General features: G+C 38.2%; 10 protein-coding genes across 19 annotated transcripts; 5 read left to right on the top strand and 5 right to left on the bottom strand.

The window, feature by feature from the left end:
- Positions 1-7,723: 7,723 nt before the first annotated feature.
- Positions 7,724-8,660, bottom strand: LOC116251012 (protein E6-like). Its single transcript, XM_031625060.2, has one exon. It carries the CDS (start codon positions 8,594-8,596, stop codon positions 7,880-7,882), a length of 717 nt encoding a protein of 238 aa, XP_031480920.1. The 5' UTR covers positions 8,597-8,660; the 3' UTR covers positions 7,724-7,879.
- A 6,922-nt stretch (positions 8,661-15,582) lies between these two features.
- LOC116250997 (protein E6-like) lies at positions 15,583-16,646 on the bottom strand. Its single transcript, XM_031625045.2, has one exon. The coding sequence runs from the start codon at positions 16,563-16,565 to the stop codon at positions 15,837-15,839; it is 729 nt and encodes a 242-aa protein (XP_031480905.1). The 5' UTR covers positions 16,566-16,646; the 3' UTR covers positions 15,583-15,836.
- A 4,644-nt stretch (positions 16,647-21,290) lies between these two features.
- On the top strand, positions 21,291-22,113 carry LOC116251354 (NDR1/HIN1-like protein 13). The gene has a single exon (XM_031625568.2). It carries the CDS (start codon positions 21,383-21,385, stop codon positions 22,001-22,003), a length of 621 nt encoding a protein of 206 aa, XP_031481428.1. The 5' UTR covers positions 21,291-21,382; the 3' UTR covers positions 22,004-22,113.
- Positions 22,114-23,895: 1,782 nt separating this feature from the next.
- Positions 23,896-28,630, bottom strand: LOC116250474 (serine/threonine-protein kinase AFC2). 4 transcript variants are annotated; one of them, XM_031624106.2, is made up of 13 exons: positions 28,317-28,630; positions 27,305-27,328; positions 26,960-27,152; positions 26,271-26,297; positions 25,997-26,150; positions 25,834-25,882; positions 25,622-25,736; positions 25,267-25,358; positions 24,995-25,151; positions 24,837-24,901; positions 24,644-24,741; positions 24,437-24,542; positions 23,896-24,303 (listed from the first exon to the last, which is right to left on the bottom strand). In XM_031624106.2, the coding sequence occupies exons 1-13, from the start codon at positions 28,413-28,415 to the stop codon at positions 24,157-24,159; spliced, it is 1,326 nt and encodes a 441-aa protein (XP_031479966.1). In that variant the 5' UTR covers positions 28,416-28,630; the 3' UTR covers positions 23,896-24,156. The 4 variants fall into 4 exon arrangements, with proteins under 4 accessions (XP_031479966.1, XP_031479967.1, XP_031479968.1 ...); XM_031624107.2 differs by lacking the exon at positions 27,305-27,328; XM_031624108.2 differs by lacking the exons at positions 26,960-27,152; positions 27,305-27,328.
- Positions 28,631-40,695: 12,065 nt separating this feature from the next.
- Positions 40,696-48,535, top strand: LOC116250066 (protein-tyrosine-phosphatase MKP1-like). 2 transcript variants are annotated; one of them, XM_031623422.2, is made up of 2 exons: positions 40,696-44,155; positions 47,361-47,547. In XM_031623422.2, the coding sequence occupies exons 1-2, from the start codon at positions 41,585-41,587 to the stop codon at positions 47,367-47,369; spliced, it is 2,580 nt and encodes an 859-aa protein (XP_031479282.1). In that variant the 5' UTR covers positions 40,696-41,584; the 3' UTR covers positions 47,370-47,547. The 2 variants fall into 2 exon arrangements, with proteins under 2 accessions (XP_031479282.1, XP_031479281.1); XM_031623421.2 differs by lacking the exon at positions 47,361-47,547 and adding an exon at positions 48,079-48,535 and having other exon boundaries at positions 40,699-44,155.
- Positions 48,536-49,179: 644 nt separating this feature from the next.
- Positions 49,180-82,270, bottom strand: LOC116250905 (coilin). Of its 3 annotated transcripts, none has more exons than XM_031624891.2 (15): positions 81,902-82,267; positions 80,961-81,025; positions 80,412-80,681; positions 77,898-78,057; positions 77,727-77,776; positions 73,463-73,514; positions 68,580-68,657; positions 68,271-68,415; positions 66,897-66,937; positions 65,956-66,141; positions 51,623-51,694; positions 51,390-51,542; positions 51,148-51,319; positions 49,696-49,908; positions 49,180-49,606 (listed from the first exon to the last, which is right to left on the bottom strand). In XM_031624891.2, the coding sequence occupies exons 1-14, from the start codon at positions 82,106-82,108 to the stop codon at positions 49,721-49,723; spliced, it is 1,839 nt and encodes a 612-aa protein (XP_031480751.1). In that variant the 5' UTR covers positions 82,109-82,267; the 3' UTR covers positions 49,180-49,606; positions 49,696-49,720. The 3 variants fall into 3 exon arrangements, 2 of the variants coding, with proteins under 2 accessions (XP_031480751.1, XP_031480752.1); XM_031624892.2 differs by having other exon boundaries at positions 77,898-78,048; XR_004171543.2 differs by lacking the exon at positions 49,180-49,606 and having other exon boundaries at positions 49,770-49,908; positions 51,148-51,315; positions 81,902-82,270.
- A 4,228-nt stretch (positions 82,271-86,498) lies between these two features.
- On the top strand, positions 86,499-94,494 carry LOC116251207 (coatomer subunit epsilon-1-like). Its single transcript, XM_031625330.2, has 7 exons — positions 86,499-86,837; positions 86,947-87,036; positions 88,671-88,822; positions 92,628-92,763; positions 93,362-93,517; positions 93,639-93,718; positions 94,163-94,494. Exons 1-7 carry the CDS (start codon positions 86,676-86,678, stop codon positions 94,254-94,256), a joined length of 870 nt encoding a protein of 289 aa, XP_031481190.1. The 5' UTR covers positions 86,499-86,675; the 3' UTR covers positions 94,257-94,494.
- Positions 94,495-97,431: 2,937 nt separating this feature from the next.
- On the top strand, positions 97,432-103,621 carry LOC116250132 (probable methyltransferase PMT9). 3 transcript variants are annotated; one of them, XM_050076850.1, is made up of 8 exons: positions 97,432-97,773; positions 97,999-98,163; positions 98,401-98,583; positions 98,720-99,314; positions 101,120-101,232; positions 101,347-101,567; positions 102,725-102,735; positions 102,818-102,957. In XM_050076850.1, exons 1-7 carry the CDS (start codon positions 97,534-97,536, stop codon positions 102,726-102,728), a joined length of 1,521 nt encoding a protein of 506 aa, XP_049932807.1. In that variant the 5' UTR covers positions 97,432-97,533; the 3' UTR covers positions 102,729-102,735; positions 102,818-102,957. The 3 variants fall into 3 exon arrangements, with proteins under 3 accessions (XP_049932807.1, XP_031479426.1, XP_031479427.1); XM_031623566.2 differs by lacking the exon at positions 102,725-102,735 and having other exon boundaries at positions 102,818-103,621; XM_031623567.2 differs by lacking the exon at positions 102,725-102,735 and having other exon boundaries at positions 97,609-97,773; positions 98,013-98,163; positions 102,818-103,621.
- A 2,838-nt stretch (positions 103,622-106,459) lies between these two features.
- On the top strand, positions 106,460-108,385 carry LOC116250647 (putative GDP-L-fucose synthase 2). The gene is made up of 2 exons (XM_031624441.2): positions 106,460-106,908; positions 107,168-108,385. The coding sequence occupies exons 1-2, from the start codon at positions 106,887-106,889 to the stop codon at positions 108,109-108,111; spliced, it is 966 nt and encodes a 321-aa protein (XP_031480301.1). The 5' UTR covers positions 106,460-106,886; the 3' UTR covers positions 108,112-108,385.
- Positions 108,386-117,696: 9,311 nt separating this feature from the next.
- LOC116250646 (bHLH transcription factor RHL1-like) lies at positions 117,697-121,306 on the bottom strand. 2 transcript variants are annotated; one of them, XM_031624440.2, is made up of 8 exons: positions 121,179-121,306; positions 120,192-120,906; positions 120,009-120,092; positions 119,814-119,930; positions 119,609-119,674; positions 119,447-119,512; positions 119,256-119,324; positions 117,697-118,434 (listed from the first exon to the last, which is right to left on the bottom strand). In XM_031624440.2, exons 2-8 carry the CDS (start codon positions 120,813-120,815, stop codon positions 118,018-118,020), a joined length of 1,443 nt encoding a protein of 480 aa, XP_031480300.1. In that variant the 5' UTR covers positions 120,816-120,906; positions 121,179-121,306; the 3' UTR covers positions 117,697-118,017. The 2 variants fall into 2 exon arrangements, with proteins under 2 accessions (XP_031480300.1, XP_031480299.1); XM_031624439.2 differs by having other exon boundaries at positions 121,018-121,291.
- Positions 121,307-125,810: the final 4,504 nt, after the last annotated feature.

The raw sequence follows: 125,810 nt of genomic DNA, 5'->3' as shown, positions 1-125,810 counted from the left end.
CCGCATGAATCAAACACTAGACAAAATGAATAGAATAAACAAATATGTCTTGTGTGAACCAAACACTTTGCAGAATTTATAGAACCGACAAACATGCCCAACACAAATCAAATGTTAGATGAAACAAGCACAATTTTCTATTCTTAATATCATCCAACAACAGAAAACAAATAGTTTTGTATACAAGGACAAGACAGTGGTATGAAGAGCAAGATGTTCTTGTTCCTCATGTCCATAACATAAGAATCAAATAACCTCCCATGGAGCAAAACAAACTTCCCTTCATTTGTCTCTTCTTCCTAAAATGAAGAACTTAAACTATCACCACATCTTAAACTGAAGCCTTAAAAAATTATCATAGTGAAGGGAGGTAACTTATTATTTATTGAAAATGCAAACGTCAAAAAAGGGGTGGGGTGGTTTGGAAAAGTAACAAATTTGCAGAATCACAAGATAATAATTATATGAGACATGGTCACATGGTAAAAGAAAAAAGAAATGCTATTGAAGGCGACAAAGTAAAGTGAAGCATTCAATATATCATCAAGCAAGAAATAAGCCTCGAGTGGTTGAAACATAAACCTGAATTTCAAATTGATGATACAAACCAAAGAACATTTCTGGCTCACATCTGATATGGACGCAAGGCAACTAAATTAGATTAACCACACAATGTATACCAAAGAACATCATAAAATCTCACTTAGATATGGGTAACCAAAACTGGGCATACCATAAGTGTAAAAAGACATTTCCAGTTAAAATACCCAAAAACAACTCAAAAATGCAACTCCCCTTCAAAAATACATATGGGCGTCCCCCAAAGATTCAAGGTCATCAGTACTCTTTTTTTTTTTGGAAGTCAAGGTTACAAAAATAAATTAATCCTAGAGATAGCACTTAGAATATTTTTGAGAGATCATATAATTAATTAACATTTCAAAAATCAGTACTTGGCTCATAAAATAGATAAACCAATCCAAAGAATATGCTTACCAATCTCATGGTTGGCGTTCGTGCTTGTATACCTTGCTATCCCCATCTAGATCTTATGTTCTTTAAATTGAGCAAAAGATTGAATTAGGAGATCACCATGGAAATCGTACATCAATATGAGAATTAGCAAACTTTTTTTCAATAGTTTCTCGTCCACCAAATTTTAGCATTGACATTGGAAATACTTATTTAACTTCACTATAAAAGATATGTTGGTGTGTTAAAGGATCGCTATACTTCATTGCAAGGCCATAATTGATAATATATACATGAAAGATAATAATATGTCATTTCATCCACTTGAATAAGGAATCATAGAAGTTCTATTAACAATCTACCTAATTTTCACACCTTCCCAACCCTATAAGAAAATTGTCAAGTTTTCATCGTAAAGAAGACTCTTGGCATGGATTGATTCAATTTGATCAATACAATTCACAAATAAAAAATTAAAAGCAACAATTGACACAAAAAGAAACCTTCAACTTGAAAGTATCAAATTGAAACCACACCACCTGATTAGCAAGCATCAACATAGACTTTAAAGAAAGTTAATGCTACAAAAGTTTAAGAAAAGACTCATCAGATCCATCATAAGGATGTTGGAGTGGGGAGCCTAATCTATACTTGATAGCCTTCCCTAATTTCTGCGGATTCAACTGCTCTATGTGGCTCTATGTGGCTTTGGCATGGGTTTTGCCCTATTCTCATGTTTATGAGGCTGTTGTTTTGGCTTGTACTTTATAATTTTGTGTGATAGTGAAAACTACTTTGTGTGGCGGTCGTGGACATAGGAGAACGTTGTCTCAGAACCACATATTCTGATTTTGATTCTCTTGGTGTGTTAAGAGAGTGTGAGAGAGCGAGTTCCTAACAAAGGACACCCCTTGAGTCCATATGATTGAATGTTTGGGATTCCAGCTGAAGAAAAATAAAAGTGTTTCATGCACAAACAACTCTACATTAATGTGTGCATGCAATAGAGAGAGAGAGAGAGAGAGAGAAAATAAATGTTTTTATTATTTCCTCTCCAAAGTATCTGGTACAATTCTCACATCAAAGAAACATGACAATTCCTATAAATGATGCTTCCATCATTATGGCTAACTCCACACAGCACTCCACACAGCCTATTATCAATGCAAGATGTAGCTAATACATGATTGTATTTTTCTCAAGAAAAGGACTCTTTATCATCAGTTAGTCATTTATAACCATAATGTAGATCTCCAATAGATAAGAAAGTGAAACCTCTAGTCACTTGTTCTTTTTTCGTTCTTCAACATTTCCCAAAGACCACTAAATTACTGTTCCGTGCATGTGAACTTAATTATGCTCTTATATGTGATAACACTCAAAACTAGTTCATAAAGAGTGCATGACAACCACCAAATATAGAAACACACATGCACGCATCAACACTTTACACTTCAGCAAACTAGAGTGGCATAAGCTACACAACATCTAGACGTTATAAGGACTAAATACTAATATGTTGGCTTACCAAGATCCTTAGATGTTCATTTTCAAGGCAAACCACTCTACATGGTTTATATAGCATCTTATTCTTCGATGAACATGAGGAATGTTTTATCCTAATGCTAAGAAAAGAATCAAAGCCTGCACCCAACCCCTCATCCCTCTAGGATAAAGGGCCTTCTTTGGTGTCTTGGGGTGCCGCCCCCACCACCTTTCAACCTGTGAGTCGGTGCCCTCCCATTTAAAGCAGAGAGAGTTGATGCCTTGAAGATTTGAAATGATAACTGGCCCCCTACTAGCCCTCATCCCATCCGTTGTGCCAAACCCCTCGAGGACTTATAGTGTTTCATTCATATAACCATTTTGTTTATCTAACATAATTCACCTAGTTTTGACAATAAAGATAAATAATAAAATGAGATATAGTAATGTTATTCAAAGGTTTAACAATAAAGAATAAACAATGATATTTTTCATCTACTATATCTGAAAACCATGAAGAAATCATGAAAGTTTTAATTTTAAGACTTGCCATTCCCATTAATCTCAACTACTAGATGTGTGTCATAAGCTGAAAACAATTGCTACCGTTGTTTCACCCAAGTTCAAATGATAGAAAAGTGTTGATCAAAACTTAGACCAAAAAAAATAAAAGGAGTTCAAACATGAACTTGTAGTTACTAGTAAATGCATGTAATCATCTGCCACGACAGCTCCCATTTCCACTATTCGATCAACCTTTTGAATCAGAAATTTCCAAAATTTTGATAATTTCTTAAGAAAACTAAAGTTTCACCATCCAAAAAATTACATGTATATGTATATGCACCTATATGTATGTATGTATGTATGTATGCATGCATGCATGCATGTATGTATGTATGTATACAATAGCAAAATGACTAACAAACATTTTTACCATCATCATCCAAAGTTTGTAACAACATGGTAGTAAAAGTTTTCACATAATAAAAGATCAGCATATAATATGTTTGATGAGGTTTACAAAAACAGCACCTCTTCAAGCCCCTAAAAAGACAAAGAAAATAAGTGCTAGATCAATACAAATGAAGGATATAGTTTTCAAATAATCACATGCTTACTAACATATTCTATTCACATATTTTATCAGTTTAAGTGGTTTGCTCTTGATGGAATTTTTCCTTTTCTTGATGCAACTTTACATTTTTTTTCACTAATTCGCTTCGGCTAGGAGATGCATCACGGTTGAACTGCTATCCTATATGTATGCATTATATTGTTTTGGTCCTATCACTTGTGACAATATATCTATTTTAAGATATGCTATCTCTAACACCTTAGCTGGTAGTCAAGCCCTTGCTTCATTCATTTGAGCTTGCAAATCAATATGAGAGATCAATAACATGCACACTAAACAATGCATTTGAACACAACTCAAAACTAAATATGGGTTTTAACTTTTTCTTCTTTTTCTATAGATAAAGGTCATTTTCATGTGTGCATTCATGCACACATGCACAAGCTGATAGGGATGTCAATATATCATACTTGAATGAGATATCCAACCAAACCATTCCAAAGAAATCAGATATAAAAAAAAATAATATCTGATTGAAAGATTAGATCGGTTTCGGATTTAAGAAATGACATCAGACCGGATTCAGGTTCAGATTCGGATCTGTATAAATATCTGATCAGATTTGGATTCCAGTTCAGATCGGATTTAGTTTTAAATAAACATTTTATATATAATGCTCTTAAATTTTGAATATCTATCAAATTTAATTAATAATTCAGATTTGGATTTGGATATGAATGTAAAAATCAGAACTTGATCGAATTTAGATTCAGATATGCCTTTTTTTTGTTTGTATTTGAATTTGAATTTGAATCTGAGTATATGAATATGCGAAAAAAACAGTTAAGAGGATATCCGATTCCAATCTCATCCATTGACGTCCCAACGAATGTAGTATAGTGGGAGTATAGGGCTTCAAAACAAAAACAGTAAAAAAGTAAGGTTATTATGCTCTTCAAGATTGAGGGAAGTAACCCAGCCCATACTCAATAAGGCAATAATTTATTTTTTTCTGTGTTATTTTTTTAGGAATGAAAACTTAGTTTGATAAAAGAATTCATAGATAAATTACGGCCACAAGAGTGCTACGTGGACCCATTTCTAATTAAGGGCTGTCGCTTTTCGCAAGGCTAAAGTTGGGTGAGCTCCTCCAGAAGGCCAAACAGTCAATTGGAGAGCTGACAAACAAGGGCCTGCGACCCTATCACCGACGGAACTTTTACTGACACTAACAGCTGAAAAAAATAGAATGAAAGGACTGTGCTTCCATGTCACATTCTGTGTAATTAGGCATACGACCAAGGAAATGCATCTCCATAATACAATACGGTTGCTGCTAGCTAGCTTCATGCCTCTGTTGCCTTTCATCACATGATGCCTCACATACAGGACAATTACGTTTGCCGTGATATGGATGCATGTGTACACAAAATGGAGACTTAGGTCTTGTTTTTGCATAATCTCAGCAATCTGGGTTTTTAGTTTATTTCTCGCCTATCCAATTCTGATTGACAGATTCAATGAGAAGAGAAATAGTTGCCCCGAGGGGCATGCATAACTCAAATGAGTGAGTTTGGGGCACATTATGTGACATGTCTTGCTATGTTCCTGTACCATAACGAGGTGGGTCTTACGTAAAAGTTAAAACAGATGTTGATCTTTTCATCCGGTACCAATGCAGATCTGAACCCTGAGGGTGAGGACAGGTAGTGGGATTAATCTTCATGCTCACTAGAAATGACAAGAGAAATAGTTATGAAAAAATTAATGGACTAGAAAGTCAAGATTGTTAACTAAGCCTGGACGTCTAGATATAGTCTTCATATGTGTGTCAGTGTTTGTTTTTTCCTTCTCGCCGGTAGCCATTTGACGTGTCTTTATCAGCTGTTACAAGAGATCTCATATAAAATATTTATCTCCTTCAACTTGGAAGCCTTAATCCGGCCTTCAATTATGCGGATCTCTTGTTGTGTTCTGATGACAGCATGTTCAATGTACCATTTTATATTTTCAAGATCAAGAAATCATACTATGAATGAAGTTGAATAATATTAATTAATTGAAGTATATCCGATCTCCTAAGAGATTTGTTAGTATGTTGAATGCATCAAGAGAGTCGGGACGTGGATCAACAATGTTGGTTCACATGCAAGGCCTTCTCATGGGGCCTATTTCTTTCACGTGATGGCAGTGGATTTGTCATGTGGATGAAACAAACAACCACAAAATAAAGATGACAACCCACTTGCTACGAATTAGGCTTGACATTTTCCCGACCGGCGTTTGGCCTTTTTCATATAAAACAAACACGAGATGGAAGAGCCAAGCAGCGAATCATGAGAAGGACAACAAGAAAATTTATCCTTTAAGAGTTACATTCTCTTTGAAGGGAAAATGTTTTGTCTTGATCACCATTCACTGGCAGGTAAAAGAGGTCTTAAAAGGGCTGTTTGGCAGCAATAACAAACTGTTACCGTCTCATGGAATCTATCCTAAAAAATGGGGTAAATTTATGAATGGTGTTTTATAATATTTCATGAATGTGCATCATTTTTTAGGTAGATTCATGTCACAGTAATAGTATGTCACTGTTGCTGACCAGCCCAAAGAGTCGTTGACATGGTGAAATATGAACTTCCTCCTGCATTACTAACTACTTGTATGCAAGTCTTGATCTTGACATTCATTTTCTCGCCTGGCTTCATAAGACATAAAGGACTTCAATTTGGTACTCTTATTTGATCAGCTAACGGCCATAATATAGAATGTTGATTCTGTGACATGCAAAATGCATGTGAGATGGACAATTATTGAAGCGAAATGTGAACTCAACAATTATTGAAGCGAAATTTCTGGATAGGAGAGGTCTGGACTGTCAAGGCATTGATGGCCGGTCATCATGGCCAAATTTTCCATGTATCAAATAATAGAGCATGAGCAACAAACTTCTTCTATACATCTTCTTGGCTAAACAATTAGACGTACAAAGAGCAAAACTGACCGTGCATGTCTCAATAAATGGCATAATCTGATGACAACGGTGAGCAGTGGCGGAGATACGGGCGGGCTCACCGCTCACACCAGCCCATTAAAAGTTTTATTGAGAAAATGAAAAATGATAAAATCCATGAAAAACCTAATCATACCCAGGGTTGGAGGGAAGGAAGGGCCGTAAGGGGCCTTGGGAGTTGGGCCCCTTTAGATTTTAAAAACTTTAAAAAATTATATTTAAATTTAAAAAATTTTAGTTAAATATATACAAACAATTTGAAAATTTTTATTTCGGCTCCTGTTAAAATTTTAAAACTATAGTTTGGCTCGTGCACAATAAAATTCCTGGGGCTGCCCTGATCATACGGGTGCTGGTGACTCAGTGCCCTCAGCTAAAATATCCCGACTCCAAGCCATCCAACATGTCACAGGAAGCTTTGATGCGAACTTAAATCAGGGGGTTCGGCTATGGTGATCTTCGTTAGCATAATATGGTAACAACGTCAGCTTCCCATTGGAGAATAAATTACACACGAAGTGCAACTCACTTTTTTCTTCACTCATTCATTCGCGTCTACTGCTCAAATTTAAAGCAAGATCATCCCGGTAAGTTCACTCATCCACTTAGTTTATCCAACTTAAGAATGCTCAGGAACTGTGATCATCTCGTTCTTCCTTTTCTATACGCAAGGGACTAATCCTTTCCTTTACCATATCGGTGTTTCCAAAGGGCGCACATAAATTTTTTAAATGTATTTTCACAGTGATCACCATATATATATAGACATGACAAATTCTTTTGTATTTTTCGCTGAAGACATTTTCAGAGCATTGTTAAATGGAATTGAAAAGAAACTGCCATGCAAGTATTTACCAGTATTTCTTCGACACCATCAAAGAAGCAAAATTCAGTAACTTGAAAGCTTGTTTACTGCGGAGTTTGTTTTTAGTACCAAACTAAGGATTGCTCGCTCCCTAGGAATTAAATACCAAGTATTATTAGAGCAATCCAAGTGATAATTTTTCAGTTTTTAACAAAGAAAAGAGTCCAGGGATTACTCTTTCATCGAAGAGAATGTTACTGACGAGAATCCATGGAGCAAATCTGCGAACATCTTAGTTTCATCTCGTGGACCAACACCAACAAAACAACAATTTCGATCCATTCACCAACAGTTCCTTTTCTTCACCAACACATATAGAAAATTATTTACTTTGCATTAAGACCCAGAAAACAAAAATTGAACCTGCAGGAACACCCATATTTAGTTACACATTTGCATCACCAACAATACTGGCAAATACTTGAAGACCATCAAGACTAAAAGAACTAAAGAAACTACAACACTCTGTCTAAGGAATAAACATGTCTTGTTCCTCCTGGTTGTAGTAGTTGTTCAGATAGTAGCCATTCTGATTGCGGCTATAGCCTCCATATCTGTTCTCCTCATTACTACCGTATCCTCCATATCTGTTCTGGTTACCATTGTATCCTCCGTATCTGTTCTCATATCCTTCATATCTGTTCTCATTGCCATAACCTCCATATCTGTTCTCAGTTGGGTACTGAAAACCAGAACCAGAAGTTCCCCTGTTATCAGGGAAGCCATTTTGATATCCTTCCTTCTGAAGGTCATAGAAGTACTTGCCGTTCTCCAGGAGCCGGGTGTCGCTCATGCCAAAGCCGGAGAAGCCAGAGTTGAGGTCCTTGCTGGCGAAGCTGTTGTACTCGTTGGCGGCTGTCCTGAAAGAGCTGAGATCAAGGGGAGCCGACTCGGTTTCAGGGTTCATGGTGGTGGTGGTGGTGGGAGGGAATTGGGTGGGATCGTGGCCGTAGAGGCCATGGCCGCTCTGGTTTTCCTGTGATGGGGAGGAGCTCTCCTTGAAGGCAGAGAGGGGGGTGAAGTCGACCTTCTCTTCTTGCTTTTGTTGCTCTTCACCTTGAGTTGGTTGGTCGTAGGGCGTGGACTTGCTGAAGAAGCGGCTCTCCCTTGCCTGGGTTTGGTTCAGGGAGGTGGCAATCAGGAGGAAGGTGAAGATCAGGAAGAAGTGGAGGTGAGAGGAAGCCATTGCTAGCTCACACTTTACTCAAGGACAAGGAGGATTACTCCTTCTTTATGTTGTTTGGCAAGGAAAGAGTGTGTTTATATAGAGCGAGGGGGCGTTCGGTTTCCCGGCACAAACCTTAAGTTGGAAGTACTCAAAACACTAAAACGCACTTAAAATTTAAATTGGTTTCTCATAAAAACATAAAAAACTGGTGAAATAATTGAAATGAAATTCTTACTATTTGAGGTGAAGGAGAAGATCCACCACCTACCCGAAAGCCTGAGTTCTTATCCAATTCCTTGTCTTTATAAGATATAAGTCCGGCTTGCAATGCTCAAGGCCGGAAGATGTCACCCTGTTGTACTTCAACTCGTTCATCAATATCTTTGGTTTTGCAACATAGAATGTTGATCTTGATCCTAATTATTGTTCTAGATTGTAATTCAAAGGGGATTTTAGGTTGCCTCAAAGTAACAAAATTTATTACGTTGAATTGGGTTGTTGAGGCCCACCTTGGTATTAAGACAGTTACTAAAGGCCCATAAAGCTGGTGAGTATAATTGAAGGGGGCGTTTGCAGAAGGAAAATCAAAGGATAATTTTAAGCACCGACTACCCCATGTATTATATATGGAATAGGAGAGATGCGGTGCTGTCTTCTGTTGTTCCTGTGCGGTGCGATATCAAAATTTATCTCACTTTTCTGGATAAGTTGTCTAACATAAAACATTCTTGAAAGGCAAATGCACATTTTCAGAGTTTGAAGTGTTTCTGGTAACAAGGGAAATGCACCGGGTCGGCCGACTGGTACAACTAGAAAGCGTATCTAAGATGATTTTTGTTAGTTAGAAGAAATTCGGAACCTTCATACTTAGATGCGATTTTTTCTTTTCATTAACGACTTTGTTGCTCGCCCGTTAGTATTAAATAACTGAAGCTAATACTCTCATCCCTAAGGCTAAGAGAGTAAAACATGATTTATGAAAATTTATTCCTATTTGTAAAGAAGTAAAAAATTTTGTATGGGCAAGAACCGAATCTGGACCCCCATTTCCAGCCAAAAGAAACAATCAAAGAGACAGAGGGAGAAATTACTCTGCAATGGATGTGTCTTAAATAAAGCCAACTCGAGCTCGACTCGAATCATAAGTTCAGTTAAACTTGAGCTTAACTAAAAATTTGAGCTTGTAAATGGGTCGAGTTTGAGTTACATGAACTTGATTAGATTAAATTGGAGAATATAGGCCATCATTTTTTCTTTGTAATTTTCAAACTTAAACCAAAAAAAAAAAAATCAAATCAAATGGGAACGAGTTTCAATGATTCGAACTCAAGCCGAGCAAAATATGAATAACTTATTACGTCCATATATAACTTAAACAAAAAATCTAATTGTCAACAATGGTGCACATCCCAACAAATATCACGGGAATTAGGAGAAAAGCTCTATGTCTTGGGAGCAGATCAGAGTATCACGATACTTTCATGATATTTGTGACAGTCCGCCGTATTTTAATCAGACTCTCAGCCTTGGTCAGATCCTGTTCCTGACCTTACCAGTTCACGAAATATGTAATAAATGAACGCATCAATTAAAGGAAGAGTACAACTACAAAAGCACGAGTCCGGGCAATTATGAGAGAGGAAGGGAAATGTAATGATTTGGGAGAGAGAAAGAGGGGAATGTCGATAATGAAATGCCCTTCCTAGTCTTTTTACTTTTGCTCATTTTTAATTTTTCCTTTACAATTTTTTTTAGTATGAATTAAGGGTGTTTTAATCATTAACCATATTGACGCACCAAAATTCATGCACCAGTATGGCATATACAACGGCAATCGGCCGGCCATGGCCATGGCCCCACGGTCCATGGAAGAGTCTAACAATCCAAGCCTAGAAATGAGCATGAAGGCCCCCACATTCCCATTGTCTCCGGGGTCTATGGCTGCATTGAGCCGTAATCATTAAATTAAACAAAAACAGACAAACAAAGCTAGTTTAACATTTATACTAGAGCCATAGACCCTCAACCTACCTTTCCATAAACACAATTTCTTTTTCAGTTGGCAAGTGGGATTAAGTATATCATGGTCATATTTCACCAAGAAACCTGCAGCCACAATTTTGAATTCTTGAGCTGTTTTGATTTCATGGATTAAAACCCAGTCACCAAAAGCTGGAGTGCTTTGGGATCAGGGGCGCAATTTTATATGTAAAATTTAAAAATTATAGTTTAAACTATATAAAATTTTGAAACTTTTTTGAAACATAATTTGGCTCCTACAATGGGATCAGGGGCGCAATCTTATATGTAAAATTTAAAAATTATAGTTTAAACTATATAAAATTTTGAAACTTTTTTGAAACATAGTTTGGCTCCTACAATGAAATATTTCTGGCTCTGTTCGGGATTGGATAGGTATAGTGCAACAGACCTTGGCTTTTTCATTGGCAGATGTCAAGGGAGTAAGGGTACTAGCCTCCGGGTTTTACACTGGTTTGCGGACCTATATAAAGTCTTTTGGCGACCTAATGTATGCAGTTTTACATATAATAAACTTAAACAAATGTGGCATCCCAACCATGTTGGCCATTTAATTAGACTTCTCCATTTACATTATTTCCAACCACCGCTTGTTGGTCTTACCATACAAGACAAAAATGTTTGTTTCTCTTCTCTCCCAACCCCCAAATTCATTGGCAGTATATTGACAGGCCTCCAATTAGTGACGCCCCTTTTGCCCACCGACAAATATACCTAACTCTTGCTGCAACAAGAAACACATAGATAGGCCCAAGGGGGATGGTCTTGTAGGCCAGGCCGCTCCAGCTTCCAGGCTTACGACAGAAAGAGCACTTAGTGACGCCAATTATGACATTTTGTGATGCTTGTTCAACGTCAGTAAAGCATATGGCACCAACTACCAGTGAACGATTTGTGACAAAAGAGGACGCATCAATGGATTTGGAGTAAATAAACTAATCTGGATCCAGTTGTTTGTAAACGATCCATGCATCCAACACATTTTGAAGTGGATTTAGATCTCTGGGGGCGTTTGTTCCACCGCATATATGATATCTGCAAGGCTGCAGACCCGATATCAACAAGACCTCAAATCCGTGGCTTTAAAGTTAAAAGACTCTTTTCCCCATTCGATTTTATATACGTAGCATGAATTTAAAATCCATGCCACAAAGATCCTACGTTTGTTTAAACTTAAGATCTTATAATACACACACCTTTTAATGTAGTCTCAGATACGAGATCAGAAGTCATCAAACGCTACCTTATTATAGATTTGGAGTGGATTTCTTGTTACCCAATTAGCCTGATCCGTCATCCTCCCCAAAGGAACCAATTTGTAGGAGTATTTAGTTCGAAGGAAGATCCAACAAGAGGCGGTGGCGTAAAAGGTGCATGTCATATATGAAACATATATGCAAATTGGCTTTTAGTTGGTGAGTGGGTCCAAATGTAAGCAATCTTTTGAACGGAAATCATAATACATTTGTCACATAGTTTTAGCATATTTTGGAGCTCGTGTAATAAGCTCTCGTGTGATTGGGAGGTCTATTCTACTCATGTGGTTTGAAGCATATTCTGTGGTCATAAAATAAGTGTTCTCTATCATTTAATTTCCCTAATTCGTGATTGATTCTTGTTTCTTTCTTCCCCTTTTAAACCAAATCATGTTAATATACAACTTCAATTGCATTGAACTCTTGACCTTGTTCTTAAAATTGGAAGTTGGAAACCCTAGCCAGGCAGATAGAGCCTTGATTAGTTAGGTGGCAAATTTGTTGAAGGAATTTATCCTGGGGATGAGGAAAGGGTGGGGGCTTCGGCTCTCAACTGACGGTATGATGAAATATTATTCCTACTCACTCACGTGTCAATTAGTTGAAGGAATTAGATTAAGTAAGAAAACTAAACACTAAATTTTTGCTGTAAATGCTCCAATATTCTTCTTCATTTGGCTCCTTCCAGGTTAATCATGGTTATAGATCTAGAGTTTTCTCAAAATTGGAAAAATTATATTAGTAAGTAATTGCATAACGATCCTTTTCTTTTCAAGTCTATCGATCCTCATATTCTTGGATGCCATCTAGTTGGTGCTTTAAATTGACTCATAACCGAAGAAAAGAAGACCTTCTCCCTCTCTCGTTAAGCAAAGTGGAGTATATATTAAGTAAAATCTTGTCGTTTCTTTTTTTTCTTTTTCCACTGTGCTAAACAGTGTTGTGGGAGCTCTAAGAATTTTTAAGAGAGAATTTATTGATAAGAAGATTGTGTTTTTAGAACACAATCTACAAATGATATCTTGTTATTTCTGGGAATATGAGGTAATTATGCAGGGCCTGAGTTCCCGGCGGGGGCCGTCTCCTCCCCCACAAAAGATGTTAAGTGTGAATCTTAGGTCAGTCGGATCAACCATGGATTTTATCAGCAATCTTGATTCAAGGATTTCAAATGTGTTGGCCTCACCGAGTTCATTATATGAAAGCTTAAATTAGTGGGTCTAGTTACATAAAATGAAACTCATGCCACTGCTACATGACCAATTGAAATTTTGTTAACTGTATGTTTATTATTTCATTAAAAAAAAAATCTCACTTTGCTCTTGCATAGTAGGTCTGTGCTGCCTGTTCGAGCCGAAATTGTCGCGAGACGAGCACTAATTTAATAACTTTAATGTTTTGGATATATATATATATATATATATATATATATATATATATATATATATATATATATATATATATATATATATATATTCGGCCACTGCTTTCAAACAATAGAAAGCATAAAATTTGGAAACAAAATCTACTGAGACATCGACCAATTATTATTGCACGGTTGCACACAATTTTTTGTTGCATTGAGGTGCAGAATGACCAGAATGCCCTTAGCCTATAAAAAAAAATAAACCCATAATTTGAAAGAGATGAAAAAGCAGAAAAGTAAAAATTTTCAAAAATGTCCATTTCTTTTTCAAAAAATGGCCCCAAAATCCCTTTGGTCAGTGCATGTGAGTCGGGCCTATGGGCAAATAATAGAGGCGTGAAATTAAAGTAATACGACCCCACAGGTGCTTTTCCTAACAGTTTTTCACTAACATATATGTTCATTTTTTTACTCTTGCCAAGTGGTGCAGGGTCAAGTACGCAATACGTGGACAGATCCTGTGTTACATCCCGGAATGCTATAAATATCCCCTAGTTCTCAAAACACTCCTCTAACCTGCACCTTGTAAAGGTAGCCACTTGTGATATATATATATATAGTTAACTATGTCTATTGTTAAATAGAGTCATCGATATATATAGTTAACTATCACTATTGTTAAATAGAGTCATCCAGTCATCCAACCAAGATCGTTTATATGAATGATTGAAAAGAAAAATAATAAGAAAAATATGTAAACTAATATTAAATTATAAAAATATTCATCACCTTTTACTTTTATTTTTTTTCTTAATTATTCATCTTATTGTATCGAATGGTGCATATTAGATGGCTAAGTGACTCTAAACAATTAGAGTCAACATTAATTTTCTTTTTTTCTCTTTGTTTCTGATATGTATACGTGTATATATATATATATAGGAGATAGAAAGAAAAAGAGTGAATGATGACTCCAGCTATATTGAGTCCCTCAGCTATCTAGCTCGGGTTTTTCATCTAAAGCAGATGAATGATTGATAAAAGAACAACAATTAAAAAGTGTGAAGTTATCTTAGACAATGAAAATATCTACCACTTTTTATGCTTATTTTTTTCTTTTTAACTTCTATCATGTTTGGGTGAACGGCATAATTAAGTTACTCCGAAAAATTAAAGTCGCCATATATATATATATATATATATTATATCGTCGATCATGCAGTTGTTTACGGTGCAAAATGGTTTAAAGTCTAAAACAGGGAGACACCTGTTAACAGAAAAAATACCCATGTGATTTTCGAAAATACTCGCCCAACGCCTTCTGCGTCTACATTCTCTTCTGTATATTGTTGTTTATTTTCTAAAGTGTTGCCAGCTCTCAACAATGGCCATCATAACAGGACCTCAGCGTGCACCTTTTGGGGGTTCACAGAAGACAGTAGCTTGTCGAAACGCATTATAGCATGGGACTCCTTGCCAGATGATCTGGAAGACAATAGCCATTTCGAATGGCATTCATATGTATTCTTACTCATATTCATAGGCATTTTAACTTTTCTATATGGAGGGCAATTTGTGGGTTCATGAACATAAAAGAGAAGGGAAGAGCATGAAACGTCCGGGCACGAAAACCCACTGAATCGTCCGTCGATAGAAGCAAAGGTGGTTGGAAGTCGAAAGGGCCGGAGTCCTCTCCGCTTCCTTTCAGGCAAGTTCAGGGCTGTTTTAAGAGCGTTTAATAACCTCACATCCTCTTCTCTTATGATATGGAGAACAAATATACACAAAACGAAACAAAAAATGGGTTGGAGTACTTTTTTTAAATATATATTAATATATATATATATATATATACATATAAGATTTTTTACTTTTTCTTAACATTTTCTTATCCTTATAAAAAGCTCTCTTAACAAATCAAGTAGAATATTTTGGTCGTGTACAATTTTTGTTTCACTGAGGTGTGCACATAACAAGTTTCTCTCTCTTACTTTTAATATATAAACTGATGCGTCTATACAATGCATGACGGAAAGAAAGATTTGCTTTCGTTTTGATGAAATAACAGAAACATATGTTTGGTTTCTTCCAATTAACTGCCTAAGTTAGACAAAGAAGAAATGATTAAAATAAGGAGAGGCAAATTTAAGTATATTTCTGTTTCTGTAAAAGTTTCAGCATCTTATAAACGAATCAAGCTATTGCAGGACACGATATATTAATTTGCAAGCGTTCGACCTTTTAGATAGAATACCATGAATCGAAAACGAGAGATCTATGCTTTCCTTACTTAACTTGATAATAGGGAATTAAGGTTCTGCGCTTACATTGCAATATCACACTTTAATGCAGAAAACAGTCCCCGGAATATCCACTTGATTGTGTACAAAAACCAAGCACCAACACCTTGCTACAAAAGTGGAATTAGATCGATAGCAACACATTGTGAAGTTATTCACTTTGCAATTTCATATAAGACTAAAAGAAAAGAGAAAAAACCGTATTACAGATCACTGCATCAACACTTTAACAACATTCTGCAGGTATTTAAAAGCCGTAAGAGCTCAAGAATATAGAGAGCAGAAAAGGGCTGTATCTAAGGAATGAATTCGTCGTTCTTGTACTCGTTGTAGAAGTTGTTAGGCTCAACGTAGCCCTTCTCATTCTCTTTGCCGCCATAACCTCCATTGAAGTTCTCATTGCCACCGTATCCTCCATATCTGTTCTGGTTACCATTGTATCCTCCATATGTGTTCTCGTATCCTTCATACTTCTCACTGCCATATCCTCCATATCTGTTCGCTGTTGGGTACTCGAAACCAGAGCCAGAAGTTCCCTTCTGATAAGGGAAGTCCTTCTGATATCCTTCCTTCTGAATGTCATAGAAGTACTTGCCTTTCTCGAGGAGCCTGGTGTCGCTCATGCCGTAGCCGGAGAATCCAGTGTTGACGTCCTTGCTGTCGAAGCTGTTGTACTCGTTGGTGGTCGTCTTGAAGGAGGTGTAGTCGATGGGAGTAAACTGGGTTTCAGGATTGGTGGTGGTGGGAGTGGTGGTGGTGGTGGTGGGAGGGAATTGGGTGGGCTCGTGGCTGTAGAGGCCATGGCCGTTCTGGTTTTCTTCTGATAGGGAGGTCTCCTTGAAGGAAGAGAGTGGAGTGAACTCGCTCTGAACCTCCTGCTGCTGTTGCGGCAGGTCTTCTCCTTGCCTTGGTTGCTCGAAGGGTGTGGTCTTGCTGAAGAAGCGGCTCTCCCTTGCCTGGGCTTGGAGGGAGACGGCAATCAGGAGGAAGGTGAAGAGGAAGAATTGGGTCTGAGAGGCAGCCATGATTCCGCTCTCTCTTCAGCTATCTCGCTCAATGCTATGAGAAGAAGGGGAAATGATGGTTGCTTGTGTTGTTTGGCAGAGATGATGAGGATATTTATATACAGTAGGGAAGGGAGTGGGCCTCTCTCTCCCTTAGTACGAAGATAATTTATTGTGTTGAAATCTGGAAACGGAGTCCTCCTTGATATTAGGCAATTAATTGAAGACCTACTAAGTTTATGATAGAATGGAAGTTCAAGGACCATCATCCGCCTCAGAATGTACAACTGTGATCTTTAAAACAAAAGTAAATATCATTCTCCTTTTTTGCAGTTAGAATGTTTGTTTGATCGAAAAATCAAAATTTAACTTAGTTGGTCTCGATAAAATCACCATGGTAGCAGAGTATAGAAAAAAGAGGTGCACTGGTTTGGCAAATATGGTTCTTGTCAGCAAATTGCAAAATATGAAAGTACTTTCTTGATATTGCAACAAATATTTCCCTACCTAACTTAAAAGCGGGTTGACAAACTCGTCCCTGCCTATCTGCTATTGACCAAACGAAATTTTTCTTTGATTTTTAGTCTCTGAGTTTCTCAAACTAAATTTTCAATTACAATGTTTCATGGTAAGGAAGATAATGATTTTAATAGAATGGTACGTGAAACTCTCTCTACTAGAATTTGCTAGATAAAGAATCAAAGATTGCTACTAGTTTGTCAAGATTGAGGCGAAACTGACGAGTGCCCATAAGTCAAGAATCAATTAGTTTTGAAAAGAAAATTATATAAAAATGGCAATTCATGGCGAACTTGTCAACTTTGTCTTGAAAAAAGAAGATGAAGGGGCAAAAGAAGAAATGAGGCTTCCGGTAATTATGAGGAAAAAAGAAAATCCATTATCACCCGACTGTAGCCAGTAGGTGAGAGAGAGAGAGAGTGTGTGTGTCCTCCCATTGCTGCGCGAATTGCGGTGGGTTTTGTGGGATCCTATTTGGAAATAATGGCATTAGAAGGAAACGGTGCTTCAGTTTTACACGGTCGCCATTCTTGAAGATGGCTCTCTCTGCTGTAAATCTGAAACAGTTGTTCAAATAAACACAGAGGAAAAAGGAGAAAAGCTGCCAACCGAATTCAAACAGTGCAGAGAAAACCCAAAAAATGGATCGAAATCGAACGACTTTTGTTCTTATTTACAAGTAACCTCGGCGTGATGAGCGGAAGGAGTGAAGTCACACCGATCTCCGGCCTGTCGTCGCCTGTTTATTATATGTGAAGAGAGAGAAAGATGGATGGTGCTGACCATTTTGGTCTCATATGGTCAGTCTCCTTTTTAATGGCCTGCACCGTGGCTGCAGAGGCGCCGGCGATAATGGCGTCAGTTACTCCGACCGACCTGAATGACCCACTTTTTTATTTTTATTGCCGTTCCTTTCTTCCGGTAGGACTAGGTTAGTGGGATCCGATCTAGTAGACATAATGAAGCTGGCTAGGCACGTTCGCTTACAGCGTCCAACCAACTGCTTTCTAATCACGGGCAAAGTTAGAAATGTTTCACAAGTCCAATTAAAGAAATTTTGATTGAGGCTGAAATATCATTTTTCAAAATTAAAACAATTAAAAATTTTTAAAATTTACATGTACATTTTTATTTTATTTTTTTGTGAGGGCAAGTGCCCCTAAGTGCCCCTCCTTGGCTTCGGCCCTGCTTCTAACATTTTCATGCACCCCCAGCAGGGGCAGTGATCGGACTCCACTCTCGATCCGTCAAGTGCATGGGGTCAGACCTAGGACCTAAGGATGTATGAGTTGAGCCCGCTCTACTCGAACTCGCTTGTGTAAGTTTGATTTAAACTCAACTTTTTTAATAAATAAGTCGGAGTTTGAGTTAAAATTCTAATTATAAACTAGTTGAATCCTGGCTCCGCCACTGCACCGAACCGAACTGAAGGCAGAAATTTTCATGCTACAACGATGCCCAGTCTTGAGTTGGCAAAGGAGGACCGGCTTGAGTATACCCGTATATTTGGTCCGAAAGTTGCATATTTACTCACTTCCCTTGGACCACGAGCGTCATAATAGCCACCATGCGCGACATTATAACATAGAGTGGTGAAAGAAACAACCTTTAAATATTGTAGTTCAACAGAACCAAAAATAAAAGTAGGATATGAGAGATAAAAACAATATGCAATTATAACTAGGGAGATTAACTAATTGGGAGTGTTGCATAACATTATATCACAACACATGAGTGTGCATCTGTCGTTAATAAGTTTCACTTGCAAGCCTATATGATTGTACATATCAATTGCGTGTAACCCTGGATTGATCTGTTACATGAATATTTAATTTCTAAAAAACCACATCTTGATTGAACCAGGTATAACTCAAAGCAGCAATGACGAGGAAGGGGCGAAGCCAGAAATTTTTTTCTCTCGTGGGTTATTAAGCATCTAGTTAACAACTGTTTAAAAATTAACGATGAGGCAGTGACCTAGATTCTGTGGGACTGTCATGTATAATTGGACCTACATTCACCTAAGTTCAACCATTAATTTAAACTTTCAGAGAAAAGGATCTGTATGGTATACACCCCATGGAGCCCCCGCATATCTACGCCGCTGCAACAAGGGTTCTGCTTTCGATTTAGTTGCCAGATTTGCCGATTCAAATGTGGACTCGAAAGGTTTTCTTTACATGGCTAGATTAGAGGCACATTCTTAAGTGCAGATGGCCTCACTAAGTCATGTGCACGGCATGGACTTGCAGTTTTGTACATATACTTGTTTTGGTTCCTATGAATTGTTGCCTTGTTTCTTCTTCTTGCGTTGTGGAGCATGGGAGGTTCTTAAACAAGTTTTTGAATAAGAAAACAAGATCAGGTTCTGTACATAATGTGAAACAACTTTCTATATATGGTGCTATTGCTTGACTCAGTGGAGGTTCAGGGTGGGGGGAGGGGTGCAAAGTATCAAGAGATCACAAGAGAAACACATGAAATTTTACGTGGTTCCGCCTTTGTTTTACATCCATGAACTCTGCTATTTCTCACTTCTTGTGAGAGTTGTAGATTCCACAACATAAAAATGTTGTTGCTACAATGAGATTGATATGTTTTTGTTTTTTGTTACCAGATTCTTAGGATGATACAAAGCAATACAATCATCAATCAGTGGCGGAGCCAGAAAGTTTTAGTCGATGGGTACTAATTTATCTTATTATTGCAATGGATTGAGTGCATGTAGAGCTACAGGGCATTAGTTTGGGTCTGGTGTGGGCACCCCATATGGTTAAGGCCTCAGTCCAACACATGATAAATAAAAATTTTACGAAAACTTACGCATGTTTGGGTGGGCATTTGCCCACACCAGCCCCGTGGTAGCTCTGCTACTGTCACCAATGGTTTCATTCGATGGGTTGCCATTTTTTCAATGTTTATCATTATTGTTTGCCTTGGCAGGACAACCCGCGAATCTCCCATTGGAAGCCAAGTCTTGAGATAACACATAATCTGCTTAACGCAATATGATCATGCATAAATCTGCTGGCTTTAGACACTACATAAGTAATGTTATTCACTATATCCTTTGCCAAATTTAAGACTCTGCGTTAGGAACTTCGTTCGAGCAACAATAGCGATCAATTAGGTCTTTTAGCCAAGGCTCAAGTGATCAAATCAAGTTGGGGTCGTGGTCCTAGTCCAAGTCAGGTAATTTGTCTTCCTTTCTTCTTTTTAACATGCTTATAGCGGTTTTACTTTCTATTCTACAATAGTTTAATTTTTTGTGCGTAGGCTAGCCTAATTCCCTAAGCATGCTCTGGGATTAGTATCTTGCTTGTTTTCCTACATATATTTAATTTTCATGTCCTTAGATTAGGGCATTGAGGTCAATATGCTCAGGAGCAGAGCCAGAAATTTTTCATAAGGGGCTCAAATTAAAGTTTCTAAATTTTGACTGGTGCCAAAATATCATTTTTCAAACTTTTTATATAAAACAAGTGATATTTTCTAAAATTTACATGTACATTTAAAAAAAAAAAAACAGGCACCTGCGGGTCCCCCTTGGCTCTGTCCCTGGGTATGCCTCTCTTTCCTTTTTCTCTTTCTATTTTTTTTGTTTCTACTGCCTCCATTCATAGAGCATGTAGTTTCCTCTTCCTTATAATGTTTAATTATATAAGGCACCATGATCCACAGGCACAGTACACCACGTTTGCTTAGAAGCTACGTCAAATGTGATTAGTATCATGCCTTGCGACAGCAGTCCATGCATGTGAAAACCCTAATTTGGATGCTTAAGCTGTAATGGATTTGAATTTGAAGAATTTGGATTCTGGATATGCATGCACAATAACATATATATATATATATATATATATATATAAAAGAGAAAGAGAAAGAGGCAATGGCCAAAGCATCTTTTTTTTTGCTTAACCCACACTGTTAAACATTTGGGAAAAAACCATTCAAATTTCATAAGGTTAAATTATAAGAAAATTTTATTTTTAAAATCAACTAAACGTCTAATATTCATCCGTCATTCCATAGTCTTTTCTTTTTTCACACTCCCTCTCGTAGCAAAAACTTTTATTCCTTTGCTTGGGAGATTTCCCATTGATGTATGCATCCTTACTAAGAAAGCCGCAGGACAAATTCTTTGCTCTCTACCAAATCCATCCAAACTTATCGTAAACGGCGAAACTCTCTCTTTGATTCCCTTCTCTCCGCAGAGTCCTCTTTGGTCATACGATGCCTCCCTCAAAACTTCAAGGCGAAAAGAAGAGGAGGAAGAAGGAAGGGAAGAAAACCAGTGGCCAAAGACAAGGAAAGACAACATGGAGCCGTCTTCAACCAAAACAGATCCTAATTATAACTTGCCTCACCCAGGCCGAACCAGCTTCTTCACTTGGGTCATGGCCATAGCCTGCGCCTTCATCTGGCTCGTCGTCATCGTCGCCGGCGTCATCGTCCTCGTGATCTACCTCGTGTTTCACCCCACCGAACCGAAGGTGGACATCGCCTCCGGCACTCTCAACGCCCTCTACGTCGACGGCGGCACGTTCCTCAATGCAGACCTCACCCTCCTCATGAACCTCACCAATCACAACTCGAAAGTTCATATCAAGTTCCAGTCCATTTCCTTCACCCTCTTATTCGATAAAGTACTAATAGCGACGCGCGCCGTCGAGCCGTTCGCCATGGGGAGCCACGAATCGGCCCTCGCAAACGTCGAGTTCGTGACGAGTGCTGTGTACCTCAGCCCGAATGAGGTGCAGGAGCTGCAAAATGAGGTGAAGAACAACAGGGTCAGGTTGAAAGTGGTGGGTGCGTTCGAGACCGGTTTCAAGCTGGGGAGGTTAAGGAGAGTGTACCGTTGGACATTCTGGCAATGCAACCTGGCTTTCGCAGACCCACCTAGTGGTGCCCTTGTAACTCCTCTCAACTGTCGCTCATGAATTAGAGTGAGAAACTTGTACATGGCTAGGTTGTAGTAAAAGTATCTTTTCACAGGTTCATGGTTTTTCTTTCATGAGATAAAAGAGTATTGAATACTAGCTCTACATAAGTTTGAAGCATTTTTTCACTCTCCTCTATTGTTTTTTGGTGCTCTGAGGGGCTGGTCGAATTAGCAAGCTGGCGAAAGTCAGGTTCTTAAATCAATTCTCAAGGGTGATATTCTTCTAAACTGCAAACAATGGATATGCAGTACTGTGGGTCGCGAAGCAGCCTTAGACCCCAGAGGGAAAGGGGGAGGCACTTCGGACTCTTTGGGATTTCTCCTATCTAATGTTTTTTTGGCTCATAAGAGAATTGAGGTCAGTTTCTGTGCCAGCCAGTACTTAATGTTGGTGCTGAGCACACGAGAGCAAATTAACTCTTGGCACCAAGCTTGAGTTCAGTCTGCCTCGGTCGGTTTCGAACTCATGACCTCTTCTAAACTCGATGATGTTCATATGCCAAACCTCGCAGAATAATGGAGTCTTATGGACATATTGTATTTCTGAAATCAAATTTCAAGATGCCTTTAAAATAGTAATCAGACAGGGGATGGTTCATGTAACTTTATACTTGGAAGTTCACTCTTGAATGGGTATTGTTTGGATGTGTGAATAGGATTTCAAGAGGATTGAAAGTTTGACGAAGTAAAGTTCTTGACATGTTAACTAGTTTTGCTGGGGCTGAATTAGAAGCCGCTTCGAACCATCAAGATTGCAACTGTAAAGTTTAAAATTTTGGAAAGGTTGCAACTTCATAAATGCAAAGACAGCCTTGGCCTGAGTTGACGCTCCATTTGGACTTGGTCGAGGGAAGCGGGCGCGGATATGCTGCAGCTAAAAAGACGAAACCCTACAAGTGTGTTTATACATGTTGGTGTGTCTCCGTTAATACCCTTCTTCATATGGTCTTCACATTGTGAGCCTCTTTTTTCTTTTAGCTTTAGCGTCTGCCAATCATCTTATTATGTATTTTAAATGTGTGAGATTTTTGAATTAGTGTTTCTGAATTGAAGGATGCAAACGAGTGCTCGATACTTGAAGCTAATTTTTTAGATAACCCGGTGAAGCATTGCCCCCACACAACCTCTCTGCATCAGATAGAGGGAGAGAGAAACTCTTGGCCCATTTTAAAATCTCATGCAATCGTTCATCCCTTTTTAAATATTACGCAACTCCAAAGAGATTCCATAAACTTTGGTCATGCGAAGTCCTCTTTTCCACGGTGTTGGCGTGAGCAAGGCCTCGCCCAGCCCCAGTTGTGCCTGTCCACTACAGCTTTTCTGACTTTCAATATAACCAAGCACGATCAGTGACGCTCTTACCGACTGCGCTCAACCACTCGAAATCACCGCCACTAGATGCCTGACCTAACCGTTTCAGTGGGGACGTAATTGCACAGCTTGGGAGAGAAATCTGAATTTCGTTACTAATCAGGTTGAAAGTGGGCACAGTTTACAGTTCATCCAAATCCAAGGACAAGAACCGATCGCACTAACCACCAGGCAGGTGTTACATGAATTCCATTTTAGGACAGCAACAATCCGACCGAGAACCACAACCCGATTACGTTAGATTCAGTAAAATGCCAGCGGTGAACCAAAAAACCGAACCTCGCCTATAGCCGGCGGCCAAACTCTTTTTATATCTACCGTACAATTGTATAAAACAGAAGGGTCATAATAATACCAAGGAATGTTTGGGACAGACCACTGATACCCGTTCAAATTGAACAAACCGTTCGAACCATCGGCCCCCAACATCTCCCGACCAAACCTAATGTGTAAAAGGAGACTCAACATTTGCCCTGACCGGCGTAAGAGCAAATCAATACGAAAAGAGAAGGCCAACCATCAAGTGCCACACATTTTTTTCATTCCACAATATCTTTACATCTTCAAAAAGTATGTAGAGATGAACCACCGACGTCACACAGCGAAAGACTGCGAGAGGCGGTGCTGCTGTACAGTTGTATTTGGCTGCCGGCACTGCTCGGCAAAGGAACCCCGAGCACAGGGTAGGGTTACCCGCAAATATATAAGAACATATAATGCCGCTGATATCTGCTTATCTTGCACCAATCACGATCACGCAGAAAACTTCGCCGAAACAGTTTATAGCCTTCTGTGTTCCCTGCTGAAGAAAGGATGCCTGAGGGCTTCCCTGGCCGTTAGACGCTCTGAAGGGTCGTACCTGAGAAGTCCTTGCAAGAGGTCGATCAGATCTCCAGCCGAATGGTCCACGTGCAGCATCACGAGATTCTGAGAGAAAACAAAGCCAACTTCAGCAGCAGAGAAAGACGCAGGGACAAGTTACCTTGCAGAGACCCCAACCAAAGAATTGAGGCACATCAATTGCCGAAGTTCGAAACCAAAATCAACTCTACAACTCTACCTGGAGACGAGGCAACTTTGAGACAGCCTTTATGCTTTCCCTCGAAGTTGCCCCTTCGGGCCAATCCAACCTCGTGCCCCGCCTCACATATTTTTCAGCGTGACGACTGCAAAACACGAACACAAAGAACATCTTTTCGTTAGACTAAGAGGGTGAAAGGCAAGCGACGTGTACAACACGAAGCATATTCGTTGTTGGAAGACTCACTCCACTCTCTTAAGAATATGTTGCGGAATTGCACCCAACACCCGTTCCATCATAGCCAAATGCTCCAGATTCTCGTGCGTCTGAAACAAGGCTTCGCCCTGGGGAAACATCAAGTAGAATCTAGTAAATAAACAGAAAAAAAAAAAAGCACCAAAAACGTCCAAACGTTTCAAGGGAGTGAGGCTGAGCCTACCGAGCATAGCTCCACTAGGATGCACCCAACGCTCCAAATGTCACATGGATAGCTCCAGCCCAAACCTATTTTTGAAAAAGAAAAGAAAATTTTAGCACAGCCATAACCATCCATAAGAAATAAAAAGTGCACTATGGAGAACAGTAACATACACATACCAAGAATGACCTCTGGTGCCCGATAGTGCCTGGTTGAGACGACGTAGTTATGGTCTTGGCTATCATAAGTCGTGCTGCCGAAGTCAATGACCTTTATTGCGCTGGATTTAGGCAGTCGCTTGAAGTATGAACCGTCCTTGGGCGATCGAGAAGAGCCCTGCAATCCATATGTATAAAATAGAAATCTTCCATCAAGGATACAAGAACCAAAGAAAGAGACACCAAAACAGAATTGAATTCAACCAACAAAACCAAGAAAAATTAAAGATTACCTTGTAGTCTGGGACTTTGACATAATCAGAGGAAATGAAAAGAATATTTTCAGGCTTCAGGTCAGTGTGGATAAGGCGTAAATCATGCATAACTGCAAATAAGACAAGGCAGAAAGAAAGATTTAGTCCACTACGCCGACAGAGAATAATGACACCTACAACCCAATACGATGTTATAAACCATTTTTGGCATGCAAGACAAGAGGCAAATTCTCCACCACCATATAAATACCATGTTTGTTTATCCAAGCAACAGACAGCCTTCTAATAACCCTATAAGGCATCAGTGCAGAACAATTCCCCATCAACTTCAAAGTAACAAAAAGAGAAGATTAAGGAAGCAATGACCACACACATGCTACACATTCCAACAGTCGTCTGCCAAGCTCGCGAACTAGGTCAATGGGAAAGGAGCGGTAATTGTTTTTCCGTAGAAAATCATATAAGCTTGGCCCAAGCTTCTCAAACACCTGTTACAACCATTTAAAATCCACCCACAAGTCTTAACACCCAAAATATTGGGCAATTGGTGAATCAATCAATCAGACAAATACCATCAATACTTACAATACAGATATGGTTACGATAGTCAAACCAGTTCCGTATTTGTACACAACTGCAAAGAATAAACCCGCTTACACAAACTCGGCCTTGAAATCTTTTCATATGCAGTAAAATAAAATGAATACAGTCTGACTCATCCAATGAAACAATGAGAAAAATCGCTTACCGGCTGCCACCAATATCATGCTTGGCAAGCTGCTGCAGCACATCTATCTCAATCATTGCAGCCTCTCTGTACTTCTTAATACCACGGACAATCTTAATAGCCACCATTTCTTTTGTTTCTCTGTCCCAACATTCCAAAACTTGACCAAACGTGCCTGGAAAGATGTTAAAAAATCATAAGAACGAGGTGCAAAAAGCAATAGAAATACAACACGCAGTGAACATAGATGGATAGAAAGAGATGCAAACCATTCACACTGATGCACTTCACTTACCTTCACCCATCTTGCTGTGAATCCTATCTGTAGAAACACAAAACATAAATGTTAGTACACGTGGAAAAGGAACAAGGACCATACAAGCAAAGAACAAAGAGAGAAAATCAACATCAATTGGACACAGGAAAAATCTTGAAACAAGCAAAAATTTCCAAAAACAGGTATCAAAAGGGAAAAAAGCCCATGCAACTTCCGGTCAGCAAACACTCAAATCAGAAATTTCAGAAAGGACACGTACAAACCAACAAAGAAAAACACGACCTTAGTTGAAATGGAACTGAGGGAAATTTCTCAAAACTGTAGTTATTCAATAGGCCAGGTAAAAATGAAAATAAAATCTTAAAATTTTTCGAATAAAACATGGCATAACATCTTTTTATAAATTAGACATAAAAGTTTATAATAATGAAGTCCGTGTATATAAACAACTACAATAACAAAGACAACTATTATATATCAAGGAAAGACAGACCAATAAACAAATAGAGATAATTTAGAAACATAAGTTCAAGATGCAAATGAGTATTGGATCAGACAACCGACTATCCCCACAGAAAAAAAAAAGCACCCCACAAAAGGACCAATACGTAAATGTCAATGTCATATAACCAACCAACCAGAATACAAAAACGGTTAAGCATCGTTCAAATTAAAGGGATCCAACAATTGTGATCAGGTGTATTTACAGCGAGAAGTTAAATTCTCCCCAAGCGCAAACATGTAATGCCCATCCTTGTCATCATCTCGCCAAGGGGGGGAACCATTTCGAGCTACGCCCTTGAGATACATAGATGAATAAGTATGATCTGAGGGTGCCCTTGACGATGATAAGCTTGTTCCATGCCCAACTTCTTGCCCACAATACATTCCTGGCTGAGCCTACACACAGCCATCCATTCATATTTTCGCTCAACAAACATAATCATTAAACCTTTTCCGTTTCACCCACTTTCATCAGTTTCATACTAATTAAAGCATTCTCTAAGATAAAAGTTTAGAAATAATCAAACACAAAAAAAAGAGAAACTTACAGGAAAAAGAGGATTTAAATCCACCTAGCAAAAAAAATGGATTAATAGATTAACAAAGTTAAAAGATGAGTTTGCAGTCTAACAATAAATTAGCTAGAAAGATATGCATAAAAATAACAAAGAAAACACAGTTCCCTGGACAGTACAAAATTTCCCATGCTACCTCACCCTCTCAAACGAGTGGCCGACGCACCAAAAACCGAAGATGAATGACTGGACACAAAAAGTATCTGATTGACCGAGAGGCAGAGCAACAAAAGTTGAAGTAATATCCAAGACAAGGAGTCTAGCATTCCCGCTGTTTATTATCGTGTTTTTGTTCGCTTTTATCTACCAATCTCTTTTACCATATCGATTTCCCCAATGAATCTTTGATTACGTTGACCGATAATAGGAAAAGAGGGAGATAAAGGCATCAATTTCTAAGGATCTAAGAGTACGACAAAGTCTATAAACAATCTCTATAAGAACTGGCCCAAAAAAAAGGAAAAAGATACACTAAATTGCTACAGCAAAACGGAAGAAGCCTAAACAGAAACGTTTTCTCCAACTAATCTTGAACAAGGAAAACAGGGGAACACCAAAAGATGTAAACCAAGCAACCTAACTACGGAATGATGAAACGCCTAATACAAAATAATATGAAGATTCCGACCCAATTATAACAGACCAGAACCAGGGAGCATCAACCTACGGACGATAAAACACATCACAGAAGATTTCAAATAATCTCCGCCACCAGAAAAGCAAACGCTAAGGCTCGGATCTAAGAATACAGGGTTGGATCAAGATTTCACGTACACAAAGGAGAAGATCAAACTAATTACAACGGCCACGGATCTAAAAATCCAAGCCAAGATCAGGTAAAGGATGAGAAAAAAACTCACAAATTCCGAAGATCTACCTGAAACCCCCCAACATAACCGATCAAGCAACCAGAAAGACTAAATACAACGAGATATATCTTGAAATCAGCGAAAAGGACATAGATAGATCGGCAAAGACGCAATACCTTAGGAACCTGAGGGACATCCCATCCCAATCTTGGCCTCTTTCTCGGGCGCCTATCCATGTGCGTGTGAGGAAACTCCGTGAGGCACTCCATCTCCATCCTGGCCTCCGTTTGCTTTCTATTGCTTTTTTCTCCTCCGCTTCCTATGAGAGGGAGACAAAGAGAGAGATAAAACTAGCTCTAGATACAGACGACAGGACGACGCAGGGGGGCAGGTAGAAGAAAGAAAGGAGAGAAGACGATGGAAAGGAAACGATCTGAGAAGAAGAGGAAACCCTAGATCGGACGAACGAGAAAAGCAACGAACGAGTTGGAAGACGACGAAACCCTAAAAAGAAAGCGCGAGGCGGTCGTTGGGTGCCCCGGAGCGAAATTTACGAAACGCTCCTTTACTTTTTGCACTTGGTCGAAAGTGCGGATCTACCGATTTTCACCAGAGAAATCACTGGATTTAGGACCGGAGGCATTTTTGTCATTGACTATAAAGGAATCGTCTGATTGGTCATTTTCCACGACGTATCCATAACCCGGGGTTGGTTTTTAACCCGCGGTTTATCTGAGGTAGGGTTCGCGTGGTCCACCCGCCATAAAGCCACCTCCCACCGTCAGCAAGGGTAAATATGGTAATCAATTAATCTTATTTATACTAATCTTTTATATTTCTAGTTATTTTACAATAGAATGCGGACTTTTTAGTAAAAAACATCACGGAAATTAGGGGTCTTTATGACAAAACTACCCTTAAAAGGTTTAAACCGGGAATATTCCCTCACCTGCCCACGACGAAGAGGTTCGATCTCGTGGATGCGTTCTCACATAAGCTGGAGTCAGTGAGCCCATCTTGACCGTCCGCCCTGTCAGTGAACGGTCGGATCGACAGTTGAACCATGTGTTTTCGTTCCGAACCTTAGCCTAAGCTGTGGCATTCAAGCTATTCGGATTTAGAACTTGGATTTGGTTCAGCTGTGGTACTCCATTTAATTAAGTTTGGATCCGGTTCCTAATTCTTAAACTGAGTCCATATTTAACTAGTTTAAAGACCTAAAACGAGCATACAACTGGGTTGGATATTATCAAGGTTGGATTCGATTTACGTTGTAATTCGACTCGTTCAAGCTTGTGTTACTTGTTTCATATATTTTTTATTTTAATAAAAATAAAAAGATATTATAACTCATCACAACTCGATGTACATCCCTACTTGCTTAACTTACTTCTTTGGATGTAACATAAATAGCAATCTAGTATTGGAATCTAGTATTGGATCCATTTGTTTCAACTCGCACTTGTCTATGAGATCTACCATTATCTGAACTCAATCCAATCTGAACCGGTAACAAAATGAACCATTGAACCAATTCATGCTTCAATCGTTATGTAACTTTCTCTTTTTCTTTCTATATCAAATGAACCACAATAATAAGAGAATGAAAATATCATTTTGCATTCTCAAAAGTGAAGGGAATTAGTCCAAAGATTGGGAATTCTATCATAAATTTTTCTTAAAGTTGTTTTATTACTCATATTTGCATAACTATATGCAATAAAAAAAAACAATAATATTTTCTACCTAATGATACCATTTTAAATTAACCATAAATAAAATATGCTGGCATTCTTCTATGCTCTTATGATTAATGAATGCATCACGAATGAGCTCAGCACCGGTTCAAATTTGATAATGCATTGGCTCATTTCGCCCCTAGACTCGGTTCAATATTCATTACTTGGTATAACTTGGTTCATGCCCGTCTAATTCCTATCTTACCATTTTTTTTTCAAAAAAAAAAACGATTACTTAAATGGTGAACATCAATTATCGAATGTAACGTTTTTTGTTTTTAACTCCTTCAACTATTTTCCCAACATTGGGCTCTCAATGGTAAACGAAATTGAACTAATTGATGGGTAAAGATTGAGCTATAGACTATTGGACGCCTCAGATTTACATACCAAATCTAATTAATACAAGTTGGATTAAGATGTGTAATATAAAAAAGCGAACTCTTTGACATCCTTGTTAGCAAGATTTTTGCAAGATCTTGAAACATATCAATATTTTTGATTGAGAATAAAACATTTTAATTCAGGGGTTTTAAATGTGATTCCATATCTCCTTACTTTTTTTTTCTTCTTTAACGGTGAGTGGTTCATTCCTCCACCCCTACGAGAGGCAACTCTCATCATGTGCCCTCCACCCCTAGGATTCACAAAGCATGCTTCGAGACCTATTACACTTCAGAGGAAGAAAACACTGGGAGATATGACAGTGACCACTTTAGGATTCGAACATAAGTCCCTTTAAGAGGTGGACCACTTTGCCGCCTAGTGCACTATAACTCCTTGGGCTTCTCACGTCTCCTTACTTGAATGATTCCACTTAACCACCATTTCTTATTTTCAAGTACTTCGTTTCCCATGGAAAAGGATGATCCTCACTGAAAAGCATGATTTTCAACATGGTTATTGGAGGCTCCATGTTTCCCTCAAACAAGGGGAACCTTGGAAAAGTTTTCCTCCTCTTAAGGCAATTGGATACCCCTTCTTTGTTTCTATTAACTGTTTGCTGCTTTTCAAATGTGCATGATGAACTAAAGCTAGGGCACATTTATTTCAATGCATTTAGGTTTAGGATGGTATTTAGTAACTTAAACATTAGATAAGTATAACCTAGTCTTTGGTTTGATTACCCCTGATAATGGTACTATAAACGGTCAAACCTTATATTGACAAGGCAAATTACAACTCCTTAGTAATCCTATATAACTTAACAGATGCCAATACAAATATCATTCTAAATGGTCTACATGTTAGATTTGCATGTAAATAGTTAGTTGATAAAAAAAATTGTTGGTTAGCTTTTCCATTTTTCTCAACAATTGCATTATGTCATAGGCCTCACCAAAGCAAAGGATTGTAGGTGAATCAAGCATTAAAAGCAGAATATGAGCAACTTGAATTTGCAGCAGTTGAGTTATTATGCCTATAATTCATCCTAAAGGAGTTGACTTTTATCATGAATGATCTACCAAGCTTGCCATGTGACAATAAAAAGCATTATACTTGGCATCTAATCAGTTTTCATGCTCGATCCAAAATGTTGATATTGATTTTCATTGTGTCAGATGTCATATTAATAAGAAACACATCATAATCCAATTTATTTAGTCACACGAGAAACTTGCTAATGAACTAAAAATAACCCTATTGGATACTTGCTTCCAACTTTTCAAGCCAAACCTTTGTGTAGATGAACATCTGGTTAAAACGAATCCAACTGATTATATATATATATAGTGCAAAACAATGAGAATTGATTCAACAAAATTCCAAATCTGAGAGCATTCTAGGAGGATGAGAATTGAAGGATGTGGCATGAGCTTAGAAACAACCGGTTGTGATGAAAATGGTCATGTTAAGAAATACATAGAATTTTTCATACTTTAAGTAAAAAAATATTGGCCTGAGCCGTATATTGAAGTACACATCTCATGAAAATATGTAGTGTTGGAGGATGATATTTAAAAGATGTGATATGAGCTGAGAAGCAAAGGGCTTTTGATGAAAATGGTCGTGTTAAAAAACACAGATTTTTTATATTTTAAGTACAAAAAATATTGTGCCTTGAGGCATATAGTGAAGTACACACCTTATGAAAACATTCCCTTAATTCACTCTCAAGGCTTGAGGCATTTTTTGTGAAGAACACTCCAAGGTTTATGCTTGAGGTATGAAGCATATACTCTAATAAATCTTTCATGCATGTATTGAGTGGCAAGTGATGCATTGGATTCTTCTATAACTTGGCAACAACGTGTGATCAACTCTATTGTCTGTAGAATTGAAATGAGATTGCAAATAGAGATAGTAATTTCTCATAAGATAGTTAAAAAGTAAAGTCATTTTATGAGACAAACGCATGCTTGAACAATGTGAAGCAACTACTATTGTTTGTAGATTACTCCTAAATATTGAGTTTATATTTACATGCAAAATTTGCATCTTACATGCATACTGTAGATTGAAAAAATTTATAACTCGTACCAAAATAATTATGCATAGTAACCTTAAAGATTGAGAGGTAGGGCCCGACCTATCGGTACATGGTGTGACCATCCTGGAGCATTTACCAAGGGTGATTAGAGCAAGGGCTAGACTATATTGATCTTATGTCTAAGTCATTGAATGATGTATGATTCCTAAATGCATTAAAACAAATTTACTCTCCTTTTAGAAAGAAGTTTTTAGAAAACCATGTGAAACATCCGACACTAGAGTTACAAACCGAGCAACTCATATAGTCATAGAGCCATGCAAGTGTTATTCTAGATTAACATATGCATGCAACTAGGTCACACATTACCAAAATCTAATTTCTAAGGTTCAGTGGTTTAGGATGTGGCCGTAGAGATCCAATTCAATTTAGATCCAAATTCAATTCCATCAAAGATTCAATATTGATACTCATAATCCAATAATATGATCTAAGTTTATATTGATGATCCAGACGTTGATCCATTTCCAGTTCAAATTAAGTTCTGATTCAAGAATTATATTGATTTTGTTTCAAAGATTCAATAGCATGGTTCAGATTGAACAATCAGATCCAGATCAAACTACAAGATCAAAGTTCTATGGGTCATCTAAAATTTGAATCTCTATATTGTCATAGTTTGAGGCTCTCTAATGTCATTTGATTCTAATATCTCACTTTAGATCTGAGACCAAATATTCAAGTTCAAGGTCAGAATTGAAGATTCAAAACTCCCATAAAGTCATGAGCATGTTTTGGATCTTTGAGATTCTGAAATCATTCAAGACTTTCTAGGGTTAGGATTCGCCAATATTAGGGTTTGGATTGAAGGATTCAATAGCATGCCTTAAGTCAACTAGTAAAGTAGAGCTCATAGGGACAGCCAGGGTCCTAGCTATAGGATCTTGGAGCTGAGTAGAGGGTTCTAAAGCTGATCTAAGTTGGGGCTTAGAAGATACAAATATGGGTAGAACTTGAATTAGATCCTAACCATGTAAACCTAGGGTTTTAAGGTTTTAGAAGAAAGACTTATTTTGAAAGACATTTTGAAATCTATGATTTATAAAGTGTTTTACATAAAGTCTAAACTAAATTATAAAATGTGTTTATGTAAAGTCTAAGCTAAATTAGGGCTTTCACATGCTCAGACAATTGTCACAAGGCATGATACTAGTCTCATCCTACCTAGTTTCTACATAAATTGTGGTGTGTGTTGCATGTGTGCATCATGGTATTTATTCAAGTCATGTGTAAATGCATTCCTACATCTAAACATTATAAAGAAAGAAATTACATGTTTTGTGCAGGAAAGCAATACCAACTAAAATATAGGAACTAAAATAGAAAAAGTGGAAAGTAGAAGAAGGCATACCTAACCTTCATACCCCTATCCTAAAGACATGAAGATTAAACCTATCGAAGATACAGTAAATAACTATCCTATTGCATGCATAGGAAAAACAAACTATCCTATAGCATAAAATAATTTATCCTAAGCATGAATAAATTACCTTAAGGAAACATAAAGCAAAGAAAATTAAGAGAAAGAAAAGAGAAATACTTGACATGCTAACTCATAAGAGTCTGTCTATTACTTGACCTTGAGACTTAATTAAGAGTGACTTATGACTACAACAACTTAAGCCACAAACTTGACCTAAACCTCTAAACTGAAACCTAGAACTGATTTACATGATCAAAATTTTAACCAAAAAACCTTTTTCACCAAGACCAAGCCAACTACATGGAGTTTTATCCACTTATTTCCTTAATTTTTGGCTCAATAGTCCATTGAATTTGGCGTCTTGGCCTCCATCCAAATTTCACTATTTATAGTCTTCCAAGGGAGGGGAAAAGTCTTCAACAATACATATGGGGCTGAACTTGGCACTTAGAAAACTTTGCCTCACTCTCTACCTTAGGTTAAAACAATGAAACTTAGGGAATTGATGCAAATTGAGCTTGTATTTCAGTATTATTTTGATACTTCTGGCACGTTTTGTGATGAGATCAAGTTCTGGCATTTGAAGAATGGTCCTAACATTGAATTGAAGAGTTTTTGCAGTGTCTAACTCTCTTGATGAAAATCTGAGAGAAACTGAGAACATGTGGAGCAAAAACATTAATACAAATAAAATGTAATGTTCATGTGTTGCAGCAATGATGAATGTGCCTAGACATTGGATTTGGATTTGAGTATAGGTCCTAGAGCTTGATCAAGACATAGAGAAAGTTCTAGACAGTGGATCTTGGATATGAGATTTAATCTAGATCAGATATCTGAGTTTAGAGCTATAGAAAGATGCAAATCATAAATTTGGGATTTGGTATAGAGATCTGGATTGAAGATATGGAAATGGCATGCCCCAGCCAATCTCAATCTAGTCTTGGTGAGCTCAGATATAGTGAGTTTGTGGTCATCCTGATTCCGTCAAGTTCAGGTTCAGTCTAGGTTTGGCTAAATGCAAGCTCCACTGAGCTTAGTTCATGCTGGCCCACACCAGGTTTACTTTTAGGTTGAGCCTAGATTCAGCTAGGTGTGGATCTTTTGGGTTTAGTTATAAGTCTCTAGGTTCATGCATGAGCTATACTTAGGTTTATGCAACATAGAACTTGGTTTATGCAAAACAATGCATGCAATAAAATAGACAGTTTTATCCTTGGTATGAAGACATGGTTCTATGAACCTTATGAGAAATCCAACCACACATCATCATGATCCGCTCTAGGTCTAGGAGTATGCCATGTTTCAATCCCATTTGCCTCTCCAAAACACATTTTTCTGAATTGGCTGGTAGGTAAATGGCTCATTACATGAAGATCATGAAGGGCAATCTAGAAAAACAAGATTTAAGACATGCCTACTCCATCTAAACATAAAAGTACTCTAGTGAAGTGTAGATCAAATATCATTTACGAAATTGGACAATTGTTGCTAGGATTGATAAGAATTGAGCTCGAAAGATGAGTTGTGCACTAAACGAGATGTCAGGAACTAGGCATCCCTTAGTGAATTTATAAAATTAAAATTAGGCTCGATATCTGAGAAGAATGAGCTTGAACTAAGCTAAGAATTCTTAGATCCAACACTAAAAAATATGATCCAAGCTAAGTCGGAGATGACTAGTACTTGTTGAGCTTGGGTCCTACCAAATAGGTGAAAGGGTGACAGTGTGATGCAACATCTCAATCTAGAACTGAAATTAGGATCTTGTAACTCAAAATAATTCATGTTTAAGTTAAGTTGAGCTGAGGTAACCCTAGCTTGAACTTGTTCAGGTTTCACAATGTCATGATGAGCAATAATTAGCAAGTGATTCAGTGAATTGTCTTGGGTTAGAGTGAGTTGTTTTAAGCTAAGTGAAAGCTTGCTAAATTGTAAGGGTGAGAATTATCCTAATTGAGCTGGTCTTAAGTAATTTTTAGAGTTTTCGGGATTTTTTGAAGTTCAAGGTTAAAAATTTATTTGGCAAGGTAGCGGCAACCTTGTAGGCTCTACATCCTCTAGACTCTAGTTATTTGGCACCCAGACGGGGTAGGTGGAGACTTGGTTCAGGTTTTAAAACTTCTAGTTTGAAATACCTTTGAAAACCATTTCAAAGACATAGTGATAGGTGAATTGGTAATTTGGTCATTGTTGAAAATTTAGGGTGTTTACATTGTTTTGTCTTTGTTTTTAAGCCAATGAAAGCCAAACTTAGTGGCAAAGAAAGATATACCAAATTTTTCAAAGAAAATAAAAAATACCCCAGCATAAGTGATAGCTTCTATTTTTGAAAAATGATGTTTGGAATACATGGACAAAGCTTTTAGTGCTCAAAAAGTAAGAAGGTCTGCCAAGTTTGAGACTAGCTGAATGTTGTAAGGTATCCTTTTTTCAAATTGTACTATCAATGCAATGTTGAAAAACGGAAGATCCCCAAGTTGGGGACAAGTTCCATGAAAAATTTGTACTTTGATGTCAAAGCTCTATATATTTCAAGTTTAGCATTATGCTCTACATATAATTCAGGAGTTAGAACATTCCCTAATTTGTTTTATCAAGCTATCTAAGAGGAATGTTCCTTCATTCTTGTGACGAGATTAGAGGAGTTATCCTCAATTTCATGGAAAATCTTTGGGGAGGAGAAGTCATTAACTTGATGCTTCATAGTTGTAGGAGACTTCGTAGTCCATGAAAAGGGAACTTTGATCCAAACAATCTTTGCTCATCAAGTAAGCACTCTTTCTTTGCCCATCTTTCTTTTAACTTTTGCCTTTTTCTTCTTTTCTTCGTTAGCTGCTTTGGCTTTTTTTTCTTTTTCCTTTTTTTTTTATCATGCCAACGTTTGCTTTTGAGGGAAATATCTCAACATCCTAAAGGATGCCACAAAGTTCTATTACTTTTGTGGTTGTGTATAGCTTTGTTATACGCAATGTCACAGGCTTTCAACTGAACCTAAGTAGCAAGCTTTGGACCGACAACTCACTGATTACTTGTCCTTAAGGTGCCAGATATAGAATACCTTTCAGATTTACTTGTTCATGTTCAAAAGGTTTCCATAGTATGACTAGACAAAAGTTCATAGCATCACATACCTGCATAAAGAAGACGCAAGACGAATTTTATGCATATCTAATACTCTTGAGTACTGACCCAAATGAACAATTATGCTCTTCTCGAGTTTATCTCTCAACCTCACTTTGCATTGTCATGCCCTATTCATTGGGACCAGTTTAGGTTGTTCTTCCTCGATGGATCCTTACATGATCGCTATGCTCATTTGGTTATCAAAGTTAAGGACATTTCCTCAACTTTGACTCTCTCAATTTCATTCAACTCTTCATGACAACTTATATCACAGTTCTGTTTAGACCACCTTCACTTTCGATTGCCATCAACAATAATTAGAAAATTGTTCTTCTCTTAGACAATGTTAAAGTCACAATGACATGTTCTCATTTCAAGATCCAAAATCTAAAAGTTATGTGGTGCTTTTGCCATCAAATGACAAATTTAAGTTCAAAAGCTTCAAAGTTTAAAGTTCAAAATTCAAAGGCTCAGTCGCAAAAGCAGGAGTTTTAAAAGTTCTAAAAGCTCTGAAACTCCAAATGCTAATGGATGAGTTCTAAATGTGAGTTCCATGTGCCGAAGCGAGAGTTCAAAACTTCTGAAAAACATCAGTTTCTGTGGATAAGAGTCCTTGAAAACATCCACTTATATGGGCAAAAGTTCTAGAAGAATCCACTTATGGGGGGTGAGAGTACTGGAAATCAAATACTTACACAAGTAAAAGTTTGGGAAAAATCTACTTACATAGAATTTCTGGAAACATCCACTTATGTGGGCAAAAATTCAGGAAAACATCCATTTACGTGTGCAAAAGTTTTGGAAAATATTCATTATGTGGGTGCAAGTTCTGGAAAAGGTCCACTTACATAGGCAAAAGTTCTATAAAACATCTGTTTATATGGGCAAGAGTTCAAGAAAACATCCACTTACATGGAAAAAATATATGAAAAACATCCACTTACGTTGCCAGAAATTCTGTAAAACATCCGCTTATGTGCGTGAGAGTTCTAGAAGTCATCCACTTATATTGGCAAAGCTTCTGCAATTTAAAAGCGTCACAGTTCTAGAGTTCTAAAAGTTGTTGAAATTCCAAATTTCCTGGGTTCCAAGAGTTCCCGAATTCAAGAGCTTCAAAAGTTCCAGAGCTCTAGAATATCCGATGCCCTAAGAGTTGCATGGTGCCAAATGTTCCAAGAGCTTCAAAAGTTCTGGATTTCTGAAGTCATATGAGTTATAAGCATTGCTGCAGGACTCCAGGGTCGGTCGATAAGGTGCTCACTCACAGTGGGTGGGAAGGGGGAAAGAAAGAGAGACGGAGGGAGATGGCGTTTCGATCTCTGATTTTCTCTTTTAAAAATTAGCTCTTGTCCGTCTGATGGTGCGGAATCAAGAAAAAGGCAAAGCCAGATGCTTCCCTAAGGCCTAAACAGTAACGATCCAAGCAGCACATCAAAGAAATACAAGTACTGGCTCTAGTTACGAGAGGTATGTCGCTGCTTTTGCGTCAGTGGTGACGTCCTTTGAAACGGTCTTGACATCAGCGACAAGTCTGTTGTTCCATTCAAAATCCAAGTTCAACTTTAGCGGGTCTTGCTCGGTAAGGCTCATGCCCAAACCATGTACAAAATAATGCTTTTACTAATAGCACTAAACATTTGCATTTAAAGAACGAGGTAAGGATTTACGAACCCACGGCCTAATGGTCAAGTACACTGCAAGGCCTAAGTTGAAGGAGATGCAGATTTTTTAACACTCTAACTGTGTCTTTCCTGTCTTAACTCTTAAGGCCAGACCAACCGGTATGATAAGCAAGACAGGTACATAAATGAGATATCTACGGCCAAATTCAACAGTGGCAATATCTATGTCTACTTGTAAACGAATTAAGTTGTGAGTTTCCTTCGTCATTCCAAGAAAGAAATGGTTCGCCTATATGTAATAACTATGGCTACTGGCAAATAAATTAAGTTGTTACATGCAGAAAGTCAAGCTTGTCATATATAAAAGAAGGGATAGCCTGAGTCCAGAACTTGAGAAGCGTGGAGTTCTTTGGTCAGAGAGGTGCAACATTCACATCACTCAGCCAGTTTATTAAGAAGCATTGAATCCATCTTTTGCGTGCGTGTGTGTCCAAATTATATATACGAAGAGAGAGATATTTTACAAATACACGCCCAACTTTTGGTGGCATGAAAAAAATATGTTTAGTTTCAATACCTTTTTTTTTTTCATTTGACTGCATCTTTTATGTGCAGTAAGGGCAAAAACAATAAACTTGACCGTGTTTTCTTTAGCCGCTTAAAAGTTATATTAACTTTTTGGAGAACATGGTTTTCTATCATCAAATAGAAAGCTGAAGCTACCACCCAACTTCTCGTTCCCTTAAGGTACATAACCTACTTTTGGTGTCATGAGGTACTGATCTCGCCACACTTTCAATTCAACTTATGTATCAGTATGCCTTTTTTTTTTGCAACACAAATAATTGATGCATTGGAGATCATACGTTGAATTAACCAGCTTTTGTAAAATTATACCTAATGGTAGCTTTGGTTTGCCTTGCTATGGTAAGCAACCAACAATAATCATAGCTAAAACGTTCAAAAAAATAGTTCTTGAGCTTGTGCTAAATTAGACGTTCCTTTGCTGAAATGAATTTAAAGAATAAATTAATAGCGAATATAACAATAATTACCATATCTATTCCCACGAATAACTCTACCTACCCGCGGTTGACATAAAGACCCTCGGGTTGGAGTTAGAAAGTTTAAAACGTGGAATGTTCCCTATTGACATATTCTTGGCGAAGAAATGCATGCTTAGTCTCAACCTGCCAACTAATGGAAAAAGTAAATTCATATCCACTAGTTCAGATCTAATACACCCACAACTTTGAAATTTGAAGGAATATGTGATGTGATCGAGATACTCTCTCTCTCTTTTCATGCACCGTAATTGGTCTGGTAGAAGGCGCTTATTGGGCGTTTCTTTTTTGGACTCTCGAGTCTACCTTTAGGTGTAGTTAAAAAATTTATATTCTATCATTTAAGATATGTATGTTTCTTTTTAGTAGAGGGTTTCAAGCGGCATAGTGTAGCTGGCCAAACTGAGACAGACTAGTAAAGGTTCAATCATCAATTCGATTCTCATATGTTTTACTTCTTTAATCTGCAAATAGTGAATGTGTGATGCTTAATTGATAGGTATCATGTTCTTCACTCGGAGTTTTAGACCTGAATGATAAGAAGGAAGAAGGAGGACTTCCATAGGAGGGCTTCCACCTTTTTGGGGTACACCATCCCACTCCTCCTCTTCCTTATCCTAATAAAGTTTTAACTACCTTGAGCGGATCACCGTCCAGGTAACTAGGCAAGATATGGTGTTTTAAGAGGATTTACCTGAACAGATGATTGATCTCATCTGTTTTTTTTTTGTTAATAGCATTTATAGACTCGTTCCCACTTAAAAGGATCAGATCACCGGGGGTCTCAACCTTGTAGACTCGGCCAAAAAAATTTTTGGAGTCAGACACAGATAAAAAACTAACACATCTCTTATGAAATTCTATTGTTCACATGATCAAAGAAACTGCCAATGAAATCCTTATCCGTCATCATATGGCTGCGTTTTTTTCTTTTTGGTTTTGAATTAATAATGAATACCAACCTCTTAGAATCTATGTGCAATTTGGCATAAATAAGGCCGCAGCATGGGGCCAGTGCTTGGAGAAAAAGGAAACATGTAGTTCTCATGGACTATTGAATAATACTGCTGCACGTTACTGCTAGTCCATACATACTGGTCTGAGTAATGGATTGGGTTGGGAACTGGGGGGAATGATGGAGTGGGACCTCCTCGTTCTTCTTCATCTTCTGCGAGAAGCCTCGCCCAGTTCATCGTATCTTTGTGTCTTTAACAGCACAAAAGGGAAAAGAAAGAGCTTGCTGGAGAAAAAATTAGTACTAAAGGGAGTTCACATGAAACCCATGTCATCCTCACATCATCAGTGCGGTTGACGGCCTTGACCCGTCTCTCTCACTCTCTCTCTACCTACCTTCTGAGAAACTGAGGCGAATCACAGTTGCATAGTCCTCAATACTACTCCCCATCCCTCTTCTCCACCCACCATCCTCTGTTTCTCTCCTTGCTTAGGCCATCTTCACCTCGTTCACAAACTCTCTCTCTTTCTCTGAGGTAGTCTTGTCTTTGCCTTTTGTTTTGTCTTTCATTAGCGAAAGGGAATTGGTCTTGTTCCGAGGGTGGAAAGTTTCTCATATTTCGGCTATTTGTTTCATTGAAAACTGCATGTTAATTACCCCAGATTCTCGTGCTCTTGCAGGCTTCTTCTGTAGGGTTTACTTGGTCAGATTTTTTTGCTCCCCAACTCTTTCTTTTTATTTCTTTGTCCCTGTCTTTGTTTGCTGTCTTTGAATTTTTGCTTGGAAAGAGTCAACGATTTCGTGTTGGACTTGTTGCTCTCCAACAGCTGCGCGTTTTCTCCATTTCGATTCACCTTGGTGTTGAATTCTGGGGCCTCTAGGACCGATTCAGGTCGAGCAAATGCGTGCTCCCTGTTCTTCGTCCATCCCTCGATGGTACCATGCTCTTGTTTTGCGCTGCGCAATTCGTTAATGGGTAGTTTGAAAGCTTCCTGATACAGAGCAGTTGAATGGTCCGGTTGCAATGATCGAGGGAGATGCAGAGGCGAGCTCCCGGAGGGAAGGTTCTTCCTCCGTTCCTCAGAGGAAAACTTTCTGGAGATCAGTTTCATGGTCTTCGCGCTCTCCGTCTTCCAGCTCTGCTACTGGCGACGGTGAAGGTTTGCCATCGAATTCTGCTTTCGCCGGCGAGATGGGCAAGTCTCCCTTCTCCAGCGGGCTCCCTGCTCCACTTACCCCTCGCTCCCAGCACAGCTCCAAGGCGAGGTCTGCGCTGCCCCCTCTGCAACCACTTTCCATCTCCCGCAGGAGTGTGGACGAATGGCCGAAGGCGGGGTCCGACGATTTAGGCGAGTGGCCTCATCCGCCGACGCCTGGCGCGAGTCTTCGGTCCTATAACATGGCTGGCCTGAATATCGACCTTAATTCTGGTGGCCTTGGCTCAGGGAAGAAAGAGTTTCTGCTTAAGAAGGACAAGATCGCCTTCTTTGACAAGGAGTGCAGTCGGATCGCGGAGCATATCTACTTGGGCAGCGACGCCGTTGCCAAAAATAGGGAAATTCTGAGGCAGAATGGCATCACCCACGTTCTGAACTGCGTTGGATTCGTCTGCCCAGAGTATTTCAAGAAGGATCTCGTCTACAAGACTCTGTGGTTGCAGGATAGTCCTTCCGAGGATATCACCAGCATCCTCTATGATGTCTTTGATTATTTCGAAGACGTAAAGCAGCAGGGTGGAAGAGTTCTAGTCCATTGCTGCCAGGGAGTTTCGCGTTCGACCTCGCTGGTGATTGCCTACCTCATGTGGAAAGACGGGCGGAGCTTTGATGAAGCATTTGAGTATGTGAAATCTGCCCGGCCGACGGCGAATCCAAACGTCGGATTCACTTGCCAGTTGCTGCAATGCCAGAAGAGAGTGCATGCTGCCCCACTTAGTCCGAGCTCAGTGCTCAGAATGTACAGAATGGCTCCTCACTCACCCTACGATCCACTTCATCTGGTGCCCAAGTCTTTGAATCGGCCTGGTGCCCTAGCCCTGGACTCCAGAGGGGCATTTGTTGTTCATGTTCCTTCTGCAATTTATGTGTGGATTGGAAAAGAATGCCATCCTGTAATGGCGAAGGATGCCAAAGCGGTAGCATGTCAAGTCGTTCGTTATGAGCGAGCTCAAGGTTCGGTGGTTATGGTGGAAGAAGGTCGAGAGATGCAAGAATTCTGGGATGCCTTATGCAGTGCTCCTCTATCCGTTGATGATACTGATAGTACAAAAAAGGAAGGACGTGCAGGTGATGCAGTTGAGTCTAAGAGAACTGCAAAGGATCAGGTGGCTCTAGCAATTAAGCTTGGGACCGGTAACAAGAAGGTTCAAGCATATGATGTCGACTACGAGATCTTTCAGAAGGCGCTTTCAGGTGGTGTTGTTCCACCGGTTGGATCTGATACTAAACTTCCTGAAAGGGAAAATGGATGGAGTGCACTTCGGCAGAAGTTCAGCAATGGCAGTGGGAAAGATCTGGTACTTACATCCAGGATGAAGGATAGTGATGCCCCTCCTGCTGAGAGTCCACTGGTTAGAGATTCGGATTCATGCCAGGATAGTTTTGCTGTTGATGCATCTGATCCTTCTTGGGTTCTGCCTTCTCCTACATTGTCACCTGCATCAGTCTTTTCTGATTCAAATACTAGCTTGAATTCCAGCACTTTGTCACCTTCACCTTCACCATCATTTTCACCGTCCATATCAGACTTTGGCAGTTCATCCACGCCTTCTCCTGTTGCATCCACGTGGTCTGATTTCACGTTCATGTCTTCTAGATCACCATCTCCAACTGCACCATTTGATAAGCCATTTCCATTTATAAACCGCTTGGAGCCTGCACCAAAAGCGGTTCCTGGCCCAAATGAAGGACAACCTCTATCTCTAGCCGAGCGCAGAGGAAGTATGTCACCATCTTTGAAGTTGCCCTCATTGGTTCATCATCATCCCCATATTTCTTTAATGAGGTCACGGTCCATTTCTCTACCAGTTTCAGATGAAAAGAAATTAAGTGGAAGCAGTGACAGCATGCTTATATCTGAAGGTCCGGAGAGCTCAAGCAAAAAGGACCATCCATTGGATGCCACAGAAATGGGCAGTGTAACGGAAGTTAATGTTATGCTTGAGAGTTGCAATGACAGCTTGCTCGCGAGAGACTTTCATCTGAAATTGAGTACTTTAGATGGTAGTACTTATTCTAGAAGTTCTAATATGACTGATGCATTACTTGAACGCCAAGACTCTCAAGTTTCTGGTCTCCCGAAAAAACTGACATCTAATGACTCTAAATCATCCATATTCCGGTGGCCTGATCTGCGAAGAGCTGAGGTGCATGGAACTTGCATTCCAGACTCCAATTCAGTTTTTCTTTCGCCAGTGCCAGCCTTAGGAGAGGAGCATATTAAGGTTTTATATGTCTGGGTTGGCAAAAATACTGAGCTTGATAGGTTTCGTAAAATGAACAACAATGATAACACAAGTCCTAAAGAGTTCGACTGGGAGAGATTTAGTAGTGAACTTCTCAAGCAAATGGAACTGCCAAGTCTCATCCATTTACAGGTAACATTAGTTTTTGCAACCTTTCCGTTCATCAGCACTATCTTATAGTTTGTGCAATTGGTGGCCTTTTGATTTTGATTTTGGTTTGTTCTAGAGATTTGCACATTTGGAATGGTTGTCGGTGCTATTTTTTTTTTATTTCTACCATTATGCATTTGTTGTGTGCACTCCAACCAGTATTATTAGGATAGCATGAAGAGCAAGTATGTACTAAGTCGTTGGCCTTCTATAAAGTCAGGTTATTTGGAAATACCGTTCTACAGCATGAAAGTTATAATCTCTTCCGTAGGTTAAAATGATCTCATTGTGTTTAATGGTCTCCTTTTCATCGCCAAAACCTCACGAAGATTCATTTTGAAAATCAGAACTAAATTCTGCTGGCCTAATGCAAAGCACTCCAGAAATGAAATAACTTGAATAAGTTATGTAACAAATCAATACAATGACGTAGAGGGCAGGTTACTTATCAATTAACTGGGATTGTGGTTTATGATCTCAGATATCACAAAATTCATGCTTGAGATTCCAGACTGATGTTTAGGTCATTGAGAAGTGAAAGTTTTGGGGTGAAATGCTGGAAGTAAGGTGCATGCTGGTAACTGCAAAAAGGCACAAGGGTGTTTCTTGGCCAGCATGCCCAGTAGTAAAAGCAGTCTAATTCTTGAAGGTAAGCCAAGCCAATAATATTTTCTTGTGCACTAGAGGTTAGTATACCTCAATTTGTTTTTGGCAGGTTGATTAATCAGAGGCACTGAAGGAAGCATTTAGCCATGAAAGGGTGAGAGGTGAGGTGGACCCCTTTCACATGCTTGGTTTATGATTTTGGCGATAAACACACCTAACTCTTTATTACCTACAGAAATGTCAACTGCATCTACCTAAATCTGACTCCAATTAGTCAGATTCTGTTACAAAAAGTAACTTGTTCTCGCCCTTCCAGATCTAAATGTGATGGTTAATTCGACTAACATAATTTTGAATGGGAACTAACAGATGTGCATACCTTTTCTACCGACTGAAAGGGGAAAAAGGTATAGTGAGTATTTATAGAAGGGTTTATGGTACTAACAAAGGCTCTTCAGTTCAAAAGATTGTCACCATAGATGCATCTCTTCTCATGGATTTTTGGGTCTGCCCGTAACCCTGGCTTCTGAATCAAACATAATGACGGTTAATGGAGAAGAGGGTAACTAGGATGAATAATTTGCATCATTTCAAGGGCATGACAAATAAAATAAGATCTCTTTTGCAGCTGTTTCCCTTATGTTTACTTTGGAGACAACAGGTAGTGATAATCTTCATTCCTAAATCAGGAGTTAAGGTTCCTTTTCGTTACTCTTTTATTTGCTTTTCATCAGTGTGTCTGTTCAGTTCTTTCATAGAGGTGTATGGTTATGAACTTATGATGGTGTGCTTCCAGTTATAATAGCTTGCATTTAATCATTAATTTATTTTTTCTTCCTTTCTTTATTATTTTCAAGAATGATGATGTTGCTACTACCCTAGTCCACCCCCTGTCTATCAGTTCCCACAGTCCACTAATGCCCTTTATAGTTTATACCATAAATTATCATGTATTTGTGATGCTCTCTCTCTCTCTCTCTCTCTCTCTCTCCACCCTTCCCCTTCCCTGCTGAGGGTTCTAAAGATTAGGATATGGTATTAGAATTTCAGTTTCTTTGGCTGTACAATTGAACTAAATCTGAATCTCCCATGTATTTGAGATTTTAGTTTTTCTGACTATGCCAAACTCAATTGAACCGATTTACATCCTCACTTTCTCTGGTGCCCATTGAGTTTTTGGAATGCCTCCTTAAATTAATATGTTTACAGGGTATGTTTTAACATAAAACCAAGTCTGGACTATTGGATCTCAGTTTATGGAATCGATAGACTCCTGATTTGTTCAGTTTTTCTTGTCTTTCACCTATCAACAAAGATTATGAATTTATGATTCCCTTGATTGACACAAGTCTTTCCTGGTCATTTTCTCAACATGGACTTCTAGGGTGTGTAATGTGTATACTTACCATATTCAATTAGATTGAACATTTATTTGTCTTAGGTTAGTTGCAAGATTGGTGTACAATTACAGGAGCCGAATCAACTATGGTGTTCTAACTTGTAGGGGCTTAGTTGCTCATCTTTGATTTTAGGCCTTTAGATGCCAATAATTTTATTGCTGCCTCTTGTCCAATAAGGGTGTGGTACGTATTTTAGCTATCAATATGAAGTGGATATGTCTAAAAGGTCTCTTGATTTTCCTGGCCAATGGTATGTGTTTTCATCATAACTGCTTTTTGTCGAATTGGATTTAAATGAGAAACTTAGGGTTGTAAAGCCAAGGAATCATATTTAATTCTCAGTACCCCAGCAGGGAACTCAATGCTTGGATGCCAAAATGACGAAATACCCCAGGCAATAATCAAGTGAACCCTCCTGCCCCACCCCCCACCCCTTTCCCCTTTTACAGGGACAATTGTAGAAAGGTGAACAAAATCTCTTTTTCAGAAAGACGAATAGACCCCCCACAGAGCCACATGGGGGCTTGTAATACTTGACCACTGATTTCAGTGGTCGACCCAAACATCGACAATGCTCTAGTAAAACCAAGCTAGTTCTTTAGTCTTTGTTGTAACTGTAAATGTTTGAATGTTATCCATAGCCAGAAACTTCATAAGGCTAGCGAGCCAGAAATTTCATAGGCTCTACACTAGCCCTTTATTCTTTTTTCAGAACTGTAGAAGCACTGAATATTATACCTAGCCTGAAATTCACAGCTCACAGTAGTTTCTTGAATTTCCCTGCTACTGATGCCTCTTTTTATTCCAATTGTTCGTTCTGATTTGAAGATTGAAGGACCCTTGTTTGACAGCATTGGCTAGACATATGGTATTGAAAGGCTTGAGATTTTCAAACTTCAGGGAAATTTCTCTGTGAGGAGGATGTCTAACCAAATTATTGGGAAAACTCAATTGTTAACTAGGAGTCATATTGTTTAGTTTACGCACAGGTTAGAGTTCGTCTTTTCTCTGGTCAAAGTAAACCTTTTATTAAAACTGAAGGCGTCATTCTTTTTTGTGCTTTTGTTTTCTCATTGTTGAGTTTTTTCATATATTTTAGATTAAAAGTGGAGAAGAAAGCTTATGTTCTTAAGGTTCATTGATGCAAATGTTGATGATTTTGTTTGTGTTTTGTTTTGAAGGCACTTTAAATTTGTTGCTGAACTTTTTGTGTTACCAAGATTCCTTGGATAGCAGTCATTTTATCTTGAAGTAACACAGGTCCTGTGGTGTCTCACGGATTCTCTGCTTATTTGCTGGTGTTCAATTGAAGTTTTTCTAATCATCTGTTGTACATGAAGCCGTTATTAAATAATTTTCAGGACTCAATCTGATGGCTCTGACCTAGTAGAGGATTTGTGCAGTATTGGTCTGATTATGATCTACAAGAACTTTCTTACTTCATTCTCCCTAAACCATGGATACAAATAGGACGTCTGTCTGTCAAATAGTAGTTCATAAACTGCAAAGGTTTTAATCTATGTAAAATAACAGGCCTTTTTAGATGCAAGAAACAGAAAACCATATACTTGTCTTGTATCATGGCCACTAATATCTTATTAACCTTTTGGCTGTTCTCTGTATATCCAAGAAGATGCATGAAACTTGCCTGTACCATCTCTGATTGTAAATCGTTTAAGTTTTTTCCCCCTTAGTTTAAAACAGAATCCTTCATGGAGCATCAGCATGATGAAATTTAAACTGGAATCTCCTTTTTAAGAACAAGCTTTTGAGTGCCTAGATGAATGTCCATGGGAATCTTGCTCATCTTACTGGCATCACTGAAGCTCATTTTTTCTCTTTCTCCTTTTCTGGTTTTGGTTGCCTCCTCATGCCTTGTAACTGTTTCTGCATGAACAGATAGTCGAAGAGGAAAACGAACCAGAGGAATTCCTAGACCATCTTAAGTCTATCTCATCATCCCACATTGAGGATAGCTGCTGAAGTGAAGAGACCCTGTTTGAACAAAGTCATGGCACCTAGTTATTCTTTGGCCCCTTATGCCCAACAGATCTGCAAGGCCAAGAAATTTAATTATAACGATCTGTTTTCAAAGTGTAAGGCTAATGAGAGCAGATCTGTGTTGACATTTAGTCCCTGAACAGAATCTGTTGAATGCACAGTGTGGGCTTTGTCCAAAGAAGCTGCCGAGTTTGACGGTGAAACAATCACAAGGGCAAAGAAGTTTGTGAAGAAACGGAAGCATACACTATTTCTTCTGTCCTCTGGTGCAATCGAAAAAATAGGTGCAACCAATGCCAAAGGCATTGCGTTGATACAGTGTTTTATAGTATAATAAAAACTTAAATTCGTAGAATGGAGCAAGCCCCTGGCGCACACGATCTCCTGTTCAAATCTTTCTCCGCAATTTCCATTAAATTATGCTTTTATTAAAGTAGTGTCCCACGGCATTGCATCCATTGCGAGGCAAAAGAAGTGAGCAAGCAAGGCAAAAGGTAATCAAGAGGAGCGGAAAAGGATACGGTGATCTAATTGCTACCCTGCAAAATACCTAGACGTTGCTCTGCAACTACTACTAGAATGGGACGCAAAACCAACGCCATGATTTGATTCTCATAAAGCCATTTGCCATAGCTTTCTTTTTCCAATTTTACGAGGGCAGACCACTTGATCGACCAATCGTGCACGAGCTCCACCCACCGTGATGCGAAAGCACAACGCCTTGTCCAATGGATGGGTAAAAGATTATGTAGAGTAAAGCAGAAAATAGCCGTTTTTCCAACCGTGAAGCACAGGTCAAATGCAGCAGTTGGATGGTTAGGTCAGAATACAACTGGCCCGTCTGTTCAAATCGCAGGCAGTAGTTAGGTTGCACTTAATATGATGTGACATACCGTGTGTCCCTTTCAAATTCAGTGTTGTGGTGAGAGAAACGAATTAAACCGCAATGTGAAAAGTAAAAGTCTGACAAAACAGTAAATTCATGGGACCTGCTAAGAATTTAGCTACTGAAAATAGAAGAAGTCACCAATAGGCAATTATATGCTTTCCTACCCACCACGTAAGCAATAACAATCCAGTGTATTCTGACCAGAAATATTTCTGATTTCCATATGGATGGCACTCAGATACGTCATGGCGGTGAACAGAGACACTTCTAGTTAAAAAATACAGCAAGAGCTGACACCTTCGAAGATATACAAGTTGCACCTCAGCTAACGGAAAAAGACGCAAGCTGGACAGATCCATTCGCTTGGCCTGATAATAATTACAAGCGTTTTTTTCAAAGCTGAAACCGAATTTCACACTAACAAAAATAGGCAGCTTCCTTGTTCCATTGCTCACAAACCGATAGTGCTTTCAGCAATTTGTGCACAAAAGTTCCCTTTCGGTGGGGTAAAGAACACATCCATCCCTGTGTACACAACTGAGTGAAGCAAACCTCTAATTAGCCCACAATGCCCAATCAGGAAGCGTAGAAAGATGCACAAACTGAAACCGGGAGAAGATATTTACGCTGCAAGTTATCTACAACCGCATCTTAAATTCTATTCTCCGCTCTCAGGTAGGCGATTGTAGGACCTAATGCGCTTCCCCTCAGGGCCTTATAGGACCACGAGCTTTTGGCTGTTTTTTCCTTCTTTTTACCATTCTCTACTTGCTTCCACAGTTCTGCCTTCTTCTCATTCAAGGCCTGACTAATTTCATCCCAGGATGTCTGCCCCTTTTCTATGCAAACAGAAATATAATAGAGTTGTCAAAACTTTGAATATACAAATAGGAATTTCCTCCTTGATAAGAAAATAGAACATGTGGTCTGTAACATGCATTCACAATGAGGAAACTTAAAATTTGTAACTAATCAGCGATGACAAAAATATGTGCAAAACAAGGAAATGAAACAAATTGATAGTAAACAAAATTCTAGCCAAAAAGCAAAAAGCCAAATGCTTTACAGCAGCATAACCAACAAATCTGTGTATCTGTTAATTACAAGGGAAAAGACACAGACTATCTATATCCCTTTTCATGTTCTAGGATTGAAGGTCCCAACATTTCTGCTGAGGAAGGGAAGAGAAGTACAGCAGATCTCTGGGTTTAGCAGGTGTGAGCACCCATCTGCTAAGAGACTACTATTAATTAATTTGTCCCATAAAAGTGAAGCCACAATCTGCAGGCACATCAGTAAAAAGTTTTGCTGATTTTTTTTTCAAATGTTGGAACAAGATAATGAATGTAGAGTACGGCCATAACCCTTTTTTGGTTCCTAACCAGATTTTCCATTTTTTATCTCTTCATTTATACAGAACAACCTAAGAAAGAATTTTACAGGTCCTCAAGATCTTCCAATAACTCAACCAACATACACTTTGGGAAATGAGAATCCTCATAGACTCAACACTGACAACTGACCAAAAATACTGAACATAGTCGTGACCCAAGTTTACACATGCAGCATACAGTTTCAGAACTTAACATAGTTCCTAAAATGTAACATATTGGCCATATCCAAATGTCATCAATGGGAATGCTAATAAATAACATATTAGAATCAACGAGAAGAAAGTTATTCTTAGGATCCTGACCTAGAGAAGAATTTTACAGGTCCTCAAGAACTTCCAATAACTCAACCAACATACACTTTGGGAAATGAAATCCTTAGAGACTTAACCATGACAACCGACCAAAAATACTGAACATAGTAGTGCGCCCAAGTTTACACGTGCAGCAGATTAAGATTTAAGAACTTAATGTGGTTCCTAAAATGTAAGATATTAGTCATATACAAATGTCTTCAACGGGAATGCCTAAATAAATAACTTAATCAATGAGAAAAAAGTTATTCTTAGGATCCTGATCTAGAGAAGGCTAATCATTCATTATCAATTCCCAAATCTATTATTTTAACTAGCGGAACATCAAACTTAAACACTCAAGATCAGTAAATGTTCAAGAAACGAATTGCACCTTGTATCATGGTTTGGTTCTGTTCATCTCCAGAGATCTTTGTGACCAAATCCCTTTTTTGGATACTTGATGGAATTCCAACACCATTCATTTCACCAGCAGCACATATTGGTAACTTATTTCCTTTCTCATGGTAAAGAATGCGGGCATCAACCAGCGATCTGAACTCTATCTAGTACATGAAGCATAGACATTAAGCAAGCGAAACACCCACATTACATCCACAAAGAGATTTTAAGTACCTCCAATGAACCATCTTCTTTATAAAGGGAGGCATCTACTGAATACTCGTCTGGGGTCTCTTCTTGATTATGATGAACGGAAACAGGATAACCTGGAACAGGTACTAATGTAACTACACTGGATTCTGGATTGTAAGAAGACACCTTTCCAACCTGCACCAAGAAATAACCCTGTACTCTTGCAGACACAGTCCCCAATTTATAAAAATAAGAAATTCCTAATAGCATTATACCCGAAAAGGGGAGAGCTCAGGGCACCACGAAGAAGATAACTCTATCAGTCGGTATGCAATGATGTCATTTTCCTACATCAAAAAATAAGCAGCCACTGTTAATTCTATCGCCCTTCTGTTTATGGCACAATAACAGAAAGAAAGTGGGTGAGAGAACAAATTGAAGAGAGAGAAAAAGACAAAATCATTTAAATATTAACCATGAGAAATGTGATTATAGATAAAGAGTTATACCAGATACTGCTATTATGCTTGGTCAGTGAAAAAAAAAAATTAAAACACTACCCCTTAACAGCCTGCATATCTAAGCCAAATGGCAGTACATGAGCAGATTCGCCTCCAACACAACACCCAACTCGACCAAGATGAGTCAGGTGCTGCTAACTGCACTCACGTTCTCTTTCTTCTCATTCTCTTTCCTTTTTCTTTCTTCCTCCTTTTTCCTTAAACACACAACCCCCACCGCCACCCCCCCCCCCCCCCCCCCCGGCTCTTCCCTCCCATCTCTCTCTCTCTCTCTCACAAAAGCGCACACATATTGTCCCTTTAAAGGACCATCCAGGTCATGGCCTGTCAGCCTTTAAAAAGGATGTTCAGGCCTGGCGTTCTTCAAATAGGACTACCATAAGGTCCCATTGGTTAAAAAAATCTTTATTTTATTCATAATAAAACTTTGAATTAGATTAAAGTAACTTTAATAAAAAAAATTATTTAAAAATGTAGACATTAAAGTTCAAACTGTTAAATAAATATATATATATATACAAAGAAACACCCTCCCCCCCCCCTTTGCTGCACCCACACGAATTTTTTTTTTAATATTGCCATATCCGAACCCGCAATCCACAACTGTATTATTTAGCTGCATGTTAATAACAGAAGCCCCATGTGCTTAACTTGTCATTGGTCTTCACAATCCAAGATTACCATAGCTTTTCCTTCAAAAATCAAGCATCTCCCTTTTAATGTCACATGGTTGTAGCCTTGTAGTTGTAGGTGCTCAAAAAGCTTGGTATGGTCACTTATGTGTACAGTTTCTTGACAGACATACTCAAAAACTGCAGAACCGACTCTTCATGTGTTTCCTGAATCTATATATGATATATATGCCTACAAAAGGACGTGATCTAAAGTTGTTCCTATGTTTTTGAGTATAGGAGATTACATCCATATGGTCAGAAAACACCGGCAAATCTGTTACTGTTACAACTTATATGGTTAGGAGCCTATTTGAGCATGACTCTCTCTCTCTCTCTCTCTCTCTCTCTCTCTCTCTCGCCCTCACACACACACACACACACCCTGCAATAGAGCTGAAACACATACCTGTTTGTGTATGCACGTCCATGAACACATGGTTTGCATGTCCATGTGTATTGTTAGGAAATAAGATATCTTGTTGATATCATAGCTAGGTTAGGTTTTACATTTTTTACATTTTATTTTTCTTATGTATTTTATTCTTTCTTTTATTTTTCTTTTTTTTTTCTTTTTTGTTTTCCCTTTGTTCTAGCCGTTGGGACCTGGGAGTTCCAACGGCTCTTTTATGAGCCGTTGGAACCTCCAACGGCTAGAACAGCCCTCTCTTCTTTCTCTCCTTCACTCTTATTTCTTATATATATTCTTGAGCTGCCTCTTGTATAAAGTATGCTGTTTTACACAGCCATTGAGTATTCATTCAATAAGATTGATATCTTTTCAAGTGGCCTTAGTGCCTTTTTCTATCATATTCTTCTAGTCACATTTATATAGTATTAGAGCCATTGGGCTGCATGTTTGAGAGTTTTAGGAGCTGCTTTTTTGCTGTTTATGCTATTGGACTGTTGAAGAAAAATTTCAAAAGAGGCCATTGCTGTTGATCGTCATTACTTGAAGATCTTCTTGTTGCTGCTCACCAACTGTTTGGTGAAATTTCTAGAAGGACTTACTCTTTGTTTCTCTTGGAGATTGTTACTTAAAATCTTGTTCTTATGGAGGACTCCAAAGTCTCGATCGAAGGAGGAAGTTATCATGCTTCGTACAAGCTCGATGGAACCAACTACACTCTATGGGCAAAATGCTTGGAGATGCATATCAAAGGGAAATACTTATGGGGCTTCATAAGAGGTACGTCTACCCCTCCTCTCTCAAGTTGACCAAAATTGAAAATGGAGTTGAGAAAGACTTGAATGAAGAAGAGAGACAAAATGCCATGGATGAATACTATAAAAGATTATATGCTTGGGAAGCCAAAAACTCTAGAATTAAAGAATGGATTTACGAAAGTATAGAACCTAGAATTGCCCAAAATCTCATGTATTATGAAAGAGCAAGTGAAGTTTGGGAATATCTCAAGGAAATGTTTACCCAAAAAGATATGGCCCGAAAATATCTCTTGATTCAAAAAGCCCAAAGTATCAAGCAAGGTGAGAATAATGTTAGAGATTATTTTATGGAAATATCTAGTGTATGGAATGGGTTGGATCAACTTACTCCCAAACTAGAATTGGATTGTAAGTGTCATGAGATTAGAAGAGAAGAAGTCGATGAATTTAGGTTTTTTCAATTTCTTCAAGGTCTACGACCCGAATTTGAACAAATTAGGTCAGCCCTACTTTCTTTAGCCTCTCCTCCATCCATTCATGAACTTCTTACGAAGTTAAGCGGTGAAGAAACTAGAATGAAATTATCCAAAGAATTGGATAGTGTTCTTATTTCCAAACAAGAAGAAGAGAAGTTTTAGCCGCCTCTAGACCCGGGAACAACATCAAATCCTTTAGATCTCCTCACTTTAAAAACCAAAATAGAAGGGAATTTAAGGTTGTTTGCCACTTTTGTCATGAACCGGGTCACATTAGACTTAGTTGTCCAAAGTTGAACAACAATGAAGGACAACCACGAAACTATGGAGAAAATCTTTTCAAAGGAGGAGCTTCATATCCTCAGGGTGCGTTTGAAGCACAGGGAAAAATTTAACGTGGTAAATTTTCCTGACAAATTTTTCTGGAAAAAATTTCAAGATCAAATTTAACCATCTTCCGATTTGAGGTCATGTTTGATGCACAGGAAGAAATTAACGTGGTAAATTTCACCATGTACGTTTGTTAGATGCAAAAAAAATTTAACCTCATTGAGGGAGCTTCACTCCAAAATTTGTATAAAATCGTAAAAGTCTCCAAAAATCACCAAATTTGGTCACCAGCAAGCCAACATTCTCAGGATTGAACGCCCCAAATTTGAGTCAAATCCAAGTAGTCTAAGGCCAACTCGTTGAGTCTTGAAGATTCGGTTCACCTGTCGCCTGTTTCCGCCATTCTCAGGATTGGACGCCGCCAATTTCCGCCATATTCCGGCCATCGCATCCAGATTCGCTATCCGTCGTCCGATCATCCTCAAATTTGGTGGATAGGATCGTATGGATGTCACGGATCGAATGGCACCGGAATCAGTTTGATCCAACGGTCCGATCGCCGGTAAAGTCGCCGGAAACACAGATTGGTCGGCGGAATAGCAGGACAGAATCTGTTACGACTTTCGGAGGCGGTAACTCGCTCTATACTGGGCCGATCATCCTCAAATTTGGTGGAGATGATCGTATGGATGTTACGGATCGAATGGCACCGGAATCAGTTTGATCCAATGGTCCGATCGCCGGCAAAGTTGCCGGAAACACAGACTGGTCGGCGGAATAGCAGGACAGAAGCTGTTGCGACTTTCGGAGGCCGTAGCTCGCTCTATACTGGGCCAATCGTCGCGATTTCACCTCCTTTGGAAAGATCTCTTCGAGAGGAATCTATCAACACCCAAAGCCCCAAAAGTTAACCACGATTGAACTGTAGATCATAGCTGAAACTATCTCAAGCTTAGTTAGGCCTGTTCACGGTGAGAAGGCAACGGTGAGAGCTGGTGCGACGGTGAGAGCTGGTGCGACGGTGGGAAGCTGGTGGGACGGTGAGTGCTGGTGCGACGGTGAGAACTGGTGCGAGGGTGAGAAGGCGAGCTGCGAGGGTGAGAAGGTGAGTTGTGAGGGGTTGGTGTTTTGTCAGTCGGGGGAGGTTGTCGAGCGGGTGGAATTCCACCCGCTTGAAAGTCCGAGGTCGGAGCTCGGACTCTTGAGCGGGTGGAATTCCACCCGCTCCTTTTTGCAAAAAACGGGGTGAATTTCACCCCGTTTGATGCAGTTTTTGTCGGGCGGGTGAAATTTCACCCGTCCGTACGAATTTTTCCGAAAATTTTGATTTCAACCGGTGCATCAAACGCACCCTCAAGGAAGGCAACACAACCATGGAAGTGGAACTTTATATTCACAAGGTGGGCAATCCAACAATAGTCAATTTGACCAAAGGAAGGTTGCAAATGTAGCAAATGAAGGATGTGATCTTTCATCAATCTCCACAACGTTGAATCAAATCATTCGGTGCTTCAACCTATGATCAAGGAGTCAAATCTCAGAGCACTAACAACAACGGCATCCACCTCCAACACTCCCGGTATGTTTCCTTGGCTTTTAGATTCCGGTGCATCTTTGCATATGACACCAAATATATCAGCTTTGACCAATTTTGAACAAGCAAGAAAAGAATCCAATGTAGTTACCATCGATGGAACATCTTTGAATGTTAAGGGGATTGGGGATTTTGAAAAAGAATTTGGAAAACAAAAGTTCTTTGTTCCAAAAGTTAGTTACGTTCCTAGAGTTAATCTTAACTTACTTTCTGTATCTCAAATTTCATATCTTGGTTTTGACATTGTTTTCTCATCAAATAAATGTTTGGTGCAGGATCACCAAACCGGGAGATTGATTGGGGAAGGTTTTAGAAAAGGAGACCTTTACTACATGGACAATTTATGTATCCCCAAGGAAAAGTTTTGTCACTATGTGAAAAATGTGGATATCAATGTTTGGCATCAAAGATTAGGTCATCCAAACATTAGAAAATTGTCTATGATGAGTCCTACAAGGATGTTTGTATTGAGAATTTCAAATGTAATGATTGTATACATGAAAAAGTGAAATCTTTATCTTCTAGACAAAGAAGCTTCTTTTCCTCTTTTCCCTTTGAACTTGTTCATTCCAATGTGTGGGGACCCTCTCCTATCAAGTCAAAAGGAGGGCTATCGTATTATGTGATATCTGTTGATGATTTCACTAAATATTGTTGGATATATTTCTTAAGATACAAATCTGAGGTTTTTGACATGTTCAAAAATTTTCATAACTTAGTACAAACACAGTTTAATGCTAAATTAAAAATTCTAAGGACTGATTCTGGAGGAGAATACATTTCAAATGAGTTCAAAAGATATTTAGAAAACTATGGAATAGTCCATCAAAAATCTTGTCCAAGAACACCTCAACAAAATGGACTTTCTGAAAGACAACATAGGCACATAATTGGAACAACTAGAAATTTTCTTATTGCCAAAAATGTGCCTAAAAACTTTTGGGCCGAAACAGCCCTAGCCTCTGTATATCTCATAAATAGAATGCCTTCAAAAGCTTTAAATAATACAACCCCTTTTGAAAAATTATTCAAATATGAACTTGATTTCAAAAAGCTTCGTGTTTTTGGTTGCAAATGTTTTGTTCTTAATGACAAGGCTGATAAAACTAAGTTCAAAAGTTATTGAGTGTGTTTTCATTGGTTATTCTGAAACACAAAAAAGCTACAAATGTTATGACCCAGTCAAAGACAAGATCATAGTTTCAAGAAATGTAAAGTTTTGTGAAGACGAAAATGGATTCAAAACTTGTGGAAAATCACAACACAACAATGATTATTCCTTTTTTATTTAAGTATCTCTCTCAATGTGATGATGAAATGCATGAAGTTGATGATAGTAACACTTATGATAATGATAGTGGAGTAGCCAAGGATATAATCACATATCATAGAAGAAACCAGCAACAAGATGTTGGTGAAGGAGAACATCATGAGACTATTGATCTCCAACTAACTCCACAAAGTGAAGAAAACCATAGAAGATCCATTAGAAATGTAAGACAACCCAATAAGTTTGTGTCATATGAGACTTTTACCCCAACTCATAGAGCTAGAATTAATGTCATTCACTCCCATTTTGAACCTTCTACTTTTAATAAAGTCTCCAAATATATTGAGTGGAAGAATGTCATGTTAGAAGAATTAGATGCCTTGAGAAAAGCCCAAACTTGAGAAATACAAGACTTACCTATAGGAAAAAAGACTATTGGATGCAAGTAGGTTTACAAGGTGAAGACTAGAAGTGATGGATCTCTAGAAAGATATAATGTGAGGCTTGCTGCAAAAGGTTATACACAAGAATATGGTATTGACTACGAGGAAACTTTTGCCGTTATAGCTAGAATGACTATTGTTAGGGCTTTTATTGCTTTAGCATCCATTAAAAACTGAAACATCTATCAAATGGATGTTAAAAATGTCTTTTTAAATGGAGATCTTATGGAAGAAGTTTATATAAAAGTACCACATGGTTTGTCTTTGTCTATTCCACAAGGAAAAGTTCTTAGACTTAAGAAGGCTCTTTATGGCCTCAAACAAGCTCCTAAAGTTTGGTTTGACCGTTTTAACTCTGTTATTTCTGATTATGGATTTCATTCATGTTTAACTGACATTGCCTTGTTTGTTAAGAATACTAATGCAGGTATCATAATCCTCTTATTGTATGTTGATGACATGACAGATAGTGATAAGGAAAGTATTAAAGAATGTAAGAAATTACTACAAAAAACTTTTGAAATGAAAGATTTAGGTTTTCTAACATATTTCTTGGGTATTGAGGTTGCATATTCTACTAGAGGATATTTTTTGTCACAAACTAAGTTTGCTGCAGAGATCATTGCTAAATCAGGCATAACAAATGATAAGGTCACACAAACTCCTGAAGCAGTAGGAATCAAAATGAAGATTGATGATGGAGTTCCACTTACCAATCCCACTCCTTACCGACAGCTTATGGGCTCCTTAATGTATCTTAGCATCACTCGGCCTGACATTGCTCATGCAGTTCATACTGTGAATCAATTTCAACATGCTCCATCAACCGTTCATATGGGAGTTGTTCTTCTTATCATTATATACATTAAGGGAACAATAAATAAGGGAGTATTTATGTCTTCCTCTTCCTCCTTAAACTTGATTGTTTATATTGATGTTGATTGAGGAGGAGGTCCAAATGATAGACACTCAACTACTGGTTTTTGTGTTTTTTTTAGGGGAATCACTAGGCCTGGGCGTCGGGCCGGGCTACCACTGGGTACCCGGCCCGGGTCCGAGCCCGATGGTGCGGCCCTGCCCGGCCCGTCCCCCATGCTCCTCCTCCTCCTCCTCCCATCCCCCATCCTCCGCCTCTCCTTCTTTCCCTTTCCCCCCTCCGCCTCTCCTTCTTCCCCCTTCCCCCCCTCCGCCTCTCCTTCTTCCCCCTTCCCCCCCTCCACCTCCACCTCCTCCCCCTCTCCTTCTTCCCCCTTCCCCCCATCGGACTGGGCCCAGGCCGAGTCTTACTAGGCCGGGTCTTACCAGGCCCGGCCCGATGCCCACCCCTAGGAATCACTCATATCATGGAAGTGCAAGAAACAACAGAAAGTCTCTATCCTCTACTGAAGCTGAATATCGAGCTATGGCTTCTACAACTATGAAAATTGTCTGGCTTCGTCAAATGCTCCTTGATATGAGAACAAGAATAGAAGAACCCATTGATTTGTGTTGCGACAACAAGAGTTTCTATCTACATTGCCAAGAATCAAACATTTCATGAACGAACAAAGCATATAGAAATGATTGTCACTATGTTCGTGAAGAATTTTTGAAGAAGACTATCAAGCTTCCGTATGTCTCCTCTAAGTTCCAGCTGGCTGATTTGTTCACAAAGCCTTTATGTTCTCCTAGATTCAACTTTCTTTTAGATAAACTTTTGGTGATAGCACCGTAAGTTTAAGGAAGGTGTTAGGAAATAAGATATCTTGTTGATATCATAGCTAGGTTAGATTTTACATTTTTTACATTTTATTTCTCTTCTTATGTATTTTATTCTTTCTCTTATTTTTTCTTTTCTTTTTCTTTTCTGTTTTCCCTTTGTTCTAGCCGTTGGGACCTGGGAGTTCCAACGGCTCTTTTATGAGCCGTTGGAACCTCCAACGGCTAGAACAGCCCTCTCTTCTTTCTCTCCTTCACTCTTATTTCTTATATATATTCTTGAGCTGCCTCTTGTATAAAGTATGTTGTTTTACACCCATTGAGTATTCATTCAATAAGATTGATATCTTTTGCCTTTTTCTATCATATTCTTCTTTAGTGACTATTATAGTCGCATTTATAGTGTATATGCATGCATGCACAAGGGTAAAAGTTTAGCATTGATGCATGGATGATACTATTGAGGTCAAAACCACATTTGCATTCAATCAACAGTTTCATTGTTAATAGAATCTCAAAAGATCTAAAATAAAAGAAAACAAGAGACAATAAAAAGGTAATGGAGCAATAGGTCTTCTATTTCTTGCAAAAACAGAAGTCCGTGGTCAAATTTTTTGAATATAAAATATACACCAAAGATAGAACTTAAAATATTCCGGTAACATCAAGAACATCATGACTTTTTTGTGATAAAATATTTTCTACGATATTTTTGCAAGTATTGTAACAATTGCTGATGAAATTAATTTGTTACTTAAAGTAAATAAAACTAAACATAAGCCCCACAAGTTAGTCGCTCGTGATGTACAAAGAACTTGCAAATCATAGAGCTTGCACATGACATTGCTTCCTTTAAAGAGTGCCATTGCTTCCTTTAAAGAGTACCACACAACTCATGAGTCACAGTATCATACCAAAGTAACTAACTGCACAGAAAATATAACAATGCATCAGCAAGAATCAAAGTTTCAACTGTCACGCTATAAAAGCTTCAAGCTTTCTTTTAATTTTCAATTTTTTTTTACAGCTTTGCCACTTCTAGAAAATCAAAAAGAACAAGCTTTAAGAAAAGGTTTTTTTTCCCTAAGAAATGACACTCTTTTTTCGTGTGACAACCTAGCTATATTATCACATGAAATTCATTTTGGTGATAAATTGAAAATTTGGTGATACTTTATGGGGAAAAAAAATCGGCGATAAAAAGGGAATAAATTGAAGATTTTGATGGTTATATATATATATATATATATATATATATATATATATATATAAAATTTTTATTTAAAGATGTACAGTGGTCCATATTCGGTTGATACACACTGATTATGACAACAGAACATTTAAAAGGGTGTTAAACACACTTGACTGTAAGGTTGACGATTTCCTTCCCAAAACCTATTAGGTAGTGTTGAACAAGAAAAGTTTTATGTTTTAGGAGGTTCCTTGTAATATTAAAGAGTTATAAGATCTCTTTAATATTTTCCTTATTTTCCATTGAGTTATTTTGTAAATCCCTTTTTACCCTAATCTCTTTTATAAGAGAGATGAGGGTTATCGTAAGAAGAGGTTCTGAAGGTTCAATCTCACGGCAGCTTCTCTCTCTCACTCTCTTCTTCTCCGCTGCAACATGGTATCAGAGCTACGGACGTGACTGGAGACTTGAAGCACACAGCCAGCGCGCGGACGTGACGCACACCGTCGGCGATCCTCCGTCTCCTTTCAGGCTTGATCTCTTCTACTTCCTCCGTCTTCTTTCTCCTTCATCTCTCGCCTGTTCTAGTTGCTGTTTTCCAGCAACGGAACAGTGTGGAGGAGTCTATTCACGCTAGGACAGATGCGTGAATAGACTCCAGCCGTGGATTTTTCAGAAGTATATATAGTATTGCAGCTGTGTGGGAGTCTGCGCTGATTAATCGCCTATGGTTTGATATGTTATATGATCAACGCAGCCAAGTGGAGGACTGCTATCTATGACGTCTATGGCAAGTTTATGTTGATTGTTTTATTTGCTGTCATTATTCATGATCTGTGAAGGATAAACTGTGGTACAACAGCGTTAGATGCATAAATAGATAAGTCGTTGGTCAGCGCAAACAATACAAACAGTGGGGATTCGTTTTCAGTTGTGGGCTTGCTTGCTGGTAGCAGCGTTTTTCTGTCTTCAGATTGCAGTCTTCTTTGTTGTGGTATTGCTGTCAACAGTTGGACAGCAGGTTGATTGTTTCTACACATCTAACGTTGCCGTGTGGGACGTCGGTTCTTGTTGATCAGTTTCTTTCTCAATAGAAATATATATATATATATATATATATATATATATATATATATATATATATATATATATTCTCTCGCTATTGGTGGTTGATCTCTTGTGGACAGATTTATGATGGCTGAAAGTAATAAATCTGATTTTTCTCATGAAGTTAAAAGTGGAGGAAATCCATTTTCGTATGGTTCTACTGTAAAGTTAGATGGATCTAACTATGAGATTTGGTCTCGTGTGTTTATGATGTCTGTGATTGGACATCAAAAGGAGCATGTTATAGAAGAAAACGAACCTGTTGAAAAGAGTGGAAAATATAGTTCATGGAAGGGAGATAATAATATTGTCATGTCATGGATCATGAATAGTGTGCAACCCCAAATTGCATCAACTATTGCATACTACACCTCGGCTAAGCAAATGTGGGATTTCTTGAAACAGACTTACTCGAATGACAGGAATATTAGCAAAATATTGCAGGTAGAGGAGGAACTACTTAATCTGCAACAGGGTGACCAAAGTCTTGCTCAGTACTTCGCTTCCCTTAAGTCCATCTCTGAGCGACTTAAAGCATTACGTCCTCCATGTCCAACATGTTATAAGACCCATGGTGAACAGTCTATGGTTGCGAAATTCCTACAGGGTCTCTCCTCTGAATATGCAGTAGCAAAGGCTCAGATGCTGACTGGAGCAGAAATCCCTGATCTAGCTGAAGCCTACAACAGGCTTAGTCGTCTTGCTGTGACCCTCTCTTCACCTGCCAGTGATATCCATGCCTCTGCCTTAGCAGCTTCAGGAGGACGTGGACGCGGTTTATTCAGGGGAAGAGGCATGGGCCGTGGGTCAGGAGGAGGTCGGGGGAGATTTCAGTGCACTTATTGTGGGAAAATAGGTCATTTGGAAGACAGATGTTGGGATAAACATGGTCGTCCTACTGCAGCGCCATCCTTAGGCAGAAATGTTACATCAAAGCTAGGGAAGAACTCTTTACAGTCTTCTATTGGAGCGGCCCAAGCAGCGTCATCAGTAGTAGATGGGTCTTTATCTTCTTCTCAGCCTGAGACAATGACTGTGAGTATCAATAAGTCAGAGTATGAGGACTTTCTAGCACACAGATCTACTCAGCCATCGGCCTCCACAGTTATGACTGACAGCGCTATGTCTGTTGACACTATCTCACATGATACAGGTACTACTTGGATTATTGATTCTGGGGCATCGAGGCACTTTTGTAGTACGCCTTCTATGTTTACTGTGCTACACTCACTACCTCAGATACGCCATGTGAGACTTGCAGATGGTAGATTGTCACCCATTATGGGATATGGAGATATCAAGATCTCTCAATCTATGACTATTCCCAATGTGTTATATGCTCCTAAGTTTCCCACAAATTTGTTATCTGTCGGACAATTGGTTAATGATTTACATTGTCGTGTTACGTTTGACTCTGGTTTATGTTCATTTCAGGACTTGCCTACTGGGAAGACGATTGGTGGAGGCTATGAGAAAGGGGGCATCTACTTCCTGTCGGATCCCGTGGGTATTGCAGCATCATCGATCACATCGTTGTCCTCCTCGTTCCAGTGGCATCTCAGACTTGGTCATCCATCTGTCTCCAAGCTCCGTCATCTCCTTCCACATCTCTCCTTACCAGAGTCGTTCCAGTGTGAAGCTTGTCAACTTGGCAAACACACTCGTAGTAGTTATTCATCGAGTCTTAGTACGTCCAGTTGTGGACTATTTGATCTTCTTCATGTTGATGTGTGGGGTCCTAGCAGAGTTGCTAGTAGGTCAAGATTTCGTTATTTTCTTGTCATCGTAGATGATTATTCTCGAGTCACCTGGGTTTTCCTTTTGAAGGAAAGGTCTGAAGTCGTATGTACTCTCAAAAACCTTATTATTGAAATAAAGACCCAGTTTGGTATTCTTGTTAAAAACATTCGCACTGATAATGCTCTTGAGTTTAAGGCACTTGGGAACTTGTTGATCCTCCTCCTCGATGTGATATTGTTGGCTCAAAGTGGGTATTCACAGTTAAGTATAATTCTGATGGTTCTTTGGAACGATACAAAGCTCGATTGGTTGCTAAGGGCTACACGCAGACCTACGGTGTGGATTTCTTTGAGACCTTCTCTCCAGTTGCTCGGTTGGGAACCATTCGTCTTATTATTTCTGTGGCTGTCCACCATGACTGGCACATGTATCAACTGGATGTCAAAAACGCCTTTTTGTATGGTGATCTTGATGAGACTGTCTATATGCAACAACCACCGGGATTTGAACGACAGGGGGAGTGTGGAAAAGTGTGCAAGCTGAAGAAAGCTATTTATGGACTCAAACAGAGTCCTCGTGCGTGGTTTCACAAGTTTTCCGAGGTAGTCTCACAGTGTGGCTTTGTGAGATCTCCTCTTGATCATTCCTTGTTTATCAAGAAGGCTTCCCGAGGTATAACTGTTCTCGTGGTTTATGTTGATGATATTATCCTGACAGGTGATTCTGATCAAGAAATTTCTGATGCAAAGTTGTTTCTTCAAAAACACTTTGTGACGAAAGATCTAGGTCCTCTACGATACTTCTTGGGAATAGAAGTTGCTCGCAATGGTGAGGGTGTTGTTCTCTCTCAACGGAAATATGTTCTTGATTTATTGCAGGACACAGGGATGCTAGGAGCTAAACCGGCAAATTTACCTATGAATCCACGTATACATCTTCATGATGACCAAACAGAATTAGTGGATTCTAGATCTTACAGATCCCTTATTGGAAAACTTCTCTATGTTACCGTGACAAGACCAGACATTAGTTTTGCAGTGGGAAAACTAAGTCAATTTATGGAAAAACCAAGGAAAGTTCATTGGGATGCTGCTTTGATGGTGGTTAAATATCTGAAATCTTCTCCTGGCAAAGGCCTTTTGTTCACAAAAGGCAAGACTCTGGAAGTGGAAGCCTATAGTGATGCTGATTATGCTGGCTCAGTAGAGGACAGAAAATCTACCACAGGATTTTGTGTATTTGTGGGAGGAAACCTCATATCGTGGAGAAGCAAAAAACAAGGTGTGGTGTCAAGATCTAGTGCAGAATCCGAATACAGAGCTATGGCTCAAACAGCAGCAGAAATGACGTGGGCTAGATCCATGCTATCCAGCTTAAGTGTGTCAATCACACTTCCCATGAAGATGTATTGTGACAATCAAGCAGCCACACACATTGCAAACAATCCAGTTTTCCATGAAAGAACTAAACATATTGAGGTGGATTGCCATTACATTCGAGATCTCGTTCAAGCAGGAACCATTGCCACTGCTCATGTTCCTTCAGAAGATCAAGCTGCAGATATCTTCACCAAAGCTCTTCCTATTGGTGATTTCTCTAGATGTTGTGACAAGCTGAGCATGTTTAATATGTATGCTCCAGCTTGAGGGGGAGTGTTGAACAAGAAAAGTTTTATGTTTTAGGAGGTTCCTTGTAATATTAAAGAGTTATAAGATCTCTTTAATATTTTCCTTATTTTCCATTGAGTTATTTTGTAAATCCCTTTTTACCCTAATCTCTTTTATAAGAGAGATGAGGGTTATCGTAAGAAGAGGTTCTGAAGGTTCAATCTCACGGCAGCTTCTCTCTCTCACTCTCTTCTTCTCCGCTGCAACAGGTAGTATTTCCAGTACCAAACCCATGGATCAACCGACAAACAATGGCAATGTCTCCAACCCAAAAGTAGACTGATCAGAAAAATTCCTGCATATCACCAATTATTGAAAATGGTAAAGGAAAAATATCAATATTGCCATCTATGGTTCTTCACTAACCTGATACCCACCAAACTCTATCTATTCAAGCATTTGTAACACAAAAAGTTTTAACCATAACCTCCTTCACATTGATCATCATTTACACAAGAAAGCCACCAAAGTTCTTCTTGAAGGGTGTCCTTTTCTTGTTTTTTCTATGGGTTAATACTATTTTTTCATCCATTTCCTAATATTGCATAGGCACATTGATGAAATTCTAGGCAAAAAACGGGCACATATATCTACTTATAAATTTGTCCATTCTAATGACTCAAGAAGATTAAAAATGCTAAGAGTTATCACAATGCCTAGAATAAAGTACCTAAACAAATAACAGAAGAATGACTAAGAACACTAAGTCAATAGAACAGTAGGAAATGAAACCTCTGGTATCCCAGTTAAGGGTGCAAGTTGTTCGAAATCAACATGTTTGTCAGCCACCTCCTCCTTCTCGAACATCAAATCTTCCTCCTCATCCACTTTGGCATTTACTTTCTCTACAGAAGTTTTCTCCTTTCCCCATTTCTGGCCCTTTCTCTTGCAAGTTGTTCCATTCCATTTAATGAGTTCCTGTTCAATTAAGAGACAGAACTTCAGATACAATTAAGAAAGTGAAAAAGAACAGGAAAGAAATATAGCTACCTAGCCGCATGTGGATTTAAAGTTTAAACTTTAAACATAAGATTTGCCAAGTGTGGAGCTGATAAACCTTCATATCATAGACTAACTGCTCATGGCACATGGTTTATCCTAGCATCCTCCACCAACAGGCTGAACTTGATAGACATGGATGAAATTCAACTGAGAGAAATTTTTAGGCTGACAAGCAAAGCAGCCCAAACCATGATCTTCTAGTAAAAGCAGAAAGTCCTATTATCATTCAATAGTTCTGCAATAACTGGATTTGAGAAAAATAATAGAAGGTACACACATCTCTACCCCTCACATGCACCATATACTACCAGTCAAATATTTATGTAGATGAAAATACATCAACATTTAGATGTTTGACAGAGGCACTTTTCACTGGTTTAGTAACATTAAACAGGTGTTCACCATATTCTAGGGAAATAGGCATAACAATAAGGACTTGGCATCTTCTGATCAAATGAAAAACAGAATGACAAGCAAAATGGTGTAAATTTAGCGGCCTATTACATAAGGATATGTTTAACATTCTGGAGTGGACAACTCCACTATGCTGATTTTACATATGTCTACTTCCACTAGGTCTGGATCAGTAAGGCATTCCACCTGAAAATCTACAAGCTTACTAATCAACTGGTTAATGGAGCAAAAGGATGAAAGGAACAGCATAAACATACCACTGGATCCTCATGCCTCCCATTATCTTGCTTTGCATCCACTAAAAAAGAAAAAACTAAAATTGTAAATTGATTACATGAAATACCATAATCTGAAATGAGCAATGAGATCACATCATCACAGCAACAAAAGGTATTATAAATTCCTTTAAACCTATGACTCATAACAATATATGCATATAATGTGTGTGTGTATATATATAAGAGAGAGAGAGAGAGAGAAAGACGGGCAAAGAAAGGGAGAGAAAGAACACACCCAAATACGTTTCAATGCATGCAAATGTTACGAGCACATGATCATATATACATGTACATGTACATAATTTAAATAATAATAACATGGAAAACACCAGCCATTACTAGATTAAGAGATAATGATGCAAATCGTGGTTACTTCTCAAAAAAGAAAAAACTGTAAAAGGAACACAACATGTGCACTGGAAGCACCAGATAAATCAAGGTGCATGACATGAAACAGCAGATTGGAAACTTAGCACTGGAAGCACCAGATAAATCAAGGTGCATGACATGAAACAGCAGACTTGGAAACTTACTTGCTTACAGATAGTAACTGTAAACCTCTGCAACATACATTTGGAAAGACAAAAGTACAAGCCATAACTAGCAGGATTTACAAACACCTACAAACTCCTGCTACTAAAGGTGGTAACAAACATGTGTAAAATCTGCTACTAAAGGTGGTAACAAACATGTATAAATCAAGGTGCAAAATGAAATGGCTGGGAAGTTTGTGACACTTGAAGCGAACCAGCTTCATAATAGCCTTTTATTTAGTTTGACAAGCATGTGTAAGTGCACAAAATAATGACATGCCGTGTTTCCCAGGGCCAAACCAGATTTTACAAAGAAGCCTGCATTTGAGGTCAGAGAGAAAAAGAAACCTGTTTCTATTGTAGTCATGAACATTAACCAATGATAAATCTGATTTTCCTGCCTCAGCCACTACCCAGGTGCTCATTACACTCATCAAAATTCAAAAAACATTAACAAAAAAATTTGTCATCTGAAGTGCAAAAGCACAAGCATTGTGGATGTGTTCCAAACACATCTTGATGTCCAAATTTGTACGTCTTCAAAAAAGATGAGATGTTATAAGATCATATTGCCAAAAATATGGCCCCACCCTCACAGAAAACAACGCATACAAGTGAAGGCAGATGGCAACTGTCAACTATATATGCAGATTCAAGATTTAAATGGCATCGAACGTATACCAATCAGTTTATCTGAGAGACTGAGACAAGTATATGGTGCAGAACGGTGTGCAGGTGTATGCATGGGGTGCTTGAAAAATGCCAAATCAATTTGCAAAATACAGAACAATACAAGTTTGACAGAAAATTTAAACAGTACCTCCACTAATAGGTTCAAAACGTATATGTCCAGGCTCAACAATTACAGGCACGACTTCATCATCATCCACATCATCTTGCTGATCATGTTCCCTTTCCAAGAATTTCATCTCTACATCTTTTTCGGATGAATTATCCTTAGTGGGCTGGAAAGAAAAAACAACAGCAAACTATGTCTAATATACCTTCAACAGCTCAAATACTTGAAACAATTCTCGTAAAAGTGCAATCCAATGCAGGATAGTATATTAATTCACATTTTTTAACTATTGAAGGAGAAAAAATTCCTTTAATCCCCAACATGCATTACCTCTACAGGTTTAGCACTAGCCATTTTCCGTAACCACAGCCTTTTGGCCTTCTTGCGACGAGCACTTCTGCTAGGTAACTGAGGTTTATATGTAGATTAGAATGTGCTATAAAAGACAACATAGTTAGCAAAAGGCATGATCTAAGGTGTCAATCAAATGGCAATCAAGAAAGCAAAATTAGCAATACAACCATAGTTTCACATGTCTTGCCATGATGCTTTGCTTAGATTAGCTCTCGTAGGCCTGATAAAGATCTCAAATGGTTCAACAAACAATATCAGGATCTATAAAGTGATCTAGAAATATTATTCCTTCTTGATGGAGATCAGTCATTGTATCCATAGAATTTGGTCAGGGACTACGACACACGGACACGGTAAAATGGGCCAAGTACCTGTGTCGACACTCCGACACGTGGACACGGCAGGATACGTTTTGGATCGGGTCTGGGTCAGACCCGATCCGAACCACTTTTCTAACCCGACATTCTTTAACCCTAAACTTCTTTACGCGTCCTGTTTCACGCTAGACCTCTGCGACAGCTGCTTCTGCATGTAACCGGTGACAGCAATGGCGGGCGACGGCGACGAGGTCCGGCGATCCACAGCGACGTCTGGCGGCAGCCAGCGACAAACAAGTAAGTGGCTTTTTCTTTCTTTTCGATATTAGAAGCTAGGGTTTCATGTTCTTCATTTGGTTTTTTTTTTTTTTTTTTTGGATTTTCCAATTTGGGGATGTTTTTGTTTGAATATTAGACGGTTAATCCGTCGATCTTGATCCTCTTCTTCAATGCTATGTGCAATATGTTTTTTATTTTTTAATTTGCTGATTTCCCTATTTAGGGATTTTGTTGTTTTGCCTTACTCGTGGAAGTTCCAAGGGAGCCTTCCTCGTCCTAAGGCAAAGGAGAGAGGGAGGGACTTTCGGGTCCCTCATTTTCCCAGGTGGGGAAGAGGAGGAAGGGCCGTCGGGTCCTTCCCCTTCCCATTGTTAGCGGAATTATTAATTTAATGTTTTTTTTTATTTTATCATTTTTATCTTTTTAGAATATAAAATTTCCCGTGTCTGCGTATCCAAAAAATTTCAAAACTGCCGTGTCCGCGTACCCGTACCCGTATCGTACCCGCACCCATGTGACATAGGTTAGGGACCTCTCCCGAGGTGCACCATACAATCTCGCAACACCTAGAGCTAGTGTCAAAAGTAACATAGTGCATCATACAATACCATTAACATCAATATTTTTGCATCCTTGAGATTCTTTCCAAGAAAAACAAACTTCCCATTTAACCCCCAAGAAAAAACCTTGCCAGTAAAAGAATGAGAACAACAATCATGATAATGGTTGGAAGACATGATGATCATGCACAACAATACGATCAATTGGACATGTTCAAAAAGACCATAATATCTTTTCCTTTGCAGCAAGTGCTTAAAGGGCGCTCCAAGGGTTTGAGATGTATGTGATTGGCCGACAAGATGGTTTTTCATTTTTTCTTTTTCAGTATGCATTTACATGACAATGCACCGTAATGTCACATGGCGTTTGGTTAGAGAAGTATAAAGGTTGCAAATGAGAACCAAATCCACATAGTCGAGGTATTGTTTTTTACTCTAGAGATCAAGACACTCTATGAATCTTTTACTTCATGTGAGTACACAGGTGTGCATATGTCTAGGTGAGTGCAGGTCAATTTTGAAGAACAGGTATGAGGACACAGCAAGCATAGAAACTAATCTAAGTAACACATACTCTTCAAAAGAGTTGTCAACTTGGGTGCACATGCACGTGCAGCTTGGGTGCAGCAATGGACAACTGTTTTCTCTTGTTATCAAATCATCATTAGAACATAAGACTGGGCATTGGGTCGGGTACCCAATGGGTAACATCCGGGCCTGGGCTGCTACTATGGCCTAACGGGCTGAAGTTTTCTTGGGTCGTGCTAGATCCAGGCCTGTGCAATGGGCCTAATGAGGCCCGATAAGGAGGACACCATTTTCTTTCTTTTCGTTTTTAACCTAATTGGCTAATACTCCTGCTGCACCTCCTCAGTCTTATACTCTTAGCTTCTCTCATTAACCCTCTCTAACTCTCCAACTATCAAACACTATCGTCGGAGGTTGCCGATGAGTCTGGCGACCAGCCTCCAGTGAATCTTTAAGGCTCCACCACCCCCCCTCCTTCTTTTTTCCACCATAGATGGCAAAGGTTGATGGGCCGATGGCTGCCAAACTAGACACTTTCCTATGGGTGCCTGTGTTGGCCTGCGGGACATCTAGAGGACCACTGCCCTCCCCTTTCAAGGGCACGACAGCCCCTTCCCTCTTTTTTTGATTGAACAATGGCATAATCGTCAGGTACTACCACCAGGCTTTGCCATTGGGATTGGAGACAAGCGGGCTCTCTCTCGACTCTCTCTCTCTCACAGACACACATACGCACATCCTTTCTATGGCGCAAACTACAGTGGGCTGGCCTATGTCACATGGGTGCTCCTAAATAGTAGTGCACCTGCATTGATGTGACATGGACGCTGGTGTTGGTGCGGCTCCGACATGGCACATCCGCTGCGGTCAACCGACCTAGACCAAAACTAACAATTGTAGATGTGCACCCAACTAAACTAGACCTAAAACAAATGCTTATAATTACTAAAACGGAGATATAGATAAATAAGACTATTAAACAATTAATTAACTATATAACAGATTATCTCTTTATATATACGTAAAATTGCATATATATATATATTCTTGCAACAACCGCACCTACGTTTTTCAACAATTATCGCAGCCACACCCACACCCATGTGACATAGGGGCTGTAGCTAGAGGCAGGCCAGGACTACTAGCCCTCCCCTTCCTTTCTTCTGTGTAACGAAAGCGGAGGGCCTAGCCTAATTATTAAAATTAATAATCAAGTCAGGCCAGGTACCGGGCAGAGGATTTGGTCTAGTACCAGATAGACCTCGGCCTCAGCTTGGCCCAATTATTAACCAGCCAGACATCGGGCACGGCAATAATCCAATCTAGTACACCAATCAATTATGAGAATCGGGTTACTTTGGGCCGATCGGACAACGCCCACCCAACTAGTAGAATATAGTTTGTCAATTGCTAATGATTAATGTTGTTATGTGTAGACAATCTATATACATCCTCACTGAACCTGCACTGATGTTTTTTCAAAAAATGCAATACCCTTACCCATGATTGTACCTTTGTGACATACACAACAATGCATTCATGATTTATAATTTTATATATAACTTTAAAAAAATAAATTAGTAAGTAATAGACAAACTAACTAGTAGAGTAACAAATAAACCAAAAGATATCATATTGAATGTTTGTGAGAACGGTCCAATGAGCATATCATTCTTCTACTTCATGATCAGAATTGGAAGGACAAACTCTATCAATGCTGGTGAGAGGAAGGAAGAGAGACTCAAAGAGTGAAAGACAAAGAGAGCAAGAGAGAGAGAGAAAGAGACTGAGAGATGGATATCGAAAAAAGAGAGATTGATCAAGAAAGAGTGAAGATTGAGAGTGAGGAAGGGAGATAGAGAGATGGATACAGAAAAAGAGAGATTAAGAAAGAAAGAGGGAGGGAAACAAAGGAGTGAACTCAGAGAGTTGAAAGAGCAACAGGGAGAAACTGAGAGAGTTTATCTGCTACAAAACTATTGATGGAGTATTGCCGAAGAGACATAGCGCATAGGAGGAGGGCTTGAGGCCTCGACAAAATGTAAGCAAGGTCGAGCGACCCTTTCCTCTATGTGTGTGCATGTGTGTGTTTCAGTTTACCTTTATGTTTAGGGAATTTAAATTCAAATTGATTTAGTTCATGTATTTTGTTGAAGTGAAAGGTAAGCTTTTCTCCTATATTTTTGTTTGTCACTAGTCAACTAGTATTTTATGCACTGTTTTGTCAGTTGTTTATTTTTGTAACTTAGGAAATTTATGTCTTTGATTTTCCTCATTGGGAACATTTTTCTATATCATTTTTCATGATTTTAATATTAAAGTGTCGAACTTTTACAACATGTTACGTATCTAACCATTCCCACGACTAGCATATATTACTTAAAATACTTTATGGCATTTCAAAATAGAATCTTTCTCTAGAAAAAACCTATATAATAAAGAAGTAACAATGGAAAATGAAGAGGCCTTTGAGAGCAAAAAAAGTGAAGCGACATGTAAGAGAGTGAAAGATCTAAAGGAGACCATAAATTGCAACACAAAGATATCAACAGCCAAACCAGGCATGAATAGCAGGATAAATTCCATAGTTTGAAAATAAATTTTTTTCTGAATTTATTGAAGTAAATGAGGATTAGATGATAGAGAGAAACATCCCTCAGCAGAGAGTTTGAGACCAATCTCAGCATGCAAGTGTGTCTATCTCATCCACCTAAGACCCATGCTAAAACATGTGTGTATGACCCACTTTTCAAGTCATTTGACCCACTGGTTGGTTCAATTTAATTTGGCAATCTTCAAGTAACATTGGCTGCCACACACTGCTCTCCATAGGGTTCCTTGTTTGAGAGAAAAAAAAACGTACACGTGAGGAAGAGACTAGTGCTGATATTGTATGCACTTTGAATGTTTTCCAACTGTCATGAACCAGACAAAAGTTCCCAGCACCTGATACCATTATCTCTTCTCTCAGCCTTGACTTAAAAATTTATTCATTGCAAGCCATAATCAGGTAAGCACAAGTAAAAGTACACATTCTTAAAATCATTCCTAAAATGTAAATGATCAAAACTTTGCAGGCTTATCGGCAAAGAGCTTGTCTGTACTAAGGCATTTGAAGAGGAAACTTAGGAAGGAAAACAAGCATGGATAAAAGAAATCAGTGGTAGTGGCATACCTTCCTCCCACCATCTGACACATCTCCTTCATCATTAAGCGGCTTTTCATGTCTAAAGTAAAGAGAAAGATAAAACTGATTAGTGCACAACTCACAAGAAAAGGTTCTTTATAGAAAAAGTTAGAAACATATAAAAAAGGTTATTTATAGAGAAAGTTAGAAACATATTCTTTCAAGATTTGAGGTCATAAGGTTCATTGATGCTCAAAATGATAAAGATGAGTACAGTGACTCAAGCAACTCAAGTCTAAAGGGATAAATAACTCACAAGTTTGAGCCAATCATTGAACTTGATAAATTACAAGCCTCGAAACATATGTATATATATATATATATATATATATATATATATATATATATGAAATTTTACACACACATACATACGATGCATGCATACATACATATATATAAATATATATATGGCACGTATGTATATATATATATATATATATATATATATATATATATATATATATATATATATATAAAAATAATATATATATATGTATAAATATCACATGGCTACTTTTTCTTTCCTAAGTGTCAAGTGCAGCCCAAGGATCCTGAACCCAAAAGAACCTTCACATGGCAGCTTTTTCTTTTTTCAAAGTGTCAAGTATGGCCTAAGGATCATGAACCCAAAGGAACCTTAGTAACCTTTACTCTTCAGGGTCACGTTAGCTCAAGTGACTAGGCGCTATAGGTCTAGTTGCAATAGTACTTCAACCAATGAGTAGGAGTTCCCCATGTCTTCACATGGCTACTTTTTCCTTCTTCTGTGTCAAGCATGGCCTAAGGATCCTGAACTCAAAGGAACCTTAGTACCTTTACTCTTCAAGGTCACCTTAGCTCAAGTGACCAGGTGTTGCAGGTTTAGTTGCGACAGTACTTCAACCAATGAGTAGAAGCTGCTCATATTGCCCAAGGATTTTCAACGTCCTATTGTTTTGGTCCTTAAAATGTGCTCCATGCCTCCCTGTGTGGGCTGCCCATCAGCCCAATGCATGCGCTCAGTCTTCTGCATCTCACCTGCCAGTTTGATATTTTATCACTTTTTCTTTTTTTGCCTAAGCATCTTCCTCATGAGGTCTGCCATGCCCTACAGCTAGTGGATCAGAGTGGCATCTCTGATTGCCCAAAGACTCCATTAGTCTTCGCCTATGTATGCCAACAGTTGTATGCTTGGGGCTTTGCCATCTTTCAGACAACATCACCTACGATCATCCTATTGTGGGCCAAGTGTCTTTGTCTAAGCAGCATTAGCTACTATATGAATGATAATTTGTCTGCATCAGCTATCCCACTAAAGCCAGGCCCTAGAGTCCCTTCCAGCACATGTGCAACCAATTGACTGAAACGCAAGTTTGGCCGAAGCAAGCAAGGTCATTTCTAGTACATACATGGGCAACCCAAGTGGCTAAATCGCAAGTCTTGGTCCATGTTACATGCCTTCCCACCCACTGGGTTCAGTGTCCCCATTGAACCAATAATGTATTGTTATACCTATGCCTCGAATTGATAGAGAGAGTTGTTGCATTCACAAAACTAGTTTTGCTATCTGAAAGTCCATTCCATTTTACTAGAAACTCCTAGTAATAGCTTGATTTGCTATGTTCCATCAACTGATGGTCCAGTATCCTTTTGACTTCATATTCAAACTATGTTTGCACACTTGGAAGAGTCAGAACAACCTTCATTCAACCAATCAACTTCCTCTTCATTTTTGTGAAAAGGGCTTGAGGAAGCTCACAGGAAATACTGGGTGGGACTCAATATGAGTTGGCAACTCTAATTCGTATAAACAGTTGCCAACCTTATAGATGATTTGCAAGGCTCCATCATATTGAGGCTCCATCTTATAGTGATGAAGTCCATGGATACAGTCTATCATGGGCAGTAAGGCATAAAGCAATGGGTTCAAGAGTCTTCTTTACTCTTGTCAATCCACTTGATCATACTGGCAGATGAGGCAAGTGCACACAAAGTGTCTCACATCACTTATCATCTTTTGCCAAAAGTAGAAACAGGCAATCATGGCATAAGTTGTATCTTGGCCTGAAAGCCCAACCCATTTGGTGTCATGCATCTCTTGCAATAGCATGCACCTCAAGCTACCAATAACCAGCACATAGTCTTGTGTCACCTTTTATGTACACAACTTTGCCTTGAGTTACAAGCACTTGCACGTTCCCGCCTACACACATTCCATTATCTGCTTCCTCAGTGGTTCGTTTTGAAAGATCAGCTGCTCCTTGACTATGCTGGCCACGAACTTAAACTGGTGAGGGTTAAAAATGTGGAGATTTTCACCATGTTTTGAGCAAATGCAGTTAAAATTCAGGGTAATTTTGTAATTTAAAATGAAATGCAAGAAGGGTGTACAGATGTGAATGTTGTGCTTGAAAAGTGCCTTGAGTAGTAAACTAGACAACCCTAGCGCATCATTAGTATTGCTTTTATAACTCACTATTGTCATTTGGAAAGTGTACTTTCGAAAACATTAAGGTTTTTTAATTTTTATACTCCGCTGCACTTGGTCATTACTCATTAGTGAGTTTTGTTGAGCTCAACCAAACCAAGGTCAAGCTCCACTCAAGTTCGAGCTGCCCCAACTAAGCTCGTGCATGGTAAGCTGTTTATGAATAGTAATATGAAGGTAACACATTTTAAAAACTGGAATAAAAATGTTAAAGACATGGAAGAGGTGTTGTTGAAGTTCCAAACTTAGATCAATTGGTTGGGCTAAATCACATGAATTGTGTTGCCACACCTAAGTCTACTCATCCTCGAAGTAGGCATGGTGTGGGTACACCTAGGAGGGAAAAGTGGCAACCAAAACGTGGCCATACCCAACCATTTTAATCCAATTACAGGTGCACATTGGAGTTAAGCCAAACAAAATTATATATGACATTATTAAAAATATTGTTCTCGGGTTCTTGCATTAATCCGGAAGTTGTTTCCTCAAGATCAAAAAATGAAAGTTTGAGTTTTCTACCAATTTTCTTACAGAAACATGATTGAAGTGCAGCATATTTATAACATGCTAAACGAAGCCCCAAAAATGTAAAACATATCAAAAGTCATGAAAAAAATAGAAAAATGTGATAAAGCCACATTTTTTCATGTTAATTTTTTTAAATACTATGATTTCACTTTCCTTTATTTTCCAATTTTCAGATGCTTTGGGGATGCCAATGTATGTGTCTATGTGACAGTGACATATATACATGCCCATATACATACATACATACATACACACATATATATATGCAATGTGACAGTGAACTAGTGATATACAATACAGACATATATACATACATATATATATATATATATATGCACACACCACACTCAGTAACTTGGGACTTGGGCAATCAACTAAGCAAAGTGTCTCAACATGGCTATTACCACCAAGATAATGTAGCCTTGAAGAAAGATTAACTTTTGCTTTCTGCACTTCTGCAGTGAATCTCCATTCTTTCAAGGGAACCAAAGGTCTGACATCTCTCAATATACAGAATCCTAATATCCGAATGTGACACACAAAGAGTCAAACTCCACATAATTAGTTGATCAGAAAAAAAATGACAGCACAACCAATAACATCTCGAACTTGACAGGGATTTAGCGTTCACGAGAAGTCACAGCATAGTAGGACATTTCAAAAAGTAATTAATATGAATAAATTGAAAAGTTACAGCAATCACTTAGCAATTTCATTCAATATGAAGAAACCAAAGCAATTTCAATGATTGCTTGAAGACTAGGCCATGGAATAGTAACCCGTATGTACAAACTCGTCCTGGTGTATAGTAACCTAGGTAGCAACCAAACCCTTATTTTGCAGATCTCTGACACCTCAGTGCACTCTGCATCACTGGGTTCTGTATTGAGCATAAGCAAGACACTTCCATTCAGAAGCATCAGCCCTAAACATATACAATATTAGTAATGGTGCAGATTGACAGTTAATCAAACAATTTTTTCCTTTACTTTTCAACAGCCAAAATTCTTATATCAGGCAACCAAGAGAGAAAACAGGTCCAAAGGAATCAGTATATTCCTGCATTTGTGCTGCACCAGACCTTATGAGAACAAGCAGATGGTTCAATAATTAATTAAAGAACGTTACAGCAAAGGAGAACACAACACACCTGTTAGAAACTGACACAAAAAGATGTAAACATAATCAGACATATTTCAAGAAGATAACAAGAGAATATTCCAAATAAAACAAAGACTAATTGTCTTAGTTTGGTACCTTTCTGTGCCTTCACTTGTTGTTTTCTTAGGAGGATGAACTTTCATTCCCTGAAACGAGGACACAAAAGAAGAGGATAGTGCTTTCATGGGCTATGCCTTGATCAATTAGTACAACAACAGAAAAAAAAAATCCTGACTTCTGATATTGAAAGGTATTGCATAATCTCACCTGTCCATTTTTGTTATCGGACTTCCCAACAGAAGATATCTGCTTCACTGAAATGTCTTGGCCACTGCATAACTCATTGTTTTTCTCCTCATCAACTCTGTTTTCATTCTTATCAGCCTTCTCAGTAGTCCTTGTTCTAGCTTTCTTTTTCCTGTGGTACCTAAAAATTAATTATAATGATGCTTTTCTGCATGGTGCTATTCTACCACATACAAACAGCCAACTGCAGTGGATCGGTTTTGAAATAACTCACAATGAACAAATTGGATGGCCAAAACACTAACAGCATAATTATCACTACTGCATTTTGTTAGGTTAGAATACATGAACAACCCCATATAGCATGGGTACATGATAGCTGGCATACCCATGTAGTACAGCACCTTTTAGACATGGGTATGCCAGACCAGCTGGGTACATTTTGGACTGTGTCTGGATCAGACCCAGTTTAATCCAAAACCTTAAACAATGATTATATTTTTATCATGATGATCGTTTTATTATAAAAATGCTTTTAACTTTTAACTTTAGTGTAACGGAACTATGAGTATGAACTGTTAAATATTTAAACTCAAAAAATATGCTGTTTTTCTGCATTACTTATTAACTTGTTCAATGTTTTCCTTCAATTTGCTGGATCATGCGTATATATATATTATAGAAACTGATCATGTCCATTGCCAGATGGGTTTTTTTAATTTTGTGATGCTAAAAGCAGCCGCAAATGGTGTTTTCCATAGCCAGAAACTGTGGTCAATGATTTGCCGCTTGCGAAATGCACCATTTGCGACACTTTTTAGCATCGCAAAATTTAATTTTATCCATCCAGCAATGGACATTGGCCGGTTGATTTCAAATTTCAATTATAGAGGGGGTGGAACCCTCCAGCTAGGAGACGTCCCTCCTCCACACAACCCCCTCCCCCCACCCCCCAATCTAAGTCACCCAATGGTTTTCATTGGGCAGCCACCTTTCATGTGCATGCACGAATGCATATTGTGAGAGACCAGAGGATTCTGCCAGCTAAACCCGCCGGAAGAATCCAATTATTATTATTATCAGTATTATTATTTTATTTTATATATATATATATATATATATATATATTGTTGGGTTTTTAGCAGCAAGGTTTTTCTTGGGTGTTTTTTGGCAATGTTTTTTTTTTTTTGAGAAAATCTCAGGAAAACAAAATAAATGAGAAACTAATAAAAAAAACGTAACAAAATTAGATAAAATGATAAAAATAATGTTTTAATTATGATAAATAATTTAGTTTAAGTTTAAGCTTGAATCCATGATTATATTAACGTTCAAAAGAGAAAAATGAAAAATGAAAAACGAAAAATCAAGAAAAAAACATGGAAAAAAATGCAATAAATTTATGTTTTATGCATTGTTCAAAAAAAAAAACGTGATCTTTTCATGTTCGTTTTGTCTCTCAGTTTTTCATTAAATAATGAGAATTTCAAAAATATTGCAATATTTGCGACACTAACATTATATGTTTCATATATATATATCCACACACGCTAGCATACTTGCACCACACCCATGTGCCTTAGGATGATCTCCTCCCTTTCTTTTCAAATAAAAAAATATAGTTAATTGAACAGTTTCCTTATTAAATTGTGCTTCAAAAAGTTATATACTGCAGAGACTGTAAATTTAGGAACTGACTTATGTATATATTCCAGCTGATATTTCAAAATGCAAAGACCAACAAACAACAGACAAACTGCAGGCAAGTATACTGTTTGTGAGGCAATGAACAGAGTGGCTCAAACTACAGGCAAGTATTATGTTGGCGCTACAATGAGCAAACTGGTTTAAGTCAACAAAACCTCGTTTTATGACCCAAACCATCAATTGTAAAACAAAATTCATGGTTTTGAATAAGGAGAAGAGGAAATGGGGGGCTTCTACCCGAGACAATGGTATAGCACAAAACCTTTTCCATGGACTGCAATGCAATAGAAACACACAATGAGTAGTTCAAAACAAAATATAGGGCATCTCACTTGCACCAGACCCTAATGTAGGACAAAATTTTTAGGACACAATGATCAAGAAAATAAAGTGAACAAAAAACAATACTAGATTGATAAGATGGTGACCGTAATGAAAATATTTCCTTGACCCAGGATTTAATCCCAATAGAACCGGAAAAGAACAATAATCTTAATCGCCTACAGCATTTTGATCAAGATAAGCTTATGACTCAACACCTCTTCCTTTAGTTCTCCAATGCATCGCATAAGGGGTTTAAGATGAAAAAATTGGAGTTCCTTTTACACTTCCATCATATGTTAAATATAAGTTTAAACCAGTAACGATACTTGGTTCAAGAAGCAAGACTGCATGAGGCTGGTAGGAAAAAAAAAAACTCGCTAGATAAAACTCATTTGACAGTTTATTCTAAACATGAAAATGGTTGTTACTTAAGAGTCTGCATAATGCAGAACTTTTATATAGAGTTTGTGGAAACAGGAAAGTACAAGAAAGAAGACAAAGTACCTTGATCCTTGGTCTGCATTTGAGAGTTTCCTTTTTTTTGCAGTTAGATCTAATACTGGCTTTTCGGAGTGCAAGGCATTCCCATCATGTTCCGATTCACTTTCATATTCACTTTGATAACCACCAGCTTCCTTCTCAAATTTGTCGTATGCCAAAAGTTTTACCCCAGAAAGCAAAGGCTGCCTTTGAAGAATGTGTGTATCCTCAATATTCTTTATTTCATTTTGACCTTTCACAATCTCCACAGAAAGATAATCTTTCCTGCTCACCCTGACAAAGGGAAGAAAAAGGAAAACCTGAAAATAAATAGATGTTATCTATTGAAACACTAGTAACAAAAACATCTACCAAAATGTACATTATTAAGATCTGCATTCACAAATCCGAACTATGTGTCATTTGTTTAACTCTAAAAGTATAAATACTTATAATCAGTGAAAATTCGAATTCAAATAATCTTAACAAGCAAACACGGGAATAGAACTTACAAACACTCAAACAGTCATAAGTTTGTAATGAGATACAAAATGTTCACAAAGAGAAACCAACCTGATTATGTCACTGTCCCTCAGTATGCAAATTGATTCAAAGAAAGGCAATACAAAACCCTCCACCTGCAATCGGAATAGTCATATTTCAAGTACGAAAAAATAAGAAAGTGGTTCAAAATCAATAATAAATAGTATTAGCACTAACAATTAATACAAGGAATATGCATCAATGTGCCATGAATTAAATCAAGATAGCGCCTCAAGAAAGCAAAAGGGAAGTACCAACAGCACAAAAAACATGTTCAATTACCCATGCACATTCATATCTTCAGAAAGACATGACAACACATACGCAAAGAGTTCTGAAACCATACTAATCAACTAAACTTACGTCAATCGGATTAATATAAATTCACAACAGACTCAAAGTAGCATTGCCGCATTTAAGGAAACTCCGTATACTTTTATGGGTGCACATGTGAGAGCAAGCCAGCAAGGTGCTGTCCATGGACTAAAAGTTACATATGTAGGCACATGAAACGAGAAGTCATGCATACAGAACAAAGATAAGGCAAGCAATTACAAACCAACAGCTGATTGCCTAGTTGTACGACCATGGAACATTGTAATTAATGGCAGTAAAAAGAAAATATCATCTAATGGTCTCATATCAACAACAACGAGCTAGCAACTCCCTCCCTTCCTAATCACTCCCAGAAAAAGAATTTAAACCTTCATAAACACGCTCGCCCATATCAGAAAAATAAACCATTCGCAGCAAAACAAAATGCACTAGAACAAGTCTTCTAAAGACGGTAGGCGCATCCCCATAACTTGAATACAACCAATTGAAATAATGGTCGTTACATGTTTCTCATTTGGATGGAGATGATGGAAAGCTAACACCCTCAACGATGTAGACGATAATGTAATCAAACCCATAGACACGCGGAACATATAAAGAATAGAGACGATGCGGGCGCAACACTATGCGGTTACCGAAAGGGTGACCCCGTTGGGGCAGATATTTTCCAGGTTGAACGAACGGAGGATGTGAAGGGAGAGGTCAGAGATGGTGGCGATGCTAGAATTCAGTCGCAACCAACAACGCCTCAGCCCTACCGACCTCTGCGACTTGTTCAGTAAACCGCCCTTGAACACCAGTCTCACTCTCGTTGCCTTCTCAAAAGGCCCTTCCATCTCCATTGCCTTCGCCCAGAACTCACTTGCGGCGGCGACGGCGACGGTCCACCGCGAGCTAAAACCCTACTTCATCCGCTTCCCGCCAGGAGGTGGCGCGCCTTCGCCACTGGGGGTTTATACGCCTGACAAAAGCACCGCCGGCGGTGGCTCATTTAGTGTTATTACAACGTGATCTCCGTATATTTGTCATTTTTCTTCTTTTCTGTTTTTTTTTTTTTGGGGGGCGAGTGGTTTATTACACATTGCTCCTTTTAAAGAGGCAACTCGGCGAGTGGTTTCTTACACATTGCCCCTTTTAAAAGAGGCAACTCGCCCTTGTGCGCATCCCTAGGTTTCACATAAGTTTTCACATTTTTTATATTCCTACGTTTCACATAAGTTTTCACATTTTTTATATTCCTAGGTTTCACATAAGTTTTCACATTTTTTATATAATCCAAAAGCAAAATTCATTAGAACGTAACAGTGGTTACTTAAGACACAAAGTTGAGTAACTTGAGTCCAGGGACGGAGGAAGAGAGAGGACCACTTAGGCCTATCCCAACCAATTGAAAAAGAAAAATGCATTGAAAAAATTAAAAAAAAAAAATAGTTGCGTCATGTATTGTTTGGATTTGAATTCAGTTTGGTCCTATCTGAATCACGAGGTTGAACTATTTGGCTCGCTCTTGAAAAAACTCATGGCTCTGTCCCTACCTAAGTCTCTAAAAAAGTCGGACCACCTTACCGCCCAGTACGCTACCACTCATTTGAATAGTATATTTGTCAATTAGCACCTAGCTTATCAACGTACCATTTTGCAGTTTGCAGGTCAGTTTCTTTGAAGAATTATGATCTCCGTCAATAGTTTAAACTGAGTTCGTTTCCTAAAAAACAAAGTTGTTTGGCCCAATGGAACTGAAGTAAGGGTTTTATGTATAGTGGTTAGGTTTTGCTCAAACAAACAGAATTAGATCCAATAGAATGGCTCTAGGGTGTTCCTAGGTTTTACTATGAAATGGGGCCAAAACTGGTAATAAAGAATTTAAGATAACCTTAGTAATTAGTTGTATGATATATGGTATCCTTTTAGTGTTATTGGGCTTATGCTAAACAGGCTGATGCATTTTTCAGGTAAATTAGTCAATTCAAGTTGAAAACCTTTAGAAAACATTTTAGAATATACATGGGGGTGCCGAAGGCCTAGGCAAAGTTAAAGTGGAAATTTGATGCCTCAACAATGTTGAAACAACATTATAGCAAGCAAGCATCATGCTTGCATGAAGCTCATTTTCATCATGTTTCAAGGCAATTACAACAACACATGTGTTGTCAACATGAGATAAGTAGTAGAGTTTTGATTGTGTCATGTGTGAGTTACATTATTGTACATAGTGTTTGACAATTTTGAAGTACATTATAATTACAAGAAAAAATTCTTTTCATACTTCTCAAATGGTTGAGTCAATATTGTTTGTCTCTTATCCAGTGGCGGAGGGAAGATTTTTCGCTAACGGACACTTCTTGAGTTTGTGACACAAGTTTGGTATGGTCATAACATGTAATTTTTTAAGTCATGACAATGTAATTATGGGATGCTATGATAAGATTTTTGTTGGGCTGATGTGGGCAATTGCCCACACCAGCCAACAAGTGGCTCCACCATTGCTCTTATCTACGATTGATTAATTGCAATGCATAAGACCACTATGCAGGTTAGAGGGCACATTCGGGAAAAAAAAGGGGGGTTGTAAAGTACCACAATGTCATTTAAGAAAATTAAAGAAAAAATAAAAAATAAGCGTAGCTGGTCGAGTCAGTGGCCTGTATAAAGTCAGTCTCTAGTGCGATTCCCATGGGCACTGTGTTTTTGTGTCTTAAGGTGGTAAGGCGCGACATCCAAGTTGAAGGGTGCACCATTACTATCATTGATACCGACGCAGCTCAGAATTCCGAACGCAAGGGGAATGGGGGGAACTTTTGAGCCTTTTTCGAATAGTGGGATTAATACCTCTCGTTCACCCGAACTAGATATTGCACATACAACAACAAAGACAAAATAGTGAATAAGTGTCTATGCATTACGAACCAACTATTTTCATTGTGTGTATCTCTATATTATGGTATGCTACGTATGTATTCTAAGTATATTGAAATTATCACATGAGCATATGTAGTTGGTGTCACATATGTAGTCAAAGACTGTTGTCCCTCTTTTCAACGAGTGATTTGTTTATTTTGTTTTTTGTAATTCTTTGTGTTGGCTGTTACTTAACTTATTGTTGTCAATCTAAGTTAACGAATATAAATAAATAATAAATGAAATAAGATGGCTGTTGTTTGTTGTTGTTGTTTATCAATAGGTCTTTTGACATAAGGAACATTCCATAAAAGTGTCCCATGGCATGTTCGTGGGATACTAATTACAGTGTTTCAGGAATATGTTCCATTATCGAGACAGATTTGTGGAACACTCTTATAGTATCTATGATGCCACATGACCTCCAAAGTACACTACAAATATGGATTAAAGTTGGGTATCAATGAAGAGAACAAGTATGTGCATGTGTGGAAATTGATATATTGAAAAGTGTGTGAATATTAATAGTAAAAAACACGTCGATTTAATTCGAACATCTGACTAACTTCTATGTTAAATACAAAATCTTCCCTTCAGCTTCAGGAATAAATGAGTATTCTACAAAAGGAGTTAAAGGTGGGGAGTATTTTGATGTAATATGCAATATCTTTTATTTTTTATTGTCTTTTGTTTGGGCATTTAGAGTACTTTTGATGATTATAATAAGGAAGAAAATAAACATCTGGATTTTTTTTTTCTATCAAAAAAGGTTCTCCATATGTTCAGAGTTTTCTAATGAGAATCTATTATCTCTGGGTTGTGATTGATGCTCCTCCAACATGCGTGGAGATATATGTAGTGTGAGCACCAATTACATTATGATATGTTTCTCCTCTAATTTTTTTGAAGTAGATGATAGAAGTAGAGAGATTACATCATACTTTTCCTCTTTTAGGTAGAGATGCATAGTAAGATGGTATCACATCCTTTTTTTTTCTCATGTGTCAATTTTTTGCTGCAGTAATATGAGAATTATAGTCTTGGTAGCATTATTAGAGTGTGGTACTTAACATTTTGCTTTTGTATCACTTGATTAACTTTAGTATGTCCAATTCTTGGTTGATTAGCACTCTTTTATTACTTGTCTCATACCAGTTGTGGAATGTTATGCATTCATCAAACTTATGATCTATGCAATGAAATGAAATGTTATGTGGCAGCTACATAATCAATTTGATGGAACATGAAGTAGATAAATGATAAAGGAACATCTAATATATGCCTCATGTGATTCCCCTAAGATGTCTAAGAGTTAGTATAAGGGGTATATAATTTTTATGATGACAATATTTAGAGGCTAACTGAACAAAGGCACTGTTGGATGGTTGTCTATCATAAATTTGTTGTCTAACCTCCTCTAGTGAACAAGAGCTCTGCAACTATGCCATATTTCATGTTGACTATATTTCCAAAATCTTAAGAGGTGTTTGGTAGTCTTAAATTTAAGATCATCATAATTTAAAAACTGTGGATTTAAGATCAGACCTTCCCTCCTTTGATTTCAAATCCAACTTTTTTTTCAATGCAAAGAAGTAGAATAAAATTCTTAAGTATGGATCTTAGGCCTGACTTCAGATCCTTAGTTTGATGAACCATGAATTTTAGTATGGACTTTTGACCACATTGGCAAAACATGTCATGTCAAATTCACATCAAATCCATAGATTTTAATTTCGCAATAATCAAATGTTCTTTTAGCGACTTTTCTTTTAGCAAAAAAATAAGACTTTGAGTGCATTTGTCTTGCTTGTAGGGATCTTTCCCCTTTTTCGGGTGAGCAAGAGGTATTAAACCCACCGCTCGAAAAAGGACCGAAGGCCCCTCCATTTCCCCTGCCTCCGGAGTCCTGGGCTGCGTCGGTGTCGGCAATAGCAACGGTGCACCCTTTAGCTTGGGTGCTGCGCCCTACCGCCTTAAGACACATGAACATAGCGCCCACGGGAATCGAACTAGAGACTTGCCTTAATACAAGCCCCTAACTCGACCAGCTACGCTATGCCCCTTGAAGCTAGGGATCTTTTCCCTTGAAAAGGATAAAATGAAGAGGATAATGCGTCTCACATAAAATAAATATGAAATAGAAAGAAGGAGGAACATACTTTTGAGAGAAAAGCTAAAAGGAGAAGGGTCATCCGGAAAAAACTCGACAATTTTAAATAATCCGATTCGATATCGTTTCGGTGTCGTTAGGAACGATACGATTCAGGCAACGCTTGTTTATGTATCGGTAATTTCCTCAACAACCAAGGGCGAAGATTTACTCCGCCCAGCGTTTTTTCCGTTCACTTCTTGGTGCCGCTCATTTTTTCGCTGCTTGGTCGGCTGGTGAGTTGGAATTGATCTCCGTTCCACTTCCGATCGACTCGCCGGAGTAAAATCCGGCTGTCTGCTGCTCCTTAATCCCGGCCGAGTTCTTAAAGTACCTTCGTCGCCATCGTCGTTTCCGCGGAGATGACGAGTCCGGACAATCTCTTCTCCTTGAGGAACAACTTCTATCTTGGGGCATACCAAGCGGCAATCAACAATAGCGACCTACGGGGACTCTCTGAGGAGGAATCCATCGAGAGGGATTGCATCGTCTACAGATCCTACATTGCTCAAGGCAAACTTCGGGTTCGTGGATCGGCCTTGGCCTCTTTGCTTGCCGCCGGGATCTGGCCCTTCTTCTTTTTTTTTTTTTGAATCGTTTTTCTTCGTCTCCGATTGTGCTCTTAATTTGCAGTTGGTTACCGACGAGATCGACGAGTCTGCTCCAACTGCGCTTCAGGCGGTGAAACTCTTGGCGCTTTATCTGTCTGGTCCGCAGCACAAGGTATTGTTCATTGGATCTACGACGTTTAGGAAGTTTTTGGCTTTGATGCGTTCCGAATCTAATAAGCTTGTAGCATGCGGTCCTTTTTGGTCCTCTGTTATGGTTGGCTGGAAATCAAACCGTGCACACCATTCTCTGGTTTTGCTTTTGGTTTCTTAAGTTGTTTAAATCAGATTATTTCTCTTTCAAGATGTGCTTGAAATGACATGTCAAATCAGGAGACTGTGACTGAAGTGGATGGGGTGCTGTTTTGGTGAAGTTTTTGTAACTAACATTTCGTCTTCTTTTATGACTAGCAGTTCAGTTCCAATTTTTTAAGGTTTTTCTGTTTTTCAAGGTTTCCGAAGAATTTGCGACAACTCCTTTGGTAATATATAGATTTTTCTTTAACTTAAAGCCATGCATCTGGGTTTTTCTGGATGCTGAGTTTCTGATAGCAACAAAGAAGATTCTTCCTGTTGATGGCCCTTTATGTTAATGCCACGTAATCCACTATCATTTCTGTTGGTACATGCAATCCACAATCATGCCCCTTGATGGAGGTTATTAGATATTGCATTCATGCTTTGTAAGATTCATTTTTCCTTGAAATGTTCTGAATTTCTGATTGTAAATGTTTTGACATCGAGGAGGAATCTGTGGTTATGACATAAGTTCGCCGACTTTTAATTTACTAAAAAAATGAACTATGGGATTTGAAGATAGGAGAGATAAGCATGAGAAAGTCATTTAGGATCCATTAAACCCACCAAGATGAAAACATGTTTATTATGGTACGGATAGGATTTTTTTAAATATTAAATATTATCTGAATGAAACGACAAAAACAATAATGCTTGTAGAATACAATTAGTTGCTGTCCTCAGAGGCATGCCACTGTCAGGTCCCTATTGGCATGTTCAAAGGAAATCATTGTTCTACTTTGAGGCAAATTTGATTTGTGGATGTAGGTGAATGAGGAACTGGTTCAATGAGCTTTTGTTTTCACCTGATTTTGGCACAATCTTTTGACAGATTTAGTTCTAATCATCTGATTGGAAGGCCACTCGGAAACTTGAGAACCATTTTTCAAGCTAGCAGCATAAGTTAAATATGCAGTCGGAAATTATGTGGTCTAAGTATATCATGTATTCCCACTGACTTGATTTGTCTAAGGCCTCATTTGTTTCAACTTTCAGGTAGCAGAAGGGAACCCATTTTCATGGGTTTGACACCATTTGCGTAATTTCTCTTCTGCCTTTCAGCACTCTTATAAAAATGCTAAAGTGGCAGGAATCGTCTAGTCTTCTCCTACCTCAACTGAAACAGACAATAAAAGCAGGCTTGAGAGTGTTTGGGGTCAGTTAGAGAGTCAAGCATGAGTCAGGATGGGCATTTTGCGCACCCTGATCCATGAATCCAATATTTCCAGAAAAAGGATATTGGGGCCAACTGGCAAGTGTCTTATGGGATTTCCCAACTCAATGGGCATCAGTGGAAAATTGAATTCCTAGACTATATAGTTATGACATTCCAATTATGTGAACCACATCAATAGTACTTTGATTCAATTCCATCTCTTGGGTTTGAAATTTTTTGCTCCTTTTTGAGCTTTCAGCTTCTTGATTTTTACAATATGGTTTCACCACCTGCAGGAAAGTGCAATTTCAAGCCTTCGTGAGTGGCTAGATGATTCTGCCATAGGAAACAATCCTGTTCTGCGATTGGTTGCTGGGATTATTTATATGCATGAGCAAGACTACAATGAAGCCTTGAAGCATACCCACTCTGGAGGCACCATGGACTTGTACTGTCATCATTTTTCTCTTTCATATTTTCTTTTTTTGTGTAAAGTGACCCATTATTCACCAGTTACTATTTTTGCCAACCTAACCAATATTATGTTTCAAAACCGAATTATTCTAGCGATATTTTTTTTTAACAATGATGGCTTATTTCTACTATATAACAAGATTGATTAAAAAAATGTCCTCTTCATTGGAAACCAGTAGAAGAGCTTTCATAAGACGTTATTTTTTTAGTTGACCTTTTGGTTTAATGTTTGCATCCGCTGCCTGTGTAGTTTTTAAAAGCTTAGCTTTCTCAGTTCAATAACACATTGTGCATTTAGAAATTAGAACTTCTGGTGAACATTCTTTATGTTTAAGACTATCCATTTGAATGGTATTAATTGCAACTGAAACCACATATAGAAAAGGGACACAATAACTCAATTTTTGCTCCTAATTAACGTAGGATTCTTCCGTGGTGTTATGCATATTATCCAGAATACTTAGTGCACAATATATGCATGTTTTTTTGGAGGGGAAAATTTTAACTTTCTGGATAGTTATTTGCTCATTTTTCATCATAGTTGCCTTCTTCAGTTCCTCCATAATCCCAGGTGTCATAGCCTCCTTCCCTTACAAGTGTTTTAACTATTGATGTGGTCTAGAAACTTGAAATTGTTTTCATATGTTTTCTTTCTGATATTTTCCGCATCCTCTTCTTTTATCATCTTTGACATTGTGCCATAAGAAATGTGTTTTGATCATGTTGATTGTTGAGAAAAGGCAGTCATAATTGTTAAGTGAAGCAGGTAACTAGCTAAAATTCCACGGTCATAGAATCATTATGCCAATGTGTTGTCAGCTTTATGCAGTTTAACTATTTTAATTATGTGAAGACAATTGATCATAGTCTTTGACTTGTTTTGTGCATCAATTATTTTTTTTTTAATTGTTACCGTCATAAAAACCTAATATATTTTGTAAATGGATTTTTATCTTACTAGCAACTGAGTGACAATTTAGTTGAATTGTTAACAGTCATAAGCACTTTATTGAATACACTAGAAACAATTTGTGAAACTGGTGATGGAAACCTTATGAGAGGGATTAGTGATAGTGATATACTGATACGGTTTTCCATATGACATGGTACCATATAATATGACACAAGAACAAACAACAGATCATTAGAAAAAGACAATCTGTGAGAAAGAAGATGTGGAAAATTCAAAAAGACGATAACATCATGCAAAAAAATGAAATAGAAGTTTAACAAACCTTCAAGTTTTTGCATGCAATAACAATCATACTAAGTAAGCTGAAAAAATTATAAAGTACTACTTTTATACTTTCTAAAGAGACATGACTTACTGAAGCCTAGTCTAAAATAATTGAAATTATATAATTCAGCATCTCCCTAACAATTTCAAGAGGTCCTTTCTCATCTAAGTCAACAACCTATGTAGTAACGTGCACATCTTAGGAAGGTAGCCAAACCCCTGTTGCGCCTGCACAAGGTGCTAGTTCAGGTGTGGATGCTGCGTCAACACCAAGTCCAGTCATTATCTTTGTCAAAGCAGTCAGCTGCACCTATGCACATAAAATTTGATATCAACTCAAGCTTGATGTTGTCAAATGAGACGATAAACTTGCATATTTGCTGACGTCTAGTGATGGGTAATTTATATTTATTATCTAAACTGTTTTTGCTTTTCATATTAAAAATGCATGTACCTCCACCTACATTGCATAGCCGGGGACTTTGTGGTAGTATTCATGGTCTGTTATCAGCATCATCATCTATGTTGTTAAAAGTTGAAGTGGAGGCTAGGCATTGAGTAGAGCCTAGGTGTCCATAAGCGAGACCAGGCACTGTAAACAGTACAAAAGAGAAGAGATAGGAACTAATAAAGTGTTACGCTAAGTGTTACATTCAACAAACAAATTGAACCATTTTTCAGTAAAAACAGTCCACAAGTCAATTTATAACAAAATAACACAATTATATTCAACAATAAGACAAACATGCTGTCATATAAAGATAGTTAAGATAATAGTCACATATAGGCAGCGGACACACACACAGTCACAAATATGGACACAGACGTGGTTAGACAGTCACATGTTGGTCGTTAAAATAGTACAGTCACATACAAACTTGCATACAGTCGCCTATATAGACATGCACAGTCATGTAGAGTCACATAGAGACTATGGAGAGAAGAAGAAGAAAATTGGAAAAAAAATGTATATATATGTAGATAAAGGAAAAAGTATAGGAAGTAGCATAAAAAAGGAAGATGAAGGAGAAAACTTGAAGAAGAAGAAAGAAAAAGGAAAAGACCAAAAAACAGGATAATGGCAGGAGGAGGAGGAGGAGAAGAAGAAGAAGAAGAAGAAGAAGGAGTAAAAGAAGGAATAAGTGAAAGAAAAAGAAAAAGAAGAGGAAGATGAACAGTCATTTCAAAAAGCCAAAAAGTTAATACAGGACGATGGCGGAGGAGAATTTGGTGAGAACTTTAGGTTTTTCCCCCAAAGGACAATACCAGCGCTTCAAGCACCTAAGCACACCCAGCCAATGGTTTAGGTAGTAAGTAGTTTAACTGCCTAGACCCCTAAATCTAGGTAATGAGCGCCATGCGTGGCATGACTGGGTGCTTGCAACTTTAACAGCAGAGGTCATCATAATATTCAGTTTGTGTTGTGGTGATAGTGCAGCTTTTACTATTCTTCTCCTTTCCTTTGAATTGAGTGTCAACCCTCCAGTCTTCACATATAAGGGGTGGAACGTTTGCTTTACAAGAAACTACTGATTATGTAAAGCCAGAATGTTAGTCTCCAATTATGTATAATTTAAATTTATTAGGTGACACACGGATATGGAGACAATAAAAAGAACAATGGAGTACGTTCAATTGATTTGCAGAAGTACATGGTCATTTCATTTTTGGAATTGATCCGTAAGCTTCTGAACATGGTGACAATATCTTTGTGTTATTATTATGAGAATTTGCTTCTGAATATGTTTTTACTTTTTAGTTGGGGATAGCATATAAATGTAACTACAAATCATAGTTTGTTTATTTTTAAGTTAGCTTAATTAGTAAAAACAAATAATGAAACTTTACCAGGTAGAAAATTATGAAATCCCATGTGAGCAAAGCTTTTGCCTACTATCAAGAGTTTCTGATTGCATTGGTAAAGTGAATGGGGAAAGCGTCATTAAAAAAATAACAAAGGAGTATATTTCCCAGAAATCTGCATTGTGTCATTTGAAAAAAGTCAAAATCACTGAATTAGTAGGGACACTCTTATTCTGTTCCTTGTGTCACTGACTCACTACCTAATTGCATATTACATGAATTCTGGAAATCTGCATTGGCATGTATTTCTGATTAGTGCTTGAATTTTAGAAAATAGTAACGGTTCTGCTCTTAATTTTTCTGGATATGAAGCTTTGAATTCTGAATTAGTCTTTCAGACAATGTTTTGGTTCCTTTGGACAGGGTCAGCATTTTGTATTTTCAATAGTTGCGTTTGTTTGTACTGGCATTATGTCTGCACAATTAAGTGGACACGTTGTTATGCTCACTTTGAAATTGAAAGGCTGAATATATTGATGGTGAATTTGTTTCAATCAGTAAAAAATAACAACTCAGCCAGATTTTTGTTGTCAACTCCAAAATTAGGAGGTTGAATGTGTTGATAATATCCTATGCCTAGAGTCATTGTTGCAGAATACTTTTCTGATGTTGCACGCTGTCAATGTCCATTTCTAAGGTATTTGTGATCCTCAATTTGAAGTAGGCTATTCTTTTACAGGCTTGCTCTGAACGTTCAATTGTACCTTAAGCTGCATAGGTCTGACCATGCTGAGAAACAATTAAAGCTTATGCAGCAGATCGATGAGGATCATACACTCACACAACTTGCTAGTGCATGGCTAAATTTAGCTGTGGTAAAATCTTTTGGCTCTTTGTAAATACAAGTGCATTTGTTGGCTTTTCTGTTAATTTTGTGTTGGCTAAAGCCTAAGGTTGGTGATATTGAACAAGGACGTTGTTGAGTCGCTGACTTAGTTTTGATCATCTAAGATTGTTTTTTTGTTATTACCTTGGCATTTCTGGAATTATGTGAGCGCACCAATTTGTTAGTACCTTGGCATTTCTGGAACCAATGTGTGCACCACTGTTTTTCGTGGACAGATCTTGTCACTCCACTACTCTTTTGGATTTAGTTGTTCTATTTCTTCAAGGAAGATATTTCAATTTTAAATTCCTAATTCTATTTTAAATTTTGGGGTTTATCAATGTGCTTTCAACAGTACGTATGTCTGACCTGGAAGCTGGACCAGTTTGTGCCATCTTCCAAAATATGGATAATATTGGATCTTGAATTTGAAAGTCCAACTAGAGTAGGTTGTCTACTTCTGCTTTAGCTTGTTTTAGTTGGATATGGCGTTCTTCCTTGTGTTGCCTATTTATTGATCTAGAACATGGTTCCCACCTAAAACCCTTTATCTGCAGACTTTTGACATTTCTTTATGTGCACTTCAGGGGGGTTCAAAGATACAGGAGGCGTATCTGATCTATCAGGATTTTGCAGAGAAGTATCAAGTGACAAGCTTAATCTTGAATGGAAAAGCTGTCTGCTGCATGCACATGGGGCGTTTTATTGAGGCTGAGCAACTTTTACTTGAAGCTCTGAACAAGGTTCGTTTTATATACTTCTGTGCATCGTTGTTATTCCAATCAGTGTTTCTTGCACAAGAGAGCAGTTATGTAATCAGCATTTTTGCAACTGTATCTTGAATGAATTTTATGGTGGATTCAGGATGCCAATGATGCAGAAACTCTAGCAAACCTTATTGTGTGCTGTCTGCATCTTGGAAAGTCATCAACACGATACCTTAGGTGAGCTAAAATTGCAATTCATTCTAATTGTTATCCTGAAAGCATCATTCTTTTTTCGGTACCAATTGTAGACGACATTGTAGAGTAATTTGCTAGCAGAATATAAGGTCTTCATGTTGGATAACAAGTTGAACACATAAACCGATGACAATCACAAAGACACAAAACATATTCAACAGTGAAAAATGTTAGAACAAAAGTAACTCTTGAAAACTATAATTTCAAAGAAAGTCATATCATCCGAGAAAGCATGGATATGTGTGGAAGAATTTGATTAAGGGAACCTTGGAGGAAGCTTCGAAAAAGCCTTCTGAACGGGAAGCACCGTCATCACTTGTATATAGTTTGGTGATGGCTAATGATAATTCCATGGAAATACTTCCAATCGTCGACGACCTATTTCATGTTTTGTTCTTTATTTTTTTTTTCTTTCTTCTTTGGCAGCCAACTAAAGTTGTCACACCCTGATCATACACTTGTCAAACGAGCCTCTGCTGCGGAGGAGAATTTTGACAGGGCTCTTCAGTCTGTAGCATGATAAAGTTTCTGGGATTGAAAGTCTTGCAGGTTGCGGCTGAAGCAGCATGTTCGCTTGAGAAAATTAACGAAGAACAGTCGATTGTCTCTAGCCTTCCTTATTTGCAGTAAATTGTTGTTTGCTCATTGTTTTGTTATGACTGTCATGTGAAATGCATAGCCGACTAGTGTAGCATCAAACGTGAACACTTTGTATTTTACAACGAGAGAAAGTTTTCTTGTAGTGTTCTTTCTTTCAACGATGGTAGACCTTGGGTTCGATTTACTTGATGGAGCTTGCTGATAAAGTTACTGTGAATTGGACATTAAGGTGTCGCCAGTCATACCCTGAGCCGATTTACTTGATGGAGCTTGTCTTATCATGGAAAAATGACATGAAAGGCCTCCGATTGCTTAAGAGTGGAACTCTTTTTTTCTGTGGATGTCTGCCCTCGCTCGTCTTCTTGGAGGAGCAAAATTCAGGACTTCCCAGTGGGTGGAGATTTCCAAGTTCCAACCCCTTTAATTTTTCAACTTTGAGCAATTACAGGCAGTTTGATTCGCAACCAATTACAGGCAGTTTGATTCGCAACCTACTAAAAAAAATTATACCAACTATCGGGCCCGAATGGAACTTATCGGGCCCACTTGGGCCGGCCCAATAAATTATCGAGCTGACCCGGGTCCTTTTTTCCCGGGCTCAAGTACGGCCAAATACCGCCAAATACCCGGCGGCAGCCCGGCCTGGTGCTCAGACATATGTCACAGCTTTTTCAAGCCTTATTTGGTCGGCACGTGCCAGAGTATACATTGAGCTCAAGATTTTGTCTTTGAATCCAATTATAAGATAACTAATCAAATAACATTTAAGTTGGCTAAAATCTAACTGGATAGATCTGTCAGTGGCCAATATTCCCCAAATCTTAGTATTTTATGTAACTAACTATGCAGGTCGGGTTGGAGTTCAAACTGGATTTGGGTTCGGGTTTTTCGACTTGGGTCAGGTCTGCGCCCGGTTTTTGGATGTTGGGCCAGCTCAAACCCCATTCATTACGGGTCAGGCCAGTCCGATGCCCAAGCTTACCGTGACAAGGACACTTAAATGCTTGAAAGGCACCCTTGTACAAAGATGCCAATGTTGAAAAGCACCTTTGTACAAACATGCTAATGTTGATCTTTTGTGGAACTGTGTGGGCAACTGCCCACACAAGCGAGACGTGACTTCGCCCCTCGTTGTACTGGATCCTATCCGTTTGCCCCCACTAGTCCCAAAATTGGTGGACTCCTGTCAACTACCTTTTATTTATTATTATTTTTTGAAGATCTGGGGAGTATGCTCCAAGTAGACATTCGAATAATCTTTCATGACAATCACTTTTACCATTTACAGAAAAAGTTTTACTTTTTTGCTTTGCTCAAAAGCTGCCGAGAAGCCAGACACCTGACAGGCTAAGTCGTCAAAAAGAAGCCTCAAATGCAATTTTTCTTTTTTGTGGTTGTCCCAGTGCCACGTATTAACTGTTAGAATTTGCTAAATAATATTTATTGTATTTTTTTTCCGCACTATTGTTTATATTTTTCATTTATTTTTTTGTCAAAAATGATATTTTCAACCTTTTAACCGGCGATTTGGTACGAGAACTGGTTTTTATAGCTTTAGTTCCGGCGAGGAATCTTTTTAACTCGGTGTTACATAAGCCAATTATTGACTGTTAAATCAAGTCTCACTTTATTACTAAAAAACACAAAACTTTAATATTAGTTAATTAATAACTAGCCAACAAATGTAACACTCTTTTCAATTATAAGCAAGCTTACAAACGAATCACGTTAAAGAGACATGAGAACTTATTAAGTTGAAACCAAATTATTTTAAGACTAATGTATCATATCTCTTACCAAATTATTTTAAGTCTCTTTTTTTTAGTGAGCAGGATTTAATTTACCACCTAAAACGACCCAATCTTTCATTCAACTCCTGATCCTTTAAAATACATGACCTTTTGCGTTTGAAGATGTTGCCCTTACCGTGTTTCAACTTACGCATCGATGGCTCCTCATTTGCAATACAATGAGTCGACATTTCAACTCACAGTCAATCTGGTTGCGCCAACTTCTTGAGGATTTGTACCAGATCCTATTTGGGATCTGTAAATAATAAAAACACTAAGTCTTTAGAGCTGACAATTTTAAGTTTAAATCTATATAAACTCTAGGTGAGGGGATCATTAATTTCACCCCCTCTTCTCCTCACTTCCAAAGTTCCCAAGATCTAGAGTTGTAATGGCAGTCAAAATAATAATGGTAGTGACATCAAACACGTTGCAGCCCTTACTGCACCCTCATCATCTGTCATATATCCGTTCAGATTTGAATCTGAAAACTAAAACAAATAAAATTACAAAAAAAAATGAATTTCAAAAATAAGAAAATAAAAATTAAAAAAACAAAGAGGTATAAATACCCGGATCTGGATCAATTATTGTACGGTCAGAAGTGTCTTGATTCAACGCCACTGGCTGTAAAAGAGCGGTCTGACTTTGGGTCCCACCTTTAGGAAAATAAGGGGTAAGAGCCTAAGAGGGGGAAAAAAGAGAAAAAAAACTTTCCCATTACATGTTGTCAATTAGTTATAATATAAGAAAGCACCATAGTTGTAAGTAATTTCTGAATGCTGCTCAACTTTTTTAAACTTGTCACTGTTTGATTTCAGGTGAGTGGGAGGCTATTTATACCGTTTGCGGGAAAGCTCAAGCCCTCATTCCTCTCATCTCCACAAGTTCAAAGATTACTTTATGGTGCTTGATGTAGGGCTCTTAATGTGTTTTAATTTGTATATTGATGTTCCACAAAGGTTTGAACCCATGATGAATAGGGAAACACAATGAGTCGAGTCGATTCGAGCTCAACTCAAACTCACTTGTCCAAACCGACTCAAACTCGATTAATTTATAAATGAGTCAAGCTCAATTGTACTCAACTTGTCTTCACTACATAATCAGTGTTGAAATATAATGGGTGAATAGTTAAACTATTTAACGAGTTAAAAAAATGAAGTAGGTGGGCTCTTGTTTTATGGAGCATGACTCAAGTTCGAGTCTTTGACGGAATTTTATGAAAAAAGTTGGGTTAAAATAATAATTTTTCAGTTTTAAGATCAACGGAAGAGTGAAGACTCCTCTCCCGAAAGTCCGAGTTTTAACGGGAACCACGGACACGCTCAGGCGCACGTACAGACGCACACACACTCTCTATCTCTCTCGCCACTCTCACTCCGCAACTCCGCCAAGACGTCGAAGATGAGCGGCAGAAGCGAAGGTGGGGGTGCGTCTTACAAGAAGAAACTCTTCTTCCGCTTCTTCATCGCTCTGATCGCCCTCTTGGGGCTCTTCAGCATCTACTATGGCTCCCTCCTCCCTCCGCGACCACTCAGCAGAGCCGAGTTCGATGCTGCTGAGCGCACCGACATAGTCGTCGGTAAATTCTCTCTGTCGGCCGGCGACGCGGATGACGGTTTATACGAACTCAAAAGCATCCCTGTATGTGACTTGGTTCGAGAATTCTCTTATATGGTTCTTAAGAAGTTGGTTTCCTTAGTTTCCGGGAAGAATTGCTCATGATTTGGTCGATTTTTGGGTTGTTTGGCTTTGATTTTAAGTTTGTATCTACAGAGGAGCTCTCTGACTCTTTGTTTTCTTTCTTCTTTAAGTTTTCGGGTTTTTGGACATCGATGGGCTTGTTTGCTTTCTCTTCTCTTTTTGAAGGTTTGTGATGCTAGGCTGTCGGAGTTGATCCCATGCTCGGATAGACATCTGATATATCAGATGAAATGGAAGTTCAATTTGAACTTGATGGAGCACTATGAGCGGCATTGCCCACCCGAAGAACGGCGATATAATTGTCTAATCCCTCCTCCCCGTGGTTACAAGGTCGGTAGTGATATGAAGATTCGTTCTGTAGTTCCTTTTATTTTTTGCCTTTGACAATTACTTCGTTGTAAGTGTTTTTTCCCCCCCTATTTTTTCACTTGATCTTATCGATTTTTTCCTCCCTCCCCCCTTCTTTTATGATTTTATCGCTATTTTAAGCATGAAAGACGCACAAGTGAAAATTTGGGTTCTTGGTAGCTGTTGAGTTTACAAGGAGTTCCTGTTTGATAATTAAAGGTACCCATCAAATGGCCTGCAAGCAGAGACGAAGTGTGGAAGGTGAACATACCTCACACTCACCTTGCCTCCGAGAAATCTGACCAGAACTGGATGGTGGTTAGAGGGGACAAGATAAATTTTCCTGGTGGAGGAACCCATTTTCATCATGGAGCGGATAAATACATTGCTGATTTGGCTAAGGTCTGCTCATACGTATGCACCTTCTGTTTGTTATTGTGGAGTTGGTTCATTTGTTTATTTTCGGTGCTTTTGGTTGCAATAGCTGTTCATTTGATCCTGAGAACCTGATCACTAAATGGGGTCTATGTTGGATTAGATGCTCAAGTTCCCTAATGATAACCTCAACAACGGGGGGCACATTCGGAACGTCATTGATGTCGGTTGTGGTGTGGCAAGTTTTGGGGCGTACCTTCTTCCTCTTGATATTATAGCAATGTCAATTGCACCTAACGATGGTCATGAGAATCAGATCCAGTTCGCCCTGGAAAGGGGAATTCCGGCTACAGTTGGTGTTTTGGGGACTATGAGGCTTCCTTATCCTAGCAGATCGTTTGAGTTGGCCCATTGTTCACGTTGTAGGATTGATTGGCTTCAGAGAGATGGCGTTTTGTTGCTGGAATTGGATAGGGTACTGAGGCCAGGAGGTTATTTTGCCTACTCTTCTCCGGAAGCCTATTCAAAAGATGAGGAGAACCTTAGGATATGGAATTCTATGAGTGATCTTTTGAGAAGAATGTGCTGGAGGGTTGCATCGAAGAGAAATCAAACTGTCATCTGGGTTAAGGCGACAAGTAATAGCTGTTACAATAGACGAGCTCCTGGAACTTTGCCCCCACTGTGTGGCTCAGATGTGGATCCAGATGCATCTTGGCACGTGCCAATGAAGGCTTGTATTACACCATATTCAAAGAGTAAGCATCTTCTTATTGTGGTTACAAATAAAAAGTGTATGAAATGTGGTTTTTTGTAGCTTAAACAATTGTTTTTCAGATTTTATCTTCTCTTTCCCTCCCTCCTGAAGAGCTTGTTTAAGACCTCTTGACATAGCTGAACTAAATTGCGTATATTATACTTAGCTTAGTGCATCATACAGTCCTTACTGCGACAAATATGATATCAAACAAGTAAATTTTGTACATAGATATACATGCTGTTGTCCGCTAGTAAAAGTTTACAGCCAACAAACTGATAGTATATTTTTGAAATTGCAAAAGCCTCTGGATATCTTTAATGTTCTTGTCATGGTATTTCTATTGTTCATATATTTTCTGCTTTCTGTAAATTTCTGTTCAATCTCCATATCTATAGGTATTGTTATGTACAAATTTGTGAGTGTATGACAAATACATGGTTGTTAAAAATTTTCCACATATTGATCTACTAATTTGGCTTTTTTGTTCCAATGAATCCATATAACTGAATAATTTTCAATGGTATATGAACATGAGAATTTTTCATCCAAAGGTAGATGATCCTTCTGTTTTTCCCTTTCATCTTTTGTAATATACACTTGGACTTTGGGAGTTAGAATTCACAGTATTGAATGTTCAACTATAATTAAGTTGAAAGAGTATGGGCAAATCTACTAGTTGATTTGATCTCAGACTTCCATTCAATGTAAGGTACAAACAACAAGTATCAAAATGCAACCATTGTCAGTGGACCTTTTCATATGCCCTTGCTTCCCTTTCGGTAAGTCGAAGAAAAAAATGGGGTGATAACAGAGTGATTTATAGTCATTTTGTCATCAAACCATATTGGGCATCCTTCTATAGATTATAGATTCCCTTCTGCTATGTTCCAGATCTTGGTATGTCCTTTGGAATTGGCTAGTGTTCTGAATCCGTGGCTCCAAAGGATTTTCTGGGGTAGTAAATTCTTTAGCCTATATTATGGATAATATTTTGAGGTATCTGACAAATTCAATATCATTTAGTGATCATGAGTTTTATAGTCAAGGATAAGAGAAGATTGCAGGCTACGTTCTCATGATACACTCAAGGCAGAACTGTTTGAATTTGTCATATTTGGGTGAACTGAGAAGAAGACAGATTATTGGACACCAAATATTGATATCGAGTGGCACATATATAAAATGCCATTATAACTCAGCTGTGAAGTAGGCATGGTTTGACCCAGTTATTGTCCAATGCATATTGTTAAATGGGCACTGGTTTTGGTAATAGTGAAACACATAGGATTAACTGTTATGGTGTAAGCCAGAAAATCTGATTGGGAAATGGAGTCAGGTATGATACATGAACGTTCATACTTCATACCACACATGGGTTTAACCAAGGTTCTGATTAACCACCCCTCTTTTCCTTTGATTGTGAGGATGCAAACAGAGTATGGTCCATGTTTAACCAAGGTTTATTTCTCTATCCTCTTAATATCCAGGTACAGTCTGACCTTTGGTAGGTCTAGGCAGTTGAAATACAATACCAGCATCTCAAAGTAGGCCAACTGGGACTTGTGTAGGTCAACCTAGTATTCACATTCAGATGCTGTTGATGTTACCTAAGTCTCCATCAATGGGGTTCCATTGAAGTTTCTTCAATGAAGAAAAATTGCTTTGTTTATTTTCTATTAAAGCTTTTTTAATTCAAAAGGTGTACTATTTGCTTAGAAAATTCTTTCGCTTCTTGCTAGGGTTTAGTACATGCTATTTTGTTTCTCTCTCTCTCAAACATGTTTGCTTCCTGTGGCAACAAAGAGATGCATCAGGAAAAGGGTAGTGGCTTGGTTCCATGGCCTCAAAGGCTTTCAACACCCCCACCTCGTTTACAAGAGCTACATATTAGTAGTGAAGCGTTTTTCGAAGACATGGTAAAATTTCTATCCTATTCTTCTTCTGCTAGACCTCCTATTAGAACTACTTTTTGTTCTTCTCCTATTTCTTCAATTTCTAAGTGGTCAAGAAGAACTACCCTATAAATGTAGGAAGTATGGCGTCGGAGGGTCATTCAGTACTGGCAGGAGATGAAACATGAAATAGAGACAAACACTTTAAGAAATATCATGGACATGAATGCAAAACTTGGTGGCTTTGCAGCTGCCCTTAAAGATAAAGATGTCTGGGTGATGAACGTGGTTCCTGTGAACCAGTCTGACACATTGAAGATCATTTATGACAGAGGACTTATTGGAACCATGCACGATTGGTAAGAACATGTCATTGACAACAGTGGTTTCCCTTGGTTTCACAATGAAGTGAGATTTTTTTGAGTTCCTCTGTGCAGAGTTGTGGCAGTTTGTTTGCTTTATGCATCCTAAATTGCATACTGCATAGCTCACATGCATATGTGGATGTGTATACTTGTTGAAATGAGAATTCGACACTATTGTGCTCTTCTTGGGAAGTTGAAATAGAACATGAACTTGAGCATAAAAGCATACAACTATTATTTGTACATTATAGTTTACTGCAAAACCCTACAATTTGGAGGCCATTGGATGTACTCTGGTGACCTAGAATTGGGGGCCAGTGCCTGGCTTATGACCATGGGAAAGCTGTCTTATGAATTCAGAATACATGCTTGGCCTTGAAATTGACATAAGGGCCAAAAAAACTCGAGCCTTGAGTTAATTGTATGACATAGTCCAGAAGTATTTTATAGCGTTTCTTTGATTTTTGCAGTTCAGGTGCCCATTGTTTGTTGATTAAAAGTATTTGTTTTGGTGACTCTAGTGCAAGTTTTGATCTTTCAGAGAATGCTATGTAGATAGTATCATAGTGAAAGTTTTCAAAGTTTTCCCTTTCACTGGGATCAATAAATTTCCAATGTTCATCATGATTCTTATTTATATGAAGATAGTATCATGTCTCTGAGTGGCATAGTATGACACTTCCATTATGGATGAACTATGAAGTCACAGATCGGTGCTTGCCTCTTCTAGGTTTTGTTCATAGCAATGTTTCAAGGGGTCCAAGGCAAGTCCAAACAAGTTTTGTTTAGTTGGCAAGTCCACAAATCACTTGTTATTAACGTTAGTCGCATGTGTTCCTGTATCATATCCTTTTCTGCATTGGCAACTCCTGGCTCCTTTCTCTGTTTTGCATTACACGTTGCCTCAATAGTAATTTATGAAACTGTTGCACTTTGACCTGCCCACCTACAACCTTTTACTGTGGTAGTGGTGGTTTACTATTGTCTGTTCTTTGGAAACTTGAAAAAAGTCCTATTTGGGTTAGCATTTGTAACGAGTTAGTAGGTGTGCCTTAAAAGTTCGTTTATGTCTGAATTGTTGAATAACCAGTTTTCCTTGATGTGTGACTATTTCTATGGACTTGGATCAACCTCACCACTTTATGTGCCAGCTGATACGAAGGTATCATGCGCATGTTTAAGTGCCAACTGGTAGGTACTTTCCATAATTCTTTAAATCTGATGTATTTCATCTTATCATTCAGGTGTGAATCATTTTCAACGTATCCTCGAACTTACGATCTCCTTCATGCTTGGGATGTATTCTCCGGCATTGAGAATCGGGGATGCAGTATCATGGATCTTCTTATTGAGATGGATAGGATTCTGCGGCCTTCTGGTTTTGTCATCATACGGGACAAAACATCTCTTCTAGATCAGATAAGGAAGTTCCTAACAGCCTTGCATTGGGATGGTTGGTCGGTAGTAGTTGAACCTGGTACAGATGCTATATCCCAAGAAGAAGAGAGGTTATTGATTGCTCGAAAGAAAATGTTGGAAGCACATTAATCTACTGTTGCATGGCTTTTAAAGTGGCTCATGGTATTCTGCTGTTTCCTTCTGTTGAATGGGGTGGAGAATGAGGCTGCCGTCGTTCTTCACTTTCTGGCACCAAGATTCGTGGTGAACCATAGCTCGGGTTTTCAGATTTTAGAGGTTATTTTGATATCTAAGAACCTTTTGAGTTGCCTGACTGATCAAGTAGAGCTCTGATTACAGACATTGCCTTTTTGAAGTTTTGTCTAACCTGAGGAGCCAAGAAGTACCTTACTCAGCCCGTTGTACTAACATGTCACATGCTTATGGAAGTGAAAAAATGCATTTTTAATTTATTCTGCACGTGTAAATCCATGTGTGGCTCTTGAACTGAGATGTTCTAGCTTTTCCCTTTTCCCTTTTTTTTTTTTCTCTATTCTGAATTTTACCCTTAACCTTTCACCTTGAGATCTCAAAAGCAGAAGAACGCATTTGTTGGAAACTGTAATAATATTTATGGTTGATAGTGGATATCCTGCTGTTGTTATGCACTGCTATGAAGCTACTTTTCTTTTTAACTGCATGTTTTGTTTGGACTTTGAATGAGATAGCTTGATCACTTGCTTGCATTTCATGCCACAAAAGTTATGCGTTTTTTTCCCCACAAAAGACGTTTAAAAAATTGTGAAAAAATTATCCTACCAAATGTGAGCCACTAGCTTCCAATTGTCAGGAGGTATTGGGTGTTTATATTTAGTACTTTAGCTAAAAAAGAAATACTGAGCTATGTATTATTGTATCTCTAACAGTTACATCTCTAACGCAATCCTATTCTTCCTCACCAAATCATTTGGATGGTCCAGAATCACTTTGCATATTAAGACAACCGAAGATGATAATAGTTCTGTCACTTGAACGTCAATCTTATCATATTGAAGACCTGCTTCCTTCCTTGTTTACCGAGCAGATCAGAATATCATCCACCGATGAATTTAGCTTCTTTTTAATTTTTTCATCAATGTGGTTTAATATTAGAGACGGAAATAAATCAGTTTATGAAAGGATAAAACTGAGTCGACCTTAATCAATCAGCATTGGCTCTTTTAAAATATTTTTTTTAAACATAGAAGTTAATTTCATTAAACAAGGAGCAAGATATCTGTCGTCAGTGTCGTAAAGTGTTGATTTCTGTATCCTTTTCATAACCTCAACAGCGACAGCGTGGTTTGGTTGGTATCGACTAATTTTAAATCATATTTTAAAACAAAAGTATCTTCAACATACAAATATAAGCCGATATTTGGAAGGAGTTTGACAACACTAATTTTAAATATGTGAAAACGAAAAAATTTTACTTAAAGAAATTACTTTAAAATGAAAAAGAATTATTTAATACATGTACATGTTTTCAAGAAGATTCGCACCTAAAAATTGAAGTACCAAATGGCACGATCGATTTTCTTTTTAGGGAATGCAATTTGGCTAATCATATTAATTGCATAGAACAAAGTCAGAGTGGGAGATTTTTCTTGGAAACCATGTTGCCGGAACTTCAGGATTCTTCAAAGACTTTCTTTCGGTCACGAGATCCAACAAAAACTGGATCTACATTATAATAAGCTTTTGCTTGGCGGTGAGAACTTGACTTAGTTGATTCAAAGGCAGTGCGGATTTAACTCCGAAGCTAGAAATTTTCGTTTCTTGGAAAATCTAGCAAAACGTTAAGGTTGCGTTATCTTGATCAAGATTGATCAAGATTCAACTATGCATAAAAAGGTGTGTTTTTCAGAGATCCTTAGTTTAAACAAACTAAACCAAACTGAGGATCTCAGTAGCATCTATTTTAAGTCCATGCTACAAGTTAAAAACCATAGATTTAAAGTTGAATGGGAGGTGGCCTGATTTTAAATCCATACATCTAAGATCCTAAGATCAGTGGATTTTTGATCCACAATGAAACAAACACAATCTAAAAGTGGTTTCAAGAAATATGATAAAAAAAAACATAAACATAAAATTGGTCTACCATGAAGATGGATTATTCAAGAACCATGATGACTCGGGAAAGCCAAAAGTTTTTGTTTTATTGAGAAAAAATTGCCATTAACCTATTCATGATGAATGCCAAGATCCAGGTGAAGCTCAAAGCAGTGGAAACTTGCACAAATAGTTAGTGCATTTGCTCTGTTCTGCCTCTTTTCTCTGTATTTAGCGGCAATTTTGAATCCAATGTTATTTCTTTCCGCTAATTGCAGTAAGGGGTGATGTCCTGCAGCAGACAGCATTATAACGAAGGAACCTTTTTTAACGGGAATCAAAATTTTGAGATAATGTGTTTATAAAGTAATCATCTTGGCCATTGATTTTTTTAAGATGGATGGTCGAGAGAAAGTAAAAGAGAATAAGCTTTTAATTAATGTTAGATGACTAAAACAGCCTATCTCCTTTTTCTCCAGTACATCTTAGAAAACTTGATTATGAAGATTATTCCTTACAGGTCTTACACCTAAATGTTTGTATATATATATATATATATATATATATATAAAGAGAGAGATAAACATGTATGTGCTAGACATTAGATGCTAAATAGATAATGAACAATTTTAGTTCTGGACCTTTTTCAGATCAACAGTTGAAAAAAAAAAATAGTGATAGACATTTTCATCATCTAATATTACTTTTTTATTCTCTCAACTACTGTTTTAAAAAAAAATTTAGGGCTGAGAGTATTCCTTATTTGTCTAGCATCTACCATTTTCTTTATATATATCTTTTTATATATCTGTATGAGTATTTCTTAGTATTTCAAGCTGTTTTTTTCCTTTTAATTTAGTCATTTAAATAATACAAAATATAAGAATCAAAACTATCCTAAATGTTTGTTGTTTAAGTTTTTTTTTTCAACTGAGAAAGTTAAAAGGATTACTTTCTACAAATTTGAAAAATTTAACTTATACATTCGATTCGCGTGATTCTTTTTCAGTCTTATACACGTTATATTTTGTATCATTTATATAATTGAATTTTAAAAAAACGACACTCTTCCTTGACAGCCAGAAGGCAATCAAGAAAGAAAGAACGGAGACTAAAACAAAATGAATTGAGATGCATGATAGCTTCTTAAAAGAAGGTAATCATAAACGCAATCTAAAGATAAATGGTAACACTGAAAAAGGAACGTTCGGCCCTGGTTAACAAATCACAAATGGTAGTTTTCCTATGAAATTATGATAAAAGATATGCTGGAAAGCAAAATTTTCCTTTGTTTTTACAGTTTCGTTTTTGTTATACGTACGTGCTTTTGAGTACGTTGAAATTATCGTAAGCTGTTCGCATGCCTGTAAAATTCCGATAACGAAATCTGTGATCATGGTGGGAGGCATATCCCAAGAGAATCTACAGACTACAGGGGCGGCGTGATTGCGGAGCCCTGCTTCGGACGCAAAATAGCAGCTCCCGAAGAGAGAGAGAGAGAGAGAGAGAGAGGGAGGGGGAGTGGGTTGATTATAATATTGCAGGGGAGTCATATGTGTTGGTGAGTGCTCCCTACGGTTCCTCATCCGTTGATCTTCTTCTCCCTCTCCTTTAATTGTCTCCACCAACGGGTCCATCATTTGTCTATCCGTCTCTCTTCTTGGTGGTCTGATCTTGATCTGATCTCCAATCCCTACGATCCATCGGTGGTGGTTTATTGTACAAGGATTAACAAACTTTCTGCCTTCCTTCCTCTATTACTGCCGAGATCGAATCTTTAGTAGCGAGTGAGGGCCACAGACAATCGGACCCTCTTTCAAGATGGGTGGGATTGACGATGGCAGTGAGTTTCTCTCTCTGGGATTTCAAGTTGAAGTTTTCGTTTCTAATATATATGATTGCAAAGAAGATAATTCCGTTTTATGAAACTGCGAAGCGAGTCCTGCACTGTTGGTTTGTCTGTAAAAGATTAGGGATATATTCATTTTCGAATTTTGAAATTTGCGTCATTTCTACCAAATGAGACACCTTATGTTTTATGTTGTCATATACTATGTAAATTGAAATTGGTGTTATCTGAGATGAGCTTGCTTGTGTTCCAGTTTCATTCTTAGGTGATAAATCTGCGAAGGTTTTTGTTGCGGGTCACCGGGGTTTAGTGGGCTCGGCCATTGTCAGGAAACTGCTTGAGTTGGGATTTCAGAATCTAGTGCTTAGGACACACAAGGAGTTGGATTTGACCAGGCAATCGGATGTTGAGAATTTTTTCTTCGAGGAGAAGCCCAAGTACGTGATCTTGTCGGCTGCAAAAGTAGGAGGAATCCATGCAAATAATACTTATCCTGCTGATTTCATAGGCATCAATCTGCAGATACAGACCAATGTGATTGATGCAGCTTATAAGAACGGAGTGAAGAAACTTCTTTTCTTGGGGTCTTCATGTATTTACCCCAAGTTTGCTCCACAACCTATTACAGAAGATGCTTTGCTCACCGGTCCACTTGAGCCGACCAATGAATGGTATGCAATCGCAAAGATCTCTGGCATAAAGATGTGCCAAGCATATCGTTTACAATACAATTGGGATGCAATCTCTGGTATGCCCACCAACTTGTATGGTCCGAATGATAACTTCCACCCTGAAAATTCACATGTTTTGCCTGCCTTGATGCGCCGGTTCCATGAAGCCAAGGTTAATGGTGCAAAGGAAGTTGTTGTCTGGGGAACTGGTTCACCACTTCGCGAGTTCCTTCATGTTGATGATTTGGCTGATGCTGTGGTATTTCTCATGGAGAAGTACAGTGGGTTGAGTCACATGAATGTGGGAAGTGGAAAGGAAGTGTCTATCAAAGAACTTGCGGAACTTGTGAAGGAGGTTGTTGGATTTGAAGGAGAACTTGTGTGGGACACGACAAAGCCGGATGGGACCCCAAGAAAACTCATGGATAGTTCAAAATTGGCTGATCTAGGATGGGTTCCAAAAATCTCTTTGAAGGATGGCCTCTCTGATACATACAAGTGGTATGTGCAAAATCTCCAAGCATAAGGCCTCCTGTTATATGGGCTAAAACCTGGTTGTGAGATCTAAGGCTTGAATAATGCATCCAATTTAGGAGTAGTTATTGTTGGATGGTGGTTACTTTGTTTGTCTGTGTAACAAACGTTATGTTTATTTGTCATCATATGTATGTTAAGGAGTCTTGAGTGCATTTGTTTCTATGAGCATAGAGAGGTAATGATTTTTCTTCTGATTGTCTCTCTTATGCCATAGTAAGGATGATTTGCAGTACAGAAAGGCTATATCATTTAACTGTTATTCTTGTTCTGAACGTTATAAGAACTATAAATGTGTGGTTCTAACTTCTAAGAACCCATATATCTTAAAGGTGAACAGAGTGGGTGTTGTAGCATCAAGGCTTGTATTTTACTGTATTCCTTCTTGTGAATGATCTGGTTTTCTCTGATGACTCTAACTTGCACATGGTCATGGCTCAATATGCGTCATCTTTAGCAGGTTAATAGACAACTAAGTTTTAGCTTCAATAGTTTTAGAATGATTGAGTTCATTTTCCTACACAAATGCTTTACGTTCTAGTTACTCAATGATTCACTCTTGTTTAATCATTTGGCTCTCTGAAAAAACTGCAGTAGTAGGTCAGGGCATTTATCTGGTTATTATCTACATAAACTGCATTTGCATTCAAGACATCTTGAGACATGGGAGTGATGGTTCATCCTGGAAATGATAATATATAACTATGATAGAATGTGTTCAAAAGATTGTCATGAATGGAGAGTTAGACTGCCCTTTGCTTTTCCGAATGACTTTTAACTTTGGAATGATTAAATAGCTTTGAATGTTGTTTTCCATTGTCTCTTATGATACTCGATCGGCTGTATTGTTCAACCATATTGATGTGCATTTTCCATTTAAGGATTAACTCGGCTGCTTTCGCATCTGGCAGTCAAAGTTGGGAATCTTAGGAGAGCAGTTAAATGAGGACCTGAAACAAGGGGCCATAGGGCTTCCCTTCCTTCCTCCTTATCATCAGTAGTATTTGCAACATGAAGGATGTCAGAAGCTGAATGGTGTGCTTTTCTTGTGAACAGAACAGATTGTAGGACACATCCAAATGATCTTTCTCAAGATCACTCTAACATGTTGACACGTTGAGGGTGGTTATATTTTAAAAGAATCCCATGTGATCGGGTACTTCAATTCACCTCCGTGCAGTGGTGGATCCAAGTATGGGTCCCAATCTTCATCTGCGGGGTTTGGGACATGCTATGCGCCCCTAGACCTGGATTAGTGCCCTATGGGACCTAGCCCATCCAATAAAATTGTGCCCAACTCTCCCACCGAAAACTTGTTTGTGCCACAAAATTTTGAGGGACAGCTTGAAATTTAGAGAGAGCTGCCGAAAAACTCTCACCCTTTCATTTTTTTTTTTGTTTCTTCCCTCCTTCAAATGAAAACTCTATTGAATAACTAGCCCTGAGTTTGCATCGATAATCTAGGATTCATTTTTCTAAGGATTTTTATTTGTGTTTGAATAAAGGGATAATCTGATCCATATTCTTTCAATGTCAGCGTTTTGTTTTTCAAGGATCCTATATTTTTCTAGAATCATCATAATTGGTTGCTGTTTTTAGGTTTTTTAATCTGTTTTTTTTTCAACAAAATGTCATGCTTGTATTGCTTCATCTCCTTAAATCTTTTGACAGTTTTCAGGGACTGCAAATTGAATTTGATGCAGTTTGGGGATTTTTTGCTTTTTGTAAGGCTTCTAACGACCAAAAAGTAACCCTTAGGTTGACAACTTTGCAATGACTGTGCTGAAGGGCTTCACTTCATGAATGATAAATGATCGGTATTTACTTTGAACTTTCTTTGCACTTATTTTTGACAATTGGTAGTGTTCTCTGGTCTCATTTATAACTTTTAATTTATTTCTATTTGTCATGTTTAATAGTGCTTATGTTCATTTGATTTCTTCATAGTTCTGTGATATTTATGTCAATGTGGTATTTTTCATGTTTCTAAAAATGCTTATGTTCGAACTAATGTTTAATAGTGATTAATGTCAATTATGTGCGATTAAGGAAATTTAGTTCATTTGGTCGTTCTCATTAAAATCTTGAATCTTGGGAAACATTGAGCTTAAGTTAACTTTAATGTTTGGCAAGCATTAACAAATACATATTGTCATAAAAGTATTTTGTTGATTATATGCTGCAACAAGAAATAAACTGCTATAAAAAATATTTGATTAATGGTATACTTTCGCAGAAAATATATTGGCGATTCGATATCGATACTGGAAAAATAATGTTGGTTGTACCGCACATAGTGTTGATTATACTGTGAAAATATACTGCCGGATAATATTGTTCTCCATGATTATGATTATTGATTATTTATTGTTCGATGAGATATTTTCGTGATTATAGACTGTTAAGAAAATAATATTTCTGATTATGTTGTCACTCGTAAAAAACATTAGGCAAGTATAGATTATTAGTGAATATATACTTGTGATTCTTTAGCTTTTTAATGGATTGTTTTAATGGTTAGTGTAATTAATAAGATTTCATTTAATTTCATTTTACTACATAGTATACTCGGCACCCTCTAGCTTAAATTTCCGGCTTCGCTGTTTCCATAAACTTTAATAATGGAATGCACAAAAAGACATCCCTTATCCTCTTGCGCTTCTTCACATGACATGGTATAGAATATAAATAGTGGCAATTGGCAAGATATATGTCAGGCCTTGCTTGAAAGGGCTCTATTCATCACGGATTGCTTGTTATTATTGAATCTGACTGTAGATTTATCATTTAGTTTCTGCAATTTTGGCAGAATCAAGTTCTGTGTACAATCCTGAAGTTTTAGTCTCTTGTACACATCTTTTTTAGGTTTGTAACTATTAGAATAACATGGTACATTCTTGAATGCCATTTCTCTCTCTCTCTCTCTCGCGTGCACCCATTTTCCTCCGATTTTTGTTGTCATACTCTGTCCAAAAGATGACGGATCAACATTTCACTGTGGTGTTTCTCTCCCAGTATTGGACTCATGTTTAGCTGCCATAACTGGGTTGAGGGAGACCAATCAATGATTGGGTTGCAGGACTTCCTTTCAGGATTGTTCCAAGCCTTCCAATTGAAAGAAAAAAACACTGTCGTGATTTTCTTGGTGTCATCTGCGAAAGATGGTTTCTAGGAGGCTCGGAGCTTTTGATTGGTTTCTCATTTGATTTGCTAACTAATAGCTGCTTCTAGTTATTAATGTAAGAGAGCATTTTAATTAGGGTTGAATGCGGTTTTTCTCTTAACGTTAGATACTTTACTATTTCTCAGTTGTATTAGTTTAGGTACTCTGGTGACTACAATGAAAAGAATATTGGTCCCCCTAGTTCCTCTGCATATTAGTGCTGATTGACGTTGTGAATAATGAATGATTCCTAGATTTAGCTAGCTGTCAGGCATGAGAAGAAAAAAGCTTCAAAATCTTTTGTCGCCCTGCTCAATTATTTATTGCCCGAATTGCAGAATGTCGATTGGCAGGTTGCATCGACATGAAGATTCGAAGTTAAGATTTTCATTCTTGGCCTATTGCTTTTATGTAATCTTGGCCATATTTGGCTTTTAGTATTGTTCTGAATTTTGACTTCTGCCTCTTTCAATCTTTTGTTGTTCATTAAACATTAGGCAACCCTTTGAACTATTGAGATCTAGTTTGTGCACAGTGCTCCTGTATGGAAATTTGCAATGTTGTAAAAGTGGCCTAAATCTGCTGAGTCAACTAAAAATGGCCCACTCTCAGGCAAACTCGCAGCATTTTGCACCTCCTGCGGGTTAGAGATAACTTAATCTCCTCTCCCCTGCTGAATTCCTTAGGCTCCCAGTCCCAGCCAACAATCATCTTTCCTCATCGACGCCATTTGAATATAGGCTTCCTTTGCTTCCATTGCTGGTCCACCTTCTGAATGATTCTCCCAACTTCAATCCCAACTTGTTACAGTGAATGAGGTCATCATCCTTGTCCTTGAACAGAGACAGGAAACATTCAGTGCACCCGCTCCAAAACAGACTCAAGGTTACCCAAATCTCTATGCATACGCCTATTCCGGACATGACCACATGTTCCAAATCACCAAATGAAGCGAAATTCTCCAACATTTACTGAGCCAGGCGTTGTTAAACCTGCATTGAAACCATGCATTCAATTATTCAACGAAGCTCAAATGAGGGCTGCGGTGGCTCTGGACTGCTAAGACCCCATAGCTTTACAGTTAACTCACTCCTAAACAATAGAAGGTCAGCGTCCTCTTCACTTCTTTTGCTGATGTAACACCTACCCACACAGGCTATTCCCCTTCTTTTGAGGTCTGTCTGTCTGTTGTCGGCAGCCTGCCACATGAGAGGCAATGTATATACAAGAAGACTGCCGCAACCAGCATCTCCATTCTTCAATGGCAGTCCGATTTCTCCCTTTCTACCACAGGTCTGCAAACTCAAACACAACAGGCAGTCAGCCTTGCAACTTGAACAAGGCCTTTCCACCCACCACTTTCTTAGGATCTCTTTGAACTGCAGCATCAATATGAAGTCAGAGTTGAGAATCTGTGCCACTGAAAAACTTTAAACATGGCTCAAATACACTTAACTCATCTCCACCGCGTTTGAATGCATGGCATAGTACACTTCAAGAGACAAACGTGGAACAAATGTCCCGAGACTTTTTAACAGGCTCTGAAACTTTAGTCCCTGAGAATAAAGTTCTATTAAATAGGTGAAAGTTTAAGCCCTGGTAATTTTTTTTTTGACCTATTTGTAGGACATCAAGATGTGCACTAAAAAAATTTTCATGCAGAAACAAACATGAAACTAAAATGTTCGGGATGAAAAGCTCTTCCATCACATGAGCTACTTTACTCCTAACGGGCTACAGTGGGATTGGAACTCACGACCTGTCATTTATCGGCTAGAGTAGGGGAGCCCCTCCCACTAGCTGGTGGCGGCCAGCCGGTCTTGCGGTGGCCGGCCGGTCAAGTAGTAAATCTCAGACAAACAAGATTGCGTAAAAGCAACAATTAAGATGTTTTTTTTTTTTTGCAATCGAACTTTATAGATATTATAGATATGTGATGGAAAACATATATTAAGTTAATATTTTTAAATTTAATTATATTTTTTTAATTAGTAAAACTGAATAGCTCATATAACATCAAAATTTTGATTATCAAAAAATCCCGATTTTCAATAAAAACAGCTTAAACTAGAGCATGTGTAATATCAAATTAGTTTCTACAAATATATTAGGATATTTATATTTTGTTTTAATTATTTTTTTAGCAAAAATTTAAAGGTTTTACTAAAGCTGTTCGTTGTATCACGATGAACGGTTGAGAAAAAAAGTAAAGACAAAAAAAGTGTAAATTAATACTAAATAATAAAAATGTCTGTCACTTTTTTCTTTTTATGCTTTCAACTGTCTATTACAATGGATCAAATGACCCTCTTGAATGACATGGAATAGCTAGAGTCACCATTAATTATATATATAAAGAATTGAAAACAACTGCCTACTTCTGTTGTTGGATTTTTTTTTTTAAATTTTTTTTCGCTGAAAACCGTCACAAAAGGCGTATGCCACTTGTTTAATGAACATTTTTATGATGGTTTTTGAAAAACACAAAATAAAAAAAACCATCCAGCCATAAAGGTAGGCAGTTGTGATTGAAGTTCAACGTCGGCTGTGCTCAAATAAGGTCAGGTTTACATGAATATCATGCTTACTTGTATAAGACAAATTCAGTTAGTTGTTGCATTTAGCCCTGGTTCGATTGGGCATCTTAGTTGGTTTCATGTATTTATAAGTTTTGTTTCAAGGTATACTAAGATAAAGTAAAACCGACCTTTTTCGCTGCAAATATATAGAATAGAATACACATGGACTCTAAATTAACTTCTGTCGTTGCTTTCTGCTAATATATAAATCGAAGATTACAAAACAAAAAAGATAAGACTCTAGGGGGCATTTGATTGGTTTTAAAAAAATTTCAGAATCAAAATTTCAACTGAAAATGGAATTGGAATTCTCATTCCAATGCCATCCAATTCTAGTTTCCACCTGCGTTTGATAACTTGGAATCTTCATTCTAGAATTGAAAACTCCTTGTTTGATTGAAATGGAATTAAAATTTAGGAATTGGGAGACTGTTGATTTATATTAACTGCTGCAGCCTTCACAACTCCACTAGCAGTTCAAATATGCAACAAAAAGCATCTGTGATAAAAATAATATTACAAACTCAATTAGCTGTTCTTTATTTGAGTTACAGTCAAATACTCAACAACAAAATGAAACCAAAACCGCGACACCTTAAGAACATAAAAAACATTACACGAGAAGGAAGACACCCAAAAACATCAAACCAGAGACGATGGACCAGGTAGAAGGCAGATCATGTGTCTATGCTGTAGCATGAAGAAGGTCTTGATCACTTCATAGAGATGATAAAAGCGATGATGCACAGAAGAATGAACCCTGCTGCCCACTTTCGCTTCATGGCTCATATCACTCTGAAAGCTTTGTTTTTTGGCCTAAAGCCAGTGTGGTATCCGTCAACCATTTGCCAAAAAGAAAAAAGAAAAAACATTAACCAGCATCAGATTATGCAATTATGTAGAAGACACAATTCACCTTATTACATAAGAATGAATAGTTATATCACAAATTCCTTTGTGCACATTGGGCAAGAACCCCGCCTTGATGACCATCTATTAATGCAAACTGAGGAATATATGCTGGCACTGAGGCAGTCTCCTCACAGCATCCCATCTTGGAAATCCTTTGAATGTATATTCACTGCTGATTATTTCTCCTGTCGACTACATATACGAAGGAAAAAAATCTATGATCCGTCCTGACTTATGTAGCTTGCTTGGCATAATACACTTTAAACCACCACAAGAAGGAGACCAGCAATCCTGGAGACATCGAAATGCATGACAGAACTCTCGCCGCCATATCAATCTTTGACCAAATAGAATCATCCAAGAAAAAAAAAACCAGCAAAAACAAAAATATCAAGATTAATGTGGAAGACCAAAAGGGAAATCTGCAATCGTGGACCGATCATCACCATGTTCAAACAAATCCGAGTACAACCCACCTAGCAGGTCTTCACCGCTGCAGCATTTCTTACTCCCTTCCCATTCACATTTACCATCTTCGGCACTGATTCCCGGCTATGCAGAAACAACATGCACCAGTTCCTTTTGGCCTCCCATCGGAAGAACAAAGGAGCTGCTCTTCTGTGCGTCGGCCATCGCTGACAAGATACCACCAGGGCGGGGAAGAAGTGTTGAAGACTCGCTGCACTTCACTGCTGACTGGCGCGGATGAAGGAGAAAGAGCAGAGAAAGGGGCTATCGTGTCAGGGCATTGCGAGTGAATTTTGATTCTAGAATTGATTTATAATCCTGAAACCAAAATGTTGTGTTTAACAGGGGATTTTAATTTTTTCAAAAAATAAGGATTTTGATTCCAAAATTTCAGCAATTCTTGAAAATCAAACGCCCCCTAGGTTAAGCTTTGTCATTTCTATGTGGCATTCCAGTGTTATTTTCTATGTTGTTATTCCTCTGTTCTAGCTGCAGGAGCCCCCAGCTTTAGGCAAACGGTTTGGAGTTTTATGGTTTGGCAACCAATACAGATGTTTAGCTCTGATCCCAAGTTCTTCATTTGCTAAAGCTTTTTTTCAGGAAATGTATGAGCACACATATCTAATTGTGTATGTGCACATGTATATCTATATATGTACTTAATATATGGATAGAAAGTAGGTGTCTGTATGGGTTTAGTAGGTGGCAAAATTCATAATGCAATGTAGATAATTGCTGCAGTAGATTTGTCAAGGCAACATTCTGAGGTTAGATTGAAGATTAAAGGTGTATTTGATAGTCTTGGATTTCAAATACACCCACACTGTATAAACAAACACCGGATTTTACCAGTGTGTGAAAAAGAGGATTTGTGATCGTTGGTTTATGGCAAACACATTAGATTTGAGATTGGATTTTAAGTGGGTTTGACCTTAAATCTAAACATCTAAGATTCCCAATGATCTCAAATCACCTCAGATCTCAAATCCGATTACTGATCTCTATCTTTCACGAAATCGATCCCCCTTTGACTGTAATATTGGAGCTCAGCATGTCTGGAAGTATGGGAGAACGCCCTTTTGCTGATATTATTACCAGTATTCGATACTGGGTTATTCATAGCATTACTATACCTTCCCTATTCATTGCAGGTTGGTCATTCGTCAGCACGGGTTTAGTTTACGATGTGTTTGGAAGCCCTCGACCCAACGAATATTTCACAGAAAGCAGACAAGGGATTCCATTAATAACTGGCCGTTTCGATTCATTGGAACAACTCGATGAATTTAGTCGATCCTTTTAGGAGGCCTTAATGACCATAGATAGAACCTATCCAATTTTCACAGTGAGATGGTTGGCTGTTCACGGACTAGCTGTACCTACCGTTTTTTTCTTGGGGTCAATATCAGCAATGCAGTTCATCCAACGATAAAACTATAATACATCCCCAGAGTTTGCTCAAAAGTTCATGAATTAAGAGTTTAGCTTGAGGTCTGAGCAATGCTACTATGACAATAAACAGGTATTTAACAATTCATTAACTGAATTCAAATGGCGGCTTGTCATTCGTTGTAAGATCACTCAAAGAAAGTTTGGTCGTAAATTTGGAGAATTTGCTTAGTTGAACAGAAAATTTGAGACTAGATCTGATTTACATACTAGAAAAGCAATAAATCTCCGGCAAGTGCCTCGCAAAATGCTACTCTTGCTGAGCCTATAAACAACGACATTTTGTATTTTTAGTCTCTTCAACAGGCAACAGCTATGACCTCTTAGAGATACCTTCATTGTACCAGTATTATTCTTTTCCACAAATTTTTTAATTAGTACACTGCTTTCCAATCGTTTTAAAAAATGTCAAGACTAATTCAGAAGCCCAACGACATAGAAGACAAATTGTATAATTATAACATAGTCAAGCCCATCTTGCAAGAAACAGAAGACAAGATTCAAGACATACGACGTCAGATACGAGAGGTCTAAGCTCTGGGATCGAAGGGTATTAGCTTCGGTATTTTATGTTGTCAAGCGGCCACTGGAGAGGTCTAATGTGGTTTCCTCATGTGTTAGAGAAAATAGTAAATTCATCAAGCGTCGAAATCACTTTCTCAGAGCTACAATAAATACAACTTAATTTGTGTTGAGACAGTAGCAAAGGCATCCGTATCCATCTCAGTTATAATTATTACCATTGTTAGCAAATTAAAGTTCAAGAAACCACTAAGATTGATATCATACCACCCTAAAAATACAATCCAGGCTTTTGGCCTCCTTGAGCGTGGTATTTCCAATCTACCAAGCAGATGGAATTGAGCTGTTATCTATTTCCATTAATATCACCTCTGTATTAAACAATAGCTCTATTCGAAGTTGTAACTTTGCACATCTCTCTCTCCTTTCTTTTATTGATTTCCCACTCTGAAGAGCATATGCCAAACTCCACATGAGAACCAAGGACATAGACCATGCTAAGCTGCATTTTCTCATTCTTTTGTGACAGCTAATGGTCTTCTGACTTCTCCGCAAGGAGGACAAGGAAAAGGAAAAAATCTAGAAAAAGCTAAAAGAAGAAAAAATTTCTAACTGCTTGAACATAAAGTAGCAGAACTCAAAGAATTGGAAATACAGGAAAGGCTAAAAGCAGGTTAGTCAGATCCATGCAAGTAGTGAGCCAACATCCAGCCAACTGAATCCTTAAGAGCATAGACTTGCTTCCGGGAGGTTATAAACCTCAGTGAACAGCAATTACAGCTTGCACCATCTGAATCCCACCCACTCATGGCTTTGCACACTGGACAGAGGTGATTTCCTTAACATTATCTCCGCCATTGCTACCACCATCACCACCGTTATTAACTAAAGCAGACTGCACAGTCAAGGAAGGGGAACTGTTTGACACAAAGACAGCAGTGCTGCTGCTGCTGCTGCTATTACTCTTGTTGTTGTTATTATTGATGGTGTTGCTGGGCAGGTTCTTAGAGTGGCAGGTGGCTGTGGAGATGGCAGAAGCAAGGGAAATCGGCATGAGACAGAGGCCTTTCCCTTGCAGGTATTGCATGGCAGAGCCCATGTCTTCTTCCATGAGCTTTGCTACTTGGTGCTCTGCTAAGGTTACCCCTTCCTGTGAGGAGGGCAAAACTGTAGTCTGTTCACTGCTACCGCTGTTGCTTCTCCTTCCTGTTCCAACATTTTTCTGGAATAATTGCATATGAACATTAATTAGTCTTAGTCATTTAAGAATAACAAGTTGGCTTCAACCAACCCAAAAAGTCAAAACTAGAGATGGAGAGGGGACAGGGAAGGGGTAGAAGAAAGGAAGGAAAAAATATAAACTATTCTGAACCACCAACCAAGGTTCCTTACTTCCCCACTTTCCCCTCTCAAGGATTTCTATTTTTTCTTTTATTTTAAACAGATAAAGCTTGGGCCATGTGAATCCATACATTAATGCCTTCTTTTTCAACCAAACCAAACAGTAAGGTATTACACCAGCATCTAGATTGGCAGGCAAAGAGAGTGGGCAAAATCCTCGAAGTTTCCCTCACCTACTGGAAATTACATGCAACTTCGATCTTATGGCCATGATGCCCCATATGAGCACTTTGATCATGATTTTTTATCAACTTGGTAACATTCATAAAATTCCCATGAAAGAAAACCCAAATCAAGGGCAAAGCTACATTAAGCCTTCGGTGATGCGTCCTACCCTAACCTCAGAAGTTCTAACAGCAGGACAGGCCAACCAGGACTCAATGAAAACCTCAGGTTACTCCTTGATTCCGCTTGAAAAAGTGAAACACCATGACGACAACATTTTGTTTGTCTGCATACCGACATCAATACATTGACAACTGACAAGGGTGACAAACGATCTTTGGTCAATGTTGCTGTGTGCCGCAGAAGGAATGATACGAGTGAATGACTCTACCGCTTGTTGATGATGAGAAATATCTTGGATGAGATTTAGACAAAGCTAATAAATTAGCTAAATAAACAGACAGATCGATTGTTTACCTCAGCAGATGCATCAGCAACCAGTGGAGCAACAGCAGCAGCTCCTCCAAGTCTGCTCACGCTGAGGACCTAAAGAGAAAACAGAGATTAGGAATAGAAGCTCAATTGTTTAACGTGGTATCAGAGAGAGAGAGAGAGAGAGAGAGAGAGAGAGAGAGAGAGAGAGAGAGAGAGAGAGAGAGAGAGATTGCCTTGACTTGGAGTTGGAGGAACTTCACGTAATCAATGATTTCGTCTAGCATGGAAGCCTTGTCTGTCTGCGTCACATCATTCATTCACATAATCAGCAATCTGAATGGAAACAGAGCATAAACAAAGCTGCATTTACACATGATAAATTGAAAAAGCTCTACCTTATTAGCATTAGGAACCAATTCCTGCAGTGCCTTCATTCTTTCTGCAATTCTCTCCCTACGCAACTGAAACAAGACCATTCTCTACCAGGATAAGCATCACTGATTCAAGTGCGAGATGAAGAAACGGGAAGTTGTTCTACCAATACCCAATTGGAAAATGGATGCCCAATTAAAAAAAGGATGATCTGAGGCAGGAGATTACTCTTTCAGCAATGCTATGGGGATCGGTAGCTTGACCACGCCTTGCTCTCACTCTTGGTCTGGCAGAAGCCGTGGAGGCCGGAGTTTGATTTATTCCAGGATTCTGTCCTCCATAACTCTATTTAAAAAGATTGAGACAAAGTTTAATATGGGGGAGCGGAAAAGAGAGAGGGAGGGAGGAAGGGAGAGAGAGAACCTGAAAATGTTCGAGATGGTTATTTGGAGAAATCCCACCCGTCTGAAACGAATTGCAGAAGCGAGCAGAACCACCTTTCATATTCTGCAAGACAAACCAGTCACCCACTCAAACTTCCTTCCAGTTAAAGAATCAGAAAAAGAAGAAAAACTGAAGCAACAAGACACAAAACGGCGGTCTTACGGAATTGAATGAGCCATCAATATCATCTCTCGATCTCTCAACAAGGTGAGAATCCGAAGAGGAGTCAGCGTGGTGGCCATCCTGTCCAAGACTCAAGGGAAGAGGAAAACTGCCGCTGCCAGCACCGACGTCGCCGATGCAGCTCGCCGAAGATGACCTGCGCATGGCTCTAGAGTTCAACAGCAGCGAATGGTCGACCCCCAAATCCGTCGCGTTGAGTTGCAGAGCGCCAAGCGGTGGCCTAACACCAGGAGAGCTACTTCCTTCGCCGGTGATCTGTTGCTGCTGGAGTCGAGAGGCCATAACGGACGAGTCGGTGTCGTAGTACGAAGCGGGATACTGAAGGTCCTCCGGCGACGTCTCGTCAGGCTTGCCGCTCGTCAGAGGCACGGAGAAAAGCTTCAGAGAATTCGTGCCGCCGCCATTGCCGTTAAGGGCATGTGAGAAAGAAGACTCAGAGAGTTCTCCCCATGAAGGGAAGGAAGAAATCATCTGCTCCAAGAAATCATCTTGGGGAACTTGGTGATGGCCCAAACCGTTGCTGCTTTCAGGGTTCGGGCCCGAGACGCGTTCCTCTTGCTGCATCCCTTGGATGGCGGTGGGTGAGTTCAAAGAGGCGGTCATGGTGCTGCCACAGTACCGAAGAGAAGAGATTGCTGTTCAGGAAGACGGCCTTCTCTTCTACAGAGAGAGGGATCCCATCTTTCCTCTTTTTCTGCAACACATTAACACACACAGGAAAACTTGAGTTGCAATTGTTAAACTTCAGAAAACGAAGACCAACTTGCTGATAATTTCAGAACAACAAAGTTCAAAACCATCTAACCTTCCTAACAACCTCCACACTCAGGTACGCTGAGTTATTCGGTGGAAAGTAACTTTTAGCGTGAGCATAAACTTGTTGGTAGGTATACAAAATTCGAGGTACGCACTTTTCAGCAGCAATGCAGAAAGATAGAGAGAGGGAGAGAGAGAGAATCTGAAAACCTTAGTGCTGAACTATTATTGTGTTGATGACTGGTTTGGTGTCCCGAGGAGATGAATGTGAGAGAAAATAAGAAAAATTGGGACTCTCAAATTGGAGGAACCCGAGTGCAGCGGATCGCATGTCTCCCTCTCTTTAAATAACACCACGAGGCTTCTCTTTACTGACGAAAGAAAAAAGTATAGAATGGTGGGCCCACATTTTCATTGTGGGCCATCTTAAGTGTTGAATAAAACCAGAAAGCTTTAGAGTCTATCTTCTTTCACACGTTCTAATTTAATAATAGAATATTTACTTCTTCAAAAACTATGCATATTGAAAATTGAGATTGTTTACTGACGTAGTAAAACATCTTTTCTAGGAAAATTTTCTTTTTATGGCTCATATTTTTATCACATATATTTGTTAGATCGTTAGGTAGTAGAGAGACAGCTTTGTCAATGTTCCTCAAAGACTAAACAGGTTCATCGTGTAGTTACTTGCTGTCAAACTGCGTCTTAAAAAAACAAACTATTTTTTTTTTAAATTTTCTTTATAACATTCATAAACTTTCTTCACAAGGCCAAACCATGCTTTGTTCTTAAGAGAGCCAAACAGCTTAGAGATGAATTGTCACATCGATTGGCACATATGGGACTGTATTTTCAAAATTTTTTATAATAAAACTCTATGCTTTACCATTTACCAAATATATAATTCATCTTAGTGAGATTGGTAGGAGTTTCGGCTCTCTTGTTAGACAATACAATAACAAAAGAAAACAAAAATAATGTATATGTATGTGAAAAACACTTTTAAGAGGAAATTATGAAAATGATCATACTTTCATTTGTTCCACAGCCACTTTGCTAGTTGCTGGTAAAAATGAGAGTCATCAAATACATTTTTCTCTTCATTAAAAAGAGAGAACCAAAGGTTGATTGAGTTGTCTTAATAATTCAATCTCTCTCTCTCTCTCTCTCTCTATATATATATATATATATATATATATATATATATATATATATATATATCCGAAACGGTGGCATATGTGAAAATTGAAAACATGATTGCTTGCATGGCAACTAAGAAAAGAAATGCAAGGTTTGGTCTTATTACTTATCCAACTATGTCTTCATGAAAAATATCAGTTAGCACTTTTTCCCCTAAATTGCAAAAGTTGTTGCTAAAGGAACACATTATTATTATTTTTTTTTAAAATTTTATGTATTCTGCTATTGAACAACATAATTTATGCAGCAGAAAGCAAAACAGAAGGCAGCTTTGACAATTTTTTGAAGAAAACGAAATCCTCATCCTAATAATTTCATCTCTTCCAAACTAAAGTTCAGTTGACAACTCCATATGGTGGTTTTGAAATGATAATACTATTAATACATACACCAATGTACACGACTTAATAATCATATTACCTATAAGATACATAAGTAAAGAAAATGAAGCGTACTTTCAGTTAACGTTGATTGAAGGACATAAAGGTTCGATGTCTAAGTCCAGTTTGCCTTGTGTAGAATCGAGATAGAGTTGCATGCACTAGGGTGGTACATGTTTATGGATAATCTAAAGTTTTATTTTTAAAGAAATGCCTTTTTTGAACTTTTAACTTTTTTCACTATCTTTTTCGTCCTTATAAGACAACCCTTTTTAAATTGGTTAGAGGTATTTTGATCATTACACACTTCCATATACATTTTTCTGGGGGGTATATGACGGGTGTGCATATAGCCACCTTCGCTTTAGTTTTTAATATCTACATCAAATTATTCGTAAGAGAATATTGACCACAATCCTGACTTCATTGTTCTTTCGCTTTGTTTATTCTCAGGAAAATCTGTATTTCAGAGCGTTGAGACTTAGTTGCACTCCTAGCAATATAGAACGTAGACAAGGACCCAGCTCATGCCAGGCTTCTGCAGCCATGCAAAGGATTGAGACTCTAGGTTTGAACTTGACTTGCCTTACGTGCGGTAGATAGAGACAGGCCCAACCCCACTTGGTTCTAGCATTGGGCACTCTTTGGTCAATTTGACTGGACTGGATCCCGGGCCTTAAACTAGCAGTCATCTTTTAAAGAAATGCTAATCAAACATGAACTTTGAACTTCAAAAATGTGAGTATCTTTGTGTTCTTATTCATTGTGTAGACTTAGCTATATTATGTTAAACCCACTTCACTTATATCGTACACTTTCGAGACAAATCTACAAAATAGAAATAGATCCCTTTGCAAGTTACACGATAAATTTAACTTTTAAAAAATGATGTCTCCAGATGCTACTTAAGCCGAGTTGAGTGATTCGAAGAAACCAATGGTTGAAACAACTAAAGACATTATAAAGATTCAAATGGATCATTTGGCAGTAAGGATATTTTGTGAATGTCCCATGAATCACCCCAAACTTTAGTCCGATTCATGAGACATTCACAGAGTTTCCTTGCTGCCAAACTGCCTCAAAATGTATGTTTGAAGAGTTTTTTTCTAGATTTCAAATTAAAGTTAAAGCATCTTTCCTTAATTTCCATTTTTGCTTTTCTAATATGTTGAGGAATGACTGAAGTGAGATTCCAACACTGGATCCATCAGTTGAAGTATAGCCATTATCATATTTATGAGACATTCACAAAGTGTTATTTCTATCAAACGATCATGTTGTGATAGATTCATAGAACACTATTAGTCCATAAATCCAGTCTAATCTTTAGGCAGAACTATTGAGACACTCAGAGAGTGTTTCAAAAGACTCCCAAAGGTAATTTTTGAGGAGATCTTTTTTTTCTAGACCTCAGATTAAAGTCAAAATATCTTTCCTCAGTTTCCTTTTAATATGCAAGTTGGGGAATAACCCAAATGAGATTCGAACACCAGACCCATCGGTTGAGCCGCAGCATCCCGCTACCTGTTTGGACCCCATTGACCATTCTTTGCCAGAAACAGTGAACCCTTCGGTCACAGCTGGCTCGTGACGTTGCAGATGACTCTTGGTTTTGAGGTATGTTTATGAAGGACCAAGAGCTTCCTAGACCTCCACATTTTATTCAACACTATGAGCAATAAATGTGCACATAAGATATATATATATATATATATATATATATATATATATATATATAAAAGAAAGGTCATAAAAATGAAGGAACTTAATAAAAGAATGGCCAGCATGACCCATCACAGTTTGAATGGACTAAAGTCTGATCGAGCTTAGCTTAGCAGGACTAAAAAAATAAAAGTTCTTACATAGTTTCTATGTCAACTTAGCGATCGATGGGAGGTGTTTAAATATGGAGCTACTTAGTATAATGATGATTATGCAAGCAAAAGCAAGTAAACTGCTTCATAAATGAGTTTTTTAATAAGGTGCATATGAAGCCACTCTCAAGTATATAGCTAAAAGCGCAGATTGGCTACTTGGGTAGTTTAGAAATCAACTTATTTTATTCACAACTATTCATGTGAATAGTTTAAGAAGCATTTTAGATAGAGGGGAGCACGATCTCAAGGGGTGGAATCTTTTGGGTATGATAGCAGCTATTATTTAACAGTAGTGGAATCTTCTGGATGTGACATGCCGAGCTATATATCAAAGGCATTAATTTGGAAGATTTACTTCTCCTAAATTAAAAAAAATAAATAAAGAGTTAGTAAATTTAGATTTATTTTTTTAGAAGTTTTCGTTGATAAGTTGACCGGTGATATTTATATAGTGTGCGACTCCATGAGGGCCGTAGATCGATCCTCAGGGGGGTACAATTCTTGAGGTAAACGCTTAGAAATGAAAAATATAACGAGGAGAAAGATGGACTCGAACCTGCCCTTCTACTACCTCATAAGAAAGCACACTCATGAAGGGGAGGAGTACAAAGAAAGTAGGAAGAATGACAGAAAACAAACTTTTAGATTATACTTAAAGAAATATGCATTCCACTTACTCAATTTCTTTCTCTTTTAACTAGTTGATACTTTTTCAGAACTCTCTCTCTCTCTCTCTCTCTATTTCTCACACAGAATACTACAAGGAAGTTAACCTTTAGCGACACAAGGAAACGAAGTGTTGTTGTTTGTATCATTATTAGCAACAAAAGCCAAGTTTCTTTTGGTTGCTAATGGATTCAGCGTCGTGACTTTTAGTAACGGGCATTGTCATACAGCGTTTTCGTCGCTAAAAATATTTAGCCAAGAAAATCGTGCATTACTAAAGATTGATTTATTTTCGTATAGTGTGCACATCTTGAAATACCAATGAAAGACTTAAGGGCATCAAAACAAGTGAGAGAGCTGGTTGTACTAATTCAACAATCAACATGTCATATTTAGAGTTATAAAACTTTGCAGGTAAAAATCCAAAACATCAACAACCTTCATAAACTAGCAACCAGACAAAAGGCCCTTTTTCTATTTTCTCTCTATGTCCTTAATACCTCTTCATATCGTTTAACAAGTTTTTCCGAGCAGGTTGCCCGGCCTATCTATTTGATAAATGAAACAATATTTAACTGTTTCATGAATATGACTTAAGGATTGAGACAAATTCATGGAACAGTTTGTAATATTCTTAATTTTTCCTTATTACAATGACAATTTTGGCAATAGACCCAGTAATTATCCCACTTCAACCTATAAATTTATCATCTAAGGAT

Source organism: Nymphaea colorata, chromosome 3 (assembly GCF_008831285.2).
Source record: "Nymphaea colorata isolate Beijing-Zhang1983 chromosome 3, ASM883128v2, whole genome shotgun sequence".
In the NCBI taxonomy this organism is placed as follows: domain Eukaryota; kingdom Viridiplantae; phylum Streptophyta; class Magnoliopsida; order Nymphaeales; family Nymphaeaceae; genus Nymphaea; species Nymphaea colorata.
The sequence above is the reverse complement of the archived record's forward strand: the minus strand, read 5'-3'. Positions and strand labels throughout refer to the sequence as shown.

Bases quoted from the DNA above. Each gene is read 5' to 3' on its own strand.
- LOC116251012 (XM_031625060.2), bottom strand. From the start codon at position 8,596: ATGGCTTCCTCTCACCTCCACTTCTTCCTGATCTTCACCTTCCTCCTG.
- LOC116250997 (XM_031625045.2), bottom strand. From the start codon at position 16,565: ATGGCTGCCTCTCAGACCCAATTCTTCCTCTTCACCTTCCTCCTGATT.
- LOC116251354 (XM_031625568.2), top strand. From the start codon at position 21,383: ATGGAGCCGTCTTCAACCAAAACAGATCCTAATTATAACTTGCCTCAC.
- LOC116250474 (XM_031624106.2), bottom strand. From the start codon at position 28,415: ATGGAGATGGAGTGCCTCACGGAGTTTCCTCACACGCACATGGATAGG. The intron at 25,883-25,996 runs GTAAGCGATTTT...TATTCTTTGCAG, and splicing joins CATGATATTGGTGGCAGCCG to TTGTGTACAAATACGGAACT. The intron at 24,742-24,836 runs GTAGGCTCAGCC...ATGTTTCCCCAG, and splicing joins TCCTAGTGGAGCTATGCTCG to GGCGAAGCCTTGTTTCAGAC.
- LOC116250066 (XM_031623421.2), top strand. From the start codon at position 41,585: ATGATCGAGGGAGATGCAGAGGCGAGCTCCCGGAGGGAAGGTTCTTCC. The intron at 44,156-48,078 runs GTAACATTAGTT...CTGCATGAACAG, and splicing joins CAAGTCTCATCCATTTACAG to ATAGTCGAAGAGGAAAACGA.
- LOC116250905 (XM_031624891.2), bottom strand. From the start codon at position 82,108: ATGGAGATGGAAGGGCCTTTTGAGAAGGCAACGAGAGTGAGACTGGTG. The intron at 77,777-77,897 runs GTGAGATTATGC...TCCTCGTTTCAG, and splicing joins CCGATAACAAAAATGGACAG to GGAATGAAAGTTCATCCTCC. The intron at 49,909-51,147 runs GTGCAATTCGTT...CTGTTTGCATAG, and splicing joins GAACCAAACCATGATACAAG to AAAAGGGGCAGACATCCTGG.
- LOC116251207 (XM_031625330.2), top strand. From the start codon at position 86,676: ATGACGAGTCCGGACAATCTCTTCTCCTTGAGGAACAACTTCTATCTT. The intron at 87,037-88,670 runs GTATTGTTCATT...CACCACCTGCAG, and splicing joins TGTCTGGTCCGCAGCACAAG to GAAAGTGCAATTTCAAGCCT. The intron at 88,823-92,627 runs GTACTGTCATCA...ATTCTTTTACAG, and splicing joins TCTGGAGGCACCATGGACTT to GCTTGCTCTGAACGTTCAAT.
- LOC116250132 (XM_031623566.2), top strand. From the start codon at position 97,534: ATGAGCGGCAGAAGCGAAGGTGGGGGTGCGTCTTACAAGAAGAAACTC. The intron at 99,315-101,119 runs GTAAGCATCTTC...GTGGCAACAAAG, and splicing joins TATTACACCATATTCAAAGA to AGATGCATCAGGAAAAGGGT. The intron at 101,568-102,817 runs GTAAGAACATGT...CTTATCATTCAG, and splicing joins ATTGGAACCATGCACGATTG to GTGTGAATCATTTTCAACGT.
- LOC116250647 (XM_031624441.2), top strand. From the start codon at position 106,887: ATGGGTGGGATTGACGATGGCA. The intron at 106,909-107,167 runs GTGAGTTTCTCT...CTTGTGTTCCAG, and splicing joins GGGTGGGATTGACGATGGCA to TTTCATTCTTAGGTGATAAA.
- LOC116250646 (XM_031624440.2), bottom strand. From the start codon at position 120,815: ATGACCGCCTCTTTGAACTCACCCACCGCCATCCAAGGGATGCAGCAA. The intron at 119,675-119,813 runs GTAATCTCCTGC...GTCTTGTTTCAG, and splicing joins CCCATAGCATTGCTGAAAGA to TTGCGTAGGGAGAGAATTGC. The intron at 119,325-119,446 runs GCAATCTCTCTC...TTTTCTCTTTAG, and splicing joins TCCTCCAACTCCAAGTCAAG to GTCCTCAGCGTGAGCAGACT.